At 35.1% G+C, this 144,179-nt stretch overlaps 1 protein-coding gene across 1 annotated transcript; it reads right to left on the bottom strand.

Moving 5' to 3' along the window:
• Window positions 1-59,658: 59,658 nt before the first annotated feature.
• LOC149555110 (actin T1-like protein) lies at window positions 59,659-105,991 on the bottom strand. Its single transcript, XM_089829118.1, has 3 exons — window positions 105,809-105,991; window positions 60,143-60,221; window positions 59,659-59,978 (listed from the first exon to the last, which is right to left on the bottom strand). The coding sequence occupies exons 1-3, from the start codon at window positions 105,958-105,960 to the stop codon at window positions 59,910-59,912; spliced, it is 300 nt and encodes a 99-aa protein (XP_089685244.1). The 5' UTR covers window positions 105,961-105,991; the 3' UTR covers window positions 59,659-59,909.
• Between the last annotated feature and the right edge of the window lie 38,188 nt (window positions 105,992-144,179).

Below are 144,179 nucleotides of genomic sequence, written 5' to 3'. Positions count from 1 at the left end.
GGTTAAGAATGTGAATGCTAGTATTGTTAGATTAAATGTGAATTTATATAGCTTGGTATCATCAATACATGATCTCAATATAATCCATTAGACACAATGGATAACTCATGTTGAATCACTACTCATGAAACATGGGTCAATGAGTTTGACTCAAAATCACACAGTTAAATCATGATAGCAATATCGCAATTTGACTTGTTGTGGAAATTATCTCCTACTTATTAATTGATGAGCTTAAGGGGCTTTCCAATGAATGGTTCATAAGGCACAACACTTGGTGAAGGTTTTGCAAATGGGGTTGCAAGCTTTGGGTTTAACCATGGAGGAAACTCCGTAGTTAAGCGCGCTCAAGCTGGAGAAGTACTAGGATGGGTAACCTCCCGGGAAGTCCTGTTGCTTCACCCCTATGAGCATCACTTAGATCCAATGAGTGCTAAGTGTTCCATTTATTCTCATGAGAGATGAATTCATGTTGAATCACTACTCATGAAACATGGGTCAATGAGTTTGACTCAAAATCACATAGTTAAATCCTAATAGCAATATTGCAATTTGACTTGTTGTGGAAATTATCTCCTACTTATCAACATGTTATTTGTTAGTAAAGAGTCTTTCAAAAAGGAATTTTTTAGTATTATGCATATGCAATCGTGATTAATCATTTCTAACTATATGGTGAACCCTAAAGTTTTGATATATTACCCTCTTATTTTCCTTGTTCTTGTACTACAAATTGAGCGTGTCATTCACTTTGTAATGAAATAACTTGAACTAAAGAAGAATTTAATAAGAAAATTATGCCAAATACTTGAGCATATGAGCTTCCTCAAAAGGGGGAAAACCTTATGACTTTCCAAGAGTCACAGTTCAATTTATGAGTAAACTTGATGAACTCTTTTAAGGTCTTAAATTCTAGAGTTGACAAAAAATGGCTCCTTCTACACGCTCTCCCATCAATGTCATTTGTCTTCACACCATTTTTGTTGGTTTAAATATTATTGCATCTATTGCCACTAGAAAAGGTCATGTTGGTCTGTTGGGTGGGGCGGCGGGTGTGAGGGGCTTTGTATTTCCCTAGCTTGGTTCTCCTTCTCCAACAATGACACCTAATGGGCCTTCTTCCTTGATTATACCCTCTCTGGGTTTATCTCCTATTGTAGGGTTTATTCTCCATCAAGACTCTAGCTATTCAGCTCATGTATCTCCTTTTCCTATTGGTGGTGGCTATGTTAATGGGGTATGGTCTTTGGGTGGGGGGATTCTTGTTCTTTCTAGGTCTATCATCCCTACTACATTGGGTTTTATGAGTCATGATCAAGATTAGTTGTTGGTTAGTGGCTCTTTGTTTGCCACAACTATTGGAGTTTCATCGGTAGTCACTAGGGTTTTATCCAACGAGGGGGTTGTAGTTCCCTTTGTTTATGCTCCTTTTGTTGATCATAGGGTTTCAGAGGTCTCTACAGATGGTGTGGTTAGTCTTGTCCAATCTCCCATAGTTTCTTTTAGTGAGATTCCATCTACTAGAGTCTCTTATGGGGACAGTGTTGTTGTGATTCATCATGTTGTTTCTCTGGATCCACAAAAGCTGAAGAGGTTCTATATTGATGCTAGGGTTATTCCTGTATTGAAGGGTATTCCCATTAATCTAAATAAGGAAACAAAGGCAGTAATAGACCATAATGTGTGTTTTTTCTGTTGGATACAATTGTTAATTGAATGTTGTCTTTGATGTTACACAAATGTCATATCAGTCATCAGTTAGCTTCTACCGAGCTCACAAGGCTAGCAAAGGAAAGTTAGCTTCTACCGAGATCACTCGGTCAGCAAAGGAAAGTTAGCTTCTACCGAGTTCACTCGGTCAGCAAAGGAAAGCTAGTGTCTACCGAGCTCACTCGGTCATCGAAGGAAATATGGCGAGAAGTTAACTTCCATCGAGTTCACTAGGACAGCAAAGGAAAGTCAGTGCTCACCAAGTTCACTCAGTCTCCAAAAGACTTTTGCAAGATTTTGTAGTGTTTACCGAGCTTCACTTAGTTAACACTAGAAAACATTCTGAAGCAGTGTTTAGCGAGCTTCACTAGGTTAACACTAGATTACCAAGCTAAGTCGGCCAGCGAAGGATTTTATTATTTTGATTGTTTCATGGAATTAATGTAGCCGACTGATTTTTTTTATAGTTATTGTAACTTATATTTGAGCCGACTTGATAAATATGAAAGGTATATATATAGATATTCAAGTTGTGGAATAGTGTGTTTGAAAAAAAAAGTGAATGGAAGAGCGAATTCTGATGAAGGATTAGATATCCTGGAGATGTTGCAAAGTCGTATTCGATCAGTAAGGATTTAGAAGAGCAGAACATAGATCTGTAATTAGCAAGAGATAAGTTGCATATCATTCAGGTCATTTCATTGTTGCTTTCTTATCATTGTAACAGTGAATTCAGAATCTCTTTATAGAGTTGGTTTAACAGCCATTTTGTAAATCCTCTAACAAGGTGACAGTTCAGTTGAATTGTTCTAAAGACCTCTAACCAGGCCACTCCTAACAGGGTGATTAAATCCTCTAACAAGGTCACACCTAACAGTGTGTATTGTAACTTTTAACAAGGTCACACCTAACAGTGTGTAGGATAACCTATGTAACGTCATTTGAATGATGAAACTATATTGGAATATCTCTTAGCAATGGACATATCAGAGTAGCTTTACACTGTAGGGAGACAAATTCATATACTATTGAGATGAGTTATACTGATACAAGAGCATCGGAGTAACATTGCATGGGGGTAGTTATACCCAAGAACATCAGAGTGAGATTCAACAAGCCGGGTAAGAGCTTGGAAGCTACATCAACAAACTTACTAACTTATGATAATGAATTTAACAAAAGGAGTTTCAATTTTGGAAAAAAAATTGTTGGATTTCTGACAAACCCATTTGTAAAGATTTTGACGAACCCCTTCATAGTGCCAACGAGGTTATACTGGCGATGTTTCTTTTTGTTGCAGGTTTTGTCAGAATTTTGACAAAAGGCATGTGTTGGTATAGCTTACTCTGACGACTACAAACCCTCCTTTTGTGGATCTTTTCCAATGTATATTATGTCAAAATTCTGATATATATGTATTCATCAGAATTTTTGAAGAAAAACAAGCGATGACTGTCTTTTGTAACGTCTGTTGGAAGTCTGACAATTGCCTGTCAAAGTTCCTACAAACTCTTATCAGAAATCAACACCAAATGTGTTAAGTGTATCTAAAAGGTTGGAGATGATTCCTATAATATTTGAGATAAGTAAAAAGAATGAAAGGTAGCATGGGCCTTAGCCATCCCTTGTCACCATCAAAAAAGTTAGTTCCATTACATTTTCATGATGTGTAAGTACACTAACTCCAAGTAGTTTACATAATTACAATGTTAAGTGTTTTAATGTCTTGCAATGCTTTAATTTTTATGTTTTCTAGATGTTATTTTACAACTTATGTATTTCACATTTGGTTAAGAATGTGAATGCTAGTATTGTTAGATTAAATGTGAATTTATATAGCTTGGTATCATCAATACATGATCTCAATATGACCCATTAGACACAATGGATAACTCATGTTGAATCACTACTCATGAAACATGGGTCAATTAGTTTGACTCAAAATCACACAATTAAATCATGATAGCAATATCACAATTTGACTTGTTGTGGAAATTATCTCCTACTTATTAATTGATGAGCTTAAGGGGCTTTCCAATGAATGGTTCATAAGGCACAACACTTAGTGAAGGTTTTGCAAATGGGGTTGCAAGCTTTGGGTTTAACCATGGAGGAAACTCCATAGTTAAGCGTGCTCAAGCTGGAGAAGTACTAGGATGGATGACCTCCCGGGAAGTCCTAGTGCTTCACCCCTATGAGCATCACTTAGATCCAATGAGTGCTAAGTGTTCCATTTATTCCCATGAGAGATGGATTCATGTTGAATCACTACTCATGAAACATGGGTCAATGAGTTTGACTCAAAATCACATAGTTAAATCCTAATAGCAATATTGCAATTTGACTTGTTGTGGAAATTATCTCCTACTTATCAACATGTTATTTGTTAGTAAAGAGTCTTTCAAAAAGGAAATTTTTAGTATTATGCATATGCAATCGTGATTAATCATTTCTAACTATATGGTGAACCCTAAAGTTTTGATATATTACCCTCTTATTTTCCTTGTTCTTATACTACAAATTGAGCTTGTCATTCACTTTGTAATGAAATAACTTGCACTAAAGAAGAATTTAATAAGAAAATTATGCCAAATACTTGAGCATATGAGCTGCCTCAAAAGGGGGAAAACCTTATGACTTTCCAAGAGCCACAGTTCAATTTATGAGTAAACTTTATGAACTCTTTTAAGGTCTTAAATTCTAGAGTTGACAAAAAATGGCTCCTTCTATGCGCTCTCCCATAAGTGTCATTTGTCTTCACACCCTTTTTGTTGGTTTAAATGTTATTGCATCTCTTGCCACTAGAAAAGGTCATGTTGGTCTATTGGGTGGGGCGGGGGGTGTGAGGGGCTTTGTATTTCCCTAGCTTGGTTCTCCTTCTCCAACGATGACACCTAATGGGCCTTCTTCCTTGATTATACCCTCTCTAGTTTTATCTCCTATTGTAGGGTTTATTCTCCATCAAGACTCTAGCTATTCAGCTCATGTATCTCCTTTTCTTATTGGTGATGGCTATGTTAATGGGGTATGGTCTTTGGGTGGGGGGATTCTTGTTCTTTCTAGGTCTATCATCCCTACTACATTGGGTTTTATGAGTCATGATCAAGATTAGTTGTTGGTTAGTGGATCTTTGTTTGCCACAACTATTGGAGTTTCATCAGTTATCACTAGGGTTTTATCCAACAAGGGGGTTGTAGTTCCCTTTGTTTATGCTCCTTTTGTTGATCATAGGGTTTCAGAGGTCTCTACAGATGGTGTGGTTAGTCTTGTTCAATCTCCCATAGTTTCTTTAAGTGAGATTCCATCTACTAGGGTCTCTTATGGGGACAGTGTTGTTGTGATTCATCATGTTGTTTCTTTGGATCCACAAAAGTTGAAGAGGTTCTATATTGATGCTAGGGTTATTCCTATATCGAAGGGTATTCCCATTGATCTAAATAAGGAAACAAAGGCAGTAATAGACCATAATGTGTGTGTTTTCTCCTCTTATGGTGTGATATGTCGATATAAGTGTTTTTGTCTTAGCCTCCCAAAAGGTACATGCTTGGATCTCACAACATTCAAAGTCTCGCCTCTCTAGTACAATACATATTTTGCCTAGGAAAGGGGTTGTTAATTGTAAAGTTCTATAATGTTGAGGATAGAAATAAGATTTCGTGTGATCATTTCTGTAGTCGGAAGGATAAACTTGTGTTAATAATAAAACCATGGCACATTAATTTATATCTTTTGAAACATTTAATAAAATTATTTTATGCACTTAACTTCCTTATCTCCCCCTTCATCTTTGGGTTGATTCTCTTTTTTGAGAAAGTATGAGAAGCTCATGGGGATTTGCTGATGGTTGATGGTGACATATATGATGTTTATCATTCCAACTAGGCTTGTACTTTGGTGGATATGGATGTGCCTAAGGGTTTTCCTGTTAAAATTTTAATTAGGTTTTCAAAGGGTAGATGGGTTCAAACATTGTACTATGAAGGGATTCCCCTGATGTGTAGAAGATGTTTTAAAATAAATCATGTGATTGCTCAATGTAGTTGATAAAATAAGAGAATGATAGCTTTGTGGTGGGATGGTGTTTATGTACAACATTATATGATAGTGAAGAAATTTGGAACTCAAAGGAATTTCACATAAGTGGTTAGGACTAATTTTTAGTGTCTTGAAGCTTCTTCTCAAGTTTTTCTAAATTTTGTTTCGGGGGTTGTTAAAGATAGACATGTGGTTCCTCCTGTTGTCCCCCCCAGATGTGTCTCAAGTTCTTTAGCTTGGTAGGTTGAGGTTGTAAAGATGGAAGAGGCTTAGATTACTATCAAGGGAAAGAAGTATTTTTTTTGTATTTGGATATTGATTGTGTCAATTTTTAAACCAAAAGCAAAATATTACTATTACAGATTATGGAATGACATTAGCAATGAAGGGAAAGAAGGTTAAGTCTTCTAATCCCTTTTTGACATGACTCTTCATTCTCATAGATTGAAGGTAAATCTTGTTGGCTCTAGTTGGGGTGGACTGTGGTTGGTCTTTTCTTGGTCCTTTCTCTGTTTTTGACTATTTGCTTGCAGCATTTGTTTTAGTGTGTGGGGCAAGTTGGGTTTTCCATTATTTGTCTTGTGGTCTCTTTTACCTCTAGTTGTCTAGTGTTTCTATTGTTTTGCCTTTTAACAACATCTTGGTTGTGAGTTTTAGATCCATTCAAAATATGTTTGTGTTGGGTCCCTTCATAACTTGTTTTTGCCTTTTAAAAAAAATGCATTAATTTATGAATATTCCCATGTCTTTTTATATTATGTTTGTATTTCTTAATGACTACAATTTGCAATATGATCATAAACTAACGATTAGTTCCTACATATACCATACATATTCCTTGGATGTCATCTAGACCAACTAAATTACCTAAATAAGACAAAATTAATGATTGTATAAGTCAATTAAGAGTTAAGGTAACATGCACACTAAAGAATTAAGGGCATAGCTCCAGCTATTTAAAGAACAATCATCGTTATTGTTGATTAACTATGTATGCTTTTTGAATAATAATCACTTTTCCATCTAGCATAGTTGACTAAAGAGTTCTTAAATTTGATTGAATTTTTAGCTACAAACTCTTAGATTATGTGTAAAGAATTCACTCAAGATCCAAAAGCACTTCCAACCTCATCAACTTCTAGTAATTCAATCTATGTTACAACATTATATTAAAGCCTTCTTTAAGCAAGAAACATGGGATACTAATTGCGTTTTTGTTAACATAACTCTCATTTGTATGTCTAACACTATCAATCTTATATTATTATCTCAATGGAATCTTCTTATATGTTTGAAATTGCCTCGATCTCTTCACCTAATTAGGGGTGAAATAAATAAAAAATGGTCAATCAAAGTGCTCAAACATACAAAAAAATCATTAAAATCACTCCTAAATATAGGACCATGAGTACTTATTTCCAACATCCAAAGTCCAATGTAATTTTTGAATAGTAGTAAAAAAGGTGGTTGCTATCAAGCTTGCAATTTGCAACACTTGTGATGAGATTATTTTAATACAAATTAGACAAAATTGTGGAGAAATCCATAAATATATAATCTCATTTGTGATTTCTAATTATGTATGGGTTGCAAAAGGATAGTAATCTTAATCATCTCCCCTGATTTTTTTTGCATAAGATGGATGTTGTTACAATTTTTAAGCATCCCTTTTTACCTCATCCTAAGAGAAATCTTACTCAACTCTAATGGAGTCTTCAAGAATCTTGAAAGCGTGCCTACTAAAGAAGCATGAAATTCTATTTAAGTTATGTTTTTGTATCATAAAGCATTTCCTTTTCATCATTTTTCTCTAACACATTGAAGCTTGGTAGAGCTTCTCAATTAGAAAGTATCAATATCATTCCTCCATTCCTTTCATGTCCTACAGAGATAGTTAGCTCCTTTCCTTTCTAATACACATTCTCAAAATCATGTCCCAACATCTTATTTTTCCTCGATATTATAATCCACAAGACTCCCAACACAATGACTACACTCATGAAGATTGAAAACTAGGGTAATCAATTTGTATTTTCCATAGAATAATGTATGCTTATTCCATTTCCCAAACAAATTATAGCGTCGCTTTAGTAATCATGACTTCAAATCTTGAAGCTAGATAGGTAAAATAATTTAAACATGGATAACTTCTTGTTGATGAGATTTTAAGAGCTTCTAAATCCATCAAAATTGTTCTCTCTTCCCTAAAACACCTTGCTACATTGAGAAAGAATGATTGGTTGAACATCTATTGATTCCCACCTAAAGATTAATTGGTTGGAGATCTCTTGATTCCCATCTAGTTTGTTCCTAATCTCTAATGTTTCTTCTTTCTTGTCTAATTTTTCACTTGGCTCTTCAATATACATTTTAGGGCATATTTATGTTTAATTCTTCTTTGATATCATGGTTAAAAATGCATCCCTTTGGCTCTTTCTCTCTTCAATGTTGACAAGTCAATCTAGTGAGTTGGGAATGTGTTCAAAAGCAGTTCTCTTATGATATTAAACCCAAAATAAAAATAAAACAAAAAAATTAATCTACATACTAAGAACCAAGGATCTAATATAGTAGCTTTACTCATACATATCTCATGTTGGATGTGATCCTTGAACCCATCCATAAATAAGTCATTGAATTTATAGGGTTTAATTGTTTCTAATTTTATAGATCATTTTTAGATTATTGAATATAATATTTAACAATTTGTATTTTGCGACTTAACATGAAGTAATTTCCCATAACACTATTGGCATAGTGTGTTTTGTGCACATCTAAAAAAAATACCTTGTGATAGCAAAAGCTTTTTTCTTCCTTTGTGCGCATAGCCATCAATAACAAATGAATTGCTCTAGATATGGATATTATCTATCTCTATAGATCTTTACCATCAATCTTGACCATATCCATCCTTGGAAGTAAAATTTGAAATGTCATTTAGAAAACCCCAATAATGGTTGACTTACACTAGAAATCCACCTTGATTAAGTGGGTCTGGGTATTATACCTTTATTTGTGAGCATAATATCTTCTAGTAATGTACTCGACTTCCCTTTTACATTCTTTATTCATTGATAGTTAATGTTATTCATTTCTCCTTCCATATTATGCACAATTGCCAACAAGTTCACTTTTTGTCAAATAATGAGGGAATTACAACTAAGTCCTCACTAACCCAAACTCTTGGATCCATATCCTTCTTGTTGGTAATGTGTTCCAGTGTACAAGAATTCTTGTCCTTGAATTTATTTTGTGGTCCTGTCAAACTGGGGTTTTTATAATGCAAGATCCTTTTTTTGTTGATGAAACCTTTTTTTGAATGATTTCAAGTGTATGTCAATCCTATAATTAAAAACTCAAAGATCAAAACTATAATTTTTCTAGGCTTTCCAAAGTTATTTTATCAAAAATTGTAGTTAATGGAGAAAATTTATGAAAAAAGCTAGAATCGCAATTACTCGATACAACTCCAAATAACTTCATTTCAAATTTATATATAAATCAACCTACACTCGTTCAAACCTTGAAATTCTAGGAAAATTATTTATTCCTTGTGATGAAATTTAGTGGAAATCTCTAATGTATCAATTTCGATATATTTGTGATGGAGACACAACCCGAGCACAAAATGGACACAACAAGAAAGGGAAAATTTTATTAACTATGAAAATATGCTAGTACACTTAGTGCAGAGAAATAGACTCCAAAACATGCCCCATGGGCTTACAATAACATAAATCTGGAGATAATTTCTTCTCCTAGTACCTTCTCTCAAAATCCACTCCGAATTGCCTTTTACAATGCCAGAAATGTTCTTAAATAGACCCCAAAGTGTTAAGGATTAGGAATACATTTTAGAAAGTGCTAGTTGGCATCCACCGACCAAATAGAAGGTTCCAGAAGTCGTCTTAGAAGTCGGCACAAAACTAGAAGAATCTAGAAACGGTAACCAAACTTTCGGGAGGCATAACTTTTGAGTCGTATCTCCGATTAATGAACCGTTTACATTTTTGGAAAGCTCTCGAAGCGCTCTATAGCCCTATGGACCAGCTTAGCTTGTCCCTAATTTTTGGCCCTTTATGAGGTCATTTAATGCACTGAACCTGACTTTGAAGCATTCTTAGAAGGTCTCCATAAATTGAAAAACTGCAATAACTTTCAAACCGTGCAGCCTTTTGACTTGATTCTTTTTTTGGAATATTCTAAATTACAATTTTAATCATCCCTCCAATTTACACCTTCCAACTCACCATAATTATGGCTCAATTACATAGTCCTATTTTTTCAACATTTACACGTATCCCAAGGTGCTTAAAAACTCTAACCCAAAACACTAATAGTGGAACTGTGAGAGTTGGAACCTTTATTTGACCCAAATGGGTATCCAAAAATGAAAACACATGAAATAGAAACTAAGTCTAAGTACATTTTTTTGGGTGACACAGGATTTGCCCTTATACCTCTAGATGCTCCTACATCAAACACCCAGGGCAGATTGAAAAGTGACCCTGTCACTTTATGGATGGTAGAGGAAATTCCAAATGGGAAACCTCAGCTGCTTATATCCAAGTTGAGTCCTCTATCAGCCATCCTATCCACTTGACCAGATACTCTTCATACTGCCTGTTTCTAGTACTCTTGCCCACACGACTATCTAGAATCTCCTCTATCTCCTCCTTCTTAGAAGTAGGAATTGGACATGGCTCTAGCATCAAACCCTCATCTGCACCATCATCATGATACTCTGTTAAGTCTGCAATGTTGAAGATTGGAGAAATGTGAATTCCATCTGGCAACTCCACCTCATATGCATTTCCTGAGTCATGTTTCTTCAGAATTTTGCAGGGGCAAAATTTCTTCATCTTCAACTTGTTGTAAGTACCTACTGGAAATCTCTCCTTTCTTAAGTGTACCATGACTAGATCCCCTACTTGGAGCTCCTTATGTCTTCTCCTTTGATCAGCCCTTGCTTTATACTGTTGATTCATCTTGATAATGTGTGCCTAGACCTCCTCATGTTGGCACTTGATATATTCAACAAACTCTTCTGCTTCAGCACTTGTCCTCTCCCCTTGCTCCATCTTCCTCAATTCTAGTGTAGTCCTTCGGATACTTCCATATACAATTTGGAATGGTGATTTACCAGTACTCCTATTTATAGAGTTATTGTAAGAAAATTTTGCTTGTGGTAGAATCAAATCTCATCCCTTGGGCTTATCCCCAACTAAACATCTCAGCAAATTGCCTAGACTTCTATTTACCACTTCTGTCTAGCCGTCAGTCTGCGGATGATGTGTGGAACTGAATTACAAGTCTGTTCTCAACTTCTTCCACAATGTTCTCCAAAAATACCCCACAAATTTAGTGTCTCTATCAGAAACTATACTCTTTGGGAGGCCATGTAGTCTTACCACCTCTCTGAAAAACAAGTCTGCAATATGGACAACATCATGAGTTTTATGGCATGGAATGGAATGTGCCATTTTCGAGAACCTATCAACCACCACAAATATTGAGTCATTACCCCTTTGTGTCCTCGATAATCCAAGAACAAAATCCATACTTATGTCCTCCCATGGCTTTGATGGAACAAACAATGGCTGATAAAGTCTAGTATTGTGAATAAATCCCTTGGCCACTTGAAAAATCTGACAACTATGTACAAACTTCTTCACATCCTATGAAATCTAAGGCCAAAAATAATGTTCTCTAAGAATGGCAATAGTCTTATCTCGACCAAAGTGTCCTGCCATCCCTCCACTGTGTTTTTCCTTAATTCGATTTTCCCTCATGGAACTCCTTGGAATACACAATTGACTGCCCTTGAACAACATACCATCCTGAATCAGATAGTCTAACCACTTAGTTTTGTCTACAGCAACAGGTTCTTTACAAGCTTTCCATGCTTCAGCAAAATCAGGATCCTCAAGGTAGAGATTATTGAGTTCAGCAAACCCAACTACTTTAACCTGCATTACTGTAAGCAACAACTGTCTCCTACTTAATGCATCTACAACCCTATTAGATTTTCCACTTCTATGCTTCAACACAAATGTATAGCTCTGCAAAAACTCTGCCCACTTCCTATGCCTCTGATTCAATTTACCTTGGCTATTTAGATATTGTAATCCCTGGTGATCAGTATATAAAACAAATTCTTTGGCAATAAATAATGCCTCCATTTCTTTAAGGCCTGAACTATTGCATAGAACTCTTGATCATAAACAGAATACTTCTTTTTTGCATCATTCAATTTTTTACTAAAATATGCAATAGGCTTACCTTCTTGGCTTAATATAGCCCCAATAGCACTGCCACTAGCATCACAATCCACCTGAAACACCTTGCTAAAATCAGGAAGTGCCAACACAGGTTGTTCTGTCACCTTCTTCTTCAGGAATTCAAAACTTCTTGCAGTTGCCGCAGTCCATTTGAACTCTTTTCTATCCCCTCTTATTGTGTCAGTCACGGGTGCACATATGCCACTAAATTTTTTAATGAACTTCCTGTAGAAACTAACCAGACCATGAAATGATCTCACCTCAGTAGCAGACCTTGGATTAGGCCATTCCAAGATGGCTTTTACCTTCTCTAGATCCATTTTAAGACCTTTAGGTGATATAACGAACCCCAAGTAGACTAACTCCCTTTTTGCAAAGATACACTTCTTTAGATTAATTAACAGTTTCTCTTCCCTCAACCTTTCAAGGACACTACGAATATGCAATAAATGTTCTTCCAAAGTCTTGCTGAAAATTAAAATATCATCCAAATAGACAATAACAAATTTTCCCAAGAACTTCTTAAGTACCTCATTCATAAGCCGCATGAAGGTGCTTGGGGCATTCGTCAATCCAAAGGGCATGACTAGCCACTCATAAAGACCCTCCTTGGTCTTGAATGTAGTTTTCCACTCATCTCCTTCTCGAATCTATATTTGGTGATAGCCACTTTTGAGATCTATCTTTGTGAAGTACTGAGCTCCACTCAAACAGTCCTTAAGATCATCCATTCTTGGCAAAGGAAACTAATACTTGATGGTTATCCTATTTATAGCTCGAGAGTCTATACACCTTCTCCACTCTCCATCCTTCTTCGGTGCTAGTACTGTGGGTACTGCACATGGACTCAGGCTCTCTCGAATCAAACCCTTCTTCAATAGCTCCTAAACCTATCTATTTAGCTCCTCAATTTTAGTAGGAGTCATCCTATGAGCCGCCTTGTTAGGCAAACTAGCTCCAGGGATTAAATCTATCTAATGAATGAATTGCCTTACTGGTGGCAGTCCTTCTGGAACATTATCAGAAATGATATCTCCAAACTCACTTAATAAATCTGAAACTTCAAGTGGTATTTCACTACTACCTTCCTTATCTTTTCTAGGAATCAAAGCATAGCACATACACTGATTTTTCATGCCATCTAAAAACTTTCTTCCATCAACAAGACAGATCCTAGCATTGTTGCATACCTTTTCACCTTCTTTTTGATGGGCTTCAGTTTGTGGCGAAATCCATCCTTTGTTAGAGAGTAGGTGTTTGCACGACCATCATGTACTACATGCCTATCAAACTACGATGGTCTTTCCAACAATAGATGGCAAACATCCATTGGAATAATATCATAGAGAACTTCATCATGGTAACTCCCAATTTTGAACTTCACTAAACATTGTTCACTTACTAGGACCTTATGATCATCCTTCACCCAAGCGATTCGATAGGGCTAGGGGTGTTTCTCCCTCTTGAGCTTCAGCTTAGAGACCATCTCTTCTGACACCAATTTGTCAGTGCTACCACCATCAATTATCACATCACAACATTTATTCTCACATTTGCACCTAGTACGAAATAGACTCCTCCTTTGTCCCAGTTCAATCTCCCCACTTAGTAGAACCCTTTCATTTACTAAAGTCTCTCCTCTTTATGCATCCTCTAAATGTGATGACTGTGCATCCTCATCCACATGAGCAACCCTAGCTTGGCCCTCAACTCTCCTATCTATTCTTCCTTGTCATTTAGGGCATTCAAAGGCACGATGGCCTTGTTCATTGCAATGGAAACAGGTACCAAGGAAACCTCCTCTTCATGAACCTTGTCCACATCCTCTACCTCTTCCTGTCTGATATCCAAAGTTTTGATCACGGGAGCGGTTGAAATCCTCATTCCTCTAGTTCCTGCTAGTACCCACATCTTAATTTTTCCTTTGGGTCTCATTTTGACCTCCAAATGACCTACCACTGTCCCTTCCTCCTTGACCACGCCCTCTTTGTCTCCCTTCAAACTTTTTATTTAGCTTCTCTTAAACTCGTAGGGCAAACTAGTATGTCTCTTCAACACTGGTCATTCTTACCAGACTTAATTCTTCTTGGATGCTAGGTCGTAACCAACTGATATAATGAGCAACCTTCTCCTTATTTGCTTCTGCATTCCCTAATCTAATTAGAAGTCGATAAAACTCCTTCATATATTCCTGGACTAATTTTCTTGCTTGCTTTAACCCATGCATCTTCTTAAACAAATCAAGCTCGTAGTCAATAGGAATGAACTGCTTCTTTAGTTTTTCCACCATGCATTCCCACCTTGTGATCTTCTCCTTTCCTCTTCTATTTTGCTCCAATTGAACCTCTTGCCACAAAATTTTGGCATGGCCTTTTAGTTTGGCCTTTGCAAACTTAACCCTATCTGGATCCCTGATATCCTCATACTCAAAGTACTCTTCCAGTTCATTGATCTAGTCGATCAACTCATCTGGTTTCAGATTTTTTGAAAATACACCCACACCAATTGTAGGTCTTTTCCCAAACTTAGTAATGGCCCTAAAAAGCCTCTCCTCTGCCTGATTCAGAACTTCCCCTTCAACTTCCCCTTCTAGTCCAATTTCTTCTTCTTCATTGTCGTCCTCACTTTTGTCACCTGCAGTAACATTTGTTCCTCTATGGAGCTCCTCCTGCAACGCTTGAACCTGCCTTTTGAGGGCTCTAACCTCCTCAAGATTAATAGCTCTGACCCTTCCACCACACTCTCTCCATGGAGGCATCTTCTTAATTCAGACCCACAACCACACAATCCTGGTGAAAACTGCCTCACAATCGGTGCTCTGTCTACACACTCAAGAAAACCCACTCTAATACCACTTGATGGAGACATAACCCAAGAACATAATGGACACAACAGGAAAGGGAAAATTTTATTAACTATGAAAATATGCTAGTACACTTAGTGTAGAGAAACAGACTCCAAAACATGCCCCATGGGCTCACAATAGCATAAATCTGGAGATAATTTCTTTTCCTAGTACCTTCTCTCAAAATCCACTCTGAATTGCCTTTTACAATGCCAGAAATGTTCTTAAATAGACCCCAAAGGGTTAAGGATTAGGAATACATTCTAGAAAGTGCTAGTTGGCATCCACCGACCAAATAGAAGGCTTCAGAAGTCGCATTAGAAGTTGGTGCAAAACTAGAAGAATCCAGAAACGGTTTGCATCATTCATATCATCTTAGTTTAATTTTCATTGCATTGCCTTTTCATTGTGATTCTTGGATGCTAGCACTCTTGCTCTCATCTTTGAATCTCTCGTTCTATGGTGCATCTTGCAACGGTTGTATAGCCTGGTTCATTTGAGAGCCACCATAATATTATTTTGCAATTTTGAACATCATAATGAGAGAGCTATAAGCCACCACTCAAGTTTCTCTCTTTAGGAGATACATTGAAAATAAGGGTTTATAGAAGTGTACCTACTTTTTGGTATACATTTTTGGTGTTCTCTTGCATTTTTGTCACTTTTTGTCTTGCAGGTTTGGATTTTAATTTTACAAACATAAATATCATACAATACTTTACTAGTGATTGTATGATACTTTCTGGAAAGTGATATGATACATTACCAGTTTAACTATCATACTAGTTTGTATACTCTATCATGCCATAGTTATGCACTCTATCGTACTACCTGATACAAAGTATTGTACCATATAGAACTATCATCTGGAGATACAGGGATGTATCGTATGATATTGTTGCAGCTAGAAGTATCGTCCAGTCTCTTTCACTTAGCTAGTTCAATTTCCAAGATTTGGTATTTCAGCTTCCTAGATTTTTAACAACTTCTAACAAGTGGTTTTGAAAGGTATTTTTCAAATTTCACTAAGCTTTTGATACCCTAACCCATGTTTGTTTTGTAGTTTCCTATTGCTTTCTTGCTTGCTAATTACATTGCTAAATAAAAAGGGCTACTAATGTTGTTGTTGGGCTGCCCAAGCAAAAAAAAAACAATTTTTTTTTTTTTTCATCTTCTTTTTATTTCCATGTGTGGCATATTACTAGTTGTTTCCTTTCCTTAAGCACATTAAACTCACAAGTAATGGTTCATTTTTGGTAGTAGAGTATGCTCTTCACCTTTTAGGTGAATCGGGAATCTTGACATTTCATTCAGTCAAGAAAGTGGGTGGGATACTCCACCCTTTATTGGTTTTAATTAACTTGCTTAACATGTTTGGGGGAAACATTAAGAGTAGGAGAGCATGCTCTTCACCTTTTAAGTGAAGCAGAAACCTTGACCTCCTTGGTGTGGATCCATTTTGTTAATCTCTTGGTGGAAAGATACCAATAGGAACAACCCAAAGTGGGAACAAGAAAAACTTGACTAATCCGACCCACTATAATCACAAACCTCTTAACAAAGGAAAAAGCCTTGGGGTTCGTAACACTTGACTTCACTTGATGAGATTACTTGTGGGTTTGAGACCATGAAGAAATCACTAGGCGGGTATGCTTAAGGTACTCTTGTGGCTGCGAGGTCCACTATTGTGTCCCATATCGGGTGTAAGAGGGGTGTTATTAACATGACCCTTACTAAACACCTTAGGATTAGAGATCGCCCTTTTTAGCCACTCAATATTGTTGTGTCGAGATTGATCCTAGTGGACTACTAGGATCACCCCAAGATTTGACTCACCACATGTGTCCCTTTGGTTGTGTTAATTGCACTTCCACAAAAAAGCCAATATCTATTGTGAGCCAAATAATTAAGTAATCAACAATGTCCTTTAGGCAGATATTGCTTGGAGTGTCTTTGATTTGTACTAGACCTATGGAGATCAATTGAACATACAAATAACCATAGAACCTCCCAAGTGTTTTTATTGGCAAGGTTGCTCTTTTCCTTGTCAAATTTCTTGAATATGTGTGTTTTGATCAGAATTGCTATCAAAAATTTCTATTTCACTATCAAAATTGGGTATAAACACTAGTACAATAGTCTACTTGGTCAGAAAACTCAATCAAATCAAGTCTTTTGAGAAAAAACACTTCACAATTTGTCTTTTCTATCAAACTAGAACACTATCATATTGGTGCACGATAAATCTCGTACAATACTTCTAGTTTTTTAAAAATATCGCATTGCTTCTTGTGAAGTGCGGTATTGCCTCTTGGAAAGTATTGTATTGGACTAAAGTGTAGTACTACTTCTTGCAAAGTGAACTACGAGATTTTTTGTCTGGCTTACTGTATTGTCACTCCTAATTGGTAAACATATGTGGTCTTGCTTCAAACTTGTTCTTAGCTAATATAAGGTGTCTATAATTGGTTTACCATGATTTCTTGAGTGAAAATCTACAGGCTAGGAACTATTTTTCTAAAATGGTTACCTTGATATCTTGACTACACTCTTTTGTTGGGAAAGTTGTTCACTTGTCCACCTACCTGCTCTATCTATTTAGCTATTGGGCTTCTTTCCTAGCTCTTGACTCAAATTTCTAGTGTCATAAATTGCTTGGGAACTTTGTTTGAAAAGTCACTCTTTTATTGCTACCTATCTTGGCAAGTGAACACTCTACCTCTCTAGTTTGGACATCAAATTATCTTCTATAACCTTATTAGCTTCTTCTAGTCTTCTTCATGCTTGAATTTCTATCTACCACTATGGGCTTCAAACCTTTTTCTTCCAAACCTCATCTAAGTCTACATGATCATGAGTTCCTACATGGTGCTAAAGAGTTTCAAGAACTATACGTTGAATATAAAGAGCTAAAAGAGACAAATTATCCTCCTTATCTTCATTTTACTAAGTGCATAATGGAATGCACTCTAAATTCAAAAAAATGATATGTGAGAAGATAGCATCATTACAAGAATATTCCTCGAGTCCTTTACATGTATCTAAGTCCCCTTCTTTAAGGGCATCCTCTTCTTCTAGGTCTACATATTCTATTCCAAGACATCAATTGTCTTCATCTTCTAGATCTAAAGATCTCTTTAGAGAGAAATAAAGTGATACTTCCTTTGAGCCTATGCATCCTATGCCAAAATTTCATGACATGTCTATCTTTGAGAAGGACAATGATGAGGACATGGATGCATGATATGCACTTGAAAAACAACAGGAAGATCCTAGGCATACTTTTGAGAGAACTTTTACACCTTTGGAAGACTTTTATGACACAATTTTTCAAAACACTTCTTGACACTAAGCTTATCACATTGCCTAAGTCTAGCTCATATGGAAACCCATTCTTCTACATTTATTGTTCTTATCATTGACATAATGATCATGGTACTTCAAATTATCTTGAACTGAAACATAATGTCCAAGATCTTAGTGGTGATAATATTGTTGAGATTGGAACTTCTAATGACACATCTGATGAGGACAATTCTCTTAAGCAAGATCATTTTGGTGAACCTATGTCAAGTGAAGGTCTTGTTGACACCTCCACTTCTTCCAACACTCATGATCCTTCTGAAACTTCAAATCTTTCCAACATGCCTCCACCAAACAAAGAACCTAATTCTTTCTTTATTGACTATGCCTACCCTCAAGGGCTACTCTAAAAAAAACTCAAGCTAAACCTTCACTTGGCTACAAACCTTTTTTGTACTGCTAAGACTAAAAATCCTCAACCTTCAAAATGAAATGTTAAGCTAAAATATAACCATAAAGATTCTCACCCTCTTGTTCTCCTTCTCCATACTCACTTCAAACCTATGCTCAAGCTTCAAATTCTCCTATGAAAGGTGTTTCTCCTATCAAAGCTACTCTTGATTCTATTGATGGTCTTGGCCATGTTACTCACTCGAAAGATGGTGATGCTCCTATCCATTATTCCTTTGTGTCTCCCAAGTCTATCCTTGGTCCTTATCCATCAATGCTAAATCCTTCAAACCTTCATCCCATATTGGGACCTTATGTTCCTTCATCTCCTACATTTTCCACTCGTATCTTTCGTATCATACCTCAATATCAACAAAGACACTCATTCTTGATGAATCTTCATTCACTCAACCATCTAAAGCATTCATATCAGCCTTATTCATCCACAAGTCCCAAGTCTTTTAGAAGTAATTTGGATATACAACATAGAAACAATCAACTCAAAAATTCATTTATAAATGAAGATCACTATGTCCCTTCTAATCGGCATCTGAATGAAAAAAATGTATATATATCATTCAAAAGACCACAAAGGTCCACCGACCAAAGAGCTAAATCATATGGGTTCCTAAATCCATCATCAAAGAAATGCATTTGAAAGAATCAAAAGGAAAATTAAAATCAAAAGCTATATGGATTCCTATGTCTCTCTTGAAGGACTTGAATCTTGAACATAAATCAAAGTTGACATTCAAGCTTCCAAAGGCTTCTCTTCCAAACATCTACCTTAAAATATTTCAAAGCCTTCCACTCTATCTTTCTCCAAGATTACTCTACACCCTCATGCATCTAAACCTCGAATTAACTATTTCCTCCATGATCCCTTTGTCACTCTATCACCCATCAAGGTGTCTTTCAATGTTGATCTTCCCACTTTTTCACCTACACTTCTACAATATTTTCAAGCCTACACTTACCTACTATCCATACTCATTCTAACCTCCAAAGGCATGTAATATTATCCTCCATATGTTATTTCTACTATCACCTCTTTTTCATCACCTTATCAGCATCTTTGAGCATACCTTTCTAGGGTCTTGAATTATCATATCATATCCTTTCAATAGGAACCATATTCATTCTATCTAAAAATCTAAAAGACAAAAAACAAAAATTGTACCTTGGTGAAAAACTAGTAACAGACGCCTTGGTAGAAAAAGTAAAGAGAAATAAATTTGTCTTAAGCTGAAAACCACTTCTTGTGTCACCTTGGATAAGTACCATGATGAAAACCTAGAAAAAAGATAGCATGCACAATTCTTTGATCATCCATATTTTCCATGTGTCCCCTTTGATGCTTGCTTATCAATCTTATCCACTAGCTTTCTACTCCATAATAGACTTGACCTTGCTTGACATTGACACAAAATGATGTGATCTTGTTTAAGACCTTGTCAATCATGCCATTTGGTGAAAACCTAGAAACATGTGCTAGTTGAGACCAATGCACTTGTCTATCAACATCTTTCTCTGCACTCAAACTATCCATCTCATATGTCTTTGCCTTTCCTAGTGTGGAAATGACTCATCTAGGTCTACAGGGCACAAATTGTATAGCTTATCAAGGTCTCTTTGTTGTGTTGGTGTTTCTCTGGCAAATCACTCAATATTGTTTTTCAACACTTCCCCTTGACATCAAGTATTTTTCAACACTTATCAAATGCTTTGGCTATAGTCTAGGATGTTGTGATACTTCTCATAGGAAGACTTGAGTCCTAAAGAGACAGTCATGTGACTTTCACACGCACACACTAAAACACTAAAATTGGCTTAGATTTGTTGGCTTTATTTCTCTCAGTGATGTCTATGATGATTTCAATGATGAGTATTCCCTACCTAATAGTCTCTCCAAGATGTCATGAACTAGAGGACTGGGGGCATGGTGCATGTTTTCTTTTTTTTTCTGCATGTGGGTATACCTTGTCGATATTAGGTGTCTTAAGCATCTTGATTGTCCCACTTGACACTTAGGATCTCCAACGTATCATCCTTGTCTATTTTTTGCAAGTGTGTGCTTATGTCCATCTAGACATTTTGTGTCTTGATGCAAGCATAATCTTGCTACATTAAACCTAGGGAATATGACTGTACCATCATCTTGATCTTATGTCTTTGATGCATTGGTTGGGTTCCCACACAACTATTTGATATAGATCATATTCATATCCTCATAGTTATGCTAGTGATGATTTTATGCTCTTTCAATGTCCCTAATAAGAATCCATGATTAAAACTAGGACCTACTTATATAACCCTTGCAATTGCACCTTTGTCTACCAATTTACATTCTAGGGTTTCATTTTAGTTTAGCTTTGCATTTGAGTGTTGAGAGAATCTTCTTTATCTTGCATAAACATGATGGCTAACTGTGTTCATTCTTCTCTCACTTCATTTTTCGATCATATCTTCTCATTTCCTAATGGCTTTTTCTCACCTATTGTATTGTCCTATCATCACAAGGGGTTAATCTTATCCTCACATCTATATACCCTTTTTGACCCCTTATATAACATGTTGGTCTCATTTTAACCTAAATTTTGAACTCCTCATATTAGCACAAAAATTGTACCCTTAGGGCCTGTTTGGTAGTCGAAATTCAATGGGAATAGGAAAATCCAATTGCTAGAATTCAAAAATTCAGCATTTGGTTGCAAACATGAAAAGTAGAATTAGAATTTATTAATTCTAATTTTAGCCTAAAATCAGCATAGTGGAATTCCTACTTAAATGATGGAATATGAATAGCTTATTCCTACTCCATTTTTTTAAAACCAAATTTTATATCTCGTTGGGTCTGACCTTGGTTGCATAAGCCAAATTATTAGAGGGAAGTTGTTTTTTGGCGAAATGTGGTGAGACAAGCAACGACAGTGGCATAGTTAGGGAGTTGAAACAGATTTTTCTCAAATGTATTGAGCAAGCCCAACTTCAAAAAGACTCGTTAATGTCATTTGATGCTCAAATTATTATTAAAAAAAATTAAAAAGTTTTTCCAATTCCAATTTCAATTCTTGCAACCAAACATAGAATATGCATCTTTCAACTCCTCTTCCAATTCAACCAAATAGGTCAAACTAATATTCCATAAATTATTTTAAGAATGCGTGAATTCTAGAAGTGGACTTATTCCAACATCACTAAATGTCATATTTGGCAATTCCTACAACCAAACAGACCCTTAATTTTCATGTCCTGAATCCATTTTCAGGATCAAAATCAAAGTTTGAGTTCATCTTGTTGGTCAAATTTACATTTTAAATTTATTCCTTCTTCATTTGGTTGAATTTTTAAGGCTTCATCATTTCTACTCTCTTCCACTCATTATTCCTTCCATTTCATTTTATTTCATCTTTCTTCTCCTTTTGACCAATTCTCATTTTTTATCTTTTTGGTCAAATTTAGTCAAATCGGGGTATCTCTTCATTTCTCAGTGGTCATTCTTTGGTTTTACTCACTTATTTTTCATCATGGACTATCTCTTATCTCGATTTGATTAAATCTAGGTCATTTCTGCATCTCCTTTATCTCATTTTGATTTCAATGCCAAGGGGGCGGGAATATTATATTTCTATTATGGCTATCTATTTTCTCTTGATTCATCTCCTTTCTTTGGAAGCTTTCTTGACAGATTGGTGATTGTCTCAGGTATTGGTATTGTCTATTGTCATTTCCTCGTGATCAACTCTACTGCTAACTAGTTGTTCATTCAAGATCTTCTATCTTTTTCTGCTTCATTCCTCGAAGTTAGATTTCTATATATGGTTTTATCTCTCTATCTTTACTCTTTGATGTAATGTATTCCCATATCGATCACATATTAGTCAAAGAGGGGGAAATGTAATCACGCAAAAATGGTTGTCTAGACTACGGGCCTCTTTTCTAGCATTTTTACTTAATATATTAATCACTCATCTTTGATCAAATCCTCTAAAATTCATAAGAATGAAAGGTAGCATTGGCCTTAGTCATCCCTTTTCACCATCGAAAAGGCTAGTTCCATTACATTTTCATGATGTGTAAGTACACTAGCTCCAAGTAGTTTACATAATTACAACATGAAGTATTTTTATCTCTTGCAATACTTTAATTTTTATGCTTTCTAGATGTTAGTTTACAACTTATGTATTATGGATTCGGTTAAGAATGTGAATGTTTGTGAATGCTTGCATTGCTAGATTAAATGTGAATTTCTATAGCTTGACATCATCCATACATGATCTCAATATAACCCATTAGACATAATGGATAATTCAATATATATTTGGCAACATGTTATTTGTTAGCAAAGATTATTTCAAGAAGGGTTTTTTTAGTATTATGCATATGTGATCATGATTAATCATTCCTAACTACATGGTGAACCCTAAAGTTTTGATATATTACCCTCTTATTTTCCTTGTTCTTGTACTACAAATTGAGTGTGGCATTCACCTTGTAATGAAATAATTTGCACTAAAGAAGAATTTAATAAGAAAATTATTCCCAATACTTGAGCATATGAGCTGCCTAAAAAGGGAGAAAACCTTATGACTTTCCAAGAGACATAGTTCGATTTATGAGTAAACTTTATGAACTCTTTTAGGGTCTTAAATTCTAGAGTTGAAAAAAAATGGCTCCTTCTATGTGCTCTCCCATCAATGGCATTCATCTCCACACCCTTTTTGTTGGTTTGAATGTTATTGCATCTATTGCCACTAGAAAATGTCATGTTGGTTCATTGTGTGCAGGACCCTTTGTATTTCCCTAGCCTAGTTCTCCTTCTCCAATGATGACACCTAATGGGACTTCTTCCTTGATTATACCCTCTTTGAGTTTATCTCCTATTGCTAGGGTTTCTTCTCCATCAAGAAACTCTAGCTATTTAGATCATGTATCTCCTTTTCCTATTGGTGGTGGCTATGTTAATGGGGTATGGTCTTCAAGTGGCGGGATTGCTTTTCTCTCTGCGTCAATCATCCCTACTTCATTGGGTTTTGTGAATCATGCTCGGGATTAGTGTTTGGTTAGTGGCTCTTTGTCTGCCACAACTATGGTAGTTTCATTAGTTGTTACTAGGGTTTTATCCAACAAGGGGATTGCAGTTCCCTTTTTTTATGCTCCTTTTGTTGATCTTAGGGTTTTAGAGGTCTCTATAGATGGTGTGGATAGTCTTTTTTCGATCTCCCATTATTTCTTTCAGCGAGATTCCATCTACTAGGGCCTCCTTTGGGGATAGTGTTGTTGTGATTCATCATGGTGTTTCTCTTGATCCAAAAAAGTTGAATAGGTTCTCTATTGATGCTAAGATTACTCTATATTGAATGGTATTCCCATTAATCTAAAAAAGGAAACAAATGCAAGAATAGACCATAATGTGTGTGTTTTCTCCTCTCATGGTGTCATATGTCGATGTAAGGGTTTCTATCTTGGCCCCCCAAAAGGTACATGCTTGGATCTCACAACATTAGAAACCTTGCATCTCTAGTACATTACATATTTTGCCTTGGAAAGGGGTTTTTAATTGCAAAGATCTATGATTTTGAGGATAGCAATAAGATTTTGTGTGATCATTTATGTAGTCAAGAGGATAAACTTATGCTAATAATGAAACCATAGCACATTGATTTCTATCTTCTGAAACATTTAATAAAATTATGTTATGCATTTAATTTCCTTATCTCCCCCTTCATCTTTGGATTAATTCTCTTTTTTGAGAAAGTATGAGAAGATCATGGGGATTTTCTAATGGTTGATGGTGACATGTCTGATATTTATTTGTCTTGGACTCTATTTTGTGGTCCTTTCAAGCTAGGGTTTTTATAATGCAAGATCATTTTTTTTTGTTGACAAAACCTTTTTTTGAATGATTTCAAGTTTATGTCAATCCTATAATTAAAATCTCAAAGATCAAAACCCTAATTTTTCCAAGCTTTCCAAAGCTATTATATCAAAAATTGTAGTTAATGGAGAAAACTTATGAAAAAAACTAGAATTGCAATTACTCGATACAACTCCAACTAACTTCATTTCAAATTTGTATATAAATCAACATACACTTGTTCAAACCTCAAAATTCTAGGTAAATTATTTATTCCCTATGATGAAATTTAGTGGAAATCTCTAATGCATCAACTTCAATATATTTGTGTTCAACCTTTGAAAATGAGAAACTAGATGAAGAGAAGGAATATTATGGAAGATACATTGCAAACACTTGAGAATAATACACTCCTTCAAGGCTGAAAACATTTAGAATTCTCCAAGATTATAATTCACAATATATTAATAAATATTTCACTATCATACATGCACACACATACACATATATATACATATATACATATATGTGTACATATATGTATATATATGTGTGTGTATGTGTGTGTATGTATATATATGTATATATGTATGTGTATATGTGTGTGTGTTTACATGTGTGTGTGTGTATGCATGTATGTATGTATGTATATGTGTGTGTATACATTATTGATGCATTTGTTCTACGAAGTTGATTTCCCACCTATGCATGGAAGTGTACCAACTTCATTAAGCCTCTATTATTGAGTCTTCTCTTGATGGTGGGATAATGAGGTTAACAAATTGATTGTCCGATGTAATCATCCAAAAATGGTCATCTAGACTATGTGCCTCATTTCTAGCATTTTTGCATAATTTTTTAATTACTCATCTTTCATTAAATCCTCAAAAAATCATTTACTCGATTGTAACATATGGTTTGACCATTTTATCCTAAGTCTTTTATTTAATTTAAAGAACTTGCTCCTTTTTAATTATATAAAATCCCTAAATTCTCACTTATCCTAAGTGTGCACATGAAAAGCATTATTCTTTTTTTTAAAATAAAATAAAATGAATTTTTGTCTCACGAGGGACACACTTTTCTATGTGAGAGGAATCTTTATTTTTAAAATAACTTCAATTCTCATCCACACATATTTTGCCTCTTAAAGCATGTTGTTGATCTTGCTTAGGTCAAATGCTTGTGCACATGGATCACTAAAGATGCATTCTCTACCCTTGATTAATATCAAGCATCAATTTCTCTTTAAAAGGGAGGTCTCTCTCTTCATTCTCCAATCCTTAAACTCATCTCAACATTATACTATAGGTTTTCTTGGTGACTTTGGAGCTTTGAAGGACCTGCAGCATAACTCTAAGTAGGAAGTCTTTTAACTCTTCATATTTGTTAGCTTAGCTTGCATCTTTCATGTCATCTTAGTTTAGTTTTCATTGCATTGCCTTTTCATTGTGATTCTTGGATGCTAGCACTCTTTCTCTCATCTTTGAATCTCTTGTTTTGTGATGCACCTTGCAAGGGTTGTATAGCTTGGTTCATTTGAGAGCCACCATAATACTATTTTGCATGTTTGTACATCATAATAAGAGAGCTATAAGCCACCACTCAAGTTCCTCACTTTAGAAGATACTTTGGGAATAAGGGTTTATAGAAGTGTGCTTACTTTTTGGTATACATTTTTGGCGCCCACTGTGGGGCTAGACAACCTTGTCTAGCTCTTTCTCTTGCATTTTTGTCACTTTTTGTCTTGCAGGTTTGGATTTTAATTTTACAAAAAGAAATATCATACAACACTTTACTAGTGATTGTATGATACTTTCTAAAAAGTGATACAATACATTATTAGTTTAACTATCATACTGGTTTATGTAAATCTCTCATAGCATAGTTCTGCACTTTGTCGTACTACCTAATATAGAGTATTGTACCATATCGAACTATCATCTGGAGATACATGGAAGTATTGTACGATACTGTTGTAGCCAGAAGTATTGTCAAGTCTATTTCACTTAGCGAGTTCAATTTCCAAGATTTGGTATTTTAGCTTCCTGGTTTTCTAACAACTTCTAACAAGTGGTTTTGCAAGGTATTTTTCAGATTTCACTAAACTTTTGACACCTTAACCCTTGTTTGTTGTGTAGTACACTATTGTTTTCTTGCTTGATAATTACATTGCTAGATAAAAAATGGCTACTAATGTTTTTGTAAGGCTGCCCAAGAAAAAACAAAACAAAAAAATTATTTTTGTGTGTCTTCTTTTTATTTCCATGTGTGACATATTACTAGTTATTTCCTTTCCTTAGGCGCATTAAACTAACAAATAATGGTTCATTGTTGGTAGGAGAGTATGATCTTCACCTTTTAGGTGAATCAAGAATCTTGACATTTCATTGAGTAAAGAAAGTGGGTGGGATACTCCACCATTTAGTGGTTTTAATTAACTTGCTTGACGTGTTTGGGGGAAACACTAAGGAGTAGGAGAGTATGTTCTTCACCTTTTAGGTGAATCAAAAATCTTGACCTCCTTGGTGTGGATCTATTTTGTTAATCTCTTGGTGGAAAGATACCAATAGGAACAACCCGATGTGGGAACAAGCGAAACCTGACTAATCCGACCCACTATAATCACAAACCTCTTAACAAAGGAAAAAGTCTTGGGGGTCGTAACACTTGACTTCACTTGGTGAGATTACCTGTAGGGTTAAGACCATGAAGAAATCACTAGGTGGGTATGCTTAAGGTACTCTTATGGCCGCGAGGTTCACTATTGTGTCCCGTATCGGGTGTAAGAGGGGTGGTATAAACATGACCCTTACTAGACACCTTAGGATTAGAGGTCACCCTTTTTAGCCACTCAATATCTTGGTGCAAGGATTGATCCTAGTGGACTACTTTGATCACCACAAGATTTGGTTCGCCATATGTGTCCCTTTGGTTGTGTTAATCGCACTTCCACAAAAATGCCAATATCTACTGTGGGCAAAGTAATTGAGTAATCAACAGTGTCCTTTAGGTAGATATTTCTTGGTGTGTCTTTGATTTGTGCTAGACCTATGGAAATCAATTGAACATACACATGACCATAGCTTTCATAGGGTTTTTTTTCTTTAAAACCTCTCAAGTGTTTGTATTGGCAAGGTTGCTCTTTCCCTTGTCCAATTTCTTGAAGACATGTGTTTTCATAAGAATTGCTATCAAAATTTTCTATTTCATTGTCAAAATTGGATCTAAACACTGGTACAATAGTCTACTTGGTCAAAAAACTCAATCAAATCAAGTATTTTGAGAAAAATAGTTCACAAGTTGTCTTTTCTATCAAACTGGAACGCTATTGTATTGGTGTACAATAAATCTCATACAATACTTCTAGATTTTACTAAGTATCACATTGCTTCTTGTAAAGTGTAGTACTACCTCTTGGAAAGTATTGTATTGAACTAAAGTTTAGTTCTACTTTTTGCAAAGTGAAGTACGATATTTTTTGTTGTCTTACTATCATCTAGCTTAATGTATTGTCACTCCCAATTGCTAAACTTCTTTTTTCTTGCTTCAAACATGTTCTTGGCTGACATAAGGTGTCTATAATTGATTTACCATGATTTCTTGGATGGAAATCTACATGCTAGGAACTATTTTTCTAAAATGGTTACCTTTATATCTTGACTACACTCTTTTGTTGGGAAAATTTTCACTTGTCCCCCTGCATGCTCTATCTATTTAGCTATTGGGCTTCTTGACTAGCTCTTGACTCAATTTTCTAGTGTCATAAATTTCTTGGACGCTTTGCTTGAAAAGTTACTCTTTCATTGCTACCTATCTTGGAAAGTGAACACTTAACCTCTCTAGTTTGGACATCAAATTATCTTCTATCACCTTATTAGCTTCTTCTAGTCTTCTTCATGCTTGACTTCCTATCTGCCACTATGGGCTTCAAACCTTTTTCTTCCAAACCTCATCTAATTCTAGATGATCATGAGTTCCTACATGGTCCTAAAGAGCTTCGAGACCTATACGTTCAATATAAAGAGCTAAAAGAGACAAATGATCCTCCTTACCTTCATTTTACTAAGCGCATAATGGGAATGCACTCTAAATTCAAAAAAATGATATGGGAGAAGATAGCATCATTACATGAATATTCCTCAAGTCCTTTACATGTATGTGATTCCCCCTTTTTAAGGGTGATGAAGGGTGCTCCCCTTAATACCATAAACACATAAAAGAAAGAAAGAAACAATAGCAAATGCGAGAACAAAACATGGACTTCTTATTATCGCTGCAAATGCAAAATTATAGAATTCATAGGTACAATAGGTTAACCCACATGGGTGCCTTCATTATAGTAATTTACAAGCCTAAGTTGCAAACTACCACCCAAAGTTGTCTTGGACAACGTTCGGGTCTTTCTTAAATAGGCAATTTTATGCCACCCGGGAAGGTTCTAGACATTGAAACTTAATACCTAGAGCCGACAGACCCTAATAATACATATAGAGTTGGTCATATACATCTTTGACAATTATTTTAGAAATTTTAGGTAGCCCAACTTTGGAAGGTCATAACTCTTGAATCGTTGCTCTGATTGGCTATTATAACCACTTTCAAAAATGCCAGCTCCTTATTTATAGACTTATAATGGTACAAGCACCCTTCCATTGAGTTTTTGGACCTCATCCAGGAAATCTAAGGCCTCCAACAGTGAGCCTGAAGATTTTTCTCGTCCAACAGTGAGTCTGAAGATTTTTCTCCTAAATTTTCCATTGAAAATCCATAATAACTTCTATGATACTTAAGTTGGAGCGATGAGATTTTTATGGTAGGCTTATAACTCTAAAATGAACCTTTATGTAGAAAATGAGAACATTCTAAGAGCGTATGACAAACTTACTAAAAATAGAAAGTTCCCATAAATAGCAAGCCCCTGTCTACTAGTCCTTATTAAAATAGAAAAGGTTCAAAATAAAAATATTTTTGGGTGATGCAAGATTTCTCTTACAACTACGATGCTCTTGCATCAGACACCTCGAGTAGTTTGAGAAGTGACTCTGTCACGTCTCATGTATTCAAAGGAAAACCAAGATCGTTAACCTCCTCCCTTGCTAGCCATGATGAATCCTCTATTGGACTCCCTTTCCATTTGACCAAATACTCCTCATAAATTTTGTTCCTTGTACTTTTGCTAACATGACTGTCTAGTATCTCCTCAATCTCCTTTGTAGCCAAACTGGCTATTGGAATACTCCACTACACTTCTGCAACTTCATCTCCATCACCTCCTTCATAATACTCTATCAAATCTAAAATATTAAATACTGGTGAAATATTCAATTCGACAGGCAACTCCACTTCATAAGAATTTCCAGAATCATGCCCTTTCGTCGAGTTTTTGGACCTCATCTAGGCACTCTAAGGCCTCCAACGGTGAGCCTGAAGATTTTTCTTATAAATATTGCACCAAAAATTTGCAATAACTTCTCTGATACTTAAGTTGGAGCAATGAGATTTTTATGGTAGGCTTGCAACTCTAAAATGAACCTTCATGTAGAAAATGAGAACATTCTGGGTTTGTATGACAAACTTACTAAAAATAGCAAGTTCCCATAAATAGCAACCCTCCTATCTACTAGTCCTTATTAAAATAGAAAAGGTTGAAAATAAAAATATTTTTGGGTGATGCAAGATTGCTCTTACACCCAGGATGTTCGTGCATCAAAGGGCATCATCTTCTTCTAGGTCTATGTATTCTACTCCAAGACATCAATTGTCTTCATCTTCTACAGCCAAATATTTATTTAGAGGGAAAGAAAATGATACTTCCTTTGAGCCTATGCATCCTATGCCAAAATTTCATGACAGGATTATCTTTGACCAAGACAATGATGAAGACATGAATGGATGTTATGCACTTGAAAAACAATAGGAAACAATTTTTCAAACACTTCTTGACACTAAGATTATCACATTGCCTAAGTTTGGCTCATATGAAAACCCATTCTTGTAAATTTATTGTGCTTATCAACAGCATAATGATCATGGTACTTCAAATTACATTGAGCTGAACCATAAGTCCAAGATCTTAGTGATGATAATATTGTTGAGATTGGAACTTCTAATGAATCATGTAATGAGGACACTTCTCTTAAGCAAGATCATGTTGATGAACCTACGTCTAGTGAAGGTCTTCTTGACACCTCCACTTCTTCCAACACTCATGAGCCCTCTAAAACTTCAAAGATTTCCAACATGCCTCCATCAAACAAAGAACCTAATGCTTTTTATATTGACTATGCCTACCCTCAAGGACTACCTCTAAAAGAAACTCAAGCTAAACCTTCACTTGGCTACAAAACTTTTCCATACTAATAAGAATAAAAATCCTCAACCTTAAAAAAGAAATGCTAAGCTAAAATGAAACCATAAAGATTCTCACCCTCTTGTTCTACTTCTCCATACTCACTTCAAAACTATGCTCAAGCTTCAAATGCTCCTATGAAAGGTGTTTATTGTATCAAAGCTACTCATGAGTCTATTGATGGTCTTGGCCATGTTACTCACTCAAAAGATGGTGATGCTCCTATCCATTATTCCTTTGTGTCTCCTAAGTCTATCCTTGGTCCTTATCCATCAAAGCTAAATCTTTCAAACCTTCCTTCCATATTGGGGCCTTATGTTCCTTCATCTCCTACATTTTCCACTCTTATCTTTCCTATCATACCTCAAGATCAACAAAGACTCATTCTTGATAAATCTTCATTCACTCAACCATCTAAAATAGTCATATCAGCCTTATTCATCCACAAGTCCCAACTCTTTTAGAAGCAATTTGGATATACAACATAGAAAGAATCAATTCAAGAATTCATCTATAAATGAAGATCACTATGTCCCTTCTAATCGACATCTAAATGCAAAAAAAAAATCATTAAAAAGACCACAACGGTCCACTAACCAAAGAGCTAAATCAAAGAAAATATGGGTTCCTAAATCTATCATTGAAGAAATGTGTTCTAAAGAATCAAAAGGAAAATCAAAATCAAAACCTATATAGATTCTTGTCTTTCTTGAAGGACTTGAATCTTGAACATAAATCAAAGTTGACATTCAAGCTTCTAAAGGCTTCCTCTCCACCTTCTTCCACACATCTACCTTAAAATATTTTGAATCCTTCCACTCTATCTTTCTCCAAGATTACTCTACAACCTCATGCATCTAAACCTTGAACTATTTCCTCCATGATCCATTTGTCACTCTATCACACATCAAGGTGTGTGTCGATGTTGACTTGCCCACTTTTTCACCTACACTTCTATAATATTTTCAAGCCTACACTTGCCTACTATCCATACCCATTCTAAACTCCAAAGGCATGTACTCTTATCCTCCATATGTTATTTCTACTATCACCTCTTTTTCATCACCTTATCGACAACTTTGAGCATAACTTTCTAGGGTCTTGAATTATCATATCATATCCTTTCAATAGGAACACTATTCATTTTATCTAAAAATCTAAAAGAGAAAAGGAAAATGAAAAATAGGCCTTGGTGAAAAACTAGTAAAAGATGCCTTGGTAGAAAAAGTAAAAAGAAATAAATTTATCTTATGGTGAAAACCACTTCTTGTGGCGCCTTGGATAAGTAACATGATGAAAACCTAGAAAAAAAGACATCATGCACAATTCTGCCATCATCAATCTTTTCCCCTTGATCTTGACAATGTTGAACTATCCTTACGTATTGGCTATCCTATCCACCAGCTTCCCTATTGTGCTTTCTCATTCACTCATAGCTTTCATATCTAGCTTCATTCTTATTACTCTATCCTATTGTTATCCTATTTAGTTGATGCCTTGGTCTTGATTACATAAAGAAAAACACGGTTCTCATAGGCCTCTTGACATCTCTACTCTTTTAGATTACATGCTTTTATGCTCTCCCTCTTATTGGCTTCCACTAATTATCATATATTTTATTTCTCTTATTGACTTTAACTGCTTTTCCTACACGCTATCTCCTTTCATGGATTTGTTGGCTTTTCCAATACCTATTTCATATGGCTATCTTACCTAGTTTGGGAACTCTTAAGGAGCCAGTCCTTAAGGATCACCTTTCACTTGATTCATACCTTTATGCTTGCTTATCAATCTTATCCACTAGCTTTCTACTCCATCATAGTCTTGACCTTTCTTGACATTGGCATCAAATGATGTGATCTTGCTTAAGACCTAGTCAACTATGTCAATTGGTGAAAACCTAGAAACATACACTACTTGAGAGCCATGCACTTGTCTATTAGCATCTTTCTCTATGCTCAAGCTATCCATATCATATTTCTTTGCCTTTCCTAGCTTGGAAATGACTCTCGTCTAGGTCAACAAGGCACATATTGTATAGCTTATCAGGTTCTCTTTGGTGCATTGGTGTTTCTCTGGCACCTCACTCAATAGTGGTTTTCAATACTTCCCCTTGACATCATGTATTTTTCAACACTTCAAATTCTTTGGCTATAGTCTATGATGTTGTGATACTTCTCATTGACAAACTTGAGTCCTAAAGAGACAGTCATGTGACTTTCACACACACACACTGAAACACTAAAACTTCCTTAGATTTGTTGGCTTTATTTCTCTATGTGTTGTCTATGATGATTTCAATGATAAGTGTTCCCTACCTAATAGTCTCTCTGGGATGTCATGAACTAGAGTATTGGGGGCATAGTGCATGTTTTCTTTTTCTTTCTGCATGTGGGTATACCTTGTCAATATTAGGTGTCTTAAGCATCTTGATTGTCCCACTTGACACTTAGGATCTACAACGTATCATCCTTGTCTATTTTTTGCAAGTGTTTTCTTATGTCCGTCTAGACATTTTGTGTCTTGATGCAAGCATAATCTTGCTACATTAAACCTAGGGAATATGACTACACCATCATCTTGACCTTATGTCTTTGATGCACCGGTTGGGTTCCCACACTCCTATTTGATATAGATCATATTCATATCCTCATAGTTATGCTAGTGATGATTGTATGCTCTTCCAATGTCCCTAATAAGACTCTATGATAAAAACTAGGACCTACTTATATAATCCTTGCAATTGCACCTTTGTATACCAATTTACATTCTAGGGTTTCATGTTAGTTTAGCTTTGCATTTGAGTGTTGAGAGAATCTTCTTTATCTTGCATGGACATGTCAACTAATTGTGTTCATTCTTCTCTCACTTCATTTTTCAATCATATCTTGCCATTTTTTGATGGCTTTTGTTCACCTATTTTCTTGTCCTGTCGTCACAAGGGGTTTAATTTATCCTCATGTCTATATACCCTTTTTGATCCCTTATATAACATGTTGGTCTCATTTTCACCTAAATTTTGAACTCCTCGTATTAGCACAAAGAATGTACCCTTAGCTAATTTTGATGTCCTGAATCCATTTTCGGGATCAAAATCAAAGTTTAGGTTCATCTTGTTGGTTAAAATTGTATTTTAAATTTATTCCTTCTTCATTTGACTGACTTGTTGAGGCTTCATCATTTTTACTCTCTTCCACTCTTATTATTCCTTCCATTTCATTGTATTTCATCTTTCTTCTCCTTTTGACTGAATTCTCATGTTTTATCTTTCTGGTCAAATTTAGTCAAATTGGGGTATCTCTTCATTTCTCAGTGGTCATTCTTTGGTTTTACTCATGTATATGTCATCAAGGACTATCTCTTATCTTGATTTGATCAAATCTAGGTCATTTGTGCATCTCCTTTATCTCATTTTGATTTCAATTCCAAGGGGGTGAGACACTTCTATCTCTTCTATGGCTATCTATTTTCTCTTGATTCATTGGCTTGCTTTGGTAGCTTGCTGGACAGATTGGTGCTTGTCTCAGGTATTGGTATTGTCTATTGTCATTTCCTAGTGATCAACTCTACTGCTAACTAGTTGTTCATTCAGAATATTCTATCTTTTTGTGCTTCGTTCCTCAGAGTTAGATTTATGTATATGTTGTTATCTCTCTATCTTTACTCTTTGATGTAATGTATTCCCAGATCGATCCCATATTAGTCAAAGAGGGGCAAATGTAATCACCCTAAAATGGCGATCTAGACTATGAGCCCCCTTTCTAGCATTTTTATGTAATTTATTAATCACTCATCTTTGATAAAATCCTCTAAAATTCATTTATTTGATTGTAACATGTGGTTTGACCACTTTATCCTATGTATTTTAATTAATTGAATGAGCTTGTTCCTTTTTAATTAAAAATTACCCAAAGTCCCACTATCCTAAGTCTGCACATGGAAAGCATTATTCTTATTTTACAACAAAAGAAGAGGATTTTTTGTCTCACATGAGGGCACACTTTTCTATGTGAGAGGAATATTTATTTTCAAAATAGCTATAGTTATCCTCCATGCATATTTTGCCTCTTTAAGTCTATCGTTGATCTTTCTTAGGTAAGATGTTTGTGCACATGGATCACTCAAGATGCATTCTCCACCCTTGATTATGCCTCTTTTGTCTCTTAATCTCAACCGTCCATTTCTCTTTAAAAGGGAGGGCTCTCTCCTCATTCTCTAATCCTTATACTATCATCTTAACATTATGGTTTTTTTTTTTGGTTGGTGACTCTGGAGCTTTGAAGGACTTGGAGCATTATTGCATTTGCACTCTCATATTTTCTTTCTCATTGCTTGCATCATGGCTTTTTATCTTGGTCTAAGTAGAAATACTTGTAACTCTTTATATTTTTTAGTATAGCTTGCATCTTTCATATCATCTTAATTTAATTTGGATTGCATTGCCTTCTCATTGTGAGTCTTGGATGCTAGCACTCTTGCTTTCATCTTTGAATCTCTCATTCTATGGTGCACCTTGCAAGGGTTGCATAGATTGTTTCATTTGAGAGGTATCATACTATTATCTTACATCTTTTCATGTCATAGATAGAGACCTATAAGCCACCTCTCAAGTTTCTCACTTTATGAGATTCTTTGAGAATAAGGCTTTATAGAAGTGTGCCTACTTTCTCAATATACACTCAGTACTACCTCCAACTCCACAATTGAACCCCTAGTTGCTCCATCCTCACCCACGAAGGCTCCAACAGTAGATGATCTTCAAGTGGTAATTTGTAGAGTGAAGGTATGTGTGTGCGTGAAGAAGGTCCCATATGGAATGGATATCATCTCATTATTGGAAAGAAAGCATAGTCAATAAAACACTTTTCTTTACTAATTTGAGGTCATTTGAGGAAGACCTCAATTGAGGGTGGCCCTCTATTTTATTGTTAGTGGGGTTGAATTAGTGTCTCCTTCCTTTCACTAACCTGTTACATTACTATGCGATGTGTATTGGGTTTTCTATACTAGGTGTTGAACTAGACCAGGGACAACGTCATCTCAATCCATGCATTCAAGGTAGGGCACCCAATTGCAATTTCATATCGAGATAGATATCTAGTGGACTTCACTTACCAAGAGATAGGAACATAGACATAGTAAGTAGAGTCAGAGTTAGCAAATGTCAAGTCCGCAGACGAGTCAGTTGATTCTTTTGATTAAGCTGCAAAGTTGTATATTAAGTGGTTGATTTAGCCTAGGGTAAGGTTGGGTCATCTTTGAAGGAGACTGTAGTTAACGGCCCTAAAAATTCTATGGCCTCAAAGAGCTAGAGTTTGTGACCTATGACTAAAAAGCCAGGAAGAGTGGGGAGAGTTGTGAAATTATTTCGATTTTTCCTTGTTAGTTTTGTAGGATTGTTTTCTATAATTGTAATAACACTGTCATTATTTTTGTGCATTCCAAGTGCAAATTTGAATGGTATATAAATATGAGTACAAAAGACATGTCTCATAAAGAGACATGTTTCTATGGTAAATTATAAGTTAATCATCATTAGACAATATATTAACAACAATGTGTGTGTGTGTGTGTGTGTGTGTGTGTGTGTGTGTGTGTGTGTGTGTGTGTGTGTGTTGATTAACCAATAATGTTTAACCAATAACCATAGAAGAGTTATCTTTAGATTAATTCAATCCAACTAAAGCTACAACATTAACACACCCTCTTAGCTAGGGAAGATTTTTATAGAACACATTATGCTCTCAAGCATATAGAGAGCTATCATCTCAATGAGATATTCTTGGAAATGACATGTTTAAGGATATCATATCATACCCACTTGAACTATATGTTGTCTTTTGATATCATCAGAAGTATGATTCAACAAGGTTTATCAACCATGTCATATTCATCATACTCATATGATAATTTACCAATCCCATATTCTTATAGTATGTGAACTAGCATCAAGTTCATGATACCTCCCAAAAGAATATGTTTTTGATTAAGAAAAACAAGTTTTGAAGGGTGCCTAAAACCCTGTACAAATCTAAAGATTTTCAATAAGCACAAATGCAAAAGTATGACAGATAAAAGAGGAAGATGAATCAAACAATTTTTTAGGAGGCTAAAAACTGAACTGAGAGACCAACCTCCAAAAAACCAGCCACTACAAGGGAGCTCATGATTTTCCCTTTGATTTAGAGCCTCGCTTGCACGGTCGGAGGTTCATTTCTAAAGGAGGAGCAGAGGGCTTAGATTTCTTTCTTTTTACCGCAGTCCAACCATCCTCCACCTTTGCTACCTCAGCAATCCAATCCCCAGAAGAAATTGAACAGTGGAAACCAGGGGAAGCAAAAGAAACAACATTCTCCCTAGGAGAACCCATAGACAACTAGACCCCAACAGGACCAAGAAGAGCTTCCAATACAAGGGCAGGGGCAAGAGAGGGAACAGGGTCCAGACCAGAAGTTTGGACTTCCTCCACTAGCATTGGCACCAAATATTCATCAGCAAGGGGATCGTCCGTAGGGGGAGAGTCATCCACAAGTTCCAGGGTCACATCCATGGACTTAAGCATCGTATAGTACTCAGAAGAGGCCCCTGACCACCAAGAAGGTGGTCGCCTAGAAGGATATGTGTTATCTGATCTCTAACTCATTCTAGAAAAGCAACAATTGAATATAGTCTATCGGATAACAATCATGATCTCTAACTCATCCCATGACAGCAAATTAATGTAGTCCATCATGACATTTGTTATTATTATCTCAAGGATGATAACTCAATGTAGTCCATCATGATGACAGGTCAAGCCATTGTTAAGATCATCACATTACAATAGTGACCATACACAAACATCGATGAAAGATCATCACCTTTGATTATGTTTTCCAACAAAATCATGTAGTAACTCACATGATACCCACCATGAACCAAGTCAGAGGGTGACTTCACCATAGTTGATCACAAGGGATTTTATCACAAACTTCTCTCTCAAGAAGAATGTGTTAGAAGGAATTTCACCTCGAACTTCTCCCTCTAAATTTGATATCAACCTTCTATCCTATACATTCAAAGTTGCCTTAGATGAACAAACTCCTTTATATAGAAGGATACTCATATTCTCAACCACCAAAGATATTCGATTCAAAAGCCTCGCTTTATCTAGTATGATCATCAAATGACTAATAAATTCCAAATCACAAATTCTTTGGAGTTACTATCATAAGATTGAGTCTACACAATATTTGGTCGCATGTATAAAGTACTAACCTTCTTTTCCTGCAAGAATATTCTCATACATAAAGGAAAAGATCAAGGCAGATAACTCTTATAGTACATATGGAAATACAATTTAGAGAGAGAATACGATGAGTAGATAAATGTAATATTTAAAGCTAATGAATGCTAATTTGTGCATCCTTGATAAAACTTGCTTTAATGAAGGCCCATATGCATCAAATCAAATAATGATTCAAATTTGAAACTCTATTGATGTCCTTTGCCTAACATCTCCCTTTTTTAAAGATGGTTCAAGTGGGAATGGAACATTGGTTATTTTTCCTCCTCATAATATAAAAAATTCCCACACTTATATCATTTGAGGAATTCTACATCACATCAAATATGGAAAACTTCTTTTTGGAACCTCCGAATTCATTAAAGTCAAATGTTTATAAAGTTATTTTTCTACGGACAAGGATCACAGCTCCAAAAGGCAAAGTCCATGAATACAATGAGGTCATGGGATTGCTCAAGATATTACTTATTCCACACAATAATATCACTATTTTCTTTCACTTTTGAGGACTCATCATAACGAGCCCCAATTTGATATCATGATACTGATTTATAATAGAGAATATCACATAACCATGAGTTAGGCATATGCTAGCAAGAAAATTAATATTGTGGTCTCCCCTATTAGACTTCCTTAATATTTAGGGGCTATTAAACAAATTCTTATAAATCTTAATTCTTGATCTCAAAAATGTGAAAATTTTCTCCAAATATTCTTGTAACCAAAGAAAAGCTCTAAGATCAAAATAATTGGTAGTTTTATCAAGTAACAAAGCTATGATGAATAAAAAGAGCTAAACTCTATTACTCATTCACATCATCATTTTTATATTCCCAAAGATGGATCCACACCATATAAGGTACCCTTTGTAAGGAGTAGCAAGGACCAAATACACATATAGTGAAATCTTATGGAAATGAATTTGAACCCACAAGGAATGGTAGCTAATAGTAGATAGGAGCTTGCACAAATAATTCCCATATTAGAGCAATAATATATTCATGGGATTATAATATACCCGACAATAGTGGAAGTTGAGGTATAAATTCCCAAGACAGAGTATAGAGGATAGAATATATATATTTATATAAGTACTAGCTTTTACATTTGTTATGCCAAATATTCTTCCTTTGTATTCGTATTCCTTCAATTTGGACTTTTGATAAACTACCATTGGTAATGTAAGGTCCTCGCTACTTACTACACCTTCTCATACAAAGGCTAAAGGTGACAGAGGAAAGGCACCAACTGCAAGTTGCCAATAGAAGTAATCTCCCCCCCACCCCCCAACAAACTTAGTGTACACTGTCATCAAAAAAAACTCCAAAAGTCATCAAGCATTTTCATTGGCAGGAGCATCATGCTAGAAGCTTCTATAGATGGTGAAATCAAGTCATTCTAATAAAAATCACAAGACTGCTAAATCAAAGGAATTTGTATGCAAACCAAATAATAATTTGTGCCTTTGAAAATGTTGGTTTGTATATATTATGACCCATATGCATTTTGGGTGATGTTCTAAGGAATTCGATGACATGAATTTGAACACAAGTATTCTTTTTCATTCACTTGGGGCTTCTGTATCATGTACGTGTCTAAAAAAATCTTGTATGCATGCCTTCTAAGGACAATTATAAAGCACAACAATATGAAGTTCAATTTAAATATTTGTTATAACCTCCAAGATTTTGGGACTGATTCTTTAAGTTGTGGAAGACGGCAACTCAAACACTTAGCTCACCACTATTGTATTATAACAATATTTTGGAACATAAGTTTATTTGATTGCATATTTATTAGTTTTGCTTCAATTAAGCATTCTCACTATAGATGCCAAGTTATATCTATTTCTTCTTTTAAGGACATTTCTTAATGAAAACTTCCTCAATGTTCCTCCCCACATAAGCATGCCCACGTCAAATAACTTGTCTCTACATCATGAACGATCGTCTTTACTCCGGAAATATAGTTAGCCCCATATAATAATCGAAGATGTCCAAAATATACTCTAGGTTTGTTTAATACTAATTGCTGGTTGAGTCATAGCTGACTTCGTTGAATATGGTCATTGTTTTTTGGTGTCTTATTACCATCTGTCAGCTCCTACATAATTTTGTACGTGACTATCAGCAGATTGGTTTCTGTTTTCTAGAATTGCTAAGTCAAATATATGCGATAGATCCTTAAGGCAACTGTCGATATAGTCATCCATGAAGATTTTAATGATGATATATGTTTATGGTCACACAATCATGCTAGTCAAACCATCTCCATTGAATATACCATGACCTAGTTCTCCAATGTGTCTCATTAGATGGTTTCTGCAATTACTATGGGTCATTGTATCATTGACTTCATTAGATATATTTCATATACCAAGATCCTTTCTTATCGTTTATTCTCTTAATTTGTTGATGTTAAGGAATGCCCATATGTTCACTGCCAAAAACCATTATCGTAGGTGATGCCATCCAAACTACCTTTGTCCAGCCCTCTTCTATCGTTAAGGTTTACTGCTTGTCCACATCCTTGCACCCCTTGAATTATATTGCTCCATATGATGTCCTGTGGTTGCAAGTCATTATACTGACCATTGTTTTTACAAATTCACCAGAAAAAAATGTCAGCGATTATGGATTTGACCAACGTGTACTATTTCCAGCAATTCTTCCTGGAGATAAATCATCTCTCTGCTCCTTCACTGTCTGTTATATCCACTAACTCCTTTCGTTTGTGTTCATCTGCAGTTATTGTCTGAATAACTATTAATCCCTTCAATTGATGTGTAATAGTCTGTAATCTTTCAGCAGCGTGTATTTGGTTCATATGTGTAGACCATGTTACTTATGCTCCCAAGATTTCTCTTATATCCCATTATATGTCTCTTCTCTGAACATGGTGTTGCATCCATTATGTTCACTAATATTGACTACGTGTAAATATAATAACAAGCAAAAAAATTGAATCAAAGAAGACGAAATACACAACACAGATTTATTGTGGTTCTGCAAAACTTTCCTATGTCCACACTCCAACAGGGAATTACTTGTATTAATTAACCAATACATTACATGGCCTGCACACAGTCATTAAATAGAGCTCTACGACTACGAAAAGTCAAGAGAAAGAAGGAAAAGACACGACTGTTGGGCTTCATATCCCAACAATCTCCCCCGTGAAGTCCAACCAATGCAATAATACAACATCCCCTACATCCCATTTCATCTCAAAGAAGAATGAATCCTTGAGACGATCTCAAGGCTGTCAGACTTTTCTCCAACACACCCCAAATGAGTCTTCTCCACATTAGACCAGAGTTATAAATATCTTCATGTGGTCCATACATCTACAAATTCTTTGCAGGATTCTCGTTTCTCAGTCCATCATTTGACCAAAGAATTATGTGCATAAGAGAATCTTGTTTACTCCTAATCACACTCATGGATGCCAAGTCATCACCAAACTAGATGAATTCATCCTCTAGAGTTTGAATTTGTGCGGTTGTAGTGATTTTGTTGAGAGATTCCATATTCGGTAGGGATATCCATGGTCCATCATCTGCCACATAATGTCGAACATCCTGCATACCACTTGTATGCGCATTTTGGGATTTCTCTTCCCCTTTGTACTTTCACCTTCTTCGAAAGGGAACCTTTTTTTCCACTTTCATCTTCAGGGAATTGTTTAGGGCCTATTCCGTTTGGTTGCGGGAATAGAAATATGGGAATAGGAATTGTTTCCTATTCTGTATATGGTTCAACCAAAATTTGATGGGAAACTTATGGACCAAATAAAATATGTTTTCTAAATAAATAAAATTGGAATAGAAATACGAATTCCAATTCCACCTATTTAGGTGGAATTGAAATGCTCACTTTTGGGCCAAAATTGGAATATGTATTCCTATTATATTCCTATTCGCAATTCCAATTTAATGCACCCAAATGGAAAATTTGAAAATTTAAGAATTTGCATATGCCTATTCCACTCATATTCCCGTTTTATATGTATAAATATTTGAATAATATTGAAAATTATTAATTTTATGAGTGCTTGTATTTTGGTGACTTCAACCAAATTTATTTTGGGCTCTAAAATTTCAGATCTTTTACTAGAATCAAAGAAATTGTCCACGTGAATAATAATTTAATTTTAGTAGAGTAGATGTTTTAATTATTACAAATATAAATTATTATTATTTCAAATGTAGTTGTTTAACATATTGTTTTCGAAAACTATTATATCATATGTTAATATAATTTATTTTGTAGAAGATTAAAATATTATAATTAATTAAATAACTAATTTCAATGTTACTTTAGATTACTAACATTCAATATATATCAATACATAATTTAATATATGTAAATTTAAAATTAAATAAATTGAAATGAAGTAAGAATTGAATATTTCTAGTAAGATAGCAAGAATGTTTCATTATTTGTACATGATATATAATAGTACTTCTTGATTAAATATAATATTTTAAATAGTATTCATGAAGAGTATTACTTATCATTTAATTATTTTTAATTAAAAGTCTATTGAAAAAAAAAACAAAAAACTAATAGGTCAATAGAAACACTTTTTTTTTGCCATAGATTTTGCACTACACTTTAAAATGACCATTTTTTAGTTTGCACATACCTTTGACCTTATCTAATTGGCCAAATTATAAAACCCATATTCGATGTTTTTGAGTTATTTTTTTACCGGAAAAAATTATTGTAATATTTATATTTAAGGGAGTTGTGTTATTACCTTCTATGCCTTTTAACTATTAGAAATTATGATTTAATCATCATACAAATCTCAAAAGGCAAGGACTAAAGCACTAAGCTCTTGTTATTATTGCTTCTATGATATACAACAGCTTAGCTTTGCTCCCTTTTGATACCATGTTCTCATAAAGCGATAATCATTGCCTACAGTTTTTCATCACCTAGGGAGACATGGTGATTCATTTTATTTGTTGTTGGTCTTCTTAGGAGATGTATGACTTCTACCTCATCATTCAAAGTTACGAGTCTAACAAACTACAACCTATATGATACTCCTGGCAAGAATTACGACTGGATAATTTCTTTCCCTACCATGTTTCCATTTCTCATTCTCGTTGCTTGTATAGGCTAGTGCTGACACTATTTTTCCTCTTTATATTTTCTACATCATTTTTTGCAAATGTAATAACATTACCATTATTTATTTGTGTTCCAAATACAGATTTGAATGATATATAAATATGAGTAGAGAAGATATGTCTCATGAAGAGATAGTTTTGGTAAATTATAAGTTAATCATAGTTAGAATATATTAACAATATATATAACCATGTCTTTATGTGACGTACGCATGTATGTGTGTGTGGGTGGGCGTGTATGTGTGCGTGCACGTGTGTTTGTTTCTCTAATTGATGATTAACCAATTGCAATAATGTTTAACCAATAACTATAGAAGGGTTATCTTTAGATCAATTCTACAACATTAACATGTCTATGCACTTTAATCTTGGCTTCCACACTATCGCCCTACTACACATGTCAACTACTCAAGGTCATCGTTTGCATTTGCATCGAAAATAGCCCAGTATAGCCAGCAACTATGTTGAATCTCCCACCTTGCATTGCTATTGTAGTTGGGGCAATTCTCATCTACCTAACTAGAGAAGTCTCATCCAAGCCTACAAACACTTGATTCTATATGTAACATGCCTCTACACACACCAACATGTAGGGTGGGTGGGAAGAGCTGGGAGGATTTTATATATATATATATATATATATATATATAACTTGAGATGTCATCAAAGCTAACTTAACTACTTACATATGACAAAATTAGCTATCATATACCATGATAGAGTTGAAATGTTCACAAGCTAAATACTCATTAGTCTTTTTTCTAAAGGATCAAAAGACAAACCTACTTTAGACTAAAGTTGTCCTGCAAAGATCTTCCATTGGATTCAATAATAGTGAAACCAAGATATCTTAAAACAACCTAACTTATTTATAAACCAAACCCACATTATACTATTGATTGTTTTTCCATTTCACCCCCCTTATACTCCTTATTGTTTAGCCATTTCAAGGAAAACAATGCCACATGATACCCCTCTTTGTATCATCACATTGTTAGCAAAGCCAATGAATGTACCACTCCCTCATTTCTGAGGTTTATCAATATGAAGGTTGTTATTTTCCCTTTATAAGGACCAACGGCTTATGACCCACTCAATTGCAATAATTTTTTATCGTGGAGTTGTTTCGAGTTTTTCTATTTCAATGAATGAGTTGTACAGGGTTTTATATTTAAAAAAGACGTGTGAAGGCAACAAAAAGAGTAACAAGGTTTTGTATTTCAAGACTTGTCAATAGTAATGGAAAGGGTATTGATGAGGGATGACATGTTAATCATGTATAATATGATGTAGATGATATAATCCATAACGTAAGAATCTTTCCAAACATGGTATTTGCCATAGAAACGCATACATATTTCCCCATATCCTATATAGTTCATTTCAAATATTGTCTATGCTAGTTATCCAAGGGAAAAATGTCTGACGCTAACACACAAACATTGCCTTTACTATTACATTATGTAACCAATCTATGACAAATATTTCTTAATCCCCTTCTATATGACAACCTCAATGCATGAAAACCTCACAATGGGTGAAAGCCTCACAAGTATTGTCCATTCAACTAGAATGGATTTAACATCGATAGCTTTTTCATTTAGATATTTCAATATTTCCATGTGATTCCTTTAGGAGAATACTTATGGATTTTCTTTGAATTGTTGAAAAATCAATTGAAATTTTGCAATCCAACAAAATAAACAATTTAAAGGAAAATAAATTGCTTCTGTTAGGATGTCATACAAAAATATGTGCTTAATAGAAAATAATGTAATACATTTCCCTGTATCCTATATAACCTATTCCAAAGATTGCATATGCTAGTAAGTTTGTCCCAAGAAAAGATGTGTAGTGCTGACATCTAACCATTGCATTTACTATTACATTATGAAACCAATCCATGACAAGTATTTCTTAATACATTCTATATGACAACCTTAGTGCATGAAAACCTTACAAATATTGTCTATTCAGCTAGAATGGATTCAACATCAATAGCTTTTTAATTTTTATTCAATAGAGTTACACGTGATTCCTTCAAAAAAAATGATGGAAACTCTTTGAATTGCCAAAAAAATTTGATTGAAAATCTACAATCCAACAAAATCAACAATTTAAGAGAAAATAGATTGCTTTGAGTAAAACTATTTTTTGCCCATTCAGATGTCATACTGAAAGATTTTCTTGAAATGTTCATTTTTTTATAATACTACTACTAATTGCATCTAGCAACTACGCACATTGTATGCATTGGAAGGGCTTAAGATGCAGGGAGAAAATTTTCAAGTTGGATCCTTCTCAAATTTCACTCCAAAGTTCAAATTTTCCTTCAATAAAAGAGATTTTACAAATAGCAAGTGCAAAGCAAGAACCCTAACTACCTACCAATATTACTCGTCATTCATGCATCTCCAAACAAGAATTAGATTTCGAAGGCCCTTGTTGGTAATGTAGCAAGTAGACTAAATCATGTTCTACATGTCACTCTTATCATAATGCTCTATGAAAACCAAAATGATAAACAAAACTAGCAAAGTCCACATAATTTAAAATGAATATGATTGAAAAAGGAGTGATTTGCAAGCCTAGAACAATCTTCGGCTATTAAACATTTAACAAGGAATTACATTTCACAAAGAGATCTAAATGTCAAAGAAACATTTCAGAGCTTTTCCAGAAGCTCTAATAAACTATTTTTAAAGGAATTATATTTCACTTCTACTGTGAATCTAAATGTTCTTGCAATGTTTTCTCTAGCTTTATGGACAAATCGATTTAGTACAATGATGTCTACCTTTTCAAGACAAAGCACTTGGAAAAAAATGCAAGGTTAAAGTGATCTTCAACCAGAGCTAAGGTTTTCCCCTATGCTCACAAGCATTCTACTTGCCCCCACAAGGTTAATGTTTTTGTTTTTTTATATTGAAGCAGCCAAAAACAAGGTAGTTGACACCTTACAAAGCAAGGTCCACCAACAGATTAACAAATCATCAATAACACATTATCAGCACAACAGGTACTGATAAGAAATATAACACTTAACAATACAAAGCATAGAGGCTTTTGCCCTGTTAAGTATTAACATGATAATCTATAGATTCTGAAGTGCTGGACGCACTTAAATCTTCTTATGCTAAATATCTTGATGGCTTTATATGTCTCTCTCCTTCCTATGTTAGGCGGTGACTTTTCATGAACAAAATGCATTTAATTCTAAACTAATACAACTGTGTGTTAGCATTAATTTTAACCTGTTTTGAAGACGCTGATCCATAAGAAGGGTTGTCAAAGCCGACCAAGGATAGGGGCATGCCCCTAGATGGTGATGTCCCTTGGTTTAGATATTTAGGGGAATAATGATGCAGACTTGTAGAACACACAACACAAAAAGTTCAATCTGTTCTGAAAAGCATCATTGTTCATTATTTAGCAACATTTAAGATATTTTCCAAATCAGAACAAACTATCAATTCTTCCTTCTTGTGTCTGAGATTAAAGGAATTAAGTGTTCTTCAAGTCCTTCAAATCTAAGATTGTTTTCTTAAGGAGGTTATTATACTATTCTACCTACAGTTACATACAAAGATCAGAATTTACAAATATAGATTTCATCTATATTCAAATCTTAGTAAGAATAATCAGCGACCAAGGAAATAAGTATTAAAAGTCTGATAGAAAAAAGTTGCAAAATCTTTACATGGTATCAGAGCCAAGTTATCAAACCTAGGGCTTTGCAAAATTCAGTCATCAGACTTTATATATATTTAGTAATTTTCTCCTATCTTCAATGGCATACACAATCAGACTCGAGAGCATGTTTGATGGGAAAGAACACTTGAAGCCTGGAAATTCAAAATCTTGATGATTCTTGAAGAGAACAATGTAAAACAATTCGTTGATAGAGCATCCAAACAACCCCCAGTTGAACCTCACAAATCCATATGGAGCAAAGCAAATAGAAAAGCTATTCAAATCATCTTGGATGGAGTTTAAAACGATATCGTACCTATGCTTACAAAACATCACACCGCTTTTGATATGATGAATGCATTGCGAAATGCATATGAAGCAAACAGCGCAACTAGGGTTCTTGCACTTAAAAAATAATTGAATCACATTTAGATAAAGAAAGGAGAATCGATAAATTCTTATTTCCTAAGAGTTGTCGGCATTAGAGAGGAACTATCAAGCATAGGAACCATCATTAATGACACAGAATTCATGCTTATGGCTATAGATGGATTGCTAGATTCATGGGAGACATTCGCACAAGGTATAAGTGCCAGAGATCAACTTCCGAACTCTAACAAACTCAAGAATGATTGTCTTCAAGAGGAATCTAGAAAACTAAAGAAATGAGAGAAACCAAAAATAGAAGATGAAGAACTTCACGTTCTTAATGCAAACTCCTATAAGGGCAAGAAAAAGCATTTCAAGAAGAAAAAGGGAAATCAAAAGAATGGAAAGCCCAAGAAAGATCTATCTAAAATGAAGTGTTTCAAATGTGAAAATTTTGGAAACTAGATCTAATTGTCCTGAAAATTCCAAACAACAGGCAAACTATACAAATGTCATTAGAGAAGAAGATACTTATGAAATAAAGCATAGGTAATTGATAGTGGATCTTCTAGACATATAACAGGATACAAAGAAACTCAAGATTCTTTATCAAAGAAGGTTGATGGTGAAGTTACCATTGGTGATAACTCAGCACACTTCATTGAAGGAATTGGAAATTGTACTTTGAAACTAAAATCAAGAAATACTCTTCTTTTTAAAGGTGTACTCTATGTACCAAGGATTAAAAGAAACCTAATCTCAATTACAGCACTTGAAGATGATGAACACAATGTTGCATTTGTGGATGGCAAAGTATTAACTTGGGGTAAGAACTCTTCCATCAAGAAAGCAAAGTTAATTGGTCAAAGAAAGGGATATTTGTATGAATTGAATACAAAATATAGTTGATCCATTCAAGCTCTAGTTCACGAAGCTGAAGGTTCAAATGAAATATGGTACAGAAGATTAGGGCCTCTAAATTTTAAAACTTTATCAACTATGAAAAAAATGGTTAGTGGACTACCCAAATTAAATAAAGATCACCCTACTATTTGCAAGGGGTGTGCTCTGGGTAAAGGCACCATAAGTCCCTTTCATGATAGTACTAGGAAAACAAATAATGTACTACAATTAATTTATTCATATTTATGTGGACCTGTGTATGTTCCTTCTCTTGAAGGATTCTAGTATTATATCTTGTTCATATATGACTTCTCTAAGAAAACATGGATTTACTTTTTAAAATGCAAGAAATCAGAACAAATCCTACAAAGATTTAAAGAATTCAAAGCATTAATTGAAAATTTTCCAAGACATAAAATAAAAACACTTACAATAGATAACGGAGGAGAATATACCTCAAACTTGTTTAAAAGGTTTTGCAAAAAATCGAGAATTAAGGAGTACATTGTTCCTTATAACCCAGAACAAAATGGGGTAGCAGAAAGAAAGAATAGGACAATTATGGAAGTTGCTAGGGCTATGATTTTTTACCAAAATCTAGAATTCTATCTTTGAGTAGAAGCCTCTTGTATTGTTGTATATATTCAAAACTGTTAGAAAGGTTAATCTTTCCTTGGATATATTTTAATTGGGATATTCCAAGGGTCCCTACATGTAATTTGTCCACTTGTACACATGTGGAGGACATGTCATTATTTGTCCATTATTCCACATGTAAGGACAACTCTTGTTTATTTCTTTATTTAGTTTATCCTCCTTAAGAGGATTGTGACACTTTGCACACACCTATTATGAATGTGGCATTCATAGAAATGGGAGTTACAAATGCAACTCCTCTCTCATCTCTATATAAGAGATGCTCCTCCTTCTTTCTTCACAACTACACACCACTCTAAGCACTTGATGTTATTGTATTGAGCTACCTTTGCTCCAACACTCTCTCTCTCTCTTCTTTAGGCATTTGCCTTCATTCATAATAACTCACAAGGGGTTTTCTTTGCTTTCCCCTTATAAATCCTTGTCTCCATTGTTGAACCATCTTGGTGTATGCTCTTGGAGTTGCTTATCTCATGGTAACATTGTTTCACACTTAACTTACTTGGATTGTTTCTCGTTCCTTGCTCAACATTATTCATTTCTTACATGGTATCAGAGCTTGGTTATCTAATCCTTGTTTTAAGTTTTGTGGTGAAGGTTGCCATTCATTGGAGCACACCTTATTTGGAGACGTTATTGAGAGAAGAAGATTGTGTTGTGATCTTAGCTCGTTTTAACTAATCTTGTGCATGCAAGTTTTTTTTACTAACCCTCTTTGGACGGCTTGCCGCCAAAGGGTTTTCTTGTAAAGCTTCATATTCTTCTTTAACCCTCTTTGGACGGCTTGCCGCCAAAGGGTTTTCTTAGTAATTTTTTTTTGGTTTGTTTTGGACGGCATGCCGCCAAAACAAAACATATTACAATAGTGAAGCTTTTTATCTCTTTATTTTTTTTTTCCTCTCACTTTATTTATCAAAAAAAATTTAGGAAAAATAATATATTTTACTATTTTAAAAAAAAAAAAACAAAAAATATAGTATAAAGTTTTTATATATATAAAAACAAATAATAATAAAAAAAAAAAACTTCTTTTATTTTTTAAGGTGGCCGCGCCACCCGCGCGCCAACCCGTGCCTCAGCCACCCACCGCCGAAGGCACTGTTACATATTTTGGCCCGGACACGCTGCAGCATTTTCGGCCACGCAAATCGCACCACCGCGCAAACAAATCGCGCCGCCGAGCCACCAATCCCGCCGCTGCGCAAACATTTGCGCCGCCGCACCAACATCCTCGCCGACGGTTACATTCCGCCGCCGCCACCTCTGCACCCTTACCGCGCACTCTGTGTTTTTAAAACCCCCCACCACCGCTCGCGGCTCGCCGCTCCACACACGCGGCAACCACCGACGTTGGCCGCTCCCGCCACGCAGCAACCACCGCCCGCGGCTCGCTGCTCCACACACGCGGCGACCACCGACCGCCGCTTTCTCTTGCCACGCGGCAGCCACCACTCGTTTCCCTCAATTTTTGATTTAAAACCGTTTTCCCCTCCTTTTCTCATTTTAATTCAACTTTAATTATTTTTAATTTTCACTATCACTATTAATTAAAATAATTTTTTAAAAAAAAAAATCAAATATTCTTAAAAAAATAATAATAACATAAAATAATAAAATATAAAATAACAAAAAAAACAATTTTGTTCAATTCATAAAAATTTTAATTTTTTTTTTCTCCAAATCATTTGATTCTCAAATTAAGGGCATTTTTTTTTCAAAAAAAAAGAAAGAAAGAATTTTTTTTCCAATCATGTCAACATTAATTCCAGAAATCAAACTTAATTATTCAAATTATCATTCTTGGAAAACCCATATCTCATTTATTTTTCGTTTTAAACATCTCTTTGAAATAGCCACTGACCCTTCTCTTGAGCCTGGTTCAGCAGCTACTCAAGATGAGAAAGATACCTAGAAAGCTAAAAACGAAGAAGCTTTAGGGTTAATTGGTATTTCTATTATTCCAGATTTATATGTCTTAATTGCTCACTGTTCTAAAGCTCATGATGCGTGGTCCATCTTGAAGACCAAGTATGACAGTAGCGATGAATATCGCAAAATACAATTGCAAGATCAACTCGAAGATCTCAGGTATGCAGATTTTAAAGGTATGGATGAATTCCTCTTAAAATTTGATTCTCTTAAAAGTCAAATTATGGCTTTAGGTGTTCAATTAGAGGATATTCGTTTAATCCATCTTATTCTTAAAAAATGTCTTCCAAGACAGTTTCAACAGTTTATAACCAATATTCATGCACAACTTGCTATTCCTACTTTATCTTCTCAGTTAACTTATGTTATTTTCCAAACTTTATTAAGACAGGAAGAAGCTAAGCTAATCCAGTTTGGTACTCTCAAATCAACTGAACATGCATTTGTCTCTAGAAATTCAACTAATAATTCTCGTTCCAATAATCATAATTACAAGCCATCTAATTCAAATAACACTAACAATAAATTTCATCCCAAATATAATAATACCCATCACTCTAATAATACTCGTAATACTAATCAGAGGAACCATTTCAATTCCAAACCTCATTGTTCTTATTGTGGCAAAGATGGTCACCTTGTCAACAATTGTTTTAAAAAACAAAATGATAGAAAACCTATGAATCATAGTACCAATCATCAAACCTCAAACCATAGAAAAGGTAATTCAACTAGTTCTAATTCTCATCAAGCTTTTACTTGTAGCTTTAATCTTTGTAAACCTCTAGAGTGGATTGTTGATAGTGGTGCATCCCAACATGTCACCTCTCATAAAGAAATTTTTGATTCCTTACAACCTGATATTGCTAACATTCCTATTCAGTTAGCTAATAATCAGACTTGTAAAGTTGAAGGACTAGGTGATGTTACTATTCCTAATGGTAAATTGCATAATGTTTTATATGTCCCTGACTTGAAAACTAATCTAATTTCTGTTTCACAGCTATGTCAGAACTATAAAGTTGAATTCTACAAAGATACATGTTATATTATAGATCCTCAAACTCTTAAAGTAATTGCTTATGCTAAAATGGATAATGACAATTTGTTTAAATTCCATGAATTTGCTAGTTCACGATATTCTTTACATACTTCTATTGATTTCAATATATGGCATGAAAGACTTGGTCATTTAAATTCTGATTATATTACTTTCATGCAAAAGCATAATATGGTTGATGGCTTACCTAACATTATTCCTTCCAAGATTACCTGTACAGGTTGTATGAGTGGTAAGATGCATAGGGAGCCCTTTCCAAGTGGAAAATCATGGCGAGCAACTCATAAGTTGCATCTTGTCCATAGTGATCTTTTGGGTCCCATGGAGAATACCTCCATCCAAGGTTCTCGGTATGCACTTACCTTTGTTGATGATTTTTCTAGACGAACTTGGATCTATTTTTTGCATAGCAAGGATCAAGTTCTTGATATATTTATTGAATTTCAGTTATATGTTGAAAGGCAATCTGGGTATAAACTTAAAATTCTTAGAACTGATAATGGGAAAGAATATGTGAATAATGCTTTTCATTCTTATTTGAAATCATGTGGAATTAAGCACGAGCTTACTATTCCTTATACACCACAACAAAATGGTGTAGCGGAACGAAAGCATCAGACCATTGTTGAAATGGCTCGAAGCATGTTGCATGCTAAGAATTTGCATTATAAATTTTGGGTTGAAGCCATGTTTTGTGCAACTTATATTCTTAATCGGACTCCTACCAAAGCTCTCAAAGCTATCACTCCAGAAGAGGCTTGGTCTGGTAGGAAACCAAATTTACATCATTTACGGATATTTGGTTCTACTGCTTATGTCCATACGCCTAAACAGAAAAAGCATAAATTAGATGCTAAGTCATCTCCTTATATGTTTGTTCGCTATGATGAACACACTAAGGGTTATCGAGTTTATGATTCCACTACTAACAAAGTTCAAGTTGCTAGAGATGTGTGTATTGCAGAAACTGGAGTTCATGATTGCTCTACTACAACGGATGAAGAATTCAGTGGCACTAAAATTGTGCTAGTGGAGGACCAACCTCCCTCTCTTAACCCTACTCTTTCTTTTAATCAAGTACCACAGGTTATTTCTACTCCTACATCTCATGATACTCAAATAGATACTAATGATACCGTTCTTACTCATCATTCTTCCTCTAGTGATAATTCCATTACAACTAAACGTAAACCTAAATGGGCTCAAAATCTCATCAATGAAGCTGATGATTATATTTCTAAATCTGGTGGAATTAAACATAGAAGGATTAATTATTGTAATTATGCTTTGATGACTACTATTATGAATTCTAACGATCCTAAGTCTTTTGATCAAGCTAACTCTCAACCTCATTGGCAGAAAGCCATGCAAGAGGAATATGATTCGTTACTTGCTAATCACACTTGGGATTTAGTCACATTACCTCCTGGCAAAAACCTAGTTTCATGTAAATGGTTATATAAAACAAAATTGAATACTAATAATGAAATTAGTAAATTTAAAGCTAGACTAGTTGCTAGAGGCTTTTCCCAAATTGAAGGCTTAGACTATAATGAAACCTTTGCACCTGTTGCTAAAATGCCTACTATCAAATTAGTTCTTGCTTTAGCCTCTAAACTAAATTGGCCCATTCATCAAATGGATGTTAAAAGTGCTTTTTTAAATGGTGAGTTACATGAAGAAATCTATATGGCTCAACCTCCTGGATTTGTTAAGAAAGGTAGTGAAAATCTAGTTTGCAAATTGAACAAATCTATTTATGGTCTTAAACAATCACCTAGAGAATGGTATTCTCAAATTAATTCTTTCTTCATTTCTCAAGGTTTTACTAAAAGCAAAAATGATCCTAATTTGTTTATTAAACATACTACCGATGATATTATCATTGTTATTGTTTATGTAGATGATTTAATTCTCACTTCTAGTTTAGACATTTTGATTTCTGATATTAAATTCCAACTTAAACAAAAATTTCAAATGACCGACTTAGGTATCTTACATTACTTCTTAGGTATGCAAATTTTTCAAACTCCTAATGGTATATTTGTTTCTCAAAGCAAGTATGCTTATGATCTTTTAGACAAATTTAAGATGAATGACTCTAACCATGTTTCAATTCCATGTGAATTAGGAACTAAATTAATGAATGATATGAATACTCCTTTTGTTGATGAAACTTTGTATAGACAATTAGTAGGAAGTTTAAATTATTTAACTCTTACTAGACCTGATATTGCTTATAGTGTTGGTTTAGTGTCTCGTTTTATGTCTAAACCTCAACAAACTCATTTTAAAGTTGCTAAACGCATCTTAAGATATATTAAAGGAACTATTAATATAGGCTTATTTTATGATCCAAACTCTGAATTCATTTTACATGGCTATACTGATTCCGAACTAGGTGGAGATCCCAATGATGGGAAATCCACTTGTGGTTATGTTTTCTTTGTTGGTTCAGGTCCAATTTCGTGGAAAAGCAAAAAGGAACACTCTATTTCCCTATGCTCAACGGAAGCTGAATACAAAGGTTGTACCAATGCAGCTAAAGAAGCTTTGTGGATTCGAAGACTTCTTGATGATTTTGGTCTACCTCAACAATCACCTACACCTATACATTGTGACAATCAAAGTGCTATTGCCTTGGCAAAGAATCCAGTATATCATGCTCGCACCAAACATATTTCACTTCAACATCACTTCATTCGAGAACAAGTTGAAGACAATCAAATTATTCTTCTTTATTGTAAAGGAGAAGATCAAGTAGCTGATATCTTAACCAAACCACTTTCTAAAGAGAGATTTCAGTTCCATTGTAAAAATTTGGGTTTGCAACCCGTTGAAGTACACTCCCCAAGTCAAGCTTAAGGGGGGGTGTTAGAAAGGTTAATCTTTCCTTGGATATATTTTAATTGGGATATTCCAAGGGTCCCTACATGTAATTTGTCCACTTGTACACGTGGAGGACATGTCATTATTTGTCCATTATTCCACATGTAAGGACAACTCTTGTTTATTTCTTTATTTAGTTTATCCTCCTTAAGAGGATTGTGACACTTTGCACACACCTATTATGAATGTGGCATTCATAGAAATGGGAGTTACAAATGCAACTCCTCTCTCATCTCTATATAAGAGATGCTCCTCCTTCTTTCTTCACAACTACACACCACTCTAAGCACTTGATGTTATTGTATTGAGCTACCTTTGCTCCAACACTCTCTCTCTCTTCTTTAGGCATTTGCCTTCATTCATAATAACTCACAAGGGGTTTTCTTTGCTTTCCCCTTATAAATCCTTGTCTCCATTGTTGAACCATCTTGGTGTATGCTCTTAGAGTTGCTTATCTCATGGTAACATTGTTTCACACTTAACTTACTTGGATTGTTTCTCGTTCCTTGCTCAACATTATTCATTTCTTACAAAAACAGAAGCCCTCACTCCTATCTTAAAGATAAAACCCCTAAAGTAGTATTCACTAAAGTAAAACCCAATATAAGTCATCTTAGAATTTTTGGATGTCCTATATATATCCATGTTCCAAAAGAAAAGAGAACCAAGTTAGAACCCTCTGGGAGGAAAGGTATTTTTGTAGGGTATGGTGAAATTTCTAAAGCATATAGAATTTTCATACCTGGACAGAAAACTATTGAACTTAGAAAATATGTAATCTTTGAAGAAGATTTTGCATTCAAAAGAGCCATAAGTTCTGATGAACCTTCTCCTTTATCTAATTTCGAAAGAAATAGTGAATCTAGATCCCAGAGGGAGAACTTAGAAGAGATCGAAGATGAAATTCAAAATATGAACCTTGAAGAAAATTCAAAGAAAAGACCACTTTGGGCCCTAAAAACAGTTGAAACAGTCAAAGAAAGAAAAAGACCTAAAAGATTCTCTGGTTATACAGCAAACATGAGTGATTTATCCAAAATAAAGCCAACCAATCTTTATGATGCTATTAAACATTCAGCTTGGAAAGAAGCTATGACAAAAGAATACCAATCTATTATGAAAAATGATGTTTGGAAAATGTTCCAAGACCTAAAGGAAAATATGTTGTTTCTTCCAAGTGGATATTTAAAATAAAGCATGCTATTGACGGTAGTATTGAGAAGTATAAAGCCAGATTTGTAGCCAGAGGATTTTCTTAAAAAAAAGGGATTGATTATGAAGAAACCTTTGTTCCTGTTGCCAGATATACCTTCATAAAAGTAGTCTTAGCAATTGTCGCATCAAAGGGATGGAAGGTACATCAGATGGATGTAAAAACGACATTCCTAAATGAAAAAATTTTAGAAGAAGTATATCTGAAGCAACCTGAAGAATTTGAAACTCATGATCCTAACGCTTTTATTTGCAGGCTCAAGAAAGCTCTCTATGGGCTTAAACCGGCTCCCAAGGCCTAGTATGAAAGAGTTGATAAGTATCTCACCAGCTTAGGATTCTCCATAAATGAAGTTGATCCAAATTTATATTATAAAAGAGATAAAAATGATATTGTGATTCAAGTACTGTATGTCGATGATCTACTAATTACAAGTGATGATCATCTCATGGATCAGTGCAAGAAAAATCTAACTAGAGAATTTGAGATGAAAGATTTGGGACTCCTTTCATTACTTCCTAGGACTGAAAATACAATAGAATTCTAACAATATCATACTAAATCAAGGAAAGTATACATCAGATATTTTAAAGAGATTTGGAATGTGGAATTGCAAACCTATGTCTTCTCCTATGGAGACTAATCTACATAAACTTAAGAAAGCAACTGCAGAATCACCATCCATAGATTCTACTCTCTACAGACAGATGATTGGGTCTCTTATGTACTTAGTAAATACAAGACCAAATATTTGTTATGCAATTGATGTGTTAAGTCATAAAAAGATTCACCTAGTCGCAGTTAAACACATTATGAGATACTTACAAGGCACTCTTAATTATGGACTCAAATATGAGAAAGTTGCTTTAGACTTGCATGGATTCACTGACTCAAATTGGGGTGGAAGTGTTAAAAACACGAAAAGCCAATCAGGATGTTTCAATTTAAGATTAGCTATGATATTTTGGATATGCAAAAAGAAATCTTCAATAGCGCAGAGCTCCACATAAAACGAATACATTGCAACAGCGATGGCCTCTCGTGAAGCAATCTAGCTAAGAAAGTTACTTGTAAGATTATTTGAGAAAGCCATGAATCTTACGATTATTCATTGTGATAATCAGAGTTCCATCAAACACTCAGTGAATCCAATTTTCCATTACAAGTCCAAGCATATTGAAATTGCTTACCATTATGTAAGAGATATCATAGACATGAATTTTGTAAAATTGAAATACATTTGCACTACAAAGCAGACAACAGCCATACTCACCAAACCTCTATCTAGAGTGAAGATAGAACATTTCAAGACACTTGGTATGGTTGAGTTGTAATCCATTTGTACTCTTTTGATTATTAATAAAATAATTTTTTGTCAACCTATTGATTGTTATGGGCTCCACCATTTGTAATCATTATTTAAAGAGGTGACGATCTCTGAAATAATGAACACTTGTATAAAAGACATTATGATAAATGACAATCTATTAGATAATATACTAAACAGTAGATTTTACTGTAAGATCTAGATGAGTTTTAGATCATATTGTGATGTTGACATTGTTATGTTCATGGGTCACAAATTGGATAAAGGAAGAATCTTAGTATTCTCCAAATTTATCCTGTAGTCTGGTAGATCTCAAACTCAAGATCTCGTTGTGATATAGAAATACCAGTTTCTATGAGTCGCAACTTGTGCTTTATCACTAGTAGCAATGATTTGTCATATCACAAGTTTAGTAATATGATAGTGTATTATGTGTTCTATAATACCACATACTAAGAAAATTTAGACAGATCTAGAGTATTAATTCTTGCTTATTAATCTATATTGATGTTGCTAGATATAATATCTCTTTGTATGATTATCAAGTTAAGAGCAAGTGTTGAATATTAACATGATAATCTACAGATTCTGAAGTGCAGGACGCACTTGAATCTTCTTATGCTAAATATCTTGATGGCTTTATATGTCTCTCTCCTTAGTATGTTAGGTGGCGACTTTTCATGAACAAAATGAATTCTAAACTAATACAAGAGTGTGTTAGTGTTAATTCTAACCTGTTCTGAAGATGTCGATCCATAAGAAGGGTTGTCAAAGCCAACCAAGGATTGTGACATGCCCCTGGATGGCGACATCCCTTGATTTAGATATTTAGGGGAATAATGATGCAGATTTGTAGAACACACAACACAAAAAGTTCAGTCTGTTCCTACAAGCACCATTGTTCACTATTTAGCAGCATTTAATATATTCTCCAAATCAAATCAAATCAAACTATCGATTCTTCCTTCTTGTGTCTGAGATAAAAGGAATTTTAAGTGTTCTTCAAGTCCTTCAAATCTATGACTGTTTTCTTAAGGAGATTATTATACTATTCTACCTGCAGTTGCATACAAATATCAGAATTTACAAATATAGATTTCATCTATATTCGGATCTCAGTAAGAAGAATCAGCAACCAAGGAAATAAGTATTAAAAGTCTGATAGAAAGAAGTTGCAGAATCTTTACATGCACAAACATTAACCATAGGACAATGTTATACCTGTTGTAATGTCCCCTTTTAGTTATATTGGCCTATGTGAACCCAACCATTATTTTCTGTATGAAAGATAATGAAAATTAAATAAATTTAATTATGGGGGCCATGAGTTGGAACATCACATGCAAGAACCGAGAAATTATTGAGTTTGCAGAAAAGAACCTTTCAAAATACATACAAGGTATTACAATAAAAGATAGTTTCTATTATCTTTGTTTGGTATCTAATGGTTATCTATTGTAATCTTTTGTAAATATTAGAAGATTTCTAATACTTAGTTTTATGTTTCTAGAAGAGAATGTTTCTATTCTTTACAATTGTTTCTTGAGGAAACACAGTTTAGTCTCTTGTATAAATTAACCTCTCGGTCTCTATTATTAACAAGCAAATATTTTCCAATTATTTTGTAATACAAGGATAATGAAAAACTTTCAACAGTAGCTAGAGCTTTTCAAACATGTTCACAAGCATTCTACTTGGCCAACAGTATTTTGTTAATGTCCCCCTTTAGTCAAATCGGCCTATGTGAGCCCAATTCTTATTTTCTGCACCAAAGAAAGACGAATAAATAAATTTAATTATGGTAGCAAAAAGTAATGGCCATCTATGAGGAGTCGTAAGTTTATTTTCATAACAACATGGAAGTTATTTGAGGAGCTTGACAGAATTAATAAATATTATTTTATGGGGTTAGGTTGTTGAATTTTGGGCACTGAAGTGGGCCCTCCAGCTGTTATAATTAAGTGATAGATTGCATTCAAAGTCACAGCCAATTTTCCTACGATTTCTCCTACAGCTTGAGAAGAAAAACTACCAGTTCAAGGAAAACCCTCGGAATCAGGGGATCACCGGGCACAAATCATCTAACACTTTAGGCAATCTCATTCATAGTTGTAATTTGTACAAAAAGTTGTTTTTTGACATTCTAGCGAGTATTTGTCTGCTGATTATTTGAAATATTCTAGTATATTCAGTACTGATCGGATTCAAGGGATCACCAAGCACAAATCCTCTGACACTTAAAGCAATCTCATCCATAGCTGTATTTTGCACAAAAAGTTGTGTTTTGTCATTCTAGCAAGTATATGTATGCTGTTTATTTGAATTATTCTAGTAGATTGAGCAATTATAATCAGTTCCAGTTTATTCATGAATATTTTTACTATTTATGCAATCTATTACCAAATTATTTAGCTACAGATCACTGAACTTGTTGATGCCTACCCACATTTTTCGCTGGATAGTTCAAAAAATTATGGATACAAACATCATCGATATGTAGAGTATGTATATGACTTAAAAGCGGATCTTGGGAAAGTTAGCATCTTGATCGAAACACAACATTCATCGAATGTCCTTATGTTTCAGCTGCAAACTATAATTAGATTGAAACTTAAGGGAAATAAGTATGCCAATTGTAATAGTAAGCCTCCCGTTGTGTCCTATTATTGATATGATTCCACTGCAATCAAACAAACTCACTGTAAGCGGTCATTCAGCGTGTCGTATTAATTAATGATGTGACGAATCAAGATTCTTATTTCATATGCAAAGACAAGCTTCATTTATTAATTGAAGTTTGCAATCCTTAGAAATAATGAGAAGAATCGTATATAGAACACTTACCAAGGGATAGTAAGGTTCCCTCTTCTTTTTTGCACGCTTAAGTCGCTGATTTTCACACACCATTGCCAAATCATGCCAACTGTAACAACATATCCAGTAAGTCATCTTTATGATATCCAAGCAATTCATATTTACTAAGACTATACAATGATTTACAATGTAAAATATTGAATATGAGTAAATTGTTAAATACACATTACCATGATCCTAAACCTTACAGACTAGAGTCACTGTCGCAATATTACAACATCAACATCATACTACCCCACAGCAGGCATGCAGGTTAGCTCTTTCACCACCAATATCTAGCATGTAAGAACTATCACTTGGCCTCACAAGAAACCCATTTTAAAACTATGCACTCAGATTAAGAAACAGAGTTCATGCTCTTATTTCCAGTCCTTCGCTTTAATTTGCATAGCATGGTTCCTGTGGAGAACTAAAATGCCATATCGTAGGGATTCCAAAAATTACCATAGTATGACCCACAATCATTTGCTAAGATAATATAGAATTTTAAACCCTGTACTATATGCTACATTGCAGGATGTGCCGCCTGCAGTCTGGATGCATATGCATTTACGGATATTGCTAATTCACATATTTTTGATCTATTATTTGGCATTTAATATCGTATCATACAATCAAATGATTTAGTTTTACAACTCTGTATATTTCTTTAACTTTTTTGTATATAGAATACAGATGTATATGTGTATGTATTTAAATGTACACAAATGCATCCAAACCAAAAAACTATCACATCCATATACCAGATCCGCATACCCGCATCCATCCCTGGACTCCACCCAGTAACTTCAGATTATATGGCAAGCAAAAATGTTTATAAATCCTATAGAGACAACATGAAACACATGCCATGGCAAACAACACTAGTATATTTTTGGTTCATGAATTTTGTTTTTTGGTAAAATAAAGATGCAGACTTCAATTATTTAAAAAACAATCGTCATCAATGAACGATACCTGAATAACATTACACAAACACTGTACTGTATATCTTCAGAAAACTGTTGCCATTATCATCACTGTCACATATCTAATTAGTTTGATTTGTTTATCTTTGGTTGGCTTTGTTGTACATTATTATACTACTTAGGATGGTGGGTGTTATTAGCTTGTTATTTTTCTGGAAATCATGAGTTCCAACAATATCATGCTGTACAAGTATAAATGCCAACTCTTAAAATTGAGGCATCTTGTGATTCTCTGATATGGTCTCAGAGCAAAATGGATTTTGTGCCTATTATAAGTTTTACTAAAAGGTTGTTTGCAAGAGATGAGACTGTGTTGCACTAGATTCCTCTGATTCAAACAAAGATTATGAGGTGAGACAGTGAAGCCTTTCTTGCAAAGATTTTGAAGAGAAAGCTCTCCCTCCAACTTCAACAGGTGACGGGGGTTCCAAATTGCAAAACAATCAATCATGATTTGCTGGGAAGGAACCCTTCTTGTTGATCGCCCTTTTTTCCATACTATCTCCATGAGAATACTAATATTTGGCATGAGCCTTTTCTTTGAAGTAGCATAAGGTGATTTGACAATGCAAAGATTTTGAGATTGAAGTCCTCATGGTCACAGGGAATGAAGAAAAGGCATGAAGACAATCAAGCAGGTCATGGAACTTTTCTTTGCATAGCTCCCAAACCTGGACTTAGCACAGACTTGGCAAAAACTCTACAGGAAGGTTTCTAGGGAGTTTTGCCTGAGCTGAGTTTCAGGGGAGTCATGGGTCACTAGAACTTAGCTAGGGTGTCTCAACTTGGAACTCGTCAGGACTCTAAGATTCTGGGAACTATGGTTCTTTGACATGGGAGAGGTCCAAATTATTTTCATCCAGATTGTGTCTTCGGCTGTGTCCTCGTTAAGAGTGGGAATGTCTTCATAATGAAGGAGTTTTAAGGAAAGATTAACGCAGAGATTTTTCAACTGTAACAGAGTGTGACCTAGTCAATTCAAGACTGAGTGGATAAGGATCGAACTGTTGTGTCACCACTAAATGACCGGAAGTATTGGAGAGAATATATGAATAAAGAGGACTAATTCTTGTCATATTCTCATCTCACTACGAGATTTTCACTAACTACATTGTTAGTTACTCCTCTATCCCACCAGTATTCTTATCGGAAAGGATGATGCATAGAATCTCCTAATAGGCAAGCAGAGGAACTGTGCATCTCTTCATGCTCACTTCCAAAGCTTGTATCTATTGCCCTGTCCTCAACTTCTTGCCCTTACGGTAGTAATGACCAGCATGTTTTTCGCTCATACTACATTGATTCCCCAACACCATCAGGCTGGCAAGATGCATAGATATAATACCATTGTAATATCATTAGTCCAGTTCAATCCACGATCTTTTGTACTCTCTCTTAGTGTTTTACAATTTTGATTAACAGTTTCAATGTATTCCAAGTGTTGCAGGATGCAGATTTTCTGTATTTAATTTTATAAGGTTTTACTCTACTTTCAGGTGCACATCAGTTTGAAAAGAAACTACCAAAAATCCTTCAACTCATATAAACATTCATCTGCTTAATAGAGTAATTTCAATAGGAACTTGCTAAGAAAAGAAACATAAATAATTCTGACCTCACATCATCCAAAGACTGAAGATGTATCAACAGTCTGCAATCCTTTACCGAGGATGCACATCTATAAACCTAAAACAGCCCCTGAATTGACCTTTACCATTGGCACTGAATATTATCCAGATTGTTTTTGTGCTGGAATTATCACGTGATTGTAACGTACTCCAAAAGTTCATTTCATGACCTAAGCATTCCCATACAGGATGAACAGCGGGTATGAAGAACACCATGTGCAATAAGTCCAGCCACTTCCACTAGAAAAAGGAATATATCTTCTATGGGTTGGAGTAAATGGCACGAAGTGTTATGTACCTGTTGTTGTGTGTTTTATGACCCACCAAACATGTTAACAAAATACTGAAATATCTTATCCTCTCTTGAATAAAGTCTCATGTATGCTAAGATCGCAATAAGATCATACAATGACTCCAAGGTTCCTTCAACAACAATTTTTGACTGGATAAGCTCAGTGGTTGGTGTGATTTTCTGACAATCACAAGGGGCCTTACATGTATTTATTTAGATTCATTTCAAGTCATACTAGATGTGGCAGCTACTTAAATTTTTTGCAATGAAGTACTGTTTGGATTTTCACAAAATATGCAGAAATAAAATAGGATACGGTTTAAGAGTTCTATTCTAAACCTAAGGGCAGTGATGACAACAGATAGTACCTTGGTGGATAAACTCCATAATACCGAACTCTGCTTCGCCAAGTTATACTACAACTACACGTGAATTGGTAAAATCTTCAAGGGTTATGCGAGAGATTTTCGTACCACCACATATATCATAAAGAACAATGTACATGAATGATAGAAGTTAAACATATGCATGAAACGGGTTCAGCCTAACTTTGCACAACAATTTAGAATCACTAAAACATCAAAAGTATGAACCAAAGGAATTCATCAAGACACCATCATCTTCTCCATTGCAATAACAACACTTTAACTAAACTAAACTTAATCTAAATGAAGGAATTCAAGAGAACAAGCAAGCACCAAGACACGAAAGTATTCACCAAGTTCCAAAGAAAACTATACTATCTCAGTAGCTCATAGCACCAATTTCAAAAAATCCTCCTTTACAAATGAGAAATGAAGCCTTTATATAGGTCCTTGATTACAAGAGGTGGCCTGGATGAGAACAATAACCGATAGCCCAGATCATGCCACATCAGCCCTAATTAGGGTCAGGGGAAAGAAAAGTGTTGAAATTCAGATATTGCTGCAAATGTAATGATATTGCCTTCAAGTTATATATTTTCCAAAGGCAGCTTTCTCTCTTATATCTATAATGAATATAAGTCACGAAGAGACATGGCCCTTCAAGGGACATGTTTATTCGTTAATTAGACAATAAATTTTATATATATATATATATATATATATATATATATATATATGTGTGTGTGTATGTTATCTCATATATAATTATATATATTTTTACTTTATCCAACTAAAGCTATAAAACATCAGCACTCCCTCTTAGCTAGGGAGGATAAACACATGTATTACCTCAATGTAATATCATGTCAACAAGATTAGGGATATATTTAATTATAAGAAATCCACCAAATTTGATATCACATTTGATTTCATGAGTCTTGGTCTACTAGAATATCGACATTTAATATCCACTGAGTACTCAATAAGTGTTTATATCATATATGATATCATGACTATTCACCTCCCAGAATATCGACATTCAATATTCACCGAATACTCTTTGAGTAATGGCCTTCCAGAACATCAAGAAGTGTGATATTCACCGAGCATTCTGTGTAATGGTCTTCCATAATATCAATAACATTCACCATCTACTCAAAAATGTTTATAAGGTATGTGCACACACATTCTCATAATACTTACCATATAAACATCCACTAAGCAAAGTATAATCAATCATGATCTGCATAGACATCATAAGATATCGATCATAATAGAAAATTAAGCTAGTAAAAGATCGTCTTTTCAATAACTTCTACAAATATGAGTGACATCATTTGGAAGTCGGCACTTCCTCATGATGTACACAAGGAGGTAGGCCCATTAAAAATCACGTAGTCACAAGGTATATTCATGAATCACAGTCCTCTTGACTGCTACAATCTATTGATCATTGAAATCTCTTCCATAATTAGAATCTCTTCCACTGCTACAACCTCTATAATTGGAATCTCTTCCACTGCTACAGGAACTTCTACCTCTTCTAGACCAGCCTCAACCTCCATCATATCTTGCTCCAATATAGCAGCAAAACTTTCCTCTGTAACCATATCTTGATCTCTCCCTTTCCCTTGCGCAGATTTTTCATAGGCATTTATACTCAGTCTGTCATGTACTAGCCCCAGCAAATTTTCTTCTCACTCAAATCTCCTTATGCTTGTTGCCACTTCCACCTTTCAACTGTTTCTATCTCTTGGACAGGGAGTGTGACTCGGAGAAGAGAGAACATTTCCAAATTTATGCTTCTTCTGTTGAGGCTCTTGGATGTCTAACCTACTCCTTGGATGCTTTTCTTGAGTTGCCTCTTTCCCTTTCCTACTTTCTACACCTTCTGATAGAGTTCCCCTTTCTTCAATACTCCCTTTAGATATTTGCCTTGGTTGTTTATGCCTAAGTGGTCGGTGGCCAATTAATCTATATGTAAATCCATTTGCTGGCACAACTAGTTCAGCAAGTTTACATTCAATCCACCACTTTGTAAAATCCAAAGACTGGCTTCAATAGTAGGTTGAGATTTGTGACCTCCTTGCTTTGCCATTCACATAGATGAATTACACTCTCTGAAGGGAAATCCCTTTTGCACTACATTTGGATCCTCCTCCATCTGATCCTTGGAATATGTTGCATGCATGTTCTAACCATGCTTAATGACAGTCTTGAATGCATCCTTTTTCTAATTTTGTTAAGTATGGTTACAACATGCCACATATTCCAAGTTCCCGATCAGAGGGAGGATGGTCCAAATATAGTGCGAAAGGGATTCCATCTAGAGAGTGCAATTCATCCATGCGAATGACAAAGGAAGGTCGTCACAGATCTCAACCTATTATCGAAGCCAGACTCTCCTTAAGCATCGTTAAAGCATGCAACATATTCCAAGTTCCTCATCTGATGGAGGAGGATCCAAATGTAGTGCAAAAGGGATTCCCTCTAAAGAATGTCATTCATCCATGTGAATGGCAAAGGAAGGAAGTCAGAGATCTCCACCTACTATCAAAGTTGATCTTGGATTTTACAAAGTGCTCGATTGAACGTAAACTCAATAAACTAGTCGTGCTACCAAATGGATTTACATATAGACTAATAGGCCACCGACCACACAAGGATGAACCAAGCAAAATATCTGGAGGGAGAATTGACGAAAGGGAAACTCCATCAGGTGTAGAAAGTAAGAAAGGGAAAGAGGTAGCTCAAGAAAAGCATCCGAGGACTAGGTCAGACGTCTAAGAGCCTCGATAGAAGCATAAATCTAGAAATGATCCCTCTTCTTTGAGTCACACTCCCAGTGTCCAGGAGATAGAAACATTTGAAAGGCAGGAAGTGATGACAGGCATAAGGAGATTTGAGCAAGAAGAAAATTTGGCGGGGCCAATACATGACATACCGAGTATAAATACCTATGACAAATCTGCACAAGGGAAAGGAAAAGATCAAGATATGGTTACAGAGGAAAGTATGGCTGCTATCTTGGAGCGAGAAATGGAGGCTGAGGTTGGTCCAAAAGAAAAAGAAGTTCCTGCAGCAGAAGAAACTCCAACTATAGAGGTTGCAGCTCTTGAAATGACAATGGGTGGTCCAGGAGGGTAAGAGGAGATCAACATTCAAGTGGTCCAAAGGAAAGACAATTTATGATGATGGTGGGAGACCAAAGCATACCCATTCCAAAATAGTTAAAACAGAAAATTCAATTGTCGAGAAAAGAAGGTTGGTCCCACAATTGAATTGCAAGAAATTTTGGATCAAGTCAACCAATCCGAAGAGCAAGGGAAAGCAAAGAGGTTCACTAAGGTCGTCAAAGGAGAATCAGGGTACAAGATTTCGCAGATTGCAACTCCTAAAGCTAACAAGGGTAAGGACCAGATCACTCCAGATGAGTACCATGTCACGGGAATCAGTCTTGGTCATGCCTCCGTGAGCAAATCATAGAGGAATTTGATGACTCCACTCAAGCTTTAAAATATAGGTTGAAGTTGGAAGAAGGATACTGGAAACTGAAAAGAGAAATCAAAGCCTTGTGTCAATACATTAACTTGCCTCATCCAGTAAGAGAGAGAGTTCCATTATTTGTCCCTATGACGAGTGTTTCAGCTAAAGCAATAGACGATATTGACAACAAGAAGAAAACTGCTCAAGGTGCAAAGGTTTGGATTGAAAGTAATCAAGAAGAAGCCTTCAAACATGCGAAAGAATTGGTGCAAGTACATAGTAGGGCATTAGTTGTACTCTCCAAGATCCAGTGCATGGACGAATCATGGGAAGATGGGCATATCTACCAAGATGAAATGATTTCCGATATGCAAAATTTGATGGCGACCCCAAAGCAAGCATTGATTGATGGTGGAGTTATCAACGAAGGGGATGTCTATGATTTCCTTCAATGGTACAATGTAGTGCTTACAACCAAGGAAATGTTTGACAGCTTCACCAAGGAATTCGCTCGATGAAAAAATGTTGTTGACAACATCAAGCAAAGGGGGTCCAATATAGTTGCATCCTTGTTGTCACAGAGCTTGGTAGAGGATGAAATGACAATGGACAATTTGAAAGTCGTGTTGGAGAAGTTCTTTCATCTAAATGTTTTCAAAAGAGATGATTTTGAGAACTTCTCCATCTTCTCGAATACCATGCACACCACTCAGAAAACATTTACTAGATTCGAAGGGAAGTTTAGGAAAGCCAAAAAGAGCAATTGTGGTTATGGAATTCAAGGAAGAATCGGCACCAAGCATTCCATAGAAGAATTGAAGATGGTGTTGGATAGGTTCCATGTCTTCTAGATGCATTTATTGCATAGTGGGTGTGTGCTTAGTGGTCATTTATTGTGCCCCACTACCTTCCCAAATCACCATGTGTAGTGGGAATTTATTACCCACTATAGTAGTGGATTCCTTATTGCATTAGTATAGATTCCTTTTATTTTCTCTTTCCCTAGTTAGGGTTGATGTGGCACAATTTGGGCCATCGGTTATTGTTTTCATCCAAGCCACCTATTGCAATCAAGGACCTATATAAAGGCCTCACTTCTAATTTGTCAAAGAGGGTTTTCTGAGATTGTTGGTATGAGCTACTGAGCTAATAGAGTTTTCATTAAAGCTTGGTGAATACTTGACGTGTCTTGGTGCTTGCTTGTCCTCTTAAATTCCCTCATTTAGATTAAGTTTAGTTTAGTCAAAGTATTGTGATTACAATGGAGAAGATGGTGTCTTGATGAATTCCTTTGGTTTATACTCTTGACATTTTAGTGATTTAAATCGTTGTGTGCTTGGTGCTCATTTATTGCACCCCACTCCCTTCACAAACAAGCATGCGTAGTGGGCATTTATTACCCACTACAGAAGTGGAATTCTTATTGCATTAATATAAGTATATTTCATTTGCCCTAACCCTTATTAGGGTTGATGTGGCATGGTTTGGGCCATCAATTATTATTTTCATCTGGGCCACCTGTTGTAATCGAGGACCTATATAAATGCCTCACTTCTCATTTGTAAAGGAGAATTTACTGAAACTGAGATAGTAGAGTTTTCATTGAAGCTTGGTGAATACTTGACGTGTCTTGGTGATTGCTCGTTCTCTTAAATTCCCTCATTTAGAATAAGTTTAGTTTAATCAAAGTATTGTGATTGCAATGGAGAAAATGATGGTGTCTTGATGAATTTTGTTGGTTCATACTTTTGACATTTCAATGATTCCAAATCATAGTGCAAAGTTAGCCTGAACACCTTTCATGCATATGTTTAACTTTTATCATTCATGTACATTGTTCTTTATGACGGATGTGGTGGTATGAAAATCTCTTGCATAACCCTTAAAGATTGCACCAATTCATGTGTAGTTGTAGTATAACGTGGCGAAGTAGAGTTTGGTAAGTTAGGGAATTTACCCACCAAGGTAATATCTGTTGTCATCACTGCCATTAGGATTAGAATAGAACTCCTAAACCCTATCCTATTTTATTTCTGCATATTTTGTGAAACTCCAAAAAGTACTTCATTGCAAACCTTTGAGCAGCTCCCACATCCAGTATGACTTGAAATGAATCTGAATAAATAGGTGTAAGGACCCTTTTGGTCATCAATAAATCACATCAACCATCCAGCTTATCCACACTCAAGAATTAACATTGAAGGAACCTTGGAGGTATCGTATGATCTTATTGTAATCTTAGCATACACGAGACTTTATTCAAGAAAGGATAACATATTTTGTTATTTTGTTCTATTGTTCGATGGGTCATAAAACACACATAAATAGTACCAAACTACGCAATACCTGAATTTCCACAACACATCATGTGCCACTATGATGTACCAACACTCATTTACAAGACAATACCAAAGGCCATATACCTAAGAGCAAAGAGTACCCAAGGGAAATGCCCGAGGGCAAATACATGAGGGAAAAGTACCCAAGGGAAGTAACTGAGGGCAAAGTATTCAAGGGTGGTACCCAAGGGAAGTACCTGAGGGCAAATACTTGAGGGCATGTACCCAAGGGAAACACCAAAGAGCTAAGTACCAAAGGGAAGTACCCAAGAGAAAAACAAACCAAGGGCAAAGTACTTTTGGCACCTTCAACCCTCAAGAAATGGCATTTAGCATGCTTCAGCTTTGTACAATAATGTTTCACTCTTGCAGAAAAGTAGGTCGTGTAGTTCCAAACACTCTATATGAAAATGTTACTTCCAACAAAGGATCTAATCGAAGCTAATTCCTACGTCAATAAGATTATTGCAGATATAGGAATGAGTCATCAACACAGAATATACACCAACACTACAGAACTAGATATTTGTAATTATATTTCCACACACTACAGATAGATCTTACAATGAAAGACAATGTGAAACACTAGAAGCAATATCTCCAACAAAAGACTAGGGTGTGGAATTACACTGAAACTATAAATAAAGAATAGGGAGGCCCTGGCACCTCTGAAACTACAACAGTGTTCAACTCCAACTGAAATTCGCAAATACAAGAAAACATCAAATTCACCATAGCTACAAGTATGCCAAACTCGACCTAGTAAAGGGCTCAAAGGAGTTTCCCAAAGGATTAGTAAATAGTCGACATTATTTATTATTTTATAACTTGGGTCATTTAATATAATAATTAAATAAGTTCTTGCAATATTCTTTTAGGACCACTTAATTAATTAGCTTAATTAAGACAATAAAAATTGGGACATTACACAATGCCTAGACTAAAAGATTAAATTCTCCTGCAACAACTCTCAATTTCTCCTAATGACCATGCCAACACACACACACACACACACACACATATATATATATATATACAGCATCAACCTGCAATAAGGAAATTCATTGCAAACACTTTGATGCCAACAGGCAGATGTCGGTCACAGTAAATACTCACCTGTGATGTTGTGGGAAATAAAGAATCCGCGAACTATAACAAACAAGCACTGGATAATTAACACTTATTGTCTTCAATAGTTTTGCACCCAACCATTAATGAAGTTCCCGACAAATCTTATTCATGCATTATAAAATTAAACTGCTTTTTATTGTTCGTCTCAAATTCACTCTCTTTATTCCAATAATTATACAAACATATATGTTGGCTTCAGTGCTTCGAAATTTTGGTGGCCTTCTACAGTCACTGCTACACCGAAGTGATGCACACATGCCATGATAACACCTGCAGTTTGAATCTCTATCAAAAATAAAAAGCAACCCCTAATGGATACGAACTTCTCCACTAATGAATTCTATTTAACTATGATTTGTTGAGTCTTTGTAATATATCTCCTAAAAGTACCACCACACAAAATAATAATTTATTCTCTTAGAATGTTATTTCCCACCAAGTATATATTATACTGAATGTTGCATGTAAACAAATCCTTCCGTTCAAGTACTAATATACCTTTATCAATCAACTCTCTAGAATTAATTCTACAACTTCAATCATTCATCCAACTGAAGAAGCTGGGATTCTTCATAGTCCACCTAGAGCAGGTCTTGCACTGTCAAAAATGTCTCCCTTATGTTTCCACCTCAAGAAGGAAATTTGAGATAACTCTGAAATGAACAAAGGAAAATTGTTAATCCCATCATGTCCTTCACCAAAGCCGAGCACAATTGTATAATACTATTTTTTAGTTGCACGCAGTTTCTTGCACAAATTTTTTGTAGGCAAACCGTAGCAAGGGGTTGCGCCCATATATTAAATTAAAAATAGATTTAAATTTGTTAATTGGAACAGCTGAAAACCGGCCTTTACCATCACAAGCTAATTGTTTACCAAACATAAGAGATCCCCCAAACCAAACTGTTTGATGATCCGATTGATTATAGATATAAGTTATTTCTCTATACGTATAATGTTGAAACACTAACCAACTTTGAATATAATGCTTTTAAATAAGTCTGATTGCAGACTTTAGTAAAACTTACATATTTTCAGACTGATTAAATTTCAAATATTAGAATACCCGTTGACTGCAAAAGATGAGGCACCGGAAGACTATGTTTATGTGTTCGTTGAATGTTTTTTCCATCACAGGGTTTAGATATTTATATTCAATCGTGGAGTCACATCCATGGTGGGTCACAACTCCACCGTAGAGTGACAACCCATTGTGGATGCGCCTCCACGATGTTTTATTCTGCCAAACAATAAAGACAGTCAACATAAGTTATCTGAGATCGGTCAACTTCATTATTATTTTGATTAATATAATAACACTTGATTATGTAGTTATATATATAGATACATAGATATGTGTGTGTGTATAATATCTTTGAAGTTTGAATCATTATTATATTAATTTCTTCTAATAATATATTTTAGATATAACACACATACATATATATAATTATTATGTGATATATATATATATATATATCAGTGGTTTAATCTCATAGGATTTATCCGACTGAAGCTGCAAAAAAATCAACACTCCCTCTTAGCTAAGGAGGATTAACACAAGAATTGATATTACCTCAATGTAATATCAAGAATGGCTTGTTTTAAGAATAGCTTTGATCAGAAGATAATCACCATTTAGATATCATCTCATGATATCAGGAGTAATGGCCTCAGAATATCAAGTCGCATGATATATTCACCAAGTACTTTGACTAATAGTCTCAGAATATCAAGCCGTGTGATATTCACCAAGCACTCAAACTATCCGTACAGTATGTGCACACATATCCTCAATGATACTTACCATAGAACCATTATATTCATGGTTTATTTAAGGATGTTAATCCACCATGACATATCTATGCAATACAGCTCATAGATAACTACATGGCGATATCTATCTCTTAGTTGATGGATTTACAAGATATAATCTATTATGATCTGCTTAGACATCATAAGATATCCATCACAATACAAGATTAAGTTATTGTAAGATCGTCTCCTTTCAATAACTTTTACAAATACAAGTGATAATCATTTGGAATTCGTCACTTCCTCATCCTTGTGATTATTACAATAATAGATAAGACGTCTATTATTAGTTAATGGTTATCTTGTAAATATCTTTAGCTTTAGTTTGCTTTCGTTTTTTGCTTTCTCTAGAATAGAATGTTTCTATTCTTTACGATCGTTTCCTAAGGAAACATCGTCTCTTCCTTTTGTATAAATTGACCTTTCGGTCTCTGTTATTAATAAGCAAGTATTTACCAATTACCTTGTAATATGGTATCAGAGCTAAATACTTAAATTTTTTCGGAAAAATTTATAATTTCTTCTTGAAATTATTTGTTTAAATTTTTCCAAAATTATTTCAGCTAATTTCTCCAAAACACCCACCTAGGGTTTTTCTGCTTGGAGAAATTTCCGAATTACGGGTCTGCAAATCGCGTGGAAATCGTGGCCATTTTTTGAAGACTCGCGTTTTTGGGGTGAAAATCTGCATGTTTCTGTATCAAATCTTCATGCTCTTAGCCGTCTCAATCTGTCATCGTGCTCTGGGAAGCAGATTCGACCATTTTTTCATCAAGAAATCTAAAGTTTTTTCAAGCTTTTTTCAGCTAGGGCCGTTTTTTTTCGAAACCCTAATTTTTGGGGTCGAAAAAATTTTTTGTTTGCAAATTCTTGGTGGGTTTTTCGAGAGCTCAACTGGGTTGTCGTCCGTTTTTTCTGGGTGCCTCGATTTTTGTGCCTCGATTTTCGAGCCAGCGGATTTAGAAAACAACAGCAGATTCCTTCTGAGTTTTTCGAGCTCTCTTTTGGGTCATTCTCTGATTTTTCTGGGTCTTCCGTATTTTTGCCTCGAAGAACGTGCCTTCACAGATTTTCACAGTTTTTCATTGAAAAACATGCCATGGCATCTCTGACAAATATTCTGCTCGAGCATAATTCCAAATTCAATGGTCGCAATTATGGAACCTAGAAGCAGCGCATCATCGCAATCTTCAAATATCGAAACACCGATCAACTTGTTCTGGGTGTTAAGCAGCGTCCGACTTCTTCGGGTCCTAATCAAGATACATGGGATCTGAACAATCGAGAGGCAGTAATGCTTCTCAAACTCTCCGTAGCTGATGACCAGCTTTCTCAGATTCCATCCGGCAAGACAGCGGCCGAAATCTGGACACATCTAAAAGGTCTTCATGAGACTTCCAACAAGAGCAGAGCCTTCTTTCTGAAAAACACTCTGTTTTCTATTGTCATGGATGAGCGCACCTCGCTCCAGGCACACCTGAATCGGATTCAGGAAATTCGTGATCAATTACTTGCCATCGATCGCAAGATGGAGGAAGAGGATATTGTGGTAATCACTCTTCGGAGTTTACCAAATTCCTATGAGCATTTTATCGAGACTCTCAACATCACATCTACTGGTGTTGATCTAAAGTTCACTGATCTCTGCACCCTGCTACTTCAGCAAGATCGGTGGAAACAACAGTTCGGTAGCAGCTCCAGTTCCACCTCCACTGAGCAAGCCTTTGCTGCGAAATCCTTTCAGAAGGATAAGGGCAAGTTTCATCAACCATCTCAGCAGAAGTCTTCTGCTCCAGCATCCGATGGTACCAAAAAGAAGAACATTCAATGCAACTATTGCCACAAGTATAGTCACATGAAGGTTGCATGTCGGAAACGCTTAGCTGCCCAGTCCAAGCAATCAGGTTCGCAACCCAAAGCGAACAATGCAGAGCACACTGAGCAGGTGGAATCTGCCTTTTATGCCTTCATGGCTAAAAGACCTGCAGATCATGTACAGTCATCTGCCTGGTACATTGATTCAGGTGCCTCTCGACATTTCACTCACCGCAGAGACTGGTTTACTGACTACCAGCCTTATTCAGATTCTGTTATCTTTGGTGGTGGAGAAGAGTACACGGTTGTTGGTAAAGGCAACATTCAAATTCAGTCTGTTGGGAGGAAGCTCATATTCCTTGATGTGTATTACGTTCCAGGGATGGAACTAAATCTACTCTCGGTCAGTCAGTTGCTGCGACATTCTCCACACTTGGCAGTCACCTTCAGTTCACATCAGTGCACCATCACTGATCGGGCGACTAAGTCTACTATTGCAGTTGGTCTTGAGGATCATGGTCTTTTCAGACTTACTGATTCTGGTGATTCTCAGGACTTAGCTATGGCTGCTCGGCGATCTTCCATCAGCTCACTTTGGCATCAGCGATATGGGCACTTAAATGTGCATTATCTCTCACAACTTGCTCGGTATGAGCTTGTTCTTGGTTTGCCAAAGATTCAAACCCAACACCTTGGAGTTTGTGACGCATGTCAGGCTGGGAAGCAACATCGCACACCTTTCCCCAGTGGCGATTCTTGGCGAGCTTCTCAAGTACTTCAGCTTGTTCATGCTGATATTTGCGGCCCTATGGCCACTCCTTCTGTTCTTGGGTACAAGTATTTTCTGTTGTTTGTAGATGATTTCAGTAAAAAAATGTGGGTGTATTTCCTTAAAAAGAAATCTGATGCATTTATTGTATTTCAGAAGTTTAAACCCTTAGTTGAAAAAGAGTCTGGGAAATCTATTATTACTCTTAGATCAGACAATGGGGGGGAATTTTGTTCTAATGTTTTCTCCAACTTCTTGGATACACATGGCATCCAACGCCAGTTCACCACACCCCACACGCCACAACAGAATAGTGTAGTTGAACGTCGGAACAGGACAATCACCGAGATGGCTCGTTCCATGCTCGAACACAGACATGTTCCGAAGCGTTTTTGGGCAGAAGCAGTTAACACTGCAGTTTATCTGTTGAACCGGTCACCCACAGTGGCGGTCAAAGGTAAAACTCCGAAAGAGGCCTGGTCAGGTCGCAAGCCCAGAATCAGTCACCTGAAGGTTTTTGGCTCTCTTGCTTTTGTTTGGATCCCTGATGCTTCACGCACCAAGTTGGATGCCAAGAGTCAGAAACTGATGCTTGCTGGATATAGCAGTCTTCACAAAGCCTACTGCCTTATTGATGTTGAGACATCTCGTCTCATATACAGCCGCGATGTAGTCTTTGATGAGCAGCGAGGACCATTCATGCCTGTTTCTCCTGTTCCTGATCCAGCAGACCAGCCTATGCAGGTTCATGATTTGGGAGTTCGGCTTCCATTAGGTCCACCTGATGGGAGGGCTCCAGTAGCTCCTACAGCTCCAGTCCTGCCAGTGATACCTGTACAGCCACCTCCGGCTTCTCCTGCAGGATCACCTCGTTTTGAAGATGCTTCACCTGAGTTTGATCCAAATTCTTCTGATCAGGATCCTGCTGATCAAGCATCTCCTAGTACTACTGTTGGTCATTCTCCTCTCCGACCTAAGTGGTGGGCTAAGACACTTGCTGATCTTCATGATGATGAGCTCATTGATGGGAGAACTACTCGAAAAAAGAGCAAAACTATAGATTCTGTCAACTTTGCTCTTATGGCCAACATTCACAGTGTGTTTGAACCTCAAACATATTCCGAGGCTAAAGGAATTCCAGAGTGGGAACAGGCCATGCAATCTGAACACCAGAGCCTGCTGAAGAACAACACTTGGGTCCTTTCTGATCTTCCCCCAGGGAAGAAACCCATTAGCTGCAAATGGGTCTACAAAATCAAATACAAATCAGATGGTACTTTGGATAAGTACAAAGCTCGTTTAGTGGCAAAGGGCTTTTCTCAGCGTCAGGGCATTGATTATGAGGAGACCTTTGCTCCTATTGCAAAGATGAGCACCATCAAATTAGTCCTAGCTATGGCAGCACAGTTTGGCTGGAAGGTCCATCAGATGGACGTAAAGAGTGCTTTCCTGAATGGTGATCTCCATGAAGAGGTCTACATGACGCAGCCTCCTGGTTTCAAGGTTGCTGGTAAAGACCATCAGGTTCTCAGATTGGTAAAAGCTCTCTATGGTTTGAAGCAGGCCCCTCGGGCATGGTACATCAAGATTGATACGTACCTCAGTGATCAAGGCTTCAAGAGGAGTTCTTCAGACTCAAATCTGTACATCAAGACTACTGACAGTGACATCATCCTTCTGGTTATCTATGTGGATGATCTGATCATCACTGGCAGTTCGGCATCTTTGATTCAGGGAATCAAACAACACTTATGCCAGTCTTTTGATATGACTGACCTTGGGCTCATGCATTATTGCTTAGGTGTTGAAGTTTGGCAACAGTCTTCTGGTATATTCATCTCTCAGTCCAAATATGCCAGAGCCTTGTTAGACAAATTCCGAATGCAGGATTGCAAACCTGCATCTACACCTATGGAGAAAGGTCTCAAGTTATCAGCCAAGTCTGATTCTCCTTCCGTTGATGATACTACGTATAGGCAACTAGTAGGCAGCCTCATCTACCTATCTGCTACTAGGCCTGATATCAGCTTCGCAGTCAACTATATTTCACGCTTTATGACAGCTCCTAAGGCTGATCATTGGATGGCAGCAAAGCGTGTGCTTCGTTATGTGAAGGGCACTTCTGATTATGGACTTCTGTATTCTTGGAGTTCTAATCCTAAACTCAGTGGGTTCACAGATTCAGATTGGGCAGGCTCTGTTGATGATAAAAAGTCAACATCTGGATATGTGTTCAGTTTGGGATCCGGTGCAGTCACATGGACCAGCAAGAAGCAGCAGGCAGTTTCTCTCTCTTCTACAGAGGCTGAATATAGAGGGACTGTTAAGGCAGGATGTGAAGCTGTCTGGCTTCGTCGGATGCTTGGGGATATGCAGATGTCACCAGCAGGACCGACTACTCTGTTTGTTGATAACGAAGGCGTTATCAAGTTAGCACGGAATCCAGTCTTCCATGAACGAACCAAGCATGTGGATGTTCATTGTCATTACATACGACGGCTGGTTGAAGACGGGACTATAGATCTGCAGTATGTTCCTACCTCAGATCAGACTGCAGACATTCTCACCAAGCCTCTTGGTCTTGATAAGTTTGTCAAATTTAGAGGACAGCTTGGTGTGTTAGATAGATTAACCATTAAGGGAGGGTATTACAATAATAGATAAGACGTCTATTATTAGTTAATGGTTATCTTGTAAATATCTTTAGCTTTAGTTTGCTTTCGTTTTTTGCTTTCTCTGGAATAGAATGTTTCTATTCTTTACGATCGTTTCCTAAGGAAACATCGTCTCTTCCTTTTGTATAAATTGACCTTTCGGTCTCTGTTATTAATAAGCAAGTATTTACCAATTACCTTGTAATAGTGATGTACACAGGGCCCAAATAGTAATGAAATAACACTCATGATTAATAAAATAGTTTAATTGGTACAATAATCAAATATGCTCAAAGGTAATTTTCTAAGTTTTGATCTTGCATTATGGCTTTGGTAACTTCAACGATAGTTATGTTCTTTCATTATGTAACTATATTGTGTTGATGATTGTAAAGAACAATGAACTCCCTCTCAATCCAGTGTTTCACAAAATTTTGAGATATTTTGAAGTTCTTTAGAATACAAGTTTCTCTGGATCCAAGTTTGAATTACTAACTTCAGCAAAGGAAGCTTGACATTTTGCTGCAGTGTGACCATAGTTGTCGGAACTATAACATTGTATTTTAGAATAGTCTCTTTGCTTCTTGAACGGCTGTTTATCATTTGAGTTCTTGCCCTTCTTCCTTTTCCAATTAGTGGTGAGAATCTAAATGTCTTCATTTGTGAATTCCATACTGAGTCCTCTAGATATTAGATCACTCTTCTTGAATGCAGTCAGCTTTTAGTTGATCAAATTTGGGGAGCTTGGAATGAGCACTTATTCCTGGTCTAAAGTTTTCCGATGAGACAAGGAGTCCATTTAAAGTTATCATAGTTAACTCTTTACTATAATAGATGTGACCAATTGTTGATAGTCAGTTTCTTAATTCCGTTATCCTCATAGAATATGAGCTGATGATCTCTCATTTGTTCATTTTAATATTAAAGAGTTAAGAGCGGGAATCCTGCTAGTGTTGTTGATCTCAAACATGTTTTCCAGGGCTTTGAACATATCATGTGCAGCGTCTTTGTGATAATAGTAGTAGATGATTTTTTACTTCATCTACTAATAATTCCATTGCTTTGGTGTTGTCCTTTTCCCATTGACTCTTTTTGTCATTCTCATTAAATATAGAAGGATTTTCTATGATTGTTTTTAGCTCATACTTTCTTAGTATTAGCATCATTCACAGCTTTCAAGCTTCAAAATTTGAAGCACCTTCAAGTCTGTCTTCAAGTCTGATTCCATTCACTGTTTTGGTAAGTATAATATTTTCAAAAATATGTGTGTATCTTGTCAACAAAAATCTGATCTGATCGTCTGTTAAGCCTGCTCGGCTACCATGTTAAAAATGATGATCAGATTAATTATATGTTATTTCTCTATATGTATAATGTTGCTACACTTATCAACTTTGAATATAGTGCTTTTAAATAAGTCTGATTGCGGACTGTGATCAATGTTATATTCAATAAATCTGATTGCAGACTTTAGTAACAGTTATAGATTTTCATATAGTGATTAAAAGTCAAATATTAGAATACCCATTGACTGCAAATGAAGAGGCACCAGATGATTGTGTGTTTATGTGTTCGTTGTATGCTTTTCTCGTCAGTGTTTATATTTGACCCTGGAGTCACATCTACAGTGAATCTGACCCATTGTGGATGTGAATCCACGACATCCACGATGTTTTATTCTGCCAAACAATTAAGACAGTCAGTCAACATAAGTTATAAGAGATCGGTCAACTTCATTATTATTTTATATATATATATATATATATATATATATATATTTGAATCATATTTTTATATTAATTTCTTCTAATAATATATTTATATATATATATATATATATATATATATATATATATAATATCTCGCATATTATTATATTAATTTATACTAATAATATATTTTAGATATATATAAAATATCTTACATAATATTGTGTGTGTGTGTGTGTGTGTGTGTCTTCAGTAATTTTGTGTAATAGGATTTATTTGACTGAAGCTACAAAACGTCAACACAAACCACCCCTTAACTCATAAGATAATAATAATAGAAATCCCAAAAAGCATTTTTAGGAGTTTGCTTCATCCTTGTCGTAGGAGTGAAGACGCACGTTGAAGTTAACCTCCTTTTTCTTCCTTTTTCTCTGCACTGCTATCCAATTACTTTCTAAGACCTTGTCAACCTGAGCCCCAAACATATTCCAATAGTATTTTTATCAACTTCAAGGGGGACAATTTTTTCTCAGCTCATATCTTTCCCATCCAAACCCTTACATGGAGATGAAGTTGTCTTGACCCGATCTTTTTTGTCAAAGAGCGATCAATAGGAGTCTGTGGTGTAGACTGGACCCTAGTTGGTGACAAATTATTGTATTTATCTCTAGATGACTTCTTAGATGCATCCACTCCAGTATTACCTTCTACACACGGCTCACCTTTTCCTCGAGTAATGCTGGCGAGATAGCTCCAAATAGCATTGCAATCAACATACCACACAACTACATGGCATGTATTGTAACATTTGTGGCAACAGAATGGTAGAGCCTCATAATCTACAATTTGTTTTCAACAACCATATCTGCTGTTGAGGGAGATATCAGTAGAGGGATATTCTTGGATATTTCAATATCGATCAAAATATGAGTAGAGGTGGTGTGACAATACTCTGCAGAACCTTCATCAACCAACATAAATTTCCCCAAAGAATTAACAATTGCTCCAAAACAAGAACCCAAAAAGAATTGTAAAGGAAGATCTGACAATCTTACCCAGTTCAAAGTTAGAAAGAAAACTTTCGTAGTTGGGTCAAAAGAAGCATGACATTGACAGTCAAACAAAACCTTATAGCAATCCTTGACCTTATAAACCACACCAAGAATCACAGCACACAGAAGTAGACCTGCACATCACCAGGCAGTATGGGACACCATGTATCTGAGATCGATTGACACAAATCTGCCAAACTAGGCAAATAACCTCTCAATCTCACATTCAATCCATGTTTGCCAAAAAAGCCACATTATTATTTACATCTTGCAAAACTTCCACTCCCAACTCGACCTTCAAGACATCTTTAGCAAGAAAGGCCACAAGATGAGCAGACAGTGATTTTGGGAGCCTCCATTCTTCAAAGATGCATTCTTTCCATTTTTCACTACAGGAAACCCACAAACCTTCAGTATTGGAAGTAGGCCACATTGTATTGGATGGAACCGTTGGATCTACTACCTTCTCCATGAGATCGCTAATCTTTGCCCCTAGCAATATTAGCACGTGAAACCTACAAGCCAAGGGTAAACGACTCTCCAAAGCCATCTTCCCATGCAAAGAATGCATTTTGGGTCCCCAAAGGTCACCATTTAAGCCAGCATTCGCTCCCACAAAATTATTTATGCACAACATGAATAATTTCCTTAAGGTTGTGTACATCCTGATTCCTTAAGGATACTGAATTCCTTGTGTGATCACTTATGCAGGGCGTTATAATTATTAGCTGTGAACAGAATTTTGATAAGAGGTTGGGCTTCTTTCTTGCCTTTATTTATAGTGTGTATTCTGATTAGTGATGGAGGTGGAATTCTTTGTGTAATTACATGTGCGTCAACCTAGGATCGCTGCTGGGCAAGGTTCTAGTAGGTGTTAAGTGTCTTCAAGGTTTGGAAAAACACTTTAAGTGGATTAGATTCAGATTTGTGTATGCACAATGTTAGGTAGCGCTCTAAAGATTAGTACAGTCACTTCACGAATATCTGGCGTAGCCCATTCTTGATCGGTGTGTTGAGGATATAGGACTCAATGTGTAGCTTGCTAGGAGGTGTACCTGGGTGGGGAGCCATCATAATTTGAGACGATATTATTGATGTTTAAGTGGCAAAATCGTTTGAAGAGCTAGGGCTAGGAGCTCAAATCACGGGTCAAGGAAAGTCCATAAGCAATCTTGGTGTGATAAAGCTTTCTTCCTTAGCTTTATGTCGCACTACTAGCCTAGGTAATTGGGATCATACGATTTGAGTAAATGGAAAGGTGGGGCCAAGTCTTGAGTTTAACTCAATCGTTGGTGTAACGGCTATCCAAGGTAGACTAGTTCCAAGGATTGGAGCCAAGTCTTGTGGGTTCTTTGGCACTACCCAAGGCCCCAAGGAAGTGTTGAGTGAGGTTCAGCATAGGGCACTAGATGATTCAAATTGAATTTGGATGAATGGTTTCTTGTGACATTATCAGTTCAAATTGGAAGTGACGATTGAGTTGCATAGCTCTTGTATGATGTTTTGTTACTGGACATTCGTAGGCTAGCTATCGAGGAGTGTTACATGGCCATAAGTCATCTCAAAGGCTACTGTAAGGGTCCCAGGATGCATCATGGAGGTGCAGATGGTGACTAAGTTTTGTTTCGGTGCTAATACATCTTGTAAGTTCCAACGTGAGTCATGAGATTGTTGGTTTTCTAATGTATGTTTGGTTAAGACAAATTTCCAAAGGAAGCTGGTTGATAATTGGAAGCTTGAGTGACTAGGGATTGCTATAGAATTGCCCGGGCTATAAGCGAGTAAGAATGATACCACATGGGTTGGAGTAACTCTCTAATCACTTTGCATGGTGGAGCACCTAAGGATTGGGACCTATTAAATCCGCACAACCCTAGGTCATTTCAAGACAATACGTTGATCCAAATGAGAATGTTTCTCGGAGAGCAAAAGGCGTCGACAGTTGCTTCATAAGTGGGACTTGATGAAGGATCTAGAACTAAGTTCGAACCAGAATTGCTAAGGATGGGATCTGAGGTTATTTGTTCATTGGGGACATGAATCAAGTGCAGGTCATTGTGTGGACTTGTAAATTGGGTCGATGGAGTGCAAATGAGAGTACTATGTACAGTCTTATCTTTGAGGCTGGATTTGGCAAAAGGGTCTTTGAATAAATCTAAAAGTTCAGTAGTGTCGTCCTTGGGATGTTGCCTACTTTAAGTGGGGGACAATGTCATGGCCTCGTAGGTAAATCGGGGGACGTATTGCCATGACTTGCATAAGGCGTTATAATCTTGCTTAGATGTTGGAATCCATGACAGTAATCTAGGTACACCTCTATGCAGACGAAAAGCTTTATAATGTGGATGCCCACCTGGGTGCACAATGGCCTAGGTTGACAAAGATTGTGATCAGACAAAGTTATTACCTAATCTAAATTAGATATTAATCTTGAAATATCTATGGAGGATGTGAATCAGTATAAGATATCAAATCGGCATATAAGTTATAAAGTAGAGAATGGTTTACCTTGGGATGCAATATTCTGTGCTCGATGCAATGACTTAGGATTTTGACTGGGTCCTCCTCGGGGCCTTAGTCTAACAAGCCGAGGTCACCCATGAGTTGCACGATGTAAAGCGAATTGATCTGAGTAAGGTGTCGATAAAAGTACGCCACAATGTTGATGGAGCATTAATTTTAGAGCCTCCATTTATGCATATTTTCATTATGATTTTCAGAATACAAATAAAAAGGCTATATAATCGTGACAGCGAGCAAGGTAACATGGGTAATGTGAATGCTTTTCGTGCTCAATAGGATCAGTCTAAAGAGAACACATTATTGGGGGAGCATCATAAAGGAGTGGTCAGATTTTTGTGAGGAATAAGGATTATAAAGCATGGCTTTTAATATAAACTGATCTATATATTATTTTAATGATAAATAAAAGATCTCGATTTGTGTTTATTTAAGGCAAAGAGATTAAAATACAATTTGGATTTGTCCTTTATGATCAATAAGGTGATTATTGGATTATTTCGGACAATGCTCATGTGTTAGATTTGTCATAGCATTCTTTGTTTGATAATCAGAGATAGTGTGAAATTTATGTGTGTTTCCTCATCTCTGTCTAATTGGGCTTCCTACCAAAGAAGTTAGAATCATTTTGGACTAGCATCGAATTGCATATGTGATTGATTTTCTTCATTCAGAGCACCGAAATAATTGATGATATTTTAAAGTATATTGTCTCATAAAGTTGTACATAGTAATCTTCATTGTGGTAATCTCTATTGCCAAGTAAACAAGGCACTAGCCATTTAGAATCATTAAAAAGTAGTCATAAGGTTCATAGTCAAAGTTGGTGGTCCTTCTCTATATTCCCTTCCTGCAAACATCGACTCAATTATTGAAAAATATTATATAAACATTCAGTCATTTCAAGTATTCATATAACTTTTATTTTAATCGAGTTAGAAGATTTTGCCAACCTAAGAATTCATAAAGTTTAAATTTGTTATGGAACAGCTTTGAACCAAGAATTTAGGGGTTCAAGGAAGGTTTACCCGCCTAGGTTTAGCAAAGCCTAAAGTGCAGAGGAGTTGAGGTCATTCCCGTTTGTTGGCCAAACCTGATTGAGTAATCCTATCGCAGAATTGGCAAAGTTCTTGGATTTCAAATCTGTGGTTTTGGGAACCATCAAGTGTAATCTTTGGAAACGATATATGGAACTGCTTGAATGTCTTGCATTGCGTTATGAAGCTATGTCATGTTTGACCCCACAAGCATAGTTGTGGTGTAGGTTTGGCTTGGGGCTGATACGAGGAGCATTCAAGTGGTTTAGGAATGGAAAGATCAGGCTTGCCAAGAGAGATCACCTTGATCGAGACAGGGTCTCTTATTGGATGAATTACGTTACAGTCCATGGTATTATAGTAAAGTATTCTTTGATGTTGATGACGATGGAGCCTAAAATTTCCAGTCTCCATTTTTTACCTTGAAGAAACTTCGAGGAGAGAGGGCAACCATAAGTAGAATGGATATGCTGGTCACAAAGGAGTTCTTACCTGAATTGAAGGTTCTTACACATGTTCATCACATGAGCCTGAAGTCGGAGGTGCATCATCAATCTGGCCTTCACATCTACTTGGAACATTTGGAGAGGTCTCTCCTAAGGTGGATGTATATGCATTTGATGTTGTTCTTTATAAAGTAGTTTCAACCAATGACACACTGTTATGAATATGATTGAGAAATTAAATATGGAGGATTTCTTAGCATGAAACATTGATGAGTGACAAACCATTAAAGTGCAGCCCCAGAACAATGAAGGTTACTGTCAAAGCCATGTTACAGAGATGCAGAAATAAAGGAGGTATTTGATGATCTAAGACTTACTGCAGCATACATATAGTTGAAGAATGAATAAAAGAGAAATTGCAATCATGCAATTGAAGCAGCAGTCAATATATTTGCATATTGATATATTGAAAAGACACAGATATCTTCAACAGAGAGAGACTTAGAAGATGTATTCATTAAAGTTATGCAATAAGAGAAATTAGTGTGATGTTTTCAATAGACATGGAGGAAATAATTCGCTGAATAACATCACACAAAGTGACATATATCAAATACAACATGTCAGATTTGTAGCAAATAAAGGAGTCTTCAGATATCATAAGTACAATAACACTAAAGTGCAACAGAGCATAGTTGTTATCCAAGACCAAGTCCGATAGAGTTTTCTTTGATTCCTGAGAGGCCTGAACTGGAAGTTATGTTTCTGTGGTTTTTGTATTATTTCTAACACTTATTTAAATTTGTTGCATGTAGGTATGAATGAACACGTGCAGACAAGGAGTGGAAGATTTTTTAGAGACCCTCAAATATGGAGTTGAATGATCAAACACAATGAACACAAGGTTTTGACTATGAACCGAGAGCAGTGAAAGGAGACAAATATTGAAACCCGCATGTGTGATTCTCGCCAACACCATTTGCAAATAATCAAAAGAGAAAATAGTGAAGACGATGGGAGGAGCAAATGTTTTGTAATTGCCATGTAAAACAAACAGAAGTTGGAGCCCTCTTATGATGGAAACTGGGATCATAATATTCAAATGAATATAAAGGTATGAAGACCCGATAAGTTTCTGGAGATATATTGTTTCATTTGAAATGTCATCGCTAGCATGAGCAAGCTACAAGAGAGGTACATGCAAAGGATAGGGCAATGAATCAAACGGCTGAATACAGGTGAAAGGTTATATGTCACCACGAAAAAAAATTCGGATATAATTAATAAATCAAGGAGAATTGGGAGATTTACATAGTTTTATGCCGTGGGAATGCTTGTTCAAACACGAATATGGATTGCATATAGAGGCAAAGTTCCTGAATTAATTGATGAATAAATTAAATGTATAGTGAGTGGCTTGTGAATTATATTCATAGCATATAATTAAGGTCATACACCCAGTTAGTTAATAGTTACAGAGAGGCACTTTGTTATTGTGAGAAGCTTTGCACCTCTTCATTGTCTATAAGTATCACATGTAAAGTGAACAATGGTAACAATTCATATTTATTTTTAAATTTTACATATCCTATGCACACTTTGATATATTATATTTTTTCATTAGTAAAGGAATGAGCGATTGAACAAAGCTCGTGGATTTGAATTATTGGGTAAATTTTATGTGGTCTGGATAAATTTGCAGTAGATATATCATTCGTAAAGAGTGTCTCTATGTGCAATTTTTATTTCCGGCACAATCTATAAGTGTATCTATTTTTATTTGCAATAGGATTTAAAATATTATTAAGTTGTGTCCTTTATAATTATTTTTTAAATTCTATAAATATTTTAATGTTCGGACAAGTGGACTGGGTCATTATTTGCATTTTAAATTTGATAAACATAGATATTGTGAAATATTTAATTGTTTCCATATTTATGTCTCGTTTGTCTCCATATCAAAGGAGTTAAATTGCATCCTAGACTAGTTTAAAATTGCATTCATATAATTGATCCGTCGCATCTAAATTATTTATAGTTTGAACTATATAAAATCGTACGTTTCAACTTATAATAATGACTCTGATTGCCCATTTAATTAAGCACTGGTCTTTATATTACTCTTGATTCATAATCCATATGCTGGCAACTGTTTCATTTCTTTCCATTGAAAAATTAATATATTCATTTGTTGCAATCATCTGTAATAATCACTTTTATTTAAAAAACTCATATATTCATTTATTATTCTCAAAACAATCTACAAGTTTGAGGTTTTCCATAATTCTTGCCATTTGAAAAACTTTCATTATATTCATGTTCTAACCAATCTGCTTTAAGCATCTTGGATTTAAGGTTGTTGTCCACGATTAGCTATACCTGCCTTGGTTTTGCAGAGCCAAAAGCGCAATGGATTTGGATCGCATTGATCAATCCTGTCAAGTTGGCCATAACCAATTGGATATCCCAACATAGAGGTGGCAAGACTCGTAGGATTCCAATTTGCGATTTTGGGAACCAAAAGATGACATTGAGTTGGCATCTTGACAGGTTCTTGTAAGTCAGCGACATGGGTTTTAGGACTAACGATCTTGATCATGACAGTAGTCATGCTAGCAAGTAGCATACATTGAATCAAGTGTTGCAATTCATGATTCTAGGTCGCTTGTGCATCCACAGAGACATGTTGTCATGCCAAGTCTTGTAATGGATCTAAAGAGTTGGGACAGAGAATGTGGAATTGGGTTTACCAAAGTTGGAGAATGCTACACAAAGGTTCATACAACAGTAACCTAGGGATTGGTGTATGAACGTGATTCATTGAAGGGTTCTCTAAGTAGAGCTCATGTGGCATGGAATGCTACAAAGGATTTTATGGTATAGCTTGGTGTTATGCTGGTCCCAACTGAACAATCCCTTATTCAATGGAAAGTGACAATGGCCTAGGATTGGTGTTACATCCCAAATTGCTAAATTTAAAATAATCTTCTAGCCATTGGGAATTCATGTGAAGTTAGTTGGCCGGTAAAGTTGTTAAGATATTTGATTTGTGTGAAATGGAATTTTGGTTATTAGTTATTATTCCATATGACATGTTAGTCATTCGTTATGATGGAAATTGAAAAATGAATATTTTAGAAATTGAAAATGATTGTGTTATATTTTATTTATATTTCAAACTATGGAAACATGATTGCAGCAGCACGATGAAGGGGGGAAGTGTTGCCAAAATGGGAGTAAGGAATTGGACATCTAAATCTGCTGTCAAACCATCAGGTGTGAAATCTAACCTCTGGATCAAGGATGAAATGACTAGACAAGCAAGAATGTACAAAGGATGACCATGAGCTAACTAGTTGAATTATAACGTTATAAAAAACTCAAATAAGAAAGATTACCTTCATAATGTGGATGATCTCAGTATATCTTGAAAATTCTATCATGTCTTAGTATAATAATATTGTATCCATACTCATACTTGGGGGAGTGTAAAATATGCAGGTATGTACACACACACACATACAAACATATATGTGTGTGTGTGTGTGTGTATGTGAACCGCTAATTTAACTTGTATATATATGTGTGTGTGTGTGTGTTTGTGTGTGTGTGTGTGTGTGTGTGTGTGTGTGTGTGTGTGTGTTAAGGCTACTCAAACAAGCATGAATAGAAAGTGGCGGCACTATTATATTAAGGCATGAATGAAGACATTTGTCACTACCCTTATTTGTTTACTCTGGACATTGGCAATAGTTTATTTATTTTTCCATGAGCGGTCACCTTTTTTTCATCTCTCTTTTATGTCATCAGGCTATATGTTTTATCCCATTTTATTCAAATTTGATTAGATGGCTCATGCGAATGCTTTGCGACCTCAATAATTCTCGTGTAACTGAGCATGCACACGGGTGTCCCTTTGCATATCTTTGCTTGCCTCAACAAGGATACACTAATATATTGCCTCTTACCTTATTGAACAGTTCTTCAAAACATCATTGCCTTTCTTCGTAATTCATTTTGTTTGCTCTATTTACTGCTCTTTCAAGCTAAGTGTGATCATATACAGCAATTGATTCCCAGAAGCCGAGCTTGCCTAAGATTGCCAAGTGTCACTTTATATTGAGTGTGAAAATAAGATTTGATTGCACAGGAGGGCGGTGTACTCGATGCCAATTTATTTGTATTTTCCAAATCATGCAATACCAATCTCAGCTCATGCATTTTAATCTGGTTACTGTCTTCTTTTTTGAGGAGTCAAGCAATTGATATTGCTGACTTGCCTCTTAAGAAAGGCTTCAGTATTTCTTTTCTTGAAATCAAAATCGGAATGATTTCAGCTTGTGTATCTTTTCTTTCCGTTAAATCAAGCAATTGATATTGCTGACTTGCCTCTTAAGAAAGGCTTCAGTATTTCTTTTCTTGAAATCAAAATCGGAATGATTTCAGCTTGTGTATCTTTTCTTTCTGTTAAATTAATATGAGAAAAGAGTTCTCACAATCGAAAGATCACATCTGTGTTAACATTTCGAATATAAATACACTTATGTTCTTTGTGAAAGAGTGCTAACTCATATAAAGACATGGTCAATACATCTTTGAGATGGGAGCTGCATCTTATGATAAAGAATTAATCAGAATGAAAGCATATCTCATTTATGATGCCATAGGCCAGTTTGGGCAGGAATGATGACAAGGTTATATTCTACAACTAGATATCAAATGAGAAACCACCCCAGAATTCATCCATGAGGACCAGTCTGGTCGAGATGAAGGGAGTGAATGCGAATAGCCCTGCAATGAAAAGTGAACATAATGAGTAACAATACTCAAATCTCAATAATAAGCTAGCTCATGGAAATCCTTTTGTATAATTTCCTGTTGTCAAGTCGAGCAGTGGGTGATTGGGCATCTATGTTGCCAATCCAAAATCCTTGGCCAAAGTAGGTTAATGGCATGATTGTCGTTGTGATCAATAGAGGTCAGAGTGCTAGCAGTTAGAAGATAGATTGATTGGAAAGTGTCCACAACCTCATCAGCTAACTAGCCAACACTCTAACACCAGGATGCTCAGTGGCAGGACAATGGTGTCCCAAGCCTGCTCCCAAGGTAGGGAGGGCCTTTCTCAATGGAGATTGTGTGGGGATAAATAAAGGTCCGAGGTTGGGAGGTTTAGCCCATGGCAATGCTTCTCCTCTCTTCCAGATGCCAAGACTTGCACAACACGGGGACATCATCAACTTTTTCTCTAGTATCTATTTCATGTTTCGTATTTCATTTAATGTACATATTTTCATCATGTATTTTCAATTATGTTAATTCTTATTTCTAGTTGTCAAGAACTCAAATATATGAAATGCAATGCAATGGAAGTTTTAACTGAATTTCATGTGAACCTAGTAGTTGAAATGATTGTTAGTTTCTAGTTATTGGAAATATAAGTTATGTTTAACTTGTATTTTCCCTGTCATGTGAAAGTGTAGAATAACTAATATAACTATCACTCCTTTCATTCGGTTAAGATTGTGATGTTATTTCATTTATTTACTGGTTAAATAGATCTCAGTTATTTAGCATGTTACCTATGGTATCAGAGCGCTAGATTCAACTCTAAACCTTGGGCTCGTCACACTTTTAACCAAACTAGAAAAACTGAAAATGTAGATTTAAATGTTAAATAGGATGTATACCCGAATGGCTCCTTGCAAGAAACCCCAACACCCCATATTTTTTCTACTTCGTTAAGAACATGCCAGAACATGACTATTCCTACTACTCCATACCCAAGGATAATGAAACCTTAGTGCAAGCATTGCAGCGAATCAAGAATGCGCGAGTCATGTGGACTCTAGCCATGAAGGCAACAATGAGAATTATTGAGGCATGGCATGCCAGGCAAATTAATCCTCTTATGATTTATCATAAACCATGTAAGGGCCAAGGTAAGCCCAGAGATGAAAATGGACAGAATGCCCAGGAACAGGGTGTCTAATTTATGTTAAGTTATTATTTTTGTTGTGTCCTCAAAAGAGGAAAGTTTGTAAATAATGTAGTTGTAGTTGCAACAAGCAAATTTAGATAAAACAATAAAATAAGCAATTGGCAATTCTTCTCTTTTGTTGTACATAAGCTCTCTCTAAGCAATCTTTTTTTGGTAAACAAATGCGAGACTGATATTGATTAAAGAAACAATTATATATTCCACAAAACTCAAAATTAAAAACATGGCCAGCAATGGAAACACTGTAGAGAATGAGGTGACCAACGGGACTAATCCTCAACACTCCTTGGATGTATTGGTTCAGATTTTGCAAGATACACAAACAAAACTAGAAAAAATAGTAAAAAGGATGAATGAAATGGCAGCCCAAATCGGGTGAGGTAAGGAGGAGACTCACTCCTCGCTCCCTCCTATGACAGAACCTGAGAACTCCGACCACTGCGAAAAAGAAAAACAAGCTTCATTAACACCATAAGAAAACAAAAGAAACAAGAAATAGTCAATGACCTATCCACCAATATTAAGAAGATCAAACCTACTAGGTTCTCAGGCTCTAAGGCTGGAGAAGATGTTGAGGCCTAGTTAACTGAAAATGGAACAATATTTTGGAATCAAGAGTTTTTCTGAAACATCTAAAGCACTATGGGGAATATATCACCTCTCCAGAGAAGCAACTACTTGGTGGGGAAACACAAAAATAGAGCTCGACATCAAGACCACTGAAATCACTTAGGACATGTTCGTCTCCATTTTCAAAAACCAATGGCTCCTCCGAACCTTCTCTACCAGAAGTTGTTAAGACTTCCAAAATCTCAAGCAAGGAGATTTGACTGTGCATATGTACTAGGAGAATTTCACCCGTTTACTAAAATATGTTCCCCCTTGTCAGCAAGACAAAAATTTGGAAGTTAGGAAGTTTATTATGGGCTTAAACAATAGGATTGGGGGAGTTGTGGATAACCTCGGCCAACGAACTATGGAGGAAGCTCTCAAGAGGGCCATTCGACAAGAGCACAAAATCAAAAGGGATGATTCTATACGAGATATTAAGAGGAAGACCAGCTGAAGCGCTAATAGTTTAGACTCAGGACGACATAAAAGGAGTTTTAGGAACTTCAAGCCCAACAAACCAGATATTAAGAGAAACAATGGAAAAGAGGTCAAAAGTAACCCCAGAAATAAGTGACACAGAGCATCAACGTTCCTGCCAAAGGTGCAACGCATTTAGATCTTCAAAAATGTATAGGGCTTTGTGATGTGAGCAAGGAAAATTGTGAGTGCTTAGACTGAAGCCTCTTATAGATATTGAAATTATTCTCCCGTCTTCAATTTTTTTTTCTTGTGTTTATGTCTTGAATATTATGGGTGAGTTGGATTGTGATAATTTTGAGCATGACAAATGTGTACTTCTGTTAAGCTTATTTTGAGCGAGTCATTAAAGAATCATCTTACTGTTGAAATAAGTAACATTATTAATTTGAAATCTTTTAACAATCACAAAATTAAATAAATTCTCAAAATAAATTAAATGTGAAAATTATGTATGGCCATTTAGTGTAAAATTGACAATATCTATAATTTTTTTAAACTCATTGATAATTATTAATATAATTTATTTTCTATTGGTTTAAAAAATTGTGAAGTTAAAAATAATGTCAATAAATGATATTTATTAACTTAATCATATTTAATTCTAATATGGTCAAAATGCAAAAGCGAAACCAATCTTGAAAAAAAAATTTAATTAGTTAGCTCAATTATAAAAAGATAAATTTGTTAAATTAATGAATGACATAAAGTTGTCATGAGATGACATCTTTTATGTTGTGAAAATATATAATTAACACTGGATAATTGTAAAAAATTAAGTTGTCATTAATGAATGACATTAAATGTCTTTAATGACATCACATAACATATATTTTGTATTTTTGTTGGGGGAAATTAATTTTTATCCCTACCAAAATTAGCATAGACCAATTTGTGAAAAATGTGAACTATAAAATCTTGGAAAATAAAGAAAAGATGTGAACATTTGAAATTCCATTTAGTTTTTTAAATTCTATTATGTGATTGGTCAATTTAATTGGAAAAGTGAATTGAATGGATGCAATAGTATCTTGCCTTTGGCAAGAACTAATAATGACAATAACAAAAAGGAATGAAAAGAAGAGACCACCCAAAGGATGTTTTAGATGTGGTGGGGACCGCTATGCCAATCAATGTCCCAACAAGTTCAACACCAACCAGCAGCCATGACCCCCACTACCCCCTAATTAGGTCGTTTATCAGTAGAGGATAAATGTAGCATTGGACAATCGACAAGTTGAACATCAATTGGGCTGTATAAAACTCTGGGTAAGATTTATGGTAACCCCATCTCTGTATTGATTGATACAAGAGCTACATAATATTTTATCTCCACAAAATTGTTGAGTACATTTCCTAAGAGAACTGCATTTATGGCAAAACCTTAAACTCTTGAGTATGCAAATCAGACAAAGGCTGGGGCAGAGCAGTGTTTGTTTGATGCTCGGGTAGACTTCGGAAACTTCTCTACTAAGGTGAATCTGTACGTAGCACCTTTAGGGTCTTATAATATCATCATGGGGATAAACTAGCTCAGTGAGCACAAGGCAAAAGTGGATTGTCTTGCCAACACAATGAAGTGTCTAGACGATCAAGGAAACCCTGTAAACATTCAAGGAATAATGCACGAGGTAAAACCTTGTCAAATCTCAACCACGCAGCTTAAAAGATGTAGAAGAAAGGGGTGTGAAATCTTCGCCATAAAGATAGAAGACTTAAGGGAACCCTTACAACACACTTGTCAAGATGAAATCTTTGAAAACGGGGAAATTAGAGGAAAATTGAAAGAATCCTTTGAAGAAAGTATCCATACCTTAAAAAAATTTAGGATGTATTTCTAGAACTTCCCGACATACCTCCCTCTAGAGTATTTGATTTCACTATAGATTTGGTGCCTGGGGCAGAACCCATATCAAGAGCTCCTTATTGAATGATCACTACCGAATTAATGGAATTACAAGTGCAGTTGCAAGACCTACAAGATAAGAAACTCATTCAACCCAGTGTCGCCTTGGGGAGCCCCAGTGTTGTTTGTCAAGAAGGATGGGACTATGACACTGTGCATAGATTACAGGATGCTTAATAAGGTCACCATCAAGAATAGGTACCAACTTCCCATGACCAGACGAGGGGAGCAACAATATTTTCTAGGATAGACTTAAGATCGAGCTATCATCAACTTCGGATCAAGGAAAAGGACATTCACAAAACTACCTTCAAAACCCGTTATGGCCACTACAAGTTCATAGTATTACCCTTTGGGCTAACTAACGCCTCGGCAACCTTCATGAATCTCATGAATAACATATTCTAGGATTGTTTGGACAATTTTGCGCTAGTTTTATTAATGACATTCTCATCTACTCCCGAAATGAAGAGGAGCACCAGAGACATCTAGAGATAGTCTTGCAAAGGCTACAAGAACATAAACTGTCTGGGAAACTATCCAAGTGCTCATTTTATCAGAAGGAAATTCAATAACTATGGCACATTATATCAGCCCAAGGAATAGCAATAGACCTTGCCAAGATCAAGGTAATTAGAGATTGGTCGGTGCCTAAGAATGTGTCAGAGATCAAGAGCTTTATGGGCTTAGTTGAATTTAACAAAAAGTTTGTCAGAGATTTCTCCAGAATTGCATACCCCATCACCTCACTTCAAAGGAAAGGGAAGAAATTTATTTGGACTAAAAAATGTCAAGCAGCCTCCAAATACCTAAAGGAAAATTAACTACCACACCAATACTTAGGGTACCTGATCCAGAGGATCAATTCGTAGTTATAACAGATGCATCAGGAGAAGGGTTAGGAGGCGAACTAATGCAAGAAGATCAGGTTATTGCCAATGAATCCCAAAAATTGAAAATTAGAAACAAAATTATGCATCATGTGATCTGGAATTAGTGGCCATTGTTCATGCTCTACAAATGTGTAGGCATTATTTAATTGGAAAGCCTTTCGAACTTCGGTCAAATCATCATGGGCTGAAATACATATTTACCTTGCCTAATCTCAATGGTCGTCAAAGAAGATGGTTATAGTTTCTAGCAGATTATGACTCTGAGATCAATTATATTAAGGGTAAAGAAAAAAAGGTGGCAGCCATTCTGAGCCGATGAAGACGTATACCAGCTATTGTGGCAATAAATATTGGACTCAAGGAGCTAGTACTATAGTGTCTACCTGGTGACGACTTTTATAACAAGATCAATCAAGCACTTTAGAGGGATCCTCAAGACCCCAAAATATGGAGGATACCAACTAGAAGAGGATGGACTCTTGAGATATAAGGGGAGGATGTATATACCCAAGGATCCAAAAATTCAAAGGATGATCTTAGGAGAAATTCATACTACTCCATATTTAAGACACCCTGGGGTGACTAAGATGTTGGCTAATGTGAAACCCTTGTACTTTTAGAAAGGAATGAAGAGAGAAACAGCAGAATATGTGGCAAGATGCCTCTAATGTCAGAGGGTCAAGGCAGAGCATCGTTACCCAGTCGAGCTATTACATCCAAATGAGGTTTCAAAATGGAAATGGCAAATAATCACCATGGATTTATTCAAGGGTTACCCGTGACCCAATACAAACATAATACTATCCTAGTGGTTGTGGATAGGTTGACCAAGGTGGCTCATTTTATACTAGGTAACCCAACAAATTGACCGCCAGAAATTGCTCACAAGTTTGTGAGAGAAATTTTTAGACTGCACGGAGTCCTAGATAAGATATTCATACTACTCCATATTTAAGACACCCTGGGGTGACTAAGATGTTGGCTAATGTGAAACCCTTGTACTTTTAGAAAGGAATGAAGAGAGAAACAGCAGAATATGTGGCAGGATGCCTCTAATGTCAGAGGGTCAAGGCAGAGCATCGTTACCCAGTCGAGCTATTACATCCAAATGAGGTTTCAAAATGGAAATGGCAAATAATCACCATGGATTTATTCAAGGGTTACCCGTGACCCAATACAAACATAATACTATCCTAGTGGTTGTGGATAGGTTGACCAAGGTGGCTCATTTTATACTAGGTAACCCAACAAATTGAGCGCCAGAAATTGCTCACAAGTTTGTGAGAGAAATTTTTAGACTGCACGGAGTCCCAGATAAGATTATATCCGCTAGAGATAGCAAAATAACATCCAGATTTTGGCAAACCTTATTCTCGGCCTTGGAAAGCAAATTCAACATGTAATATCCCCTTTTTGATTGTTTAGTATTTGCTAGAGTACTTCATAAATAAAAAAATCGATTAATTCCTCTCCATTGCGTTAGTATTCATTTAAATATTTTATTGTGAGAAGGGATTTATTGTGAGAAGTGATGTGTCCCTTCATAAATAAAAAAAATCGATTATATCCTCTTCATTGCATTAGTATTCATTTATATATTTTATTGTGAGAAGGGATGTGTCCCTTCAAATTAGATTTATTATTGCTAATAATAATATTTTTTATTAATACTTTAATATGAGAATATTATAATATATGTGAATTATATTATATATGATTTATTTCTATATTTTAATATTACTATTATAATGTAATATTTATATTATATGATAATGATTTGTACATTTTCATTTATTTATTTATATTTTGGTTTTATAAGTTTTTTTCTTACTAGGATATTGCATTTGATATTATAACATATTAAATTTATGATCATATATAACATTTATATTTATAATTATCATACATTACTATTAATTGATAATATACTACTATTATTTTATTTAACATTATTATATTTATCTAAGTAATGTATTATTATTATGCCAAAGATATATTATTTTTATTTGTTCTTTATATTATAACTATTTTGTTTTACTATCATGATTCGGGGACATAACAATCCACCTTCCTCAAATTGCTTGTCCTCAAGCAATGATCGTTTACACCTAAGTTTTCTTGTAAAGTTAACATATATGACATAGACTAGGATGCGAGAATCAATAAGGTATGCATGGATTTTATATCTTAATGCATGAAAATATAAAGTGTTCACGAAGTAAATACATGAGTGGTTGCAGACACAAAGTATTCACATTGATGCAAGAAGACACGACGTAGACACAAAGCTCACACATGAAGACATGAAACATACATGATGTATATATTTTAATGCAAAAGGATACAAATTATATACATCAATGCGGAGAGGAAAAAATGTACCTAAATATTTACTATTTATCTCTTTGATGTGGTAAATTATCTACATCAACATGTTCCTATAGTGAGTGATGGGATTACTGTGCTTGGGCATGGAAACAATCTACTTGAGGCTCCCTCATGAACAAAGCTCGTTTTGGGAATTTCTACCTCAACGTGACCAAATTACTCCCCTCTCCCTTTCACATGATCCACATTCACTATAGGGCTTCAAGGTAGGTAGATAGTATGTTTTTAGGACTTGGAAATAATAATATACTTACTATTCACCTACATTGTCATGTTTTGATACCACTTGTGATATCCCCTTTTTGAACTTTTAATATTTGCTAGATTACTTCATATAAAAAAATTAAATATTTCCTCTTCTTTGCGTTAGTATTCATTTATATATTTTATTGTGAGAAGGGATGTGTCCCTTCAAAATAGTTTTATTATGTTTATTATTTATTAATATTAATATTTTTTATTAATACTTTAATATGAAAATATTATTATATATGTGAATCATATTATATATGATTCATTTCTATATTTTAATATTACTATTATAATGTAATATTATATTATATGATAATGATTTGTATATTATTATTTATTTATTTATATTTTGGTTATTTAAGTCTTTCTTACTAGGATATTGCATTTGACATTATGACACATTAAATTTATGATCATATATAATATTTATATTTACAATGATCATGCATTATTATTAATTGATAATATAGTATTATTATTTTATTTAATATTATTATATTTATCTAAGTAATGTATTACTATTATGCCAAAAATATATCATTTTTATATTGTTCTTTATATTATAACTATTTTGTTTCACTATCATGATTAGGGGACATGACAGAATATCATCTCTGCCTACCACCTTAAGACCGATAGTCAAACAAAAAGGGTGAACCAAGTATTAGAAGACCTCCTACGGGTATATTGTATGGATCAACAGTACTGGTGGGAAGTGTATCTTCCATTAGTGGAATTTGTATATATCAATTGTTATCAAACTGCTACTAAATGGCACCCTTCGAGGCTCTATATGTGGGTAAGTGCAAAACCCTTGTGAGTTGGAACAAGATTGATGACCGAATCATTGTCAGGCCTGAGAAGCTTCTAGAGATGGAGGAACAGGTAGTTCAAATCCATCAAAGGCTGAAGGAGGCAAATGACCAAAAGAGTTATGAATTGCAAAGAGGATCCCTAGAGAAATCTCAATAGGAGAAAAGGTCCTCCTAAAGGTTAAACCGCAGAAAAGCACTATCAAGTTTGGTAGAAACTCAATACTAGCCCCAAGATGCATAATGGTTTCACATATCATACCTTAAGAAATATGTAAACCATCATGAACATGTTATTGATAGTAATCTCTTGTAGGTGCAAGACCCAAGGGCGGTGGAAATAAAAACACTCAAAATACTCGAGATGCATAAGCTTCGCTTACAGAATCAAGACATAACTCAATGCAAGGTCTAGTGGGACCAGTACACTAAAGAAAATGCCATTTGGGAAGATTATGATGAGATCTTCCAAAAATTTCCTCATCTTTTTCAATGAAGTTGAACTATTAAAGAGCTCTGAATTAAATATGTTGTGGATTTATGTTTTTAGTTATAGTATTTTATTTTCATTGCAAAGTTCATCGAGGATGATGAAACACAAGAGGAAGGTTATGTTACATCCCAAATTTTTGCTAAATTTAAAATAATCTTCTATACATTGAGAATTCATGTGAAGTTGGTTGCTCGGTAAAGTTGTTGAGATATTTGATTCATGTGAAATGGAATTTTGGTTATTAGTTATTATTCCATATGACATATTAGCTAGTTATTATAATGGAAATTGAAAAATGAATATTTTGGAAATTGAAAATGGTTGTGTGATATTTTCTTTGTATTTCAAACTATGGAAACATGATATTACTCAAGAACCTTTTCTTTTGCAGAAGCACGATGAAGGGGGGAAGTGTTGCCAAAATGGGAGTAAGGAATGGGACATCTAAATCCACTGTCAAGCCATCAGGTATGAGATCTAACCACCTGGATCAAGGATGAAACGCTTAGACAAGCAAGAATGTACGAAGGATGACCATGAGCTAACCAGTTGGATTATAACATTATAAAAAAAAAAACTCAAATAAGAAAGATTAACTTCATAATGTGGATGATCACAATATATATATTACAAATTCTATCATGTCTAAGTATAATAATATCATGTCTATAGTCATACTTGGATGGGTGTAAAATATTTATGTATGTATACACACACACACACACACGTGTATGTGAACCTCTAAATTTAACGTAGATATATATATATATATATCTGTGTGTGTGTGTTAAGGCTACTCAAACAAGCATGAATACAAACAAGCGACACTATTATATTAAGGCATGAATGAAGACATTTGTTGCTACCCTTTTTTTTAGTTCGGACCTTGACAATAGTTTATTTATTTTGCCATGAGCGGTCACCTTTTTTCGTGTCTCTTTTCTGTCATCAAACTATATGTTTTATCCCATTTTATTCAAATTTGATTAGAAGGCCCGTGCGAACATATATATATATATATCTGTGTGTGTGTGTGTGTTAAGGCTACTCAAACAAGCATGAATACAAACAAGCGACACTATTATATTAAGGCGTGAATGAAAACATTTGTTGCTACCCTTTTTTTTAGTTCGGACCTTGACAATAGTTTATTTATTTTGCCATGAGCGGTCACCTTTTTTTGTGTCCCTTTTTTGTCACTAGACTATATGTTTTATCCCATTTTATTCAAATTTGATTAGAAGGCCCGTGCGAATGCTTCGCCACCTCAATAATTCTTGTGTAACTGAGCATGCACGTGGATGTCCCTTTGCATATCTTTGCTCGCCTCAACACAGATACATTAATACATTGCCTCTCACCTTATCAAATGGTTCATCCAAACATCATTGCCTTTCTTTGGAATTCATCTTGCTCGCTCTCTTTTCTGCTCTTTCAAACTAAGAGTGATCGTATACACCGATTGATTATGAGAAGTCGAGCTTGTCTAAGATTGCCCAGCATCCCTTTATATTGGGAGTGAAAATAAGATTTGATTGCACAGGAAAGCAGTATTCTCAACACCAACTTATTTGTATTTTCCGAATCGCGCAATACCAATCTCAACTCATGCATTTTAATCCGGTTGTTGTCTTATTTTTTGAGAAGTCAAGCAATTGTTGTTAACTTGCCTCTTAAGAAAAGCTTCAATGTTTCTTTTCTTGAAATAAGAATCGAAATGTTTCAGCCTGTGTATCTTTTCTTTCTATTAAATTGATATGAGAAAAGAGTTCTCACAATCGAAAGATCATGTTTTCTATTAATATTTCAAATATGAATGCACTTATGTTTTCTGTCAAAGAATACAACTCATACAAAGACATGGTCAATATATCTTTGAGATGGGAGCTGCATCTTATGATAAAGAATTAATCAAAATGAAAGCATATCTTATTTATGATGCCATAGGCCAGTTTGGGCAGGAATGATGGCAATTTTATATTCTACAAACCAGATATCAAATGAGAAACCACCCCAAAATTCATCCATGAGGACTAGTATGGTCGAGATGAAGGGAGTGAATGGAAATAAACCTACAATGAAAAGTGAACATAATCAATAACAATGCTCAAATCTCAATAATAAGTTAGCTCATGGAAATCCTTTGTATAATTTCTTGTTGTCAAGTCGAGAGGTGGGTGATCGGGCATCTATGTTGCCCATCCAAAATCGTTGGCCAAGGCGCATTAATGGCATGATTGCAACTGTGATCACCAGAGGTCAGAGCGCTAGCAGTTAGAAGATAGATTGATTGGGAAGTGTCCACAACCTTGTTAGTGGACTAGCCAACACTTTAACACTAGGATGCTCAGTGGCAGGACAATGGTGTTCCAAGCCTACTCCCAAGGTAAGGAGGGCCTTTCTTGGTGGAGATTGTGTGGGGATACTCAAAAGTCCACACTTGGGAGGTTAAGCCCATGGCAATGCTTTACTCTCTTCCAAATGCCTAGACTTGCACAACACAAGGACATCATCTGCTTTTTCTCGAGTATCTATTTCATGTTTCGTATTTCATTCGATGTACATATTATCATCATGTATTTTTAATTATGTTAATTCTTATTTCTAGTCATCAAGAAATCAGTTATAAGAAATGCAATACAATGGTAGTTTCAATTGAATTTCATGTGAACCTTGTAGTTGAAATAATTGTTAGTTTCTAGTTATTGGAAATATAAGTTATGGTTAACTCATATATTCCCCTTCATGTGAAAGAGTGGCATAATTGATATATGGGTTAAATAGATCTTAGAAATTTAGCATGGAATAATTAGAAGTCAAGGACTTGCCATGATAGATCATCGTGGCGTTCATTATGAACTAAGTGAGGTTAATGTGCATACATGGAGATGAAATCCCTGCACAAAGTTCTTGAGCGTATCGGGTTTAATGGTTGAGCTTTGATTGGTGAGCCAAGCTAGGAGAGATAGGTAACAAAACTACCTTTGGCTTTGAGTTGCATCCATAAATAACACTTTTCTTGTCCTAATCCCAAAAAAAAGAGAAGACCACCAAACTTGAGTATTTTATACACTTTATGAGATTATGTCTAGCAAATTCTCTCAAACCACTACTACCTAGCATTATCTCAGAAGAGAAAACTAGGTTCGTTAATGGCATATCAATATTGGATAGGTTTGTAGCCCAAGAAATGATTCTTGTTCTTCATAACCCTTCTAAGATGGCCAAATGTTGGTTAAATTGGATATTTAGAAGGCTTATGATAATTAAATATTTAAGCGCATTTTGGGCGCTAGGTATTCTATTCTGGTGAATGGCCCACCAAAAGGCTTTTTTTAAGTTTTGAGACAATGGGACCAAAACTACGTATTTTTGTTCATTATGATGGTTGAAACTTTAGGAAGGGCTATTAAGAGCATACAATCAGCAAGACTCTTAGAGGAAATAGAGTAGCAAGAAACTAGAGCCACTTGTCTATAGTCTACACATGACACTATGCTTTTCAAAGCTGCCAAGAGGAAACGAGCCTACCAATTCTTGGGGCTGAAAGATCTATCATTGTATGTTACTACCTCTCAACAAGAAATCAATCAAGACAAATCAAAGGTTATTCTTCATTTTGACCTCCACAAGGAAAGAAATGGAAATATTGAATATCTTGAACTTAAATAGGGAACTCTACCATGTTGGCATCTCGATCTGGCAAAAGATAAAGGATTAAGAAACTCCAAATTGTGGAACCCCCTGAAAGAAAGATTGGACAAAAGATTGAATTCATGGAAAGGTTGATGCTTTCTTGCATTGGGAAAATAGTGGCGCTCAAAATAGTTATATCTTCCCTACCCATCTACCTACTATTATACCTAGCACTCAATTCTAGAGCTAACACGTCCATAATACAAAAGATGAGAAAATTCTTCGACAAGGCTTGGTTGAAAAAGATAAAGTTGCCCTCGTATCATGGGAAATTCAAAAGATGCGTAAACCTAAAGAATATGGTAGGGTAGCACTCAAAGATCAAAGATGGAAAAACAAAGCACTCAAGGCCAATTTGGTTTGGAAAATACTTAAAAAACCAAAATTAAAATGGGCCAAGGTTCTACAAACTAAACATCTCGACATTAATGACCCAACAAAGACAATTAAGATTGATAAACCACCAAAGGGATTGTAGGCGTGGAATTTATGATGAATTATAAATCAGTAATCCTTAACTATGTGTCATGGGATATATGAAGGAGACAATGCACTGGTTCAAGAAGATTCTTGGGGATCACCTAAGCATAGGCAACAAGATAACAGTAGAGCACACCACAACATACCTCAAACTACAATAGGGAAGTAGAGTCAAGGATTGTGTAGACTTTTCTAAAATGATGCGATCACAAAAAAGAAATAATGCAATCGCTAACGTCTAGTTTACAAGGCAACCCAGACCAATCTAATTGAATAATATATTAAATAGCAAATACAAAATCACTAGAAAATGTCGATTCTAAAGACTATTACAGCCACCTAGAATGACGAATAATCTTGCTCGTAAGCATTCCCATCATCTTGAATTCCAACAACAAATACAAAGAGTCGCCAATATTGCATATAAATATCAAAGGTGTTATTAAGAAGTTGGAAGAAATCAACACATGTTGTCAATGAACCATGTCAAATAATATAAGACACGTCATCATCTTTATCAGTGCCATATCAAGTGACTCGACAATAATAAAGGCGCAAATAATAAAGTCTCTTTCGAGGCTGCAATAAAATGACACGAACACGGTGCTGAAAGTTATACACAGTGGTACAAAATAACAGTACTTTCTTGATCAGTCACCACATGTCAGCAGTTATATCTTATTAGTTATTTATGACTTATGAATTTGGAATTGTTCATTGTTGGGTTTAAATCTTTGACAATTCTTATTTATGAATTTGAAAAAGTTCGTGATTCAAGATTTATAAGGGTGTAGATGGGAGACACTTCTCTTCACAACAAGCAATTGACATGAGAATATAACAACCGGGTTTAAAAAATTGTTCAATACTAGAAGAAAAAAATAGAAACTTGATAATAATATTTGCTAAAAACTTACAATTTTACTCGATTCTAATATTTCTAAAATCTTTTTTGTAGATTCATGGTGGGAATTATGGTATTGGCATGCCAAATCTTCAAAAGATAGCAATTTGTAGTTAGTCTCAGTCATGTAATGCTTCTAGGTGTGAACAGAATTGGAGTGTATTTGAGAACACCCATGCGAAGAAGAGAAATAGGTTGACTCTAAAGAGTCTCAATTATTTTGTTTGCATTTGATATAACCTTTGACTTCGCACGAGAGAGGTCAAGGGTGTTTCACATGAGTCCATTGACTTGGACAAAGTTGATCCATATGATGATTGGAGCATCAATGAAGAGGATGATGGTGATGATGTCCTCCTTACTGAAGAAGTTATTACAGATTTAGAGAGATGGGCAGCAGCCTTGGCTGATTCCAGTGAGATGGAGAGTGATGAAGACGAGGACTTTGCTGTTGGAGAAGAAGAGTCAACTCCTTTAGATACCTCATTGCATACTAGTTCAAGGCATGATAAATTGAATTATACTAGTAGAGCAAGGAGAAGTATTTACTCTTTAGTTTTCTGGCTTTTTACATTCGGACATATTATTAAATCTATTTTGTAAACATTTATAAAATTATGCTGCTGTTATACATTTCAAAGTTTATAAGTATGATGATATTTCAAATATTGAGCGTTTGAGATTCATATTACATGTGTAATGTAACGATTATGGGGCTCTTTATGTTCTCTAAATGCATTAATTTCTTTTTGCTTTTATGTAAACTATGATTTTTCTCTTTGCCAAGTTCTTTCACAAGACCAAGTCCAAGTCCAATTTTTTGTTTTGCCGAGCCCATGGAGAGACCCAATTTTTACACTTTGATTTGAACAAACTTGGGAGGAGAAAATTTGGTTTTTTGGCCATAACTTTTATTGTAAACGTAATATCAAAAAAGTAAATACAATTCTAGACACCCATTTGGGTCCAACAAATGTTAAAATAAGGGTGGGTTATTTTATACGAAACCCTTCAAATTTTGACTTGTTTTCTCACTACAGCCCTAACTAGGACTTCGTACTTGTTTGTAGTAAAATGGGCATAACTTGTTTCAAACATAATGAAATTCATCCAAACCAAAACCAAATGAAATTGAACTCATTTATCTTTCCAAAAATACCATGTGCAGCTTGTACAAATGTTATATCGTACAAAACACTTCAGCAGGACTGTCATAGCAAAAATCTGGAAGTGGCAGTCACTAAATGGATCGTGCCTCCTCCAAAATCCAATGAATTTGAACGAAGAAAAAACAAAAGAAAGTAGATTTAATTATCTGTCACTCCCAATCAGTTTTGTAGCATCATGAATACGTACAAATTATAGTTACACCGCCCAAGGGGACGGCAGAACAAAGGGTCAAATTTCTGGGACAAGTGGGCAGAGGGGCCTTAATTTGGGGACAGCAGGGGGATGATAGGGAGACGGTGGCAGGGGACAAGGGGGGTTGTATATACTATACATATGGTACTTAAAATGCTAGATATGAAAAGATGTATTGCAATATAAAATATAGAGGAGTATATAGTTGAACATTGCATTGAATTAGAACATAAATAGTTGAATTGGCAAATATTCAACACTAGGACGTCTCCCCATCCTTGGCGGAGGTGACGAAATCTAGTGGCACCACTCGGGACAGGGGACGGAGTTCCCAAGTCCCCACTGCGTCCCCGTCTCCGAGACAAGTGGCAAAAAGGGGGGGGACACATCGCTGTGTTACTATGGTACAAACACATGCAATGCAAAGGAACAGCGAAATAGTACTCGAACTTTGTAGAAATAGATATTTTTATTATTTGGTTTCACTTCCACACTTCCATCCACCATCGCCCAATCCCTTAAGTTGACATTACATGACCTTTGAAAGGTATTACAACTATCATCAACCACTTTTCCAATTAGGATTTCATTGTGACACTTTATGCCAAACTAATCTCAAATGTTGCATGACAACAATGTGCAACTTTGACAACGTTTACAATTTTGCAATACCTAACACCAAATGACTCATCCTAGACTCGATACATCAAATGTATTAGAAGATCTTATTACATGTAAACAACTCAACAAAAACAAAAATTTCAACTTTTGCCCCTGGAGGCATGAGGATCAATGGATGCCCCTGCACCGATGATGAACCCATTTTATTATATATTTTGAAAATGTTAGGGTCACATTCTTAACATTCACAAGCCACGCTAAATTGCTGCCAAGAAGAAATCTTGCTAAAAACTAATAACTAAAAAATATCCCAAAAACATACGAACTTCAAAATTTCAGTATTTTTGAGCCGTTTACATCAACCATTTTTTCTTTATGGTACTTTCGGGGGTGGGGGAGGGGGATGCGGAATCCAATATTAAGAATAAATGACGAGGCACTGAGCAAGTTTTAAATTGACAGGCGAAACAGTCTACTTGTTAAAATGAATAACAATATTCAAAGCTTAGGGTTTTCCAAAAATCAATAAAACTGAGAATTAGCGTTTACAAAACCAAAACACTTTCACGGATTAGGGTTTAGAATTTAATCATATGCAAGAACCAACATTATGGGGATTTCCCTACTTGAGGATGTTACGATCAACATTCTAGTGTGGTGTGAAAAGAGAAGAAAAGCGTGAATGAAAAGAGAAGAGGATGTGTGTGTGATGTTACTTGATACTGTTGGTGGCCTGGTTGTAGTGAGGTTCCCATATCGTCAAAAGATTGGTCCAAAGCGTGCCCCAGATAACGGCATCGAAAGGCGCTGAGCCAGAGTGCGGGACGCCTGGATCACCTTGATAACCTGGTCCAAATATCTTATCCATTCCAACGATTTTTCACCGATGCCTGTACTGTGAGGACGACCAAATAGAGAGTTTTCATATATATTACATAGGAGACTCTCGTCCTAAGTGATACAAAGGTTTTTGAATTTATATTTATTTATTTATTTATGTATTTATAATTGTTATTTATCCTTTTATTAATGTTATACAATTGCATAGGAGACTCTCGTCCTAAGTGATATAAAGGTTTTTGAATTTATATTTATTTATTAGTTCCAGGAAACTAATGGAATTATGAAGTTTCATATTAGTTGCATAATCTAAAAATTTCAAGATACATTAAGGGCCCATTTGGTTGGTGGAATATGATGGGAATGGTTATTGAGAATTAGAATATGTTTTTGAATTCTTTGTTTGGTGCGCGAAATGGGAATAGGGAATAGGATTATGTATTCCCATTTTAGCCCAAAATGAGCATAAGTCCATTCTTAACAATATCAGTTATTGGAATGGAGAATAGGATTTGGCTAGAGGATTCTTAATTTGTGAATTTTTTTAATTACAGGGACTGACCGATCTAGTGGAGCCTGTGGTTAATGGTATAATCAATGCTGTGAGAGATTTGTATGAAGTCGGTCTTAGAAATTTTGCAGTAATATTGCTTGTTTTGGTTGCAATCCTCAGATCGACAAAACGTCTTGCAATTCCAATTTCGATGAATTTTTGGTTCTTCATACAACATTATTGACGAAGGGCATAGAAAGGTTGAGATCAAATTGCAAAGATTTGTCTATCATAATTACAGACTTGGCGCCTGCAACTAATTATATTTTCTCCAATCTTGCAAATTACAGTATTTGAAGATTTGTGGCTTTCTTGTTTCCAATTAATCATTTTTAAATCTAGAATTTCTCAATAAAGATACTCTTTTTTTAATATTGTGTGACAAGTTTTGTGGATTTGTTCGCTCCGTGTTGTGCAAGAAAAGGTGGGATTGATCTGTGTGCAGAAGTGGACGAAGTAGGAAAGCACGATTTTGACAAAATCGTGCAAGATACGAAAAACGGCCCTTAGCTCTCTCAATTCGCACAGAGGCTGTCACAATCCCTGTTCGAGGGTGAGAAGGCCAGGATAGCGGCATTGGAGTAGCAACACAAGAAACAACAGCAGTAGAAAATCTATGGAGGAGCTTCATGCAGCAGCAGAAAAGCCCTAATAATAGTGATTGTCCTAGAGTAATATTGATTGCCCTAGAATAAACTAAAGGATTGTCAAACAAATTCTCAAATAGATTTTAGGTGAACCAAATAGGAATGGGATTGTTATTTTCCATTCCCATTCCCTACTCTGATTCCCATTCCTATTTCCTTTTCTATTTTTCTATTCCTATGCTTGTCACCAAACAGGCCCTAATGTTAACAAAAGCTATATGAATTTGCATGTTTTTTTGGAATTGAAAAATACAATTTTTTAAAAATTGTATTGGCTCATGATGAAAAAGGCAATGGAAAAATTCATAATATTTTTTCCAACGTTTCTATTAATGAATGCATTAATTGCAACTTTATATTTTCCACATTTGTGAGAAGTGAATAAACTTTTTTTTTTTGTTAATTCTAACACCTCTATTAATGAAGGAATTAATTGCAACTTTATCTTTTTCACATTTGTGACAAGTGGATAAACTTTGAAAAAAAAATTATTTTTATCTTCCACCTCACAAATGTATCTAATCAATATTAATTATTCCTATATATTTTCCTTACCATGTTTAAATATATACTTCAATGCTTTATATTACTTATTTTAAATTTATTTATTTATTTTTGTAATTTGCATATGGATATTTTAATCAAATATAGAATTAAATATATTTCTTATTTTAAACATATTTATTATATTCTACTATTTTACATTTTTGCTCAATTTTTTTTTATACCATTAATACTACCCCTCAAACTTAGTACATATTTGGTACTTTGATTTAAGTAATCAACAATTTTTTTTAGTTAAATATTTCAACTTATAATTGAATTGGTAGAAATGAGTAGTTCATTCATATAATATAATTGTTATTGTTATTTATATATTTCTTAAAATAATAAAATTATTAATATTTTTCAAACTCTCTTCAACTCTCTCTATTATTCTACCTTTACTTGTCCTTATAATAACATATCCTTCTCTTTTTTGGCTCTCTCTTTGTATAACATTATATCTCATGGGCCATAGACATCCTTAATATCAACACTAGCTTAGTTGTATATATACAGAAAAATGTTATGAACGTTTCCATTTTAAAAGACACTTCAACATTTTCCACTAGTTCCTCACTAAACACAAAAAACTCATCTTGAACCATTTTTTTCCATCAGTAAAACACAGAGGCATTGACAAGATAGAGATCATTGCAAAAGCTACTTCAGTCAATCGTAAAAACGTGAAGGTAGAAACTTTGGCACATGCGCCCCTTGTTTATTTATGTATTTATAATTGTTATTTATTCTTTTATTAATATTATACAACATTTATGCATTCATTTTATCTATTTATTTATTTGTTACTTGTATGTTTGTGCTTTTTTTTTAAGCATATAGTTTATTTCTTTTTAATTATTAATTGTGAGTTTGTGTTCATAGGCAAAAATACATCTTATTATTATTTTATTTTATTTTTTCATATTTGATTGAACTCTCATATTTATCATTTTTATTCAGGATTGATGAACTACAAGCTTGTTATGTTTAGAGGAAGTCAATGTATACATTCTCATCTTCTAAAATATGTTGGATTGTAAAGAGAAATTATTTGTATCTACTCACTTCCTCTTTAAAGAATATAGCATACACAATCATTTCAAAACGTTTGCATCAATAAGGATTGTTGTCCTTAAATTTCATCTATCTTAAGAGGTTGTGAGGAGTCTTATATCTTGGTCTTACAACTACCTTGAAAAATTGTTTATCAATCACTCACCCTTCTAGATATTAAAAAAATAACAAAGAAAACATGGTACCTTGAACAAAGTGAGATAATGATTACATGTCACATAAATTAAGTACATGGTCATGAATTTGTCCATAATAATCAAATAGATCGCTAGAAATAGTAAATAGAAAACCTTAATTTCAAAGTAATTATCACCATGATAATTAGGAATGCTAATCGCACAACTTACCAAATTTGTTTTGTATTATTTGTGCATTGATCAATTATAAAGCTATACACTTGTTTTCTATTATTATTTGTCACATGTAATTATTACACCTTTTTCTATTAATTATAAGATAATAAACTATTAAAATATTATATTGTTCATTTGTTGACACATATACTAGAGTACCAAAGTTCATGATATAAGGCTCAAATAAATCATACAAAATTTAACCATACAAAGAGCATGTTGCCAAAACAACAAAATAGCATTGACAGCTATTCTATTTTAAACCATGTAGTCCATGGTAGGGGGACATCTAACCACTCAAGTTTGAGTCCCTCCTCTTGAATGACATTGTAAGGATTTGAGAACCATGCCTCCCATGGTAGAGTAGGGGGGAGCTTCCATAATAACCCATAACAAGACATGGTTGGGCATTGTTGTTGTTGACTATTGCAGGAGGGCTTTGAGGGTCCATGATAGTTGGAGCACTATTGGTGGAAGCCTCTTTTAGTTTCTTCCTCTTGATTTATGCCAAAAAAATGATTAAGAATGTAATCAAACTCAAACTCAAACTTGTCTCTAGTTTCAAGTTTATAAGGGATATTTTCCTTCCTGCAAATGTTGGTATAGTCCTTAATAACCTTCTACTTTAGCTTTCCAATCACCTAAAGATCATTAATGTGTATGCCTTTTCGAAAAAATTCAAAAGAGAAAACCCCTCTAAAGATTTTGTTCCTAATCAAGATCTTCTAAGGCTCTTGCCCTTGAGTGGCCCTAGGAATCCATTTGACTGCAAGGGCAATTCCTTGCCATCTCAGGTCCTTGAGTCAGAGACCCTCTAGTTATTTTCTTTTGATACACCACTCCAATCTTATTGCATGTTCTTTTTTTTCTTTTTTTCCCTTACTATCAAACCAGAGGAAGTTTATGATTATTTTCTAGACAAAATTGACGTGGTATGTTTAAAAGGTTAAGCTAAAGAATAATACACAATATATGTTGAGAGAATTTTTTGGAAATTTTGAAACCTTCCTGCCAAGGATAGATACTTTGTTTCTAGTTGGAGAGTTTCTTGTTAGTCTTACTTCTTGCCCACTTCCACATTGCATTAAGGTTAGGGTGAACAGAAAAGGGGATACCCAAATATCTAACTGTTAACATCATAATATTTTTGACACTTGAGTGCCAACACACTTAATCATATTCCACATTGGATGTCGAGTACATCATGCATGCCGAGTGATCTTCATGTGCCGAGTAATTTTTAGATGCCGAGTGAAGATCAGATACTTAGTGAAGATTAGATACCAAGTGAAGATCAAGTGCCGAGTGTTAACAAGTGTCGAGTGTTAACAAGTGCCGAGTGTTAACAAGTGTCGAATGTTAACAAGTGCCGAGTAACATAAGGTGCCAAGTAATATAATTTTGTTTAGGTGTCGAGCTATCCAAGAAATAGCATGTGTCGAGCATCAGCAATACTTCAGGAGCCGAGTAACTTAGTAGATCAGCATAAGAGTTTGTAATTGCACAAATTATGATGCAAACAGTTTTTACAGCCGACATAAGGTAAATCTCGAAGGATTTAATGATGAGATCGAATCTTTTATTTTTCCTATGCAATTTGCATGCAGCCAATAAGAAAAATGCTAAAGGCATGCAACCAATCAGCAAAAGATAAGTTTTGAGCGAAAAATGAAGATTGAATGTGGATCGTAGATCCATACCTAACCCTAAATCTTCAAATGTCTTTATAAGGAAGACGAAACTTCATTGTAAAGTGTAAGAGATGAGAGGTGTGAGAAGACATACAAGGGTTCGCAAGGAATTCTATTTTCAAAAGTGAGGATTATTAGATCATAAAAGGATCCAGATCAGAGAAAGCAGAACAAGTGCTTGCAATCAGCAATCAAGGATTGTAATCAGTCAGGTTTATTGTACCTAATACTCTCTAGCAATTGTATTAGAATAAAAATCCTATGGTGATAAGTTAGCTTAACAGCTATTTCGATAAATCCTTTAACTAGGTGATGAAATCCTTTAACAGGGTAACACTTCATGTTAAGTGTTTGAAAGCCTCTAACCAGGTCACTATTGACACAGTGTAAAGCCTTTAACAGGGCAAACCATCAGAAGTGGTTGAACAATATTGTTGTAGTAATTTTTGTGGGTATCATCCCCACCCCAATTTTACTTTCTTATTCTTGGATGGTTTATGGGTTACCAAATTCTAGTGCTAAGTGTTATTGATGCATGTGTTTTGTTACATGTTTATTTGATGTATTTACATGCATGCAATTTACTTTCAGTTAAGAGTTTTATTGGCTAAAATATGATACTTATGATTCACCCCCCCCACCCCCTCATAAGTACTCTTTCCATATTTGAATATTCCAACAATTGGTATCAGAGCTTAATCTGGGTTCTCTTAAAGAAAATCCTAACAACTTGGAGGAAAAGATCTAAAGATAGAAGCTTTCAAACTTGGAAAGATCATTGAAAATCAGGTGATAGATGTGCAACTTGCTTTGCATAGCTTGGAGGAATTCAGAAACAAGTTGAGAAACTCATTAAAAAGAAGGAAGGATCTAGCCATAGCTGAAAATGATATACACTACAAGGAGATTGATATCACCAACATATTTTTCAGTGGAGACACTAAAGAGTTTGATGTAGCAATAGTAGAACTAATGGAGAAAAACAAAATTCAAGCAGAGGAGATAAGATCTCTCAAGATGGAACATGAATCACAGGCCATAATGATATGTGAAATTACTGAACACAAGAAAAGAGCAGTTGAAGATAAAGTGATGTTGGAAAATGATAAAAGAAATCTTGCAAACAGACTTGAAGAAAAATGTACTGAACTGACAAGGATCTTAAACATGCAGATGGATACACTTGCCCAAATGATGAACCTTCATCATGAACTCAATGTAAAAGATATTGAGATCTCCACCTTGAAGATGTAGAATGAACAAATCCATAATGAATTGAACAGAGAAAAAGAGGTAGCGAAGAATCTCAATAAATCAAGTGAAGCCATCAAATATTTTGAATAGTTGCTGAAATCACCAAAATCTGCCCATGATACATCAGGACTAGGATACAATAGCACTGAAGTTGGAGAATCATCAAAAAGTGCTGAACAAAGAAGTGACAAAGGTAAGAATTCAAAACCCACTTGTCATTACTGTAATAAGAAGGGACATACAACTAATGTGTGCAGGAGCAGAAGATTCAATCAATCAAACATACCCAAAAGTTTCTATCACAAGTGTAACATGCAAGGGCATATGACACAAAATTGTAGATCCAATGTCACAAGGACTCAAAGATTTGATGGACATTGTTATAATTGCAAAAAGTATGGACATAGGGCATTTGAATGCAGATCAAAACCTATGTGGACATCAAATCAACCAGCAAAAATAGAAGGGAATGGAAGTCATTATCATTGGGATTACAACACCAGGTACAGTTGTCACTATTGTCAAGAATATGGACATATACCACAGAATTGTATAAGAACACATTTCAAAGGAAACTACAAAAGATGGTTAAATCAAACTACATGTTTCAGTTGTTTGAAAACTGGTCATATCAGCAGAAACTGTCCTACAAGATCAAAGGCACCCAAGATTGAAGATAACAAAAGAAAACAAAAGATTGATGTTGAAAAGATAAGAGGGCAAATGAATAAGACTTGGAAAAAGAAGGAAGAGTGCAACACATCAAGTGGAGGGATCACCTCACCCAACGAGTCAAGTGATCATACTTCACCAAACTAAGCACAAGAACTACACAGGACTGATATACAAAGCTATATCATACATCAGTCCCAAGACAAAGAAGCTAAGCAAAGTATAAATCTACATGAAACAAGATGTCAAGACAAAAACTAAATGTTGATGCCGAGCTGCCTTTGGATGCCGAGTTAAAACAGATCTGAGCTCCCAATAGCGATCGAGCTGAAAATTGATGCCAAGTCGGATAACTCCAATGGAAGCTGAGTAAAATGGAAATAATGGAAGCCAAGTTAGGTCAAAATTTCTTTAGAAGCCAAGTTGGCAATTGAGCATTCAATGCGATGAAATTAGGGTATATTATCGCAATTTCAATCAGTTTTTCGCATCGCGATCAAGAAGCAAAGGAGAAGAAAGAGAGCTGAGTGACTTCATAGCAAGAATCTAGTATTTCAAGCAGATTGCAACCTCATTCAACACATTTTTCATTGATCTAAAGGTATTTTCGTTTGTGCCAAGCGACGTAGTTTCATACCCATTTGTCGTATAAACCCTAGTTCACAAAAATGGCATCAAGTTCAAAGAAAACTCAGGAAAAAGAGTCATTTGAAGTCCAATTAGTTTCAAATGAAGTGAAGCAACTTGATTTCTGCCCTATTGCCTACAAAAATGACCGGAGCTCTCTCCCACATTGCCCCAAAAGTTGTAATGGTTCAAGATGTGAGGAAATGTTACAATTGCAAGGTAGGAGCTCTAGGAGACATGGAAATTAGACAAGCTTATGATAAACTATGTGTAGATGGAGTACTAAAAGAAGAATTTAAAATCGTTGAAAGGAAGGGTTTGACCCAAGTTTTAAGTTTTCCCCCCGTATTCAAAACTGAATGGATTAGACTTGTATTGAGCAGAATCCATGGTGGAAACTTGTGGTTAGAAGATATGCCCATCAAATTGACAAAGGAAATTATACATAGAGTAACAACGTACCCAACCCTAGATCGGTACAAAACCATAAGAAGTGAATCGAAGGAGGTCATTGAAAGGAATACTGGTGCACAATGAACAAAAGAGGAATGACAATTCATACCATACAGGATCCACTAGTAGAATTTGTTGTTAGAGTCATTGCTCACAAATTCTATCAATCCAGTAGACTCAACAGTGTACCATGCATTGCAGTAGATGTAGGTTACAAATTGGTGAAAAAGGATCATACTTATGATCTTGCAGAACTGCAATTGCAACAGATCAATGAAAACCTAGCTGCCATAAGAAAAACAAAGGGCACACAATGCAAATTTGGAGCAATTCTAGTTTGCATATTCTTTTATGTACAAAATGAATTTCCTTCTTTTGGTAAAGTAGCATGGAGGAAGGATAGAACCATCATTGCACAAATTAATGAATATATAGAGCAAATGGGAGAAAATTTTGATACTTTGATGACAAGCTATTTTGAGGATTTCAAGAAATCCATGAAGCAAAGATTAAGGATACCAGCTTCCTTAGTAGAAAAGCATACAAATGACATATGTTTCTTAGTTGACATAGATTTTACTTACATTCAAGCAATAATTCCAAGGGTAAGATGGCTAAGGCCATTTGGATATGAAATTAATATTGATGAGGCATCAGCAGCAATAACTGCATTATTGGCAGAGGAAGCAAATAAAAATGCACCACATTTTGGCACTTATGATGTGGTAAGATAAAAAATAAACATGGAATTAAAAACTACTTCTACATTGAAGAAGAAAGATAAATTAATCAAGAAGATCAAGAAGAAATTTGGCAAAGAAATTGAGGCTGAGGTAGAAGAAGAAGAAGAAGATGACAGTGAGGATGAAGATGAGCAGGAACAAGGGCCAATGGAACTAACTCAAGGTCTTGGAGAAGACAAGGAGGAAGGTGCAGAGGAAGAAGAAGCCAAGGAAGCACCAACTGAAGCCGAGCCAAAGAAGAGAAAGGCAACAGAATAGCCTTCAGCCAAGCCCAGATCAAAGAAAGCTGCCACTCCATCACCTCAAAAGCCAACAACACGAGCATCAACAAGAGCCTCTACTCAAAAAGCTAAAGAAAAAGTTACCAAGAAGAAACAAGTCAAGGAATCACAGGAAGAGCCAAGGAAAAGAAGAAGGTATGTGGCTCAACTTGACACTGATGAAGAAGAGCAAACAGAAGAGGTAAGCAATTCATCAGTTGATACCCTATGTAAAAAGATTGCAAGTGGTGACTTGAATAATTTAAATAAAGTTGATTTTAGTAAATTTACAAAAGAAGAACAAAATAAGACAGAAGAAACAGTGTATGGAATGATGGCATAGTTCAAGTACACTCCACTTGAACTAGATGGTCAATTGCCAAAGGAGCTGTCAAAAATTATAGAAGACAGATGGCATTTTTGCTTAAAAATGGAGAAGGAGATGAGGGAATCAACCCTAGCCAGTGTATTGTTGGATTTGACCAGGGAACAAATTAGCAAAGCAGTCAAAAGGCATAATAACAGGTTTACACCCAAATACAGGGCATTCTTTATACTTCAAAATAGAATGGAAGAGATTGTTCAAAGAACAATGAAATCGTGGAAGAACTTGGACAAAAAGATTGAAGATTTTCTTGAGGAAGAATACAAGGAAGAAGCAACTATACCAATAGAAGAGAGGAGAAAAAGAAGAAGAAGAAGAAGAAAAGAAAAGAGAAGAAGAGAAGAAAGATGAAGAAAAGAAAGATGAAGAGGAGGAAGAGGCACAAAAATAGGATACAATGGCAATAGCTGAGCTAGAAGAGCAACCAGATCAGAGTGTGCAAGACACACAATTGCCACCCCCTAGCCCTCCACAAGCATCCATCCCACCTACAGATACTATAACAATTACTAATGTTCTTGATACTTCTGGTCAGAATATCAATCCACTAACTGCAGAAGATCTGAAAAGAATTCTTGACCAATCAACACAACAAGCAATATTATGTACAGATCCAGTATTGGTCAGTATAGATGAGTTACAGAAACTAGTAGAAAGTACAGTTAAAGATAAGGTGAATACACAAGAACTACCTTCTATCACAACTACTAGTAGTCAATTTGAAATACCAACAAGTATAATTGATGATGCAAGACAAAAGCAAAGTACAGTTGCAGAAAAAGGTATAGAACAAACAAGACATACTATTACATCTGATCCTACAACACAAACACAAGGTGCACTTCCACAGATAACAATAATTGATCATGGTAGACAGAAGGAGGAGGAAATAGTAAAAACCCCTAAAGAACAGGAGGCAATTCAAACATTAATAAATTTGCCTACCTCAGGAACTCCTTCACACCAGCCATTGCAGATTTCGGTACCATCATCCAGTACTACTAGAGTTGCAAGGGTACTTCACTATGGAGACCCTGAATTAGATGAAGAGATAGTTATACTGAGCTATGACTCAAAATCAATAACCATTGATCAAATCAATGAGGTGCAGGATGCACTAAATAGAAGGAAAAGACAGGAAATACTCAGGAAAGAGTATAAAAATAAGCAAACACTTTATGAGATCAAGGACATCTTTATGGATGCCTTCAGTTTGCAATCACCGGATGAGTCAAAGCATATCACAGAGCAACTAATAGATATTGTTGACCAGGTGACAAATGAAGACCTAGAAACCAATGCAAAACTTATGGAATGGTCAGAAAGAAAATTTCAAGGGAAAGTGAATGAGAAAATATCAAGGCAAATCACACTTTCAGAAGTAGAATTGGCAAAGCTTATTGATAAGGTGAAGAAGGTACTTGAGAATATATTCTCACTGTACAAAAAGTTGTGTGATTTTTCATACTTCACACAAGAAACAAGCCAAAAGATACTGAGCTTGGAAAGAAATTTAAACATTTCAAGCATGCAGCTACCAAGTGATCCAGCTCAAAGTGAGAAGCATTTTGCTTAATCACTTCATGCTCACAAATAAATAGCTATCTTGACAGCAAATGAGGCTACTATTAAGGCCAAATTAATACAGCTCCAGTCCTCCATTACCCCACATTTAGAGATACTCCATAAAGAGCAAGTATATGCTGAAAATGTACTCAAGAAAGATCCAAATCTTTCTACATTAGATGGACTTATTCATCTTGCTGCCGAGACTGCTATCCAGCATAAGTCACTAGAAATCGCTTTGAACAATTGGGATGTAGCTCTCAGAATGATTATGGAGGTAAATAGCACATTTTTGGCTAAATATGGTCTTAACACTTAAACATTCTTTGACATAAGTGTCAAAAAGGGGGAGATATAGATCAAAAAGGGGGAGAAATAGATTAATAAGGAGAGATACAGATATGAGATAAATTAATGGGAGAGAACAGATACAAACAAATACAAAGGAGGAGCATTGATATACAGATAAGGCACAATCAACTCAGGGGGAGTTACAAATTTTTTGAGGTATATATTGTAAGATTGTAAGTTACAAATTTTGATCAAAGTTCTCAATATGTACATACGAATCAGATTAAGTAAATGTACTTATAAGGTCAGTTAAGTGTTTTTGTCACTCATGTCAAAGGGGGAGATTGTTAACATCATAATATTTTTGACACTTGAGTGCCAACACACTTAATCATATTCCACATTGGATGTCGAGTACATCATGCATGCCGAGTGATCTTCATGTGCCAAGTAATTTTCAGATGCCGAGTGAAGATCAGATATCGAGTGAAGATCAGATACTGAGTGAAGATCAAGTGCCGAGTGTTAACAAGTGTCGAGTGTTAACAAGTGCCGAGTGTTAACAAGTGCCGAATGTTAACAAGTGTCGAGTAACATAAGGTGCCAAGTAATACAATTTTGTTTAGGTGCTGAGCTATCCAGGAAATAGCATGTGCCGAGCATCAGCAATACTTCAGGAGCCGAGTAACTCAGTAGATTAGCATAAGAGTTTGTAATTGCACAAACTATGATGCAAACAGTTTTTACAGCCGACATAAGGTAAATCTCAAAGGATTTAATGATGAGATCGAATCTTTTATTTTTCCTATGCAATTTGCATGCAGCCAATAAGAAAAATGCTAAAGGCATGCAACCAATCAGCAAAAGATAAGTTTTGAGCGAAAAATGAAGATTGAATGTGGATCGTAGATCCATACCTAACCCTAAATCTTCAAATGTCTTTATAAGGAAGACAAAAATTCATTGTAAAGTGCAAGAGATGAGAGGTGTGAGAAGACATACAAGGGTTCGCAAGGAATTCTATTTTCAGAAGTGAGGATTATCAGATCACAAAAGGATCCAGATCAGAGAAAGCATAACAAGTGCCTGCAATCAAAAATCAAGGATTGTAATCAGTCAGGTTTATTGTACCTAATACTGTCTAGCAATTGTATTGGAATGAAAATCCTATGGTGATAGGTTATCTTAACAGCTATTTCGATAAATCCTTTAACTAGGTGATGAAATCCTTTAACAGGGTAACACTTCATGTTAAGTGTTTGAAAGCCTCTAACCAGGTCACTATTGACACAGTGTAAAGCCTTTAACAGGGCAAACCATCAGAAGTGGTTGAATAATATTGCTGCAGTAATTTCTGTGGGTATCATCCCCACCCTAGTTTTACCTTCTTATTCTTAGAGGGTTTATGGGTTACCAAATTCCAGTGCTAAGTGTTATTGATGCATGTGTTTTGTTACATGTTTATTTGATGTATTTACATGCATGCAATTTACTTCCAGTTAAGAGTTTTATTGGCTAAAATATGATACTTATGATTCACCCCCCCCTTCCCACCCCCCCCCCCCCCCCCCCCCCTCTCATAAGTACTCTTTCCATATTTGAATATTCCAACACTAACCTGGTAATTATGGCCTCCCTGGGAGTCTCCTAGTGTAGCATACCAGATAGGAGGATGTTCATCCCACCCCAACATAATGGATTTAGTTATAGAAACTTTTCTTCAAAAGCATAAAAAAAGGCATCTAGATTGGAAACAAGATTGTTAATATTTTTCTCTGGTAATTTTACCAACATAGTTATGTCATTAGCAAACTAGATATTTAAAATTTCCTCCTAGTTGGGAAGTATTACTCATTTGACCCCTTCATAAATAGAATCATCTCTTAGAATATTGAATGAAATTTGAAAATAATGACAAGGAGAGTAGGAGCTAAAGGGAACCCTTGTCTAATGGACCTAGTAAGGGGGAAGGAACTAGACCTGACACCATTTATCTAAATTGCAAATGAAGCATCAATCATGAGAATAAGAACTAGTTTGTTAAAGAAATTGGGGAATCCAATTCCTTCCAACATCATCATTATATATTTCTATTCAATATTGTCATAGGCCTTTTCATAATCAACCAAGAACATACAAGCTTGTTGGCTTGAGCTTTTGGCCCAATCTACAATATCCTAACAAGTGATTAGGTTCTCTAAAATATACCTTCCATAGCTAATAATTTTGGATAGGATATCTCCAATCCTAGTGCAAGTATCTTGGCTAAAATCTTGTAGGACATATTAAGCAAGAGTGATGGTTCTTCATTTCTTCAAGGTTGCATATCCTTCCTTGGGGAAGAGTTTGATAAGGCCCAAGTTAGTAATGGATCCAAGAGATCCCAAATCTATGGCTTCTCCATACACCAATGATAAGTCCTGCTAGATCCAATCAATTTTGGTTTTATAAAACTAAAAGGGAGTAAGGGGAGACCTAAATACAACTCCCATCCTAGCTCTTTCTAAAGCTTGAAGTTTATTCGTTGACATAGAGCCTATCAAATCCACAATAAATCCTTCTTGTACCCTTCTAAAAGTTAGACCAAGCATGAAAAATTCTCCTACTATCTTTTATGCCTCCTTCTAATGGGTCAAATATATTATACTTTCCCATCAGTTTACACCAACGAAACAACTCTTCACCTTCCCATTCAAATTTGTGGCCTCCCGGTTTATCTTTTTGTCTTTCTATCATGTTGAAATCTCCCCCTAACACCTAAGGAATATATAGTTTCGAAGAGAATTTTTTCCATAATGATCATTAGAGGCATATATAAAAATTTGATCAACTCCTTAACCATTTAAGTTAAAATACTCCAAATCATTATGTTGCAAGGAGAGGAACCCCACTCCATGATGTATTTCTGCCACTTAGGCCCTATCATAATGATAGCCCCTCACTTTCCCTTATGATTATTAGTAAAAGTGGACATTACGTCCTTCCAAATGAATCTGATAGAAATATCAAGAAGGAATCCAATTTCTTTAATCTCTTGGAGCATGATAAAGTCTACATCCTTGTGATTTCTCATAAACCTTTTAATGACATATTTCCTATCAAGGAATTCAAGTCCTCTGACATTCCAACATATAATTTTGGAATTCATCAAGGGAAATCTTATGATTCTATATCCATAGGAGCTTCAAATCTCTTAAATCACATAGGAAGCTTCTTTCTTGATATTTTGGTTGGTTTGCTACTAGTAACACATTTAGGGGGTCTTCCTCTCTTTCTCTTGGGAGAGGGTTCTACATCTTCACAAAAATACTTCATATTTAGGTTTCATTTTCCCAACTTCTTCATATTGGGTCATAGGCTTCATGGTTCACCTTCTTCCTTGTTGACATATTTGGATGAATCTATATTAGTCACCTTAAGTGGCACAATATCTCTAGGGGAGTCAAGGACCTTGGTCCCTTCATCAAGAAAATTCATAGGGGTAGTGACTATTACACCTTATTGATCCCCCATCATCATTTATATATGGGATAGTATGTGCTCACTTATGTGATTTATATTAAAGATTAACCTAAGCTACCTTATGTTGGAAATATAAGAGCAATAATTGAGAAGGGAGGGGTGAATCAGTTACCACAAAATAAATCCCAGATCCCTTAGATGTCAATACAAATCAAACCCTATTGAAACTTGACAAACACACAAGAAAAATGTTATAACTCGGTAAACACTAAAATAGCTCGGTAAATGCTTAACATGAAAATATTAAGATATTATCTATGGTTAATATTACTTTAACTTAGTTGCAAACACGTAAGAGAAATAGCATGAACAGAATTGACACCAAGATTTAATGTAGAAACCCAATTTGGAAAAAACCACCAATTGCAACTAGTTACTGATTTTCAGTCTTCTGAAGTGAGCCCTGTTAGGAGCCAACCCTGTTAAAGTTTACAAAACACACTGTTAACTGTGACCCTATCAGAGGATTTAACCACCCTAAGTGGCCTTGTTAGAGGTCTTTAAACAATTCAATAGAAATGCAACCTTGTTAGAGGATTTGCAAATAGTTGTTAAGCTAACTCTGTTAAGAGATTTAGATCACTGCTACAATGGTTATAGAGTAACAATGAGATGACCTGATTTTTGCTGCAACTGAATTGCTGATTACAAATCTCAATTCTGGCTTGTACACTTGATCCTTCTCGATCGAATGTATCTTTGCATCTCAACAAGGATAGTTTGTTTATCCTTCTAATTCGCGTCCTCTTAGCATCATTAAATCTTCAAATATGTTCCACACATTCAATCCTTAAATTGGCCTTATATTTATATCTTACATATTGTCAAGTTGACTTGAATACAAATTAGAATAATTAATATTCATCATCTTAGTCGACTAGAACCAATAGACAATTCAATTAAACTCAATACGTCAAAAATAAGAAAATCCTTCGTTAGTCAACCCTGCTCGATAGATACTAACTCAAAGTGATTTTCCTATGTTAACCGATTCAATTCGATTAACACTACATATTCACAAAGTTCCTTTGGTAACTGAGTGAGCTGGGTTAACACTGGTTCCATCTAACATTTCCTTCATTAACCTGGTGAGCTTGGTTAACACTCAACTTTTGTGAACTTTCCTTTGTCGCTTGGGTGAACTCTGTAGACACAGTCTTCTGAACTAGGTAAACTCTAAAATGCTCGACAAACACATAAAATTGTCTTCAATGCCCGAGTGAGATCAACATACATTGACTAGCAATGATATGACATTTTGTGTAACATCAAAGACAATACACAATTAATCAATTGTTTTCAACAATCTCCCTCTTTGGCATTGATGGCAACATAACATGCCATAATGCAATTAAATTTTAGAGCAAGAATAAAGTAAGGAACATATCCTTGGTTTCACTCTTATTCTCATCCACGAGAACTCTCTTTATCAATGTAAAGTCCTTTCACCTTCAATTTCTCCCTCTGTCAAAAAACTTTTGTCTTTGATGTTTCCCTCTTTGTCATTTCTCGAAGTGATAAAATTTCTGTGAGATATGACAACAAACTTATATTTCTTTGGCATATCATGCCAAAGACAATATTCAATATATATCAATTTATCTCATGTATTGATTCATTTGCAATGTTCCTTTGGCAATACTGCATCAACTGAATGATCTTCAACATGCTCTAGTTGATGCATCACTAAACTTCATTTAGTGAGCTTCAGATAGGGGAATGACCCCTGGCTTACCTCTTAGATATGGAAATGCATCCTTAAGCAATGGCTCAGTGAATATGTTTGCAATTTTTTCTTTAGTATTCACATATTCCAATCTTACCTCTTTATCTTGTACCAATTCTCTCAAAAAATGATATTTTATAGCAATGTGTTTTGTTTTGGTATGCATCATTGGATTTTTTGATATATTAATTGCACTAGTGTTATCGTAGTATATAACCACTAGATCCTTGATCTCTATCTTCATACCTACCAATAGTTGTTTGAACCAAACAATAGTAGAACAATTAATTTTTGATGCCACATATTCTACCTTTGTTGTGGACTGAGAAATACAATTATGTTTCTTGTTTGTCAAAGACACTAGTCTTTTATCAAGAAAGAAATCTCCACCATTGGTGCCCTTTCTGTCATCAATACTTCCTGCCCAATCAACATCTATGAATACTTCTAAATCCAAATTGCCTCCTATTTTGTACTTAGATATCTCATGATTCTTTCGATTATCATCGTGTGATTTTCTTTAGGATTTGCTGAGAATATTACCACCATACCAATTGCTAATGGAATATCAAGCCTTGTATGTACTACATGCTACAATTTTCCAATCATTGATCTATATGTGGTCTAATCTGCTTCTTTGGAATCATCATTTTTGGAAAGCTTATGTCCAATAGACATAGGAGTTCCAACTGGTCTTGAGTCTTCCATTCCAAATTTCTTTAGTACCTCCTTGATATATTTAGATTGAGTAATGCAGATACCATCTTTCTTATGCTGGATCTACAATCCAACAAAGAATGTTATCTCTTCGAACATAGACATCTCAAATTCTTTACTCATTCCTTTCAAAAATGCCTTGCGCAAGTCATCATTTCTAGTGAAAAAAGTGTCATCCACAAATATTTCTACCAACACAATCTTCTTGGCTAGTCCTTCTTTGATATACAGACTGTTTTGTTCTTTGAAAATCAATCTGTATCAAGTAGTTATGAAGTCTTTCATACCAAGCTCAAAGAGCTTGCTTGAGACCATATAATGCTTTGTGTAATTTGCAGACCATATCTCTTTTGCTAGGATCTACAAAACCTTCAAGTTGTTCTATGTAGGCTTCCTATCAAGGATTCCATTCAAGAATGCAAGTTTTACATTCATTTGATGAACTTTAAATCCTTTGTGAGCTACATATACTAGTAAAGTTCTAACACCTTTTAATCTTTCAACAGGAGCAAAAGTTTCACTGTAATCAATACCTTCTTCTTGAGAATAACCCTTATAGACTAACCTTGCTTTGTTTTTGGAAAATTCTTCATCTTCATTTAGCTTATTTCTAAATACCCACTTTGTGCCAATTATATTTTTATCCTTGGGTCTAGGAACAAGAATCCAAGTTTTGTTCTTCCCTATCTATTTTATTTCTTCATTAATTGCTTCAATCCAACTTTCATTATCCAAAGCATCTTTAACATTTCTAGGTTCAAATTCAACAAGTAAACATGTACCTTTCAATTTGTTTCTTGTCATTGTTCCATCTGACTTGTCTCTAATGATCTAATTAGGTGCATGACGCCTTCTGACATTTTTGGAGTTTGTTTCATTGATTTCTTCAAGATCTCTTGTATTAAGCTTGGGTCCCATTGTCTATGACTCGGGTCCATCAGACTTAGTTTGCTTTAGTAATATCTCAATAGCTTTCTACTGTGACTTGGGCCCTTCAAACCGTGACTCGAGTTTCACTGATTATAACTCGGTAGCTTTTGGAGCTTTTAGGGACTTAGGAGGTGAGGTCTCCTAATTTCTAGATAGATTTAGCAAAGTATCAGGTTCATAGTAAACAAATCTTTTGTAATCCTTAGGCTCTTTGTTGCTTTCTTCTTCGCTCTTTTCTATAAACTCATCAATTCTCACATGTGCACTTTCTATGATTTTATAAGTACACAAAAAAAAAATTATGCTTTACTTCTGCAAGAGTATCCCAGGAATATGCCTTCGTCATCTTTGACATCAAATTTACCTTTCCTAGATTCTTTCAAGATATAACATTTGTTGCCAAATACTTTCAAATAACTTACATTAGGTTTATAGCCATAACATAGTTCATAAGGAGTTTGACTTAAGTCTTTTCAACTGTACTCTATTCAAGGTATGCACTACAATACTGATTGCTTCCTTCCAGTATTTGATTGCAACATTCTTTTCTATCATCAATGTTCTTGCACAATCCATGATGGATCTGTTCCTTCTTTCAACTATACCATTCTGCTAAGGTGTGCTAGGGGCTGATACTTGTCCCTTAATTCTTTTTTCAATGTAAAATTCATTGAACTCATTGGAAATAAATTCACCACCTCTGTTTGATCTCAAACATTCCAGCGAAAATAATGAAGAACTTATCTCCATTATAACTCTCTATTCCAATAGGTCCACATAAGTCTATATGTACAAGCTCTAAGACTTCTTCAGAATGATAGTTCTTGGTTTTGAAACAAGTTTTTCCCATTTTACCAATTTGACAATTTTTGCATAGACCCATATCAGGTTTCCTCAAGCTAGGGATACCTCTTACTCTTTTGTATTTTCTTATCTTGACTAAGTTATCAAAGTTCACATGACATAATCTTTTGCACCATAACCACCTTTCTTCTAATTAAGCATTAAAACATGAACTTTCAATGAGATCTAGATAGAATAGATTACCTTTTTCTTGTTTCCCATATCCAACCATATTTCCTTTTCCATCCAACAATTTGGCCTTACCATTCATAAATTCTACCTTGAAATTAATGTTATTCAACTGTGTCACACTCAGTAGATCATGCTTTAGTCCTTCAACCCAATAAGCATTGTCACATCTGAGTTCATTGGTTATTGAGATACGCCCTTTTCCCTTTATACAACAAGGTTCATTGTTTCCAAATGTCACACTACCACCATCATAATGTTCCATGTGCTCAAAATTTATTTTGTCTCTAGTCATATGATGTGAGTAGCCACTATCATTAATCCATGTATCATTTTTGATAACATGAGAGATAAGTATTATTTTATCTCCTTCATCATCAGGTTCATCGTTTACAGTAATATATATCATTTCATATTCACTGTTATCAGAATCTTTAGCCATAAAACAAGATTTCTTACCTTTGTCCTTGTAGTCCTTGTAGTTTTTGAATTCCTTCTTGCCTTTGTACTTATTTCTTTTCTTTCCATCCTTGTCTTCTCTATTTGGGCACCTTGCAACAATGTGACCAACTTCTTCACAAGAAAAAGATATTAGAGGAATCTTATCTTTGTACTTTCCTCTACCTTTGGAATATTTCCTTGCAAGTAGGGGTTCAACAACTTCATGATCATTGTCTGAACTTTCTTCTTCTTCTTCACGTCCTGATTGACTGGATTTTTATTTCTTGCCCCTTTTATTTAGTGAAAGCTTGGATTCAAATACAAATTCAATACCTTTGGAACTAGGGACATAGTTATCATAGGTATCCAACTCAAAGCTGTCAATCTTCCAACTAGAGCATCCAAAGTTATTTTGCTATTTGGATCACATCTCATGTCTTGAATAGTAGATAGTCTAATTACATAGATAGGAAGAAGGGTTCTGAGTACCTTGCTTATGACTGTTTTGTCATCAATGTCTCCTCCAGATGCTTTGATTGCACTCACACTTGCTTTAACTCTCTCAACATATTTTGCAATATTTTTTCTTCTTCTCTCATCTTCATCTGATCAAATTTTCCTCTAAGACTTTCGGCTTTAGCTCTTCTTACATTATCATCTCCTCCATAGATGGCTTTAAGTTTTATCCACATATCATAAGCTATAGTACAACTTTTGACTTCATCAAATTCAACATAATTAAGAGCAGAAGCAATGTCAATCATCATCATGTTATGATTTTTCTTTCAACAATTTATTCAACTGATAATGTTCCAGTAGGAGTCTTGTATTCTTCATCAAGATATTTACAACCTAAATAATTGATAGTTGCCAAACACGCTACAAAGTTGTCTCAGTTCAACTTGGGAATTTCTCTTCTGTAAGACATTTTGATCTTTAGCTTTGGTCCTTAAAACCTTCTTTGCAAGCACCAAGAGCTCTAATACCAATTGTTGGAAATATAAGAGGAGTAACTGAGAGGGGAGGGGTGAATTAGTTACCACAAAATAAATCCCAGATCCCTTAGATGTCAATACAAATCAAACTTTGTAAAAATTAAACTTTGCTGAAACTCGACAAACACACAAGAAAAATGTTGTAACTCGATAAACATTGAAATAGCTCAGTAAATGCTTAACATGAAAATCTTAAGATATTATCTATGGTTAATATTACTTTAACTTAGTTGCAAACAAATAAGAGAAATAGCATGAACACAATTGACACCAAAATTTAATGTGGAAACCCAAGTTGGGAAAACCCACCAATTGCAACTAGTTATTGATTTTCACTCTTCTGAAGTGAGCCTTGTTAGGAGCCAACCCTGTTAAAGGTTACAAAACACATTAGTAGGTGTGACCCTATTAGAGGATTTAATCACCCTATTAGGAGTGACCTTGTTAGAGGTCATTTGACAACTCAATAGAAATGCAACCTTGTTAGAGGATTTGTAAATAGTTGTTAAGCTAACTTTGTTAAGAGATTTAGATCACTACTACAATGGTTAGAGAGTAACAATGAGATGACTTGATTTATGATGCAATTGAATTACTGATTACAGATCTCAATTCTTTCTTGTATACTTGATCATTCTTGATCGAATGTATCTTTGCATCTCAACAAGTATATTTTGCTTATCCTTCTAATTCGCTTCCTCTTAACATCATTAAAACTTCAAATTTGTTCCACATATTCAATCCTTAACTTGACCTTATATTTATATCTTACATATATTCAAGTCAGCTTGAATACAACTTAGAATAATTAATATTCATCTTCTCAATCAACTAGAACCAACAAACAATTCAATTAAACTCAATATGCTAAAAATAAGAAAATCCTTTGTTAGCCGATGTTGCTCGGTAGATACTAACTCAAAAAAAAATTTCTGTGTTAACCCAGTGAACTCGGTTAACACTTTATATTCATAAAGTTCCTTTGGTAACCGAGTGAGCTCAGTTAACACTTGGTTCCATCCAACATTTCCTTCATTAATCAAGTGAGCTCGATTAATACTCAACTTCCACAAACTTTTGTTTGTTGCCTGAGTGAACTCGGTAGACAGTGTCTTCTAAACTAGGCAAACGCTGGAATGCTCAACAAACACATAAAACTAGATCTTCAATGCTTGAGTGGGCTCGACATACACTGACTAGCAATAATATGACATTTTTTGTAACATCAAAGACAATACACAATTAATCAATTGTTTCCAACACCTTACAAGAAAGTTTATTTTCATTTGCATTTTGGTGAAAATACTCATTTCTACATGTCAATATTTTACAGAATTTCTAATTCATTTTTTTTAATATGAGCACTATCATGTTTCAAATATTCCAAGTTTGGATCTTATTTACTTATATTTCTTATCTAGATTGAGATTTGAACATATATTATGATCATGCACTCTCACCCTTTTATTTGCATTCTCATTATCTCTATTAGTTTTTGCTCACAAGGTGATATTCATGAATATATTTACTATTTTGATGGTTTCATATCGCTTATTGTGCTACTTATGTGCCTTTGGTATTCCAATATATGTCTTTGTAAGGATGAAATGTGGAGAACTTTGTAAAATGTTTTCACTATCATGTTTCATCAAGTTCCAAGTCCTCTACGTAATCTATTAGTACTTATCTATGCTCATTGGGACCATACGTTATATGTTCATGAGCCCAAGGTAATAATTTGTCTTGTGATATTAACAAGAACATGCACAATTATAACTTTCCTCATTAAAAGGGCATAGGTTTTATAGTTTTACAAGTCCTCAACTCAATATGAAAAGAAGTATATCCTTGTATATTGATTAGATTTCATTAAAATTTTCATGGAACTTATAATTATTTGGTCCCTACCCGAGGATAATGAATCTCCCATCCTACTTGTGTTTTGCCTATACAAGTTATTATATCTATATGCATTGAATACTTTACTTCTAAAGGATTTCAATTGTTGCTAAAACATTGGAAGGGTTATATATATTATCTTTTCTCAAATATTAATAGTAGTTTACGTGACAATGGTACTTCAATAGGAATTCAATTTATGGAAATAAAATATTTATTGAAGTATCTATAACTATATGTCTCCATCTACAAGCAAAATAGCTCTAACAAACAAAGCATATATTGGTATTTCTCTTTTTACTTTTTTTATTAGTTTTGAATCTTATTTTGTTTTTTCAATAATAATGACGGGAATGTTAATTGTATAACTTAAATTGTAAATTATATTTGAACTTAGGGGTACTTGGTTTTCCAAAATGATTTTTTTTATCTCATGTGTTCATCTCTATGTAGTGTAAAATATATTCTAGGGGAGAGTATTGTTGCAACAAGGAAATTTATATTGCCTTTCTTAGTTCCAATTGATAATATAAAAAATATTTCGATATTAGAGAAATTTTTTTATCTAATCCATTTCAAACAAATTGTGAATTGGGTTTTATTACTCCATATATTATGAAATAACTCAATTATACAATTGTAAATATATGAATATTAAATATTTCTTACATAATTTACATGACCCATTATGTGCATTTCATCTTACAAAAGTGACGTGTAGAAATCATCCAATGTAAGTAATCATTTCAACAAATATCAATAGCTCATTTATTTATTCATATATCTTTTTAGTTATAATAGATTGCCTCGATTGGCAAAATATGCACATTTTTAAACATGCACACCAACATGCACACATATTAGATAAAATTGCATACAATAATAAGCTACACACAACAATCACTTCATAGTTATGTTGATGTGACTTTTTTGCATGTTACACCAATAGGTTAACAGATGTCACCGAGCACCTAAGTGTCACCCAACATTGATTGAAAGAGTAGAGAAGGGGACCTTCCTACTCCCAAGCTCCTACTGATTAGTACTTGAACACACTTGGCTTGGATTAGTTGCATGAGGTAACTATAATATTAAAGGGGGTTTTCCAGTTGTTGTGAAAGCACTTACACTACAAGGAATTGCAACATGGGATTGTCTTTGAGAAACTTAAGGAACTAGAGAAAATAAAGGCAAAAGCTAGGATAAGGTTAGAAATAAATCTATTTTTATTATTAACTCCATCAACAATACATGCTTTAAGGGAAAGATATCTCTATACATGGATGATCACAACCATTTGCACATACAAGTGAGGGAACAAAACAACTACCAAAGTAAAAAAAATTATGTTCAAAGTATTCAAGTCAAGGATAATGAAAACAATACACCAGAAACAATCTCACTGTATTCAAAGATAAAAGATGCCTAATATAAACTGCAACCAACTGCTTCTATCCCAAACCATATCTAAAAATTGTGAGAGAACTTACACTACAAGGAACTACAACATGGGATTGTGTTTGAGAAACTTAAGGAACTAAAGAAAATAAAGGCAAAAATTAGGACAAGGTTAGAAATAAATCTATTTTTATTATCAACTCCATTAACAATACATGCTTTAAGGGAAAGATATCTCTATACATGGATGATCACAACCATTTGCACATACAAGCAAGGGAACAAAACAACTACCAAAGTAAAAAAAAATCAAAGTATTCAAGTCAAGGATAATGAAAATAATACACAGAAACAATCTCACTTTATTTGAAGATAAAAGATGCCTAATATAAACTGCAACCAACTGCTTCTATCCCAAACCATATCTACAAATATCCAAGAATCACTGGTTGACATTAAAGATCATTTCTCCAAGGAAGCATGCATTTCCATTCATATTCAATGTATTTAGATAGTTATAGTAGTTCAAAAATTTCAACAACACATGGACCAAAAAATCATTAATTTGGTTGACCCTTAGGGAGTCAGTTATTTTTCTATCTACACTCAAATATTTACAACTTTATAATTGTTTCTTGGGGGAATCAAACTAATCTACCACCTACTACCTACTATATACATGTAGGTACTACTTGCAAAATATGGACAACTAGATTTATATTTAATGAAAATGTTGGATAGAAGTAGGAAAAGAGGAAGGAGAATGGGGGTTTTGAAGGATCTTAATCCCAAGGATCATCACCATACACATCTCTTTGTTAGGCTCCACTATCACTCATCCTCAAGCTTCTCTTCAAATGATACTAGCTCTCCATCCACTCTTCTAGGCTTTGGCAACATTAAATGCCTTGTGCATGCCTAACAAAATGTGTATGCATGAAGACATTCATGTGATTATCCATATTAATTATTGTAATCTTGTATATCTGACATTCATCCTTAAGGTGAAGGATGGTCGACTTCAAAGAAATTGCAACACACTCCACTGTGAAAGAATAATAATAAAAAATGGTTTCAAGTCTAGATTTTTTAGTACCGGTTTCCCCAAAATAAAGAATCAAAATGGGTTGAGGGAAGAGGAATTATCATCACTCAGATCTTTTCTTTCTCTTTTCACATGCTTCAATGATCTTGGAAACAACATCCTTGTCGAGATCCTTCAAACAATTTAATTTGTTTACAACCTCCTGTAATTGAAAATTTGTATCCTTTTTTTTCCTTCTATAACTGGTGATGTTATTCCTTCACGTCATGGAATTCGAGCACTAGTTGAGTAAAACCGTCCATCATGGCCACACTAAAATCCTTTAACATAGTTATTAACTTACCTACACACTCATCAAATTAAATGAGTAAAGAATCTATGGGGGTGAATCCACTTTCCTCCCATAGATTTTCCCCTATACTCATCTTTACGAATTTTGGGAATTTTTCTAATCGGTTCTAGAGTATTGTATTACAGGGATGCATGGTGTCCATCTAGAGACATATTGCTTTGATCTGGCACCCAATTAAATGGTAGGAGTTTAGTAAGGAATCAAAGGTATGGTTTCCAAAGATGCCTGACCCTTCAAAGGCTTCTGTGCTTATACTTATCATTGCTCTTAACACATTTGTTTACCTTGAGAGTACTTGCTTCTCCCTCTCCCATTCAACTAAAGTATCACCAACCTTCATTCCTAGATTTTCCTCTTTATAGAATATCCTTAAGGAATCCACAAGAAAGCCTCTTATTTGTTGTAGCTATATATTGCTTCTTCATTGCTCTAATCCTTTAAGCTCCCTCGATGGTAACGAGGTCTTCAACTGTGAAGGTATTGGTGATTCTAGCAAAATGGGTGTCATCAATTCCATAAGGAGCACTTTTAGTTTGACATTTTCTCCTTTGAGGTCCTTGATCTTCTTATTATACTTTTTATACCTCTTCTATATATTCTCATTAACTCTATCGAGGTTTTCCAATTTTGATGCCTTAGATGTCCCTTTGGGACACTTGACCAAAGGGGACATCTAAGACATCAAAATTGGAAAAAATCTAAGACATCTTTTTTGTAGTGTTCTAGGGCCTCAAACACCTCTTTCACCAATTTCTTCTTGGCCTCTTCCTCGACCTTTAAATGGGCCTCATAGTATTTGATCCATTCCTCTTATAATTTGTCTTCTTTTTCATTTTGAAGCCTCTCTTCCTCCTCCTTCGAGAATATTTCATCGTCTACCTCCTTGAAGATTTTATTATTTTTCTTCATTATTTCTTTCCTTGCCTAGATAGGGGCTCTCCTCATTATCTTTCCTTTTCCTTTGCTCCTCCAAATGGAGGCATTCCTATTATTTCCTCTCTTCATCCTTGTGGTGTAGGTGATATTCTTCATCCTTCTGTCTATTCTCTTCTTTAACTTTGTCTTGCACCTCTATCATTTGTTGTGTCATTACCTCAACCTATTTATCTATTTATTCTTCCTTGGTAAGGCCGTATAGTTCATCTGCTAAAACTTTTGCGATGTTTGTCTATGATGGATTGTCAAGGTTCCTCACTTCTAGGAGCTCTTATGTGGGAGAATCATCTTTTATCTCTATTGGCATGTCAATACTCCCTTCACTTGAGGCAGCTAGTGTATTACCATTAGGGCCTTTATTTTTGTTTTTCTATCTCATTCTTTCCAATGGGGGACTCTACTCTTGTGACCTTTCCTCAGCCTCAAGATCTATAATTATGGGCACAAACCCTGAGGTTTCACTGTATGCTAGAGGGATGCTACCTAAAGGAATTAATACACTTGTAACTCTTAGTTTTTCATATCTATCTATTTCTTCCCCTACTTCAGCCTTTGTCTAGCCTCCTCCATGAGGTCTTTGAGTGGATATTTTGGTCCTTTTGTGTGAGTGGAGGCCTTACCTTCCTTCTACTTTGCCTTCTCTTGATCATGTAATTAACAGAGTGGGTCTATCTCTATAGTCCCCTTCTTAGGAAGTTGAGAACTCTTAGGAAAAATCCTTACAAAATTATTGTGGCTCCTATCTACCACCTTGTAGGTGGCCTCCTCTATGGTCATTTTATTTTTACTATTACGATCTACTATTGAGAGAGTCCCCTTATCTATATTCTTCTTTGTGTATAAATAATTTGTGGCTCCTATCTAGCTTGTAAAAATTGGTATCAAAGCTTGGTCACAAGTTCGAATCTCCTTGGGTAATGTTGAGGGGGGAATTTTTGGACTAACCACCAGCCTTCCCCTTTGGGATTCATGACATGGCTTGACCACCTCCTATGTTATATAATTCTAGTGGTTTTATCAAGCATTAATAGGTTGATCTTTTGGTGCAATGACAACTCTAGCTTGTAACACAAAGATCAAACAAATCCATTTTTCCCATAATCATTTGATTGTGCTTTATTTTCTTAACTTCAAAATTATTGGTGCAATTCACCCAAAAACCCTCCAAGTGAGGAGTATGATGGTGTTTTTGTAGAACCATTCTTTTGGCTTGACCAAAATAATCAAAATTTCTCTTTATGAGGTAAAACCAATCAAAATCATAGGCACTCAACTCCTTGTTGGCCTTCTTGTCTTGTGCCAATATACAACTATATCCTTTATATTTGATGTGGAAAGCAACCCCCATTATCTTCTTGGAGATGCAAGTTTGGTGGAGCTCCAAGATTTGCCAATAAAACTATATAAAAAATTACTCAGTTTGAATAGACATAGGGGAGCATGTAGGGTGTACCTCCAAAACCATTGATCCAAAGACCTCCTCCATGAGCTCTTTGAATGGAGAGTTTGGTCCTTCTAGATGAGTAGAGCTCTTACCTTCCTTTTTCTTTCCCTTCTCTTGATCGTATGACTGATAGGGTGGGGCTATCTCTATAGTTCCCTTCCTAAGAAGTTGAGAACTATTAGAACAAACCCTTACAAAATGGTTGTAGCTCCTATCTACCACCTCGTGGATGACCTCCTCTATGATCATTTTCTTTGTATTATTCTAATCTAGTATTGTGAGAGCCTCCATATCTATATTTTTCTTTGTGTATAGACATTCTAAATTTACCATATCCTTAAAGTTCTAGGAAAATGTGCAAAGAGCAAACAAATCTATTCTTTTCATAGTCATTTAATTGTACTTCCTTTTCTAAACTTCAAAATTGTTGGTGCAATTCACCCAAAAATCCTCCAAGTGTGGAGTATGATGACATTGTCGTGGAACCATTCTTTTGGCTTGACCAAAATAATCAAAATCACTCCTTATGAGGTAAAACTAATTAAAATTATAGGTTCTCAACTACTTGTTGGAATTCTTGTCTTATGTTAATATACAACTATATTGTCTTCATTTGATGGAGAAAGGAACCCTCATGATCTTCTTGGAGATATAGGTTTGTTGGAGCTCCAAGATTTGCCGAAAAACTCTAGAAAAATTATTCAGTCTGAGCAGACACGAGGGAACATATAGGGTGTACCTCCAAACCATTGATCCTCATATATGTATTTTTTATATTTTATATGTATTAGACACTCTAATCCTCTATTGATGTCCTTGTCACCTCTTAGAGGTGGTAATCAACATCCTTGGATAAGAGAATCACTTAGTTAGCCAAATAGTAGTCATTCACATGGATGAAGTTACTGAAGTAGTTGTCAAAGGGAAACTATGAGCATTACTCCCATGGGGTGGAACTAGCTAGTCCTATTATTTTCATAAAAGCATGGGTGTTAAGATCTTGGAGTCAAAAAATTTGTCGCATTACAGGCCATATAATATAAGAAGTCATCAGGAAGGACTTCTTCCTTACTCATCCTCCAAGATTTTTAACTAGGCAAAGATATGTTGAGAGATGAGTCTTAACTAGTTGAATTTTGTCCATCTTGTTGTTACTATGAATGTGAAGTAGTACATCCATAGGGAAAATTCTTAGGCATGTAGTTCCCTAAACACCATGTAGAGCTAGTACACAAAGTTGGATGGGCTCAATAAAGTTTGCTTAAGGGATAGTGGTGGACACTTTTGAATTCTTTCCTTGGTCTCCTAAGCTAGCTATTCTTCATGTATCCTTAGGTTTCCTTCTAAAATTATTTTATTACACTTTCCCACCTAGGTTCCAACACTCTATCACCCAACTTAAAGCATTTGAAACACATATTTTGAGGGAGTTGGCATTGATATAGGGAAGGAGCTCGTCATAAGTCCTAATGACCATTTGTTGGTCTTGACCATAATTCTTAGCAAATAGAACCATGAGATCTAAAAATTAGAAAAAGTAAGGGAAAAACCTTTACTCCAAGATCCTTGAAGTGATAATCTAGAGGGCTATGGGATTATTCCTATTCTTTCTAGCTATCAAATCATCTTGCAATGCTTAGTGATCTCTTCAATCTCTAATGTCTATGTTAATGATTCTTTTGAGTGGGTGTCTACCTAGGAAGGATGGAGGAAACCATTTTTCATATATTTGAGAACTAATGAGAGATTCCAATTCTTTCTTTGATTTTGACTTCCTAGTGGAGGGACCCACATCTGGTATACCAACAAATTCGGTGGAGGAAGACATGGTTACCTACAAGTTTGGATATGAATCAGTATCATGTAATGATAAATCCTACTAAGTGTTTAAGATTCCCTAATTTTGGGTTCCAAGCATACCATCATATTTTAAAAGTAAATAACCATTTAGTGATACCAAGAAGCCTGGAATCTATAAATAGTTAAAAAGTGAAACTTAGTAGAGAGTGAAGTCGAGATGTGGAAAGTTGTACCTGATAAGTAGAATGCTAGCTTTGACAAAAGTGGGATGAAGATCACTGAAGTCTAAGAACTTGTTGAATCAACATACTAATAAGTGCATAAAAGTAACATTACACTTAGTCAACTTAGTAACTTCTTTATCATAAACCAATAATTTCATTATTTGGAGAATGATTCTAGTGATGTCAATGTGAATGTTGAGTTGTTGTCTAGTAACAAAAAGGTGTGTTATTAACTACTCACATGCGTGACATGTAGGACAACTTAATGCCTTGTGTATTGTCTGAAGTTGTGTGATGTGATAACCTTTTGAATTTAATGCACTAACATATTAGGTGGGTGGAAGAGGGTGCTTCACCATTAGAGGAGAAATTACATGGTGAGTGATGCCCAAGGCTAAAACCCCAACTACTACCACCAATGATTGTGAAATGTCCATTAGTGGGCCACCAAATGTTAGCCAGAGCCAAAGCGATGCGAGAAATGACAAGTTTATGAACTTGGCTTTGGCTGGACTAGTTCTCTCACAAAATGAGAGAACTCACAATTAGGGTACCTAAATTAGCATGCCAAATCACTTAGGGAAAAATTGTAAGTAATTTGAGCCTATGAGATCCCTCCCCATGAATAAATGGGAACAAGAAACATGCAAAGTGCACATGAAAACACACTTTATAGATGAACAAAAACCAAACAGAACAACACTTAGGGTAAAAGCCCTAAATGCCCAAAATAAAAAACACAATGCACAACCAAACTCTCACCTAGAATCGATAGACTCTAACCTTAATATGGACATAAAGATACACTAGCATAGAGAATTCATGCCTACAAGTGCCCTCGATGTCATGAATTTAAGCCATTAGAGTAGTTTCAATTCATGGTACTAAGCATAATTGCAGGGCAAAATTCCTATGCCTCTATAAAATAAGGATGAAGAAAAAAGGGCTTTGCCTCACTAGGGATACAACAAACACAAAAAATAATAATAAAGAAGCATACAAACCACAAAATCCATGCACGGATAAAAACTACAAGTGGAAATGGGAAATATAGATTGCCACCAACTTGTAATCACTCAAAAACCTTCACACAAGCATGTAATCAACCTATAACCTCAAAAGCTAAGAAACAACACCAGAAATGAGTCAAAGGGAAACACACCAACTCATCTCTCAACAATTTCACTCATAGAACACCAGAACTTACTAACCAATTTCATGCAAGGAAGTAGAGAGAAATTAATCACATGGTAAAGTAAAAATGAAGGTAGTTAAAATCTTAAATAACCCAATAATTAGGTTGATTGTGGCTTATTAATTACTTTCACCTTTTGGGTGTACTTTGAATAAATTGAATCTAGGTTTAGAAAACCTTTCCACCTATGTTAAGAAACATGGTGGGGAGCATTTTTAGAAGTCCAAAATCTAACCATTGCCTTTTACCACTTTAAGGGACATCATAACCTAGGGGCAAGAGATTTTGATCCTTACTCAAACAAGATGCGAAAAGCATCCCCAGACAAGGTATGATAAAGCCTTAGACCTAAATTCCAAAAGGTAAAATTAATAAGACTTTCCTCAAAGAAACACAAGGTAAAAATAAGAGAGGGGGCCCAACATTTTACCCACAAAAAGCAGGGATGGGCAAGCAGGGCATAAAAAATGGAGACTTGATGAGACAAATGCCTTGTGCATTTGATCAATCTAGATTTTACCATAGAGAATACCAATACCTAATCTTTAGAAATTATATTCTGTTAGTGTAATTTTGTGGTCCAAAAATCCTATTTAACCATGATCAATATACCCATATCTACTAAGTTGTGATGTGTGTGATTTGGAGGGGTGTACTATTTAGTTCCCTAAAGGAATAGAAAGATCAAGCTCGTGTGAGGTGCTCCCTTTTGATTTTATGGGATATCATACAAATTGAAGATTGAGAATCTCTCCTCCCATCTTTGGATTTTATCAATCGGTCTTTAGTATGTGGGAGGCAATACTAATTTCCATGGAGTCTTCAAACTTAGCTTGTCAATTTGGGGGTACATATTTCACCATCCAATCTATTTATTTTATATTTCAAGAGAAAAAGAACATCATATGGTATCATGTTTAGCTTTTAGTTCAATCAAGTTTGAGCATAATTGATCTGTTCATCATATTTTTTCATGATTCTCTTCCCTTTATCACTAGTAGAATTTTGTTAAGTAAATGTCTACATGACCAAAATGTTTAGTCACAAAACTAAAATTTTTAGTCACGTGACTAGAATTGGTCAAATTCTAATAGTATTTTGTAATTTATAACTATAAGTTGTAAATGTTTTCAGGATATTTGATAGAGATTCTAACTTCTCTAGTTATTATTGCTTAATAGATAATATCAAAAATGTCTAATATATGAATTTAAGATTGAATGTTTGATGTCTAATTCAACATATGAGATCAAACAATATTTGATTTAGTGTACTACTCTATATAATAATCAGACAAAGTGTATTGACTTGAAACTGTGTGATCTTCCAATGTAGACTGAGTATTGTCGACTGTGATTAATGCTCAGTTCCATTGGCAGATTTGGTATCTGTATTACAACAAATGAGTACATTCCCTCGTAGGGCCATGAATCTACATGGCTAATGGCCATTTAGAGTCATGTCCCTATGTGGGTATGTAGATAAGACAAATAGAATCAATTTAATCAATAGTTTAGCATCGATCTATAATTTGATTATAATATTGCACTTTTAAATATGTATATGTATATATTATATATATATATATATATATATGTATATATATATATATGTATATATATATGTATATGTATATATATGTATATGTATATATATATATGTATATATATATATGTATATATATATATGTATATATATATATATGTATATATATATATGTATATATATATATATGTATATGTATATATATGTATATGTATATATATGTATATGTATATATATATGTATATATATATATATGTATATATATATATGTATATATATGTATATATCTATATGTATATATGTATATATATATATATATATATATACATATATATGTGTGTGTGTATGTGTATATATATAGCTATACATGTATATGTGTATGTATATATGTATATGTATATGTGTAAGTACATATATATGCATATAGGTATATGTATATATGCCTATATATGTACTTATATATATATACATACACACACATATATGTATGAGAATACACAAACATATATATGAACTTGTCATGCCCTAAATTTAATAGACAAATACAGGACCAATTTTTGTTGTTGTTGTTGTGTTTAAATGATAGTATAACAAGGGACAATTACACAAGTACCTATGTGTAGTGGATATTCTCTAACGATTGGAACATAGGTAGAAATCTCAAATTTCATGGTTAGAAGTAATTAGGGCATCACGAATGCATTCATGTGTAGAGGCAAAGCCTAATGACTCCTAGGTATGTTGATACTTCAACATAGGTCTTAGGTTGACTAGGTTCACTTCCTTCATGTTATCATCTTGTTAGAGATTCCATTACGATACATTCATAACTTTATCCTTAGAGGTCATAATGGGTCATTATTTTTTTACGCTCTTTCATATTATAGTTTGTGTATGAAGTCTTGATATAATGTTGATTATTTCCTAGGGCACGTATTCCAAGAATAATTGTTGTGCATATCCCTTAATTTATTTAATTTTACATTTATTTATTTATCTACTTATCAATTTTTAGGTTTCAAATTAGATATTGGAATATAAATTCTTTATCCATTTATTTATCCATCAATAATGACAACCCCCAAATACAAGGGTGAAACAATATATTTGATTAATTAAAATCAAATGGTACTTCACAAATGATATAAATAATTAAAGCTAACATTAGTAAACATGTATTTATTTGTTTATTTAATCTAAGGAAAAATTAATAACTTCCATTACTAAAAATATACTCTTAAACATCCTATTTAGCAACATAATTTACTAATTTAATAAACCTTAATAGCACTCTCCTTAGTTTCAATAATGTCAAATATCCAAGTTTAAATCTATTACAACTATAACTCAATAAACAAAAGAAAAACATTAACAAATTACATTAATTTCCTAAATATCTATACCCACCCATCCAATTTTAAAAAAAACAAATTAATATATACATTTCCCATTAATTTTATATTTATGATATACCTTAAATTCCTAATTTTTATGGAGATCCTAAACATATTCTAATCTTTGAGTCAATACTAGCAATGATTACATCCTAATCTATGTGGTTGCCCAAAATCTGAAAGTAATATTAAATGCATACACTTTTTCTTTTAATAATAATAAAAAAAAGCTTCTAAATCCTTACCATATGTACCTACCCCTTCCTTAACTAGGCATGGTGATTGGAGGGTCTCCACATGCTCACTTTTTCCCATCCCCAAGGTAGGCATTTTGGAGAGAAGGTGGGCTGGTCAAAACATGGTAATAATTTAACTTCATAAACACTCCACTCATCAATCTTTTTGATCCTCCTTGCTGCTTCTCACGTACTCAAAGCAAGTGGTATATACTCAAAAGCAAGTGGTATGAGGGAATGGAAGGTGGGTTTGATGGGATAGCCCACCCCTCCTAATTAAATGTGGTTTCCAACTTGGGCACCATAAGATGGGAAAGTCCTATTTAGGATATGAGAGTGTATGCTTTGTTGAATTTTATAATAAAAACAAACATGGCTCCCTTTTGAATTGACAGGTAAGGGGGTGGGTAAGGATGTGACCCTTTCCCCTACTTGCAATATATATATTTAAAAAAAAATCCATGAACCCTGTCAACAAATTAATTGCCCTGACGACCTTCTTATGGAAGGTATTATAATATATTAATTTTATTTTTTTCTTGTTACTCCTTAAGGTTTCTATCATAATCATGATAGTGACTTATGCATTTAATATTATATTTGAACAATAATGTCATTCTTTACTGATTTTTTAAAAAATATTATAATGACTGTATCTGTCATGTCCCCTTTTCAAAATAATTAAAAATAATAAACTTTGCTAAGGTAGGCAGGCTCCAAAAAGGTGAAGTTTCGGCAAAAGTGGCTAATCTTTGGAAACCAATGGACTAATAAATAAAAATTATTATTAAATTATATTTTATTAACCCCTCTTGGACGTGAGTTAGGGTTATGCCCTCTTTTAAGGGGTTTGGAGGCATTTTGGGCTCATTCCAGAACTTGATTTTTGCTCATTTCTTTGTTGTTCTTCAGAGGCTGCCAAACCTGTGGAGAAGGAGACCCAAGAATGGGAGTTTGTAGGTTTCAAGGAAGGCTAAGTATGGGAGTTTTAATCCATTCCATGTGCATTCTTATACAGAGTTTTCCTTTGTGTTGAATAGTGCAGATTTATGGGTTTTCGGGGTTGTTTTTTGGTATGAGTTTGGTGTTTTTAGTTGAGTATTTCATATCAGTTTGGGTTGCTGCTGTATTTCAGACTTTAAGATGTTAAAATAGAGCTGAATATATGTATTGGGACATGATTAAACTTATGAGATATATTATTAGTGTTCTGTGGTGTTTCCGGGCATTTTTGTGTTAATTTTGGGAGCCCAATGAGCATAGTTTTTGTCCTACATTTGTGAGCTGTTGTATAAAGGCTATACAGATATGGAAATGTCATTTTGTAGGCCATTATGCTTCTGAAATTTCTGTAAAAATTTCCATTTTCAGATTTATTAATAATTTGTGAAGTTGTGAAGTTTTTTGGCACTATTTTAGACATACCTGATTTGGGTTTATTTGAGAAATTGGTGGATCTTTGTAATATTGGTTGTTTGGTTTTAAAAATCTGATTTGAGGCTTGAAATATCATGTAAAATCAAAAAAGGGACATTTCAGTATCTTGGAATATAATTTTTTTGTTTGCCCATACATTTTCTAGAGGGTTTTTATGCTTCTGCAGGTGTCTCTCTCTCTTTTTTTTGGCTTAGCTTCTTGCCTAGATTTTTTCATGTAATCCTCTAAAATTGTTCATATTTGAGTTTGATGATTGTTAACATTGCATCATGCATCATATTGTTTATTCTATTTAGTAAATCTAATGTAAGATAACAATTGTCATATTACTAACAAAAGCTATTTGCAAGATAAACCAATATAGAACTTAAATGAAATTCTTGATTCTAGTTTCACAACATCAAATCTTCCATATGCATTATTGACATACAATTTCATAATTTCTAACTATCTACAAATCTATCAGCTATCAAATACATACTCTACAACTAAACGTGAAACAATACTGAACATCAATGCAATATAATTATTCTTATGAAATTTTGAGGAGATAAGAATATCAAATGATAATATCCTATCCATTCTTCCAATGCATATCATAATACAATTTCTGTTCTTCAACACATTCTAATTTCAAGTAATGATGAGCAACATCAAAGCAATGAAATTTTTCCTTCATGTTCCTTTCAAAATTTACATTCCACACAATACCAAGCAAGCATTAGGGTGGTGGAATCATCATATCCAAATACACAAGAGAAGGACCTTTACAAGCAAGGTAATTCACAACCTTTCTAATGCCATATCTATGGAAACGATAACATCATTTCTTCAATACAATAAGTTCACATAACAAAAATGGTATTTTCCTCCATTGCAATATCATAGCAATAGTGTCTCTTCTACTATGAAAAGGAAGACTCCTCAACTTCCAAATGTCCAAGACTTCAAGCAAATACTTGCAACCAAAGACAAAACACAGAACCATGGAGGCTCACCTCCCAACCTAGGCCTCAAGGAGACCACCCCCATGCTAGGGGAAACAAGGCTTAATTGGGATACATGCAAACAACATCACAATAACAAGAACCAACATGAATACCGTAGTTTAACAACATATTTTCAATCCCCAACCAAGGCTTGCACAATGATTCACAGATGGAATCATAAACATTGGGTGAAGATGGGTTCCTCAAGGAGGAGAGTGCCATATCCTTGTGAAACAACAAATCTTGCAATTGCAATATTCCAATAAGGCTTGCAAGAAACATGCCACAAAAAGGCTATCAATAACGCATGCCTCAACAAGGCTATCAACACTTACTCCTCTTCACATACCCTCACTTATACCTCCCATAGAACAATAGAAAGGCATATGGCTTCAATGTAGCCCATACTCCATGAAAACTATCCCCTCTCCAACAAAAGGATTTCTTAACTCCAATGTAGAGCCCAACTAACCCCTTCACCCCAAGGCTTCTCTTCCCTCCCAAGGGTGAGTGAAGCCTTCACACCCAACACAACATTCAATCCACAACCACAATCCAAGAAAACAAAACCAAATGCAAATAGATTCAACATGCTCACTCACATACACAAACATTTACAACATGCACCATATACGAACACATAGATCCTACAAGAACACTCTTACAATATCCATCTTCAACTTCCATGAAATGAAAGAAACATGGCATGAAGCACTAACCTCCTTCCAAGTTATGGTTATGAGATGGTGATGAAGATATTTCTTTCCTTGGCTTCCAATCTTCTCCTTCCAAAACCCTATCTATCTCTACAATTAGAGAGTGGGTGAACAACCCCTAAGTTTGGCCCTAGCTCCCTAAAAATACCTCTACTTCCAACCCCACCTAGCCCTCTTACACCCTTGTACCTTTCTACCAATAAGAACTTCACCAAGTGGAGGGGTGAAGAAAAAAGTCATGTGACACTCTAATTTTCGAATTGGCTTGAAAATGACTAGTTTAAATGGTCTCCTAGGTCCCCTAGGCCAACTTATGGTTATATTTAGTCCCCCAACCTATACTACTACCATGTGGGTGACTTATTTTTATCAGAATAACACTCGGGAACCACTTTTAGGCTCTCTAAAATTCCTACCAAGTTTGAATTCGAATTCCAACAAGATGGTGACTCCTCCTAACACTCTCCAAGGTGGATTGACTTAATTTCATAATGGGATTAAGTTTAGGTTAAGTGACTTCATGCCCAAAACCCTATATGACATGTCATTCACACATAAACAACACAAGTGTCAAATGACTCACACATTAAAATACTTTACACATCACGATGACATGTCTCTAATTAACCATGATCTCTAAATTTATTACACTCATGCACAAACACATTACGAAATAAACACAATACAACAAGGTTTTGAATCTTCCAAGATTCACCTTGGCTTTACCGTGTTCACATAGGTTTGAACCCGATTAATCTCCATGGTTCTACTTTCCTGCACACTCAACTTAATGTCAGTAGCCCAATGAAATACTATAGAAATACCTACAGACAAGTGCAGAATAATCCAACATCACTTAATTTCATTAACATATTTAGTTAACTTCCATCTAATTGTTTCTATAAAATATTCAAAACATTGAAATATCAAGATATGTATAACATTAATCTTTCTAATCATAACAAAATTACCATTCTAAATACCATCACAATCCTTGTCTATCATAACAATGAAACACCGAAGTCATATCTATTAAATCATTAAAACATGTAAAAATGGATCCTAGTATATATGTCATAAGTGAAAATCACTATTGTGCAAACTTGTTAACTATTACCCTTTCAAATCAACTGACTAAAATAATATTTCTAACTATGTC

Source organism: Cupressus sempervirens, chromosome 5 (genome assembly GCF_028749045.1).
Source record: "Cupressus sempervirens isolate cs-2001-9-10 chromosome 5, ASM2874904v1, whole genome shotgun sequence".
In the NCBI taxonomy this organism is placed as follows: domain Eukaryota; kingdom Viridiplantae; phylum Streptophyta; class Pinopsida; order Cupressales; family Cupressaceae; genus Cupressus; species Cupressus sempervirens.
Note: the sequence above shows the minus strand (reverse complement) of the source record. Positions and strands in the feature narration are given on the sequence as shown.

Excerpts from the sequence above, each read along its gene's own strand:
- LOC149555110 (XM_089829118.1), bottom strand. The coding sequence starts at position 105,960 with ATGGATAAGATATTTGGACCAGGTTATCAAGGTGATCCAGGCGTCCCG. Across the intron at positions 60,222-105,808 it reads CAGGCCACCAACAGTATCAA|TTGGCATGATTTGGCAATGG; the intron begins GTAACATCACAC and ends ATGTTGTTACAG. Across the intron at positions 59,979-60,142 it reads GGGAACCTTACTATCCCTTG|TGGAATCATATCAATAATAG; the intron begins GTAAGTGTTCTA and ends GTTTGATTGCAG.